The sequence below is a fragment of the Phaeoacremonium minimum genome (assembly GCF_000392275.1).
Source record: "Phaeoacremonium minimum UCRPA7 unplaced genomic scaffold PA7_03_scaffold_270, whole genome shotgun sequence".
In the NCBI taxonomy this organism is placed as follows: Eukaryota; Fungi; Ascomycota; class Sordariomycetes; order Togniniales; family Togniniaceae; genus Phaeoacremonium; species Phaeoacremonium minimum.
The window spans coordinates 161582-283477 of record NW_006921175.1 but is presented as its reverse complement, the minus strand read 5'-3'; the positions used below and the strand labels follow the sequence as shown (position 1 = coordinate 283477).

The 121896-nt window shown below is 49.2% G+C and overlaps 23 protein-coding genes across 23 annotated transcripts; 16 read left to right on the top strand and 7 right to left on the bottom strand.

The window, feature by feature from the left end:
- Window positions 1-1176: 1176 nt before the first annotated feature.
- UCRPA7_3343 (putative mmp37-like protein) lies at window positions 1177-2406 on the top strand (the record flags this gene model as incomplete). The annotated part of the gene is made up of 1 exon (XM_007915935.1): window positions 1177-2406. One exon carries the CDS (start codon window positions 1177-1179, stop codon window positions 2404-2406), a length of 1230 nt encoding a protein of 409 aa, XP_007914126.1.
- A 660-nt stretch (window positions 2407-3066) lies between these two features.
- On the bottom strand, window positions 3067-3670 carry UCRPA7_3342 (hypothetical protein; the record flags this gene model as incomplete). The annotated part of the gene is made up of 2 exons (XM_007915969.1): window positions 3067-3206; window positions 3265-3670. The coding sequence occupies 2 exons, from the start codon at window positions 3668-3670 to the stop codon at window positions 3067-3069; spliced, it is 546 nt and encodes a 181-aa protein (XP_007914160.1).
- Window positions 3671-9934: 6264 nt separating this feature from the next.
- UCRPA7_3341 (putative aquaporin protein) lies at window positions 9935-10993 on the top strand (the record flags this gene model as incomplete). Its single annotated transcript, XM_007915921.1, has 2 exons — window positions 9935-10560; window positions 10615-10993. The coding sequence occupies 2 exons, from the start codon at window positions 9935-9937 to the stop codon at window positions 10991-10993; spliced, it is 1005 nt and encodes a 334-aa protein (XP_007914112.1).
- Window positions 10994-16037: 5044 nt separating this feature from the next.
- Window positions 16038-17612, bottom strand: UCRPA7_3340 (putative purine-cytosine permease protein; the record flags this gene model as incomplete). Its single annotated transcript, XM_007915906.1, has 1 exon — window positions 16038-17612. One exon carries the CDS (start codon window positions 17610-17612, stop codon window positions 16038-16040), a length of 1575 nt encoding a protein of 524 aa, XP_007914097.1.
- Window positions 17613-29822: 12210 nt separating this feature from the next.
- Window positions 29823-30119, top strand: UCRPA7_3339 (putative 3-hydroxyacyl- protein; the record flags this gene model as incomplete). Its single annotated transcript, XM_007915863.1, has 1 exon — window positions 29823-30119. One exon carries the CDS (start codon window positions 29823-29825, stop codon window positions 30117-30119), a length of 297 nt encoding a protein of 98 aa, XP_007914054.1.
- A 2246-nt stretch (window positions 30120-32365) lies between these two features.
- On the bottom strand, window positions 32366-33348 carry UCRPA7_3338 (putative short-chain oxidoreductase protein; the record flags this gene model as incomplete). Its single annotated transcript, XM_007915931.1, has 2 exons — window positions 32366-33005; window positions 33065-33348. The coding sequence occupies 2 exons, from the start codon at window positions 33346-33348 to the stop codon at window positions 32366-32368; spliced, it is 924 nt and encodes a 307-aa protein (XP_007914122.1).
- A 1213-nt stretch (window positions 33349-34561) lies between these two features.
- UCRPA7_3337 (putative fungal specific transcription protein) lies at window positions 34562-36069 on the top strand (the record flags this gene model as incomplete). The annotated part of the gene is made up of 2 exons (XM_007915898.1): window positions 34562-34912; window positions 34966-36069. 2 exons carry the CDS (start codon window positions 34562-34564, stop codon window positions 36067-36069), a joined length of 1455 nt encoding a protein of 484 aa, XP_007914089.1.
- A 4333-nt stretch (window positions 36070-40402) lies between these two features.
- UCRPA7_3336 (putative sugar transporter protein) lies at window positions 40403-42708 on the top strand (the record flags this gene model as incomplete). Its single annotated transcript, XM_007915862.1, has 8 exons — window positions 40403-40588; window positions 40660-41036; window positions 41100-41356; window positions 41411-41791; window positions 41847-42004; window positions 42064-42352; window positions 42414-42506; window positions 42563-42708. 8 exons carry the CDS (start codon window positions 40403-40405, stop codon window positions 42706-42708), a joined length of 1887 nt encoding a protein of 628 aa, XP_007914053.1.
- A 3299-nt stretch (window positions 42709-46007) lies between these two features.
- On the top strand, window positions 46008-47129 carry UCRPA7_3335 (putative dehydrogenase protein; the record flags this gene model as incomplete). The annotated part of the gene is made up of 1 exon (XM_007915920.1): window positions 46008-47129. The coding sequence occupies one exon, from the start codon at window positions 46008-46010 to the stop codon at window positions 47127-47129; it is 1122 nt and encodes a 373-aa protein (XP_007914111.1).
- A 1747-nt stretch (window positions 47130-48876) lies between these two features.
- On the top strand, window positions 48877-50139 carry UCRPA7_3334 (hypothetical protein; the record flags this gene model as incomplete). The annotated part of the gene is made up of 1 exon (XM_007915950.1): window positions 48877-50139. The coding sequence occupies one exon, from the start codon at window positions 48877-48879 to the stop codon at window positions 50137-50139; it is 1263 nt and encodes a 420-aa protein (XP_007914141.1).
- Window positions 50140-50562: 423 nt separating this feature from the next.
- UCRPA7_3333 (putative integral membrane protein) lies at window positions 50563-51138 on the top strand (the record flags this gene model as incomplete). Its single annotated transcript, XM_007915930.1, has 3 exons — window positions 50563-50569; window positions 50622-51008; window positions 51059-51138. 3 exons carry the CDS (start codon window positions 50563-50565, stop codon window positions 51136-51138), a joined length of 474 nt encoding a protein of 157 aa, XP_007914121.1.
- A 290-nt stretch (window positions 51139-51428) lies between these two features.
- On the bottom strand, window positions 51429-52504 carry UCRPA7_3332 (hypothetical protein; the record flags this gene model as incomplete). Its single annotated transcript, XM_007915887.1, has 2 exons — window positions 51429-52179; window positions 52365-52504. The coding sequence occupies 2 exons, from the start codon at window positions 52502-52504 to the stop codon at window positions 51429-51431; spliced, it is 891 nt and encodes a 296-aa protein (XP_007914078.1).
- An 824-nt stretch (window positions 52505-53328) lies between these two features.
- UCRPA7_3331 (putative c-type cyclin protein) lies at window positions 53329-58261 on the top strand (the record flags this gene model as incomplete). The annotated part of the gene is made up of 11 exons (XM_007915881.1): window positions 53329-53555; window positions 53608-53815; window positions 53866-54604; window positions 54997-55028; window positions 55603-55648; window positions 55710-55751; window positions 55804-55886; window positions 56476-56579; window positions 56635-56764; window positions 57057-58153; window positions 58216-58261. The coding sequence occupies 11 exons, from the start codon at window positions 53329-53331 to the stop codon at window positions 58259-58261; spliced, it is 2754 nt and encodes a 917-aa protein (XP_007914072.1).
- A 4977-nt stretch (window positions 58262-63238) lies between these two features.
- UCRPA7_3330 (putative nadph-dependent 1-acyldihydroxyacetone phosphate reductase protein) lies at window positions 63239-64186 on the top strand (the record flags this gene model as incomplete). Its single annotated transcript, XM_007915913.1, has 2 exons — window positions 63239-63459; window positions 63517-64186. The coding sequence occupies 2 exons, from the start codon at window positions 63239-63241 to the stop codon at window positions 64184-64186; spliced, it is 891 nt and encodes a 296-aa protein (XP_007914104.1).
- A 2853-nt stretch (window positions 64187-67039) lies between these two features.
- Window positions 67040-68106, top strand: UCRPA7_3329 (putative palmitoyl-protein thioesterase 1 protein; the record flags this gene model as incomplete). The annotated part of the gene is made up of 2 exons (XM_007915850.1): window positions 67040-67181; window positions 67256-68106. 2 exons carry the CDS (start codon window positions 67040-67042, stop codon window positions 68104-68106), a joined length of 993 nt encoding a protein of 330 aa, XP_007914041.1.
- A 1859-nt stretch (window positions 68107-69965) lies between these two features.
- On the top strand, window positions 69966-70598 carry UCRPA7_3328 (hypothetical protein; the record flags this gene model as incomplete). Its single annotated transcript, XM_007915996.1, has 1 exon — window positions 69966-70598. The coding sequence occupies one exon, from the start codon at window positions 69966-69968 to the stop codon at window positions 70596-70598; it is 633 nt and encodes a 210-aa protein (XP_007914187.1).
- An 864-nt stretch (window positions 70599-71462) lies between these two features.
- UCRPA7_3327 (putative coq5 family methyltransferase protein) lies at window positions 71463-72371 on the top strand (the record flags this gene model as incomplete). The annotated part of the gene is made up of 2 exons (XM_007915975.1): window positions 71463-72126; window positions 72196-72371. The coding sequence occupies 2 exons, from the start codon at window positions 71463-71465 to the stop codon at window positions 72369-72371; spliced, it is 840 nt and encodes a 279-aa protein (XP_007914166.1).
- A 3320-nt stretch (window positions 72372-75691) lies between these two features.
- On the bottom strand, window positions 75692-76258 carry UCRPA7_3326 (putative thioesterase superfamily protein; the record flags this gene model as incomplete). Its single annotated transcript, XM_007915993.1, has 1 exon — window positions 75692-76258. The coding sequence occupies one exon, from the start codon at window positions 76256-76258 to the stop codon at window positions 75692-75694; it is 567 nt and encodes a 188-aa protein (XP_007914184.1).
- A 1814-nt stretch (window positions 76259-78072) lies between these two features.
- On the bottom strand, window positions 78073-78354 carry UCRPA7_3325 (putative vitamin h protein; the record flags this gene model as incomplete). Its single annotated transcript, XM_007915955.1, has 1 exon — window positions 78073-78354. One exon carries the CDS (start codon window positions 78352-78354, stop codon window positions 78073-78075), a length of 282 nt encoding a protein of 93 aa, XP_007914146.1.
- A 599-nt stretch (window positions 78355-78953) lies between these two features.
- UCRPA7_3324 (putative xenobiotic compound family protein) lies at window positions 78954-80721 on the top strand (the record flags this gene model as incomplete). Its single annotated transcript, XM_007915967.1, has 6 exons — window positions 78954-79201; window positions 79269-79335; window positions 79396-79569; window positions 79622-79692; window positions 79746-79925; window positions 79998-80721. 6 exons carry the CDS (start codon window positions 78954-78956, stop codon window positions 80719-80721), a joined length of 1464 nt encoding a protein of 487 aa, XP_007914158.1.
- A 7268-nt stretch (window positions 80722-87989) lies between these two features.
- Window positions 87990-88972, bottom strand: UCRPA7_3323 (hypothetical protein; the record flags this gene model as incomplete). The annotated part of the gene is made up of 4 exons (XM_007915877.1): window positions 87990-88133; window positions 88192-88451; window positions 88824-88851; window positions 88925-88972. 4 exons carry the CDS (start codon window positions 88970-88972, stop codon window positions 87990-87992), a joined length of 480 nt encoding a protein of 159 aa, XP_007914068.1.
- Window positions 88973-91645: 2673 nt separating this feature from the next.
- On the top strand, window positions 91646-93459 carry UCRPA7_3322 (hypothetical protein; the record flags this gene model as incomplete). Its single annotated transcript, XM_007915953.1, has 9 exons — window positions 91646-91683; window positions 91742-91797; window positions 91853-92060; window positions 92146-92265; window positions 92320-92465; window positions 92631-92677; window positions 92736-92817; window positions 93060-93266; window positions 93344-93459. The coding sequence occupies 9 exons, from the start codon at window positions 91646-91648 to the stop codon at window positions 93457-93459; spliced, it is 1020 nt and encodes a 339-aa protein (XP_007914144.1).
- Window positions 93460-108208: 14749 nt separating this feature from the next.
- UCRPA7_3321 (putative alkaline serine protease protein) lies at window positions 108209-110290 on the top strand (the record flags this gene model as incomplete). The annotated part of the gene is made up of 5 exons (XM_007915857.1): window positions 108209-108267; window positions 108334-108490; window positions 108550-108609; window positions 108946-109061; window positions 109123-110290. 5 exons carry the CDS (start codon window positions 108209-108211, stop codon window positions 110288-110290), a joined length of 1560 nt encoding a protein of 519 aa, XP_007914048.1.
- Window positions 110291-121896: the final 11606 nt, after the last annotated feature.

The following is a 121896-nucleotide window of genomic DNA, read 5'->3' as shown; positions in this document are numbered from 1 at the left end:
GCGGATACGTTGGAGACAGCTAAGGAGGAGACAATACCTAGACCCAGAGGGCACCCTATCCATATTTTGAGTACTGACACATTCGCTCGTTGATTTGACCTACAACCTTGCTTGTTTAGTGATCGCCTCTCCTTTACATAGCAGTTCACTTCGCTAAAACAGCCCCGTAGATCCAATGTCTATTAGACTTGGCGACATCTAGTATAGGCTTGAGGATACTTGTTTCATAGGACCAGGCAGATAATAATACCGCAGATCAAGTCTTACGAGGTGTTGGTGTATCTATTGACGAGGTAGAGATTCTAGTTCAAGTCTATTGGATTTTGCCGATGAAACGAAACAGATTGATTGGCGTGGAATGCTGCCACCTCCACAATAAGGCGTCACCTGGTCCGTGCTTTAGGGCAGCAGGTGTGATGGATGGGCGGCAGGGTTTAGTTAGTGCGGTAGACTAATTAGCTTCTTCTTGAGCTTCCCCGTTGTTTCTGCGCGGGACCTGCGCTCTTCAACTTGTCAACATCCTCAAAGTCTTATGGGCAAACCTCCACGGTGATATCCTGCAGCACTGGCTGCCGCCCGCCACCACCTTCCGCCTCTTTCATGCTCCCTCATTTGCATCTGCTCATCACACACTCCTTCACCCTCCTACGATGCACCCGCCAATTGCCTCGGTGCGGCTCCTGGTAAGCTTCATGTTCCCGGGGTTCCTTTCGACGTCATAGCTCCTACCGCGAATGCTGACCCGTTGTATCGTCGTTGCAGGTCGCACAGCCATTGCGCTCACAGTCTCGATTGACCTCCCGATTGCGTCTAAGGCAGGCTGGCTATCCGGCCTATCCCATTCCGGTGATCCGACGACACTTCGGCAGCTCCACCTATCTTCTCGCAGATGAAAAGAGCAAAGGGGAGAAGAACAGCCCCGGGTCCGAGTCCGAGAACGCGAAGGAAAGCGCAGCTAAGGAGCATGTGTCCGACTCAGCAACCTCCAGCGCAACGGCGGCCTCGTCCTCGTCGAGCGAAGTGACCTCCGAAGCTTCCAGCTCGCCTTCGTCGTCGCCGAAGTCTGCGTATTCACCCGCATCCAACCCCACTGACGAGGACTGGGAAGAAAACCCAAATTTCAACATCTCAACCTTCTCCGAGCTACCGCACTCCAACTTTGGTATAAACCAACACATGATAATCAATGACGAGTTCAAGGAGGCATTGCGTCAGATACTGTGGCAGTTCCGGGCGCCAATTCGCTACGCCTTTGCTTATGGTTCCGGTGTCTTCCCACAGTCCAAGGCCAGCGGTCGAACCCCAACAGACGAAGAGTTACGCAGGATACATCCAAAGGCACCGCTCGCCGTTCAACGTGCTCAGGATGGCACCCCCAAGATGATTGACTTCATCTTCGGTGTCACCTTCACTCAGCACTGGCACAGCTTGAACCTGAATCAGCATCGTGATCATTACAGCTGGCTCGGCAGCTTAGGGTCTGGCGCAGTGTCACACGTTCAGGACAGGTGGGGAGCGGGTGTCTACTTCAACCCGTATGTGATAGTCAATGGCATTCTGATCAAGTATGGCGTCGTCAACCTCGACACTCTATGCAAGGATCTCAGCGAGTGGGACACGCTGTATCTTGCTGGTCGGTTACACAAGCCCGTGAAGATCCTACGCGACGATGCGCGTGTACGTCTCGCCAATCAGATGAATCTTCTCTCTGCGCTTCGGACGGCACTCCTCCTTCTGCCACCCGAGTTCTCCGAACAAGACCTGTACGCCACCATCGCAGGGATTAGCTACCTCGGCGATCCGCGGATGAGCTTCCCCACCGAGAATCCGCGCAAGGTTGCGAACATTGTGGGCAACAACCTCCCGAACTTCCGCCGACTGTACGCGCCGCTGATCGAGACGCTCCCTAACGTTGAGTTCGATGACCCGGCCTGCAAGAGCCGCGACTGGCTATCCAACCCAGAGTCCAACCTGCATATGCGTCAGGACATGGACCCGGTCAAGCGAGGTAACATGGTGCGCCGGTTGCCCAAGGCCTTCCGCTCACGCCTATACTTCCAATATCAAAAAAAGTTCGCGATCCCGCAGATCGAGTTTGATGCTATGATGGAGGCAAGCCAGACAGAAGACTCGACAAGCTTCAAGCGTCGTCAAGGAGGTGGCTTTGAGCAGCGCATTGCGCAGGACGAGCCCGAACAGCTGCGCAGCTATGTGAGGACTGTCATCAAGCAGACCATCAATTGGCCCAGCACCACCCAGAGCCTGAAGTCTGGCCTGACGGCTGGCTTTGGGCGCACATGGCGCTACTTGGGCGAGAAGTGGCAGAAGTATCGGGAGGGCAAGAAAGAGCCCGAGACGGAGCCGGCCAAGGACGATGATGCCGACAAGAAAGAGAAGAAACCTTGAACATTTCCTGTTGCAGGAATATCTTCTCCTTGCTCGAATCGCTACCACAACCGGCTGGGCATGTACGACAATAAGATACCATCACGAGTATGAGCATGACAGGAGCATTGTTTGTCTATAATTGTATGTGTACATATCAACCCATTGTGGTTCAACTCTTTGGTCAGTTCGCTCGAACCCCATTTTCCTTTGTCTACAAACAAAATCATCAGGGGGAATACGATATTTTTGCATGGCGGGAAGGTTTAGATATGGCGGCTTTGCCAACGGAGGCAGGTCACTTTTTGGTTGTAATTAACAATGCGACATCTTCCAGAGGTGCCAATGGATAAGATAGACCGAGGAACACAAAAATCAATCAAATAACCACTAACTCACAAAAGAGTCTACTTACTTCTGCGGCTTTCTCAAGGGACACGTGCATATCGGGGCAGTTCAATTTGAGAGTTTACAGTTCGTTAACTAAGTTCAAAGGAACGGCAGTAGTCCACTCGACTCCCCTATCTTCTATCTAGACATTACAGAAAGTGTAAGGCATATAATACATGATCCCCAGAAGGTCAAAAAAGGAGTGGACACCGCTGCTCCAAACTCACAGCAGCTTCAGCTTCGGGTGAGCCTACAAGCGTGTAAGTGTGCATTATTCCAGCGACACTATGTTTACCACTTGTCCTTGGCCACTTTGGCGGCGCCGTCAATCACTTTGTCAGTGAAGCTCTCCTTCTTGTGCTCGCCGCTGCCGAAGCCGCTGTTGCCGGAGCCATACTCGTTGTTGTTGGAGGAGCCGAAGCTGTTATTCTCTGGTCTTGGGTTAGTTCGAGCTCGTGCTGTCACTTGTCACTGGTGGTAGAAGCTCACCTCGTCGAGAGCTGAAGCCCGAGTCGTTCTCGTAGCTGCCCGAGTTCTTGTTTCCGTACTCGGACGAGCGCTCCTTGCGCTCCGAGGAGCCGAAGCTGTTGCCCGTGGAGCCGCCAAAGCCCGACGAATTGTTGTCGTTGCTGCCGTAGCTGTCTCGGCCGGAGCCGCCAAAGCTGCCGCTGTCCTCATCGCGGTCGCGGCGGCCGGATCCGAAGCCGGAGTTCATGCCGGAGTTGGAGTTGGAGCCGTACTCGCTGTCGTTGCCGCCCGAGCGGCCGTAGCTCCCCTCGTTGCGGGACGAGGAGTAGTCGCTGCTGTTGTTGTTTGAGCCGTAGGAGTCTCGGCCGCTGCCCATGCCGGAGGACATGTTGTCGTTGGAGTAGGAGTTGCTTCCGTAGGAGTCCATTGTTTATGTGGTTTATTGCAGCGAGAGGCTGGGAAGTAATTAAGTATTATTATGTATTAGAAGAAGAAGAGGTGGATGTGATGATTGATGCTGTTATTGTTGGAAGCTGTTGCTGAAGAATGAAGTTTGAATAGATTAAGGAGACATCTTGGGCAGTCTTATACTTGAGCCGTCAGCACACTCTCTCTTGAGATGCTCCAGTCTGACCTCATTCTCAGACTTGCATTCTCTTCCTGCCTGACAACGGCATCATAGTTCACCCTCGGTGAAAGTCGATACGAAGACTGACCTCATCGTGCCTCGTCGCCGTAACGGCCATTCCGGGGTCCATGCCTCTATCGATGCTGTGCCGTATGACCGGTGCAGCCACGGTTCCAATGAGATGCCATGGAAACATTCTTCCAGAAAAGCCGAAGCTGCGATTCACCAGCGATCAGCACCCGGTGCCATGTTTTCGAGCAGGCTTGAGGCTCTCATTCAAGGTCAGTGTCCGGCACTGGGACTGGCCTAACCGCTCTGAGGTCAGAGCCCTGACCATCACAGCTGGAAGAGGAAAGATGTCCCATCAGGGGTTTCAAGGCTTCCCCGGAGGTGGCAAACGCCAGTCCTGTTTTGGCGGTCATGTAGCCCCCATTGTGAGGTTCGAATCATGCATCACAGGTCTCACAGGCTGGTGGTGAGGCGACAATTCAAGATCCGGGCGCGTTGAAGGAACACACCAGCATAAGCGAGCCCTGCAGGGTTGGCCCAGATCAGGGAAATGGGCTCTATTGTTTAGTGGCCCCCAGCGCGGGATGACGCAAAACCGCCCGTGCAGCTTGGCCAGGGTCCCTTGGTTGCCCCCTCTGAACCCCCACCGACACGGTTAAAATAGGTGCCGCTATCTCAAGAGACTGCCGATCGCTGATGGCTGTGCGTGTTCTGTATTTCGGCTCTGACCACATCCCGTTCGCTGGCTAGTGGAGAATGCTGGGATAGAGAAAGAGAGCAGGAGTGCTGTGCGGTTGTTCGGCCTAACGGCAGCGGTCATTCTCTCCAGAGCAATGCGGCTGTAGAGGCTGGAAAGCGCGTCATGTCTGCATCTGTCCCCGTCCGTTTCCTCACAGCCGCCCGAGTCAAGAGGCTTCACCTCCATCACATTGCAAAGGCCTTGCCAACTCAGCCGACGCTCTTCAACTCAGCAATCGACTCACCAGTGAACCATGAGCATTACGGGCAAAGAGATCCGTTCCAATTGGCGGCTGTGCTAGCCGAGAAGATCATTCTGGACCACACATATCAAGATGGCAACAAGCGGACTGCTCTGTTTGCAGCAGACATGTTCCTGAAAGAGAATGGGTATCGCTTACAGAAGAATGCCATGTTCAAGAGCAGCGAGGCTTTTGATCAGGCTCTCGCCGATGCCCACGTATCTGTGGCGACCAGGGAGTGGACGGCTGAGGATCTGGGAAAGTTCTACGAGAGCATCGCTTACCCGCTGACCTCGTCAAGTAACGGTCACACAGCAAAGCATAGATGAATCAGAATATCTGTATCTTGAGATATTGACGAGTTGAAGGGGGTATCAGATGGTAGAGTCGTGCGTTTCCACATACATCTCTACTCACTCATGTACTAGTAGATTGCCGCAACCGCTGCCAGAGATATCTTACACTAAAGGAACCAAACGCTTCTCCCCCCATAGATAATATACAGACATAGAGAGCTCCAACACCGTGACTTAGTGTCACATATCTTTGAGGAGTTCTGCTGCTCCTTTCAACCTCATATGGCTCTCTTGACACGACTCTGCAAAATGATCTGGGTCTCCCGTCAGCGCATTCCAAGTTGCAATTGGTTCAGAAAACTTACAGTCAGATGTGCCGTCCAAAGTGATAGAAAGCGTTGAGCCCCCAAGCCAGAGTGTTCCAGGACTTGCATTCCGGCCGCTCACACATGGAAGATCATTTCGAATAGCAATTCGAGGATATTCCAGACCATCCAATCTGATGTCAATTTATTGGTCCGCCAGGGTACAAAGGTATTTGCTTACTAGGTGCAAAATGCCGAGTCTTGTGATGAAAAGTCAGAGGCATCGTGTCAGTTTCCGCCGTCTTGGATAATCCAGTCTGCTGGATCACAGATGATTTGAAGGCATCCCCAACATTCTTGTCTATCATCACATATGCCTCGTGAGGATCTCCGATAAAGATGTCAATTTCCCGCGCTATGCTTGAGCCATGATCATCGAGAGTGATGAGGTTGGCCTTTGCGTTGTGAAAGGCTCGACCACATGTGGAAAGCGTGATTGTTTTCGCTAACAGAAGCTGCGTCGGGAATCGAAATGTTTGGCCAAGACGTGAGGGAATCATATGAGGCGGTATATCAATTATCAGCCGCGTAAGTGATGTTCATTGACAATCGATGAATTAGGTCGGATGTCCAAGGAATTGAAAAGGCTGCACAGCGCTAATGAACTGGACTTTCGGGTTGGAATCCGGCGCGTCCCGGGCTCCCGGATCCACTAGAGCTTCCCCCGCAGTCCTGGAAACCAAGGCCAAAATAAGCCTCATCAGAACGCCTACTGATTCTAGTCCACCGTGAGGAGATAAGGCATTCTAATGCGACTGACACAATTTTGCCTTTCCGTCTTGACTTCGATGGAGCTTCTCCCAGCTGAAACAAGAACACAATCAATTGCACAATGATCTCGCTCTATACCGGCGAACGCAGCTACATAGCGCTCAATCATGAATCCGTCCAGGAAGCGGGAGTTGAACGAGCCCGTTTCCGACAAGCCACAGAAACGTGCGGTGCTCCCGCTCAAGACTACCGATGATGGCCTCTGCGATCGTTGTAGCGGCATCAACTGGAACCAACTGGCACAAGAAGCACCACTCTCGCGCGCAGGGCATGTGATACCCTGCATAGACCCCCTAAAAGATGGCTCGCAGCATTCGAAATGCCGCGTCTGCAAGATACTAGCGCTCATTATGCCCAAAACTCGAGACCTGGAGCCCTGTCAGCTCAAGGCCTTCTCTTCGCGGATATCGTTCGCTTATCTCAAGAAGACCACGCCTAGGGGTCCGTTGCCACCAAGTGGTAATGTGCCGGAGTGCACAGTCATCTACACGAATAGTGCGCAGACATCTTTTCAGTACAGAAGAGGTTGGCACCAGACCGGGTGTCTTGTGCTTGGAAATACAGACGAAGAGATCGTCAATTGTGGAGCGCGTGAAATTCTTCCACGGAAGATAAACTATTCTCTGATCAAGCAATGGATGAGTGGCTGTAAGCATCGGCATGAGAAGACTTGTTCACGGCCAAAAGGGCCCTTCCCCCGGCATCTACGAGTCATCGATTGTCAGACGAAGACGGTCATCCTGGCACCTGCAAGGTGTAAATATGTGGCTCTGTCCTACGTTTGGGGATCTACTCCGCGGGATACAGAGCTCGAGCAGGGGTTTGCGCCTGTAGTCGAGGATAGCATATTAGTCACCTCGTCATTGGGGTTTCAATACCTATGGGTTGACAAGCATGTAGGGAGTTATGATCTTTTTTCTACGTACATGCTAACATGTCGAAAGTGCATTGATCAGGACAGCCCCGACAAGCAGGAGCAGATTGCTCGCATGGATCTGATCTACTCCCAAGCAGAGCTGACCATTGTAGCCGCCGCCGGGTCTGCCGCCAGCCACGGCCTTCCAGGAGTGGGAATGACAGCTCGAAGGAGGCATGCAACGACAGACATCGGTACGGTTAAGCTAACATATATACCTCCTCATACATCCTTCGCGTTACGTTCATCAACCTGGGCCTCACGGGGGTGGACGTACCAGGAGAGCATCCTATCAAGACGCCGCCTCATTTTCACGGATGACCAGGTAGCATGGGTTTGCAATGCCTGGCACAATTGTGAGAGTGCAGAAATGCCACCTGAATCCCTTATCGGGACGGAAGACAATCCTTTTCAGGGATTTATTCCAAAAACCGCCAATCCTATGAGAAAGAGATACATGGATCTGGGCAACTTGACGGACTACCAGGAAATCAAGACGCACATAACGGAATACAGCAACCGAAAGTTGACACACGATTCTGATGCTCTCAATGCAATTTTGAGTATTTTCGAGTCCACGCAGGCTGTTAAGAGAGAACTAGCCGGGGAGGAGGGTCGCTACAGGTTGTTTTATCATCTCCATGGCTTGCCTATCAAGGTATCTCCAAGCCCAGATAGCACACTTCTTCCGCTTGGATGGTACCATGTCAACCGCGCAGAAAGAAGACGTGACTTTCCGAGCTGGTCATGGACCGGCTGGAAGGGAACTGTCCGTATGAATGACCCGGACACTTACGTTTGCCGGGATTGCACTGTCGAGGTTCTCCTTGGGGAGGATCTGTTGTCTCTTGCTAGCTATGTGGAGCGTATCAATTCACCAGCATACGCCAAAGATATAACACCGACGATGGAGTTGCTCATCACTGGCAAAACGATACCTATCAGCCTTGGGCCCAGGGGATGGGGTGATCTGAACGACTCGTTCAGCCAGGAATGTCGGACAGATAGTGTGAGGTTCATTGATGGCCTCCACGCCAAGTTGGCAATAGGGGAGGGCGTTTGGGCATACATATATGCTTATATGGATAACGACGCACCAGTTGACGGTGAATTGCTAGGTCTCGTTCTTGGAAAGCAAACGAGTAATAAGGCGCTCGGTATTCTTCTACTCAAGCCTCATGAAGATTGCTTCGAAAGGGTCGGTCTTCTCAGATTTAGGAATGGACGCGGTACCGAGGCTGGCGGCAGCCTTGTCCCACACATTGTATACGTAGACGAGGAGGACAAGGTACTGGACGTCGTGGACAGCACAGGCACAGAATCCGAGCCGTTGTGGCTTAGAGAGGCGAAAGTCAAGATGGTCAGGCTGATTTAGAGAGTTGGACATTTGGGTACCCGAACGAAGAGTGACAAGCTGCCTCACTTTCAGTGTATCGGCTTATCAGACCACTATCTCGCGTTTGGTAAACAACAACAGCTGCGAATTCCCGCTGAGTATTCGGTATGACCTCGGCAGATGCAAGGAACGGCATTGATGGCTGTCGTGCCTGTGTGACTGCAACTTTATGACGACGTCCCTTAGCCGAAACATCGTCGAAGTTTCACTTGGGCATCAGTTGTTCCCGCCAATCTTGCTGGCGACAGACTCAAGTCCCGGAATATCACTGGGTATCTCTACGTACAGGGTATTTCTACGTACATTCGTGAGTTCGATGAGGTCATGCTATCCGCTTGTTATGGGTGAAATAACTGACCCTTCTCGACCGGTATAGCCATGACTCAACAACTATGGATGGGATTGAGATAAGCTCACTGAGTTCAGTGGCCGCCTGTCAAATTATGGCTGGAGTTGTCTAAACATGACCACAGTTGAAATAACTCAGCAAGACAGGACTCTTAGTCCCTAACAACCACCCACTTATGTGTGACCGAGGACAAACTACATGCAAGAAAAGATCTATGAACACACGCATGCTCATGGAAACACGAGAAGACCTCGGTGTTTCGACAGTACGAAAGGATAGGATTAAGAGAATTTAGATGCCAGATCCTAGACTTTGGTGAATCAACGCATTGCCATACCTTGCAATTTCAGTCGCAGGTTTTAGCACACAACTCTCCTCTTATCGCAGAGAGAGTGCGAAGAATGTTTCTCCTGATTCTGCTGCTCTTCTGGACGTGCTCTTTCTACTCGTGAGCTGTGCTGCTGTCACCGTGATGACGAGGGACACTCGCTGAGAAGCCTCCTTCTTCACATCAGCCATCTTTGGGATAGATACGTGCCTCCCGTCCACACTTGAACTGGTACATTGCAAAAAGCGGCAGTAAATGCGCTGATTTGGAAAGAACGCTCGAGGTGGTTCGATGTGATGGTGACATCCGACGCATGCACGCGTAGTCGTGACTTCCCTTCTCTAGATACACTCGGGCAGGAATTGCGCCTTCCCCTTTCCGCAGCTCTTTCCGGCTCTGCCAATGTTGACAGCCATGGCCGTGATCAGCGCCCTGTTCAAGATTTCATCTCCATTCGTTCCTCCATCCAAGTCTGCCTCAACTCCGCAACGTTTCTCTACCTACTGCCTCTCGACACCATTCCTAGACCACATCGATACCTATTAATCTAGCTCCTATTGCCTCTCGCTCTTCAAATCAAATCTTACTGCACTTCTTCCGTTTACCTACAGCTTCAACGACGTTCCTATTAGTGCACACCTAGAGCCCCCGCGATGGCCTCCTTGCCTCAGAACCCGCCGACTAACGCGAACCATGGACCAGCCCATCCAGCACGACGCAACACACTCTTAGGGTCTTCCTCAATTCACACCAAGAACCATATAGTCGCCGTGATAAGCGAGTTTGTCGGCACTTTTCTCTTCCTATTCTTCGCCTACGGCGGTACCAATGTTGTCAACTCTGCCCCAGAATCACCGCAACCGGAGGGAGCCGGTGCCACCGCCTCCAAGATGCTCTACATCTCGCTCATATTCGGATTGTCCCTCGCCGTCAATGTTTGGGCATTCTTCCGAATTGGTGGTGGTCTCTTCAACCCCGCCGTTGCTGTTGGCATGTGGTTGACCGGATCGAATACCTTGTTACGGACGGGCTTGGTCATTGTTGCTCAGGTCGTGGCTAGCATTGCAGCTGCAGCCCTCGTTTCAGCTCTACTTCCTGGCGATCTCAAGGTCGGCACAAGACTAAGCGACGGTATGTCGGTTGTCAGAGGGTTGTTCCTCGAGATGTTTCTCACTGCCGAACTGGTCTTTGTCATCTTCATGTTGGCATCCGAGAAACATCGTGCTACTTTTATTGCCCCTGTCGGCATCGGACTAGGGCTGTTCATTATTGAGATGATGTGAGCTATTACATGTACAAGAGTCTGACCACTTTGCAGCTAATAACTCTCAAGGGGTGTATATTACACTGGTGGCAGTGTCAATCCGGCTCGATCATTTGGCCCTGACGTCGTCACCGGCTTCCCTGGCTACCACTGGATATACTGGCTCGGCCCTGTTCTGGGTGCTGCGATTGCTTCCGGCTTCTATAAGTTTATCCAGGCTATAGATGGCGGGACTGTCAGCCCTGGAGTTGACGACTTCCCCAATTCCGGGCCGTCTTCGGTTGCCGCTGCCAACATAATCAACCCCACCGCAGGGCCAGGCTCAAACGAAAAATCAGCCGTTCCTCGGAGTGACAGGACGGACCAGTTCGCGGGTGAGAGGACATCGAGCACAGCTGCAAACTACAATCGCGGACCGAGCTTAGAAGCTGGTCGTGGTGTGGTTTGATGACTGTCCTGGTTCATTGAAGGAACGAGGCTGGCGGCAGTCTCCGACTATAATGAGGACAATGCTGGTACCATGACTATGGGTCTCGAGGAAAGTCATTACAGCTCTCTTCCTATGGGCTCTAATAAATTGATGCCTTTATTATTTGTAATGTTAGGTCCTGCTAGGCTGGTATTGTTTTTGCAGAATCTTTGGAGAAGTCCCGTTGTACAATAGATTTTATGGCAATAGCAGTAAGGAAATGAACGGAAGGTTGTCAATTCTGATTGAGAATATTACGCCGCTGTGAATGGCGACATACTTGGGCACCCTCAGATTTCATCAACGTCCAATCCCCATCGCTCCAGCGATCTACGAATGGAGCAAGCGCGGGACTTACACATTTTACTGCCGGAGACAGCCATGCTATCCCCTGCTCCTTTTGTTGTACTGGATTTGAACAACGTACATCCTGGTTCCAAAGACATTGGCCCACGTGTATTCTGCCGAAACTGTCTGCTTGTACACCTGGATGCTTCTCTGCCAGTGTGATGATTGAATGCCAGCCATCGTGCAATACTTGGAGACAGGTGACATCACCACAGTATCCAACTTCCCACAACTGGGATTCTCATCCCATTGTGCCATAACAAATTTCAAAGCCAAGGACAACGATGGCAGGCGAGGAGAGTCTAGGCGCACAAATATGTCTGATTTACCGCGATAGGGCTCCCTTGTGTTGAAGAATCCCTCCTCTTTCATCCAGCATTGCCGCGGGTACACCTCTCCAACAACAAATTCCAGAGGCAGGTCGCGGAGAGCAATTCCTGAATTTGGCGTCGTCGTGAATGAACTCCATGATACAACCTCTTCCAATCGGGGCACAATGTAACACTTGTCAGGCTTTGGTTGCCGCACCAGCTCTGTCCACTCCTCCACTGGTACGCTACGGAACATCCTTCGGGCGTTGCGATGCATTGTGTAAGTTGTTTGGGACGATTTATCAGCACGGTCAATGGGTATCGCTATAATGTTGAACAAATCGCTGCGCCGACGGCACTTGAGAAGAATGAAGTATATCCCGTTCTCCTTCCGACCGAAACAGATGATCTGCGACTGCATGTGCAACCCTCGACTCGTCACGGTAGGTGGATCCCAAGTGTCCCCCAGCTCGCAAGGCACAACATCGGCACTGTATTTGAACCAGTCAGGCGATGCAGCTAGGGCACCTGTCAAGTTTGCACTGGGGGCATGCCATTCGGTTGCTGTGCTAATATCCCACGCAAATATTGACTGATCTTCGTTGACACGGATAATCTCTTGTTGCAAGCGAATGAACGCATTCTCGCCTTCTCCATAAAGTAGCGGCATGTTGATGTTAAAGATTCCAAGGAGGCTATAGGCCACATCTTCAACCCGGGTCGTCTGGCGCTTTGCAGCCCAAGACATCCGTTGTGCTACACTGGCCCGACTGACATCTCGCTCTTGCATGAGGTATACCTCATCTATTCCTGTGACATCACTAATCGATCGGCTCAAGGTATATCGAGTACCAAGACTTTCCCACTTATTAGAGTAGAATCTTACGCGGGATGGCGCGAGGAGCTCTTGAAGAGTCCAACCACGAGTGAACCACCGGCTTCTTTCCAGTTCTTTAGGTTCACTAACGTCAGATAAGTATGCATAGCATACCTTTGAGTTTTTGTACCACTGATACATGGAGTTGATTGCCTCGCTCAGTTCTGCGCTGCTCGACTTGTCTATGCAGCAAGTATCAACCCAGACGTAGTTCAGATTGTCTCTCAGAGCCTGATTGCAACTCAGCTCGATTTTCTCCCAGCCCACTTTCATTCTGGCTCTTTGAATGTCTTCCATGTCCTGGTAAAGGACTTCTTCACTGGCTGGATACCAAGTATGTGATAGGATGGCATATTCCACATTGAATGAATGCGACTGGGGTTTCCCAAATGGCGATGCTGTTGTACGGTGGGAAGAGCCGAAGAACTCCAGTTCGTAAGTCCGTGCGTTGATGAGTCGCATAATACTCCCTTTTGAACTCTTCAAGATAGGTGCAATAGAATTTCGTGCGTTATATCTTATCTGTGCTGCTATCGTGGAAAACTGGACGTTAGCAGAGAATCTCTCAGCAACATGCATGTGCGTTGATTTTGGAGTGGGGTCAAATGCAGGTTGAAAAGTGCAACCCAATAGTAGAGGCTCTGGTAATGTCGTGGTCACGAGCTGATGTGGCTGAGCTGGGGGCTATTTATACACGTCCATGAAACCCTCAACAAGTGCTGGCGTGCGCGAGGCTACTGCCGAAAAATAAGCAATCAACCAAGAAGGCTCATGGAGCACGGTATTTGCGAGGTTGCGCCCTGTCAATTCTGGACTACAATATCGCCAGGTGCATCAGCACCTAATACTCCTGTTCAGCTGGTGATATCCTCATGAAGCTCTGAAATACTATCGTCAATAGATGAGCATACAAGCCGTTTTGATGGCCCCCCAGTCAAGGATGAAATCAACATATGGCTAATCTTTATTGGGGGTCTAATTCACGGTACTTTAACCTTTCGAGAAATGTCTTTAAATCATCTTAGTCTCACGACTTTACGGCGTTGAGATAATTTCCTGATATTTTAGAGGTAATAAAGTATGATAATGAAATCGATTGCATATCATAGCTACATAATGCTACTAACATAGACGAGCAGCCCGTTGATAAACTTCTTTCTCAAATGCTGTGATGATTGGCTTTACTTCGGGGTCGCAGGCAGGAAGAACCTGGGTGCCGAACACAGCGCAAACTCCACTTTCACGATCAAGAAACTTTTCAAACGTGTTAAAGATCTGCTAAATTAGGTGGGCACCTATATTTCAAGAAAACTTACCCAGAAACAACTCGGAGCACCACTCCACAAGACCGTCCCTCTACGACGGTATGGGTGGCTATCCCCCGCAATAACAAGGCCTCCAATAGACCAGTCATATTCGCCAGTAGGTGGCAGATCGCCAACAGCCCACCCAGGGCTCTGAAGATGCTTTAGTAGGCCAATACGGGGTTCAGGCCCAAGTCGCGGTTCAAAGAGCAGGCACACAGACTCTGACTTTAAAAGCACACCGTCGTCTCTCAAGAGGGACCGTAGCACCTTCATGTAATCTTTGACGCTCATCAGAAGGCCTTGGCCACCAAATGGCTCGGTGTTTCCCCTAGTATAACTGTGAGCCGTTGAATCTGGAACAGCACAATCACCGGGTCTGTTTCGAACGGCCATTGGAGGGTGCGGCAGATTCCAGAACGACGCCTTGGTAATTCCGAGCGGCTTGAAGATGCCCTCATCAAAGAGTTGCTCGAGGTCTTTGCCGGTGATACGTCTAAGAACTTGGCCCACTCGGTCCATGGAGTTTCCATATAGCCATGACATCCCAGGCTCATATGATAAAGGAAAATCGAATGCCGCGTCTACGCTGCCCTGTGGGTACTTGCCAGGTGCACTCATGTAGCCAGCTAGACGGAGATCGGAAAAAGGATATCCTGCTCCCGCTGAATGTGTCAATAGTCCTTCCAAAGTGATAGGCTGGCTCCGATCCCTTTCTATTGACCTTGCCTCGTCACAGGGATCAGGGTAGAGGACCTTCTGGCTGCTAAAGCTGGGGATAAATTCAGACACCTCTTGGTCAAGGTTGATGAGTCCTTTCTCGACTTGCTGCAAAGCAGCAATGGCAGTGAGAAGTTTGGTGAGTGATGCTATTTCAAGTATTGTATCTTCATGGTAGGAATTGAAGGATCCTGGAAAAGTGGCTGAGTAATTTAGGGTGCCTAGTTTAGAAATATCAATGGGAGTGCCTCAGCGTGGATTAACAACAGGAAAAGAAAACGTACCATCACGGTTGTCAGCAAAGACAACGAGCCCAGGTATGACACCATTCCGAGTAGCCTCGTGCGCAATCTTGTCAAATTCGCTCATGTTATTCTTTCCACATTGAAAAATCTAATTACCTTGTCGGGCTATATTGTAGGTATGACGGCTCTCGGTGAGTATGGCTGGCTTCAGATCTAGCACCGTGGCTTGTGATGAATAGATCAATCTGCGCCCTAGTGAAATGGTTGGTCTGAGTATTCTATGAACCAATTAAATTACCTTATTCGGGTTCTAGCTTTAGGCATAGTGCGACTTGTCATCGATCGCCATCGGGCGAAGTCGGCCAACCTTGGCCGTTTGCTGATTCCCCATCGCTTTACTAGTCTAAGTGACTCCAAGGTGCAAGCCCCTTTTAGCCTTGTGATCGCAGTCACAGTCCTTCTTAGTGTTTTCTTCATCTATCTGCCCTCTTGCAAGTCAAGCAATACAGAAAGAATGACGACCATCACACACATTGTCCAGTTCCAATTCAAGGCCGAGGCAAGCCCCGTCCAAATTCAGGTATATCAGGCTTCTCTCAAGCAATGAGCGTTTGTTGTGGCGTTTCAAGAGCTTTGGGTCTAACGATGCCTTGCAGGAGCTTATAGATAGGATGTATGAGCTGAAGTCTACATGCCTCCACCCTACGAGCAATAAACCATACATACGATCTTTCTCTGGGGGCCGAGATAACTCTGTGCAAGGCATTCAGGTAAGTTCATCATTGGGATTGAAAGTCCTTCCCCGAAAAGCAGCAAAGGCTATAATTGCACATGTGCTGAAAGTTTCCCGCTTTTCCCTGCAATAGAATGGGTTCACCCATGTTTTTGTGGTTGAATTCGACAGCGCTGAAGATCGAGATTACTACGCATTAGAGGATCCGGTTCATCTTGATTTTGTGAAATGGAGCGATACAGTTGCTCAGCAGGTACAGGCCATTGATTTCAGCGATGGGGTCTTCGATAATTAGCAAATAAAAGGCTAGGAAAAAGCCGTTGGAGGGAGTGAAAACCTGTCGATCCCATCCTTATGTGATTGCCATACGGGAAGTACTACCTGTGCTATGTTAGATGGACTTTCCTAGCTATTCATTTATACACTTAGCCTAAAATGTGGCCAATGCGATTTCCTTGGACGGCGAAATCTTCTGTCCATGTATGCTAGATTCCCCACTTCTTGCGTTCCAGATATCTGAGCGGAACGTAGAGCACAGTAGATGTTACTGCAGCAAGAATCCAGCTGATATCAATCCCACCGTTACTTCCTCCTACTCCTTTGGCAATTGGACCGGTCCACCATTCCTGAACCATGCATAGCAAGGCTATGACCGTACCGACGACAAATGCCGTGGTCGCAGCAAGTCCTTTTGGAAGATTGCCTCTATCATTCCACGATACCAGATCATAGGCATAACCTCGCCTCCAGATATAATGTTCGAGGAGAACGATGGTAGTTACAGGAACAATATAGTAAGCGATCATGTTGAGGAAGTTGGTCATGACCGCTTCAAAGTGGTCACGGCCTGCAATGGCACAAACCAGGAAGATGGCTCCTGCAAGAAGGGTATACACCAGTCGAGGGATTTTGAGTGCCTTTCGAGAGACAAGCTGTGCACTCAGACCGGTGGAGTACATCCCAAGGCAGATGGTTGCAGACGTGGAGAAGGATAGGACAGCTTCCACGAACTTGCCCAAGCCTCTCACGCCAGCACCACGACCAGAGAAAGACTCGCCTATGAGGCCGCCAATCCCGGCCCTGTCATAAGCCACTTGGAAGCGTTGGTCGGGACTCATGACGAGCGTGCCTAGGGCCGCTCCTAGAAGCTCGACGAAAAACTGCCCAACAAACAGGCCGCCGAAAGAAAAGCCCATGACTTGCAAGTTGCTCTTATTCGCCTCCATGTATACATTATAGTCCGCAGCAAGCATAGCCCACGCTATCTCGTAACCAATAATTGCGGTGCCAAATGACAGCACTGATGCCGCCTCTGTCGAGCCGGACCCCATCGGAACGTTGATGAAGTGCGGAGCGCCAAAGCCAGCCAGAATGGTAAAACATAACAGCATCAGAATCCACGAGTATTGCTCATAGACGTGAATGTATTTGTAACCAAAAATGGAGATTATGACGGCGACCAAGCCAATCAAGAGTACACAGACTGCTAATGGAAGTTTGCCGCCGCCAACGTCGAGTAAAATATCTGCGCCGGACAGATCATTGACGATAGACCACCCAATCTGCGTGATGATGTTGAGAACCGCTATCATCTTCGCCGGATACCATCCGAAAGAGTAGCGCGGAACTGTTAGGGTTCGAAGACCGAGGCGGTGGCCGAAAGGTGTGATCATTGCTGGGAAAATGGCACCAATCAAGTTGAAGAAGAGGATGCTGAGAAATGAATCCCACCATCCCAATCCAAACACGGTAGGGCCGAGGTATCCCAGCGCAAGAGTTGCAGTGCTGAAATTGCCGGTGAAGAAGAGAAGCGCAAGAGTCCATGGCTTCTGTTGAGTGCGTGCGTCCTCAGGTACGCGCTCAATGCCTGATTCTTCGGCGCCGACTTTACGGATCCATGCTCGACACGTTTGCAGAATTGTGGACTTCGTGTTGTAGACTTGGCCGCTCTCAGAGGCTTCGATCGGAATGTTCTGGTTACTGGCCATAAACGTCCTGAGTTCAGCCTTCTCTTTCGGCGGAGGTGGTCCAGTATGACTGGACCCCGTTTCAGACTCCATCGCAGACGTGATGATACAGAAAAGGGCACAGCAAGGCAAAAGAGAGACAAAGGAGGTGAGACACTAATATAATTCGAGTGTTTTGCATTCAACGCATGCACCCCACGAATAGTCCAGGGACGTCGAAGAAAGGCTGAAGGTGAGAAGGTGGAACCAAAACGAGGAGCAAGGCCTCAGAATAGGGTCGACATGGCTATAAACAGAAATTTGACTACGGACGCACTGTACGACGCGGACTTAGTCTTGATATTCACACTACTTGGGACTACCTTTGGAAAATACGTACCTTTTGACTATGTGCACGCGACGAGCCTGGGCAAAGGACCACATTAGATAGGCCATTGTGCGGTTTATTCCCGATGAGGCTAATTTGAATGAGTCCGGCGGACTGCGGCCTCGGGCGGGCGACGTCGGCCACGGCACAGTTTCATTAGGGCGGCGGACGCTTATCTATGTGTCAATCTGAACTGTCAAAGACTATGAGATTTGAAGTTTGACTTTAAATGTGCAAATGTGATCATTGGCATTGAGCTCGACAGAGAGAAGAACGGCGTGTGAGCAATGAATCATGACCAATGTTCATCTACTTCTTGCTATGCAAAATAGCTATGTACATACATTGCAGGGGGAAGATTGTAGACTAATAAGGGGCGATGGGCGGGCACCTTAGGTAATCTTCGGCAGACTTGATGCACAAATCGGGACGAGTGCACCTATTTTATTGGCTGATAAGGATCATTGTCAAGTTGGCCCCCCGTTACCCGTTACGGGGGGTCGTTTTGTGTCTCCATTCCCGAGCGACCGCCTCTTCGCCCGGCGGCCTTCTTTCTTGCTCTTGCAGACAAGACCATATCTGGGTTTGCAACACTGTATTCGCAGGGTAAAAAGAGCAATCACAGCCTACAGCAACAAGTAAGCCATGGCAACAGGCTTACCACCGCGAACTCGGCCGTACAGGTCCAAGCGCCATCGGCCGTGTGACGTCTGCCGACGCCGTAAGCACGGCTGCCTTATTGACGGGAGCCCTCCATGTAGGACGTGCCACGAGCTTGGTACCGAGTGCACTTTTATTGATCCTCCTACGAAGCGACGCCGGACGCGGGCCGATGTCAATCGGTTGTCTCATGAGCCGTCCATTGGCGACGGTGGTCCCGGCATCACAAACGGATGGGTTAGGTCCGAAAACCCCGTGGCCGGGGGGTCTATGCCCACCCCTATCTCTTGCTTACAGGAAAGGCAGCAGCCTAGAGCCAGCATGACACAGGTGATGCTGCCGAGATCACCGTCCAGTCCTCCCTCTCTTGATACTCCGTTAATTCATCGTACTGCAGCCGTGCCCGGCATTGGAACCGTCGAAGTCTCGCAGGGTGGCGCAGAAAGCGATACTGGCGAACAAGAGTCTAGTGACGGCAATGACACCGTCAATGACGGCGGCAATGGCCCTCCTGGATGGTCCTTGAATAATTGCATCACCTCTGCTCGCCCTGATCGCAGTGGCATCATTTTTCATCAAGGAGATACACTCAATCCTCCATTGTTCAATGTCCTTGGTGGTACGCATGCCGATCCACTTAACGATTTGGCCTTTCAGTCGTCACACAATGAACCCTGGTTTATGCCGCTGCAGGACTTTGGAAATGCATCATACCTTCTGGACAGCCAAGCGTTCTACCATGGCACAGACAATGACCAGGTAGCCGATCTTCTCGGCCAGACCACGCCCTTCCAGCCACTAGATCCTATCCTGGCAATGCGTGAGCAACGCCGCCAATATGTGACTGGAGTAGCTCGGCAGGCCACTCGACGATCGATCCAGCGACAACAGCAAGACCAACAGCGCCAACGGTCGCAGTCAGTGGAATCTTCCCGATTGACTCTTGAGAATGCGAAAGAGCAAGCCGAGTCTGGTGTAGAAGCTCATGATCGGCCTCTCGATACGTCTGATAGGCCGATATCAGCGGAGTATCAGTACCTAGGCCCATCCAGTGAAATGACTGGCGATCTCATCTGTCAGATGCTGCTTTCGCCTGAAAACACGGCTCAATTTGGCCGGTTTAACTATCGAATGGTGTCTATGAACAACAAAAGTGGTGAAAATGGCGGTATCAACAGTGCCATGAATGATGATCATTGCGGCAATAACCCTTTGGACAGAGACAGCTCGAGTATGCTCTCACACCCATTTCTCGTGACCATTCCAAGGCAGACTGTTGGTGCGCATGACAAAGCTCAAGCCGCAAGGTCCCACGGATCCAGTCAGTTGGCTCAAATAATCTCGCCTGATCTAGGAAGTCGGCTTGTTGGCTTGTAAGTATTGCCTGTTCAATGTTTTTCTTTTGAGTATCTTGCACAGCTACTAATCACAGCACTGTAGATTCCTAAGATATAACTTTCCTAGTCTTCCCGTGCTATCTCGGAGCCGGTTGAACGTGCGGATGGAAACTATGTGTCCCCCGACTAAAGCGATAAAGGCACTGCCGGCGTTTTTGCTCGCCGCGATTTACGCCTCGGTAGAGTCCTTCCGCCGCTACGATCCAGTCTGGAACGTTACACAAGGTGACGAGGAGTTTCCTGCAGTTCAGTTGTGGGAATTTGCATTCACAGGCATCATGGAGAGCATGTCATCACCTTCATTATCTCTTTTGCAAGCAATCCTGATTTACCTACAACGCCCTGTTGATGATGCGTCTGGTTCCACTTGGTCCTGTGAACGAGCTGACCAATGGTCGCTCCTGGGTTCTGCCGTCAGTATAGCTATGAGGCTTGGTTTGCATGTGGATTGTAATGATTGGGCAATTCCTTCGTGGGAAAAACGACTGAGGCGTCGAGTCTGGTGGAGCGTCTTCTCGGAAGTGACTTGGCGAAGCCTTTTACAAGGTCTTCCTACCTCGATTTCTGAGGACCAATGGGAGGTGGCTCCCTTGATTGATGATGACTTCACCATCGACCACGTCTTTTGTCCTGACGAAACAACAGCCGCACAAGATCCAGCTTTTCAGAGGCCGTGTGTATACTGTCATTCAGGCTACGACTTTCGCTTCCTCTCCCAGCTTGCTGTGCTGGCACAAGACGTACATCACTCGCTCTTTACGGTTTCTGCCGTCAAAAAATTGGCTGCAAATACTGCTCTCTGCGTACCCATCTGTCGCGACTTGTTAGATGCGATCGACGAGTGGCGATCGAGGCTTCCGCCGCGCATGTCAATGGAACATGCTCCTGACGCAGATAACCGCGATTACTTCCACCCGGGCTCGTCTTCGCATCTGAAGTTAGCCTCCTTAACACTGGAAGTGCTTGTCTATCGCGCCCTCCTGAGACCAGTATTGGAATCAGTCTCTCGTCAGAGATCTGAGCTGTCCGCGTCAATGACAGAGCAGACAATTGGTGAAAGCGATGATCACAATAGTACGCCCTCGATGGTGCCTGAATTGAACCCGCAGATGGTTCAAAGTCTCCATGGCGCAATGGCCCTCATGGGTCGAGCTATCACTTTCACTCAAAAGCTGACGCCATACGATATGAACAGTTTCTGTTATGCATGTGAGTACCCCTCAATCATGTTTCTATGCATCATGCGAGGTGTTGAAAAAGCTGACCAAAGCTTTCCTCGTCCTAGGGGCACGATCCTGCTTTGCTACTCTGTCCAATGCGTTTTTGTTGTTGCTAATCTGTGCTCCCACATTGAGCGACACCAAGCAAGTTCTTTTGACACTTTCGAGATGGACTATCATATTAAGAGAGCAGAGTGTTCTCTTTCACAACATGCGACTCGGGCTTCTACGTCTCGACAGTGTATTGAAGGCTGGCCTCGAGAAAGTCTTCTACCTGCAGCCTCATGTCGCCGCGAGCATGCACAGATCATTGCCAGGAGATGATGATCCTTTGAATCTTAGCTGACCAAGAAAGCCCTGTGTGGAAAGACTGATTCAGACCCAGTATTATCGATGTCATGTACAAGCAATTGCTCTGCCTACCCTAGATGAAGTGATCTATGACTAGCGGAAGGCATTGGACATCAAAGACTTTAATTGAAGTACGAATTCCAATACTTACAGAATTATTTGTGAAGTGTTCTAGAGCATCTAGTCTAGAAGAGCTACTAAGGGGGCACATAACACACACAAGAGTCCTAGTCTGGTTCGCCGCGATTTCGGCCATTTTCGGCCATGATCATTGTGGGTCGGTCACCTACGGCCGATAAACAACAAGCAATTATGGCATGATAGGCAGCAAGGATAGGATGTTCGCCCAAGGAGATTAGTGCTCTGATATGCCTTTATTAGCATTGAATTGAGCCATTCATCTCGTAGAATGGAGTTGCATCATTAATCTTATCATTCTTATCATCGGAATTTTCAAACATATCCGATCTTCTGCACTTTAGTCATCTTCGAGCTGGCCTTATTCAGTGTTAAACCGCCTAAATAATGAATGGCCATGTGGAGACGGACTTCAAGCCTGCAGGCTACGCTGTCGATGATGGCCGGCCCATACGTGTGTTAATCATTGGTGCAGGCTTGTCAGGCATCGCCCTTTATATACGACTTCTTCAGCATGTCCCGGCAGCGCAGATCACCATAATAGAGAAGAACCCCCAGGCCGGTGGCACCTGGTACGAGAATCGTTATCCCGGCGTAGCGTGTGACATTCCCAGCCACGTTTACCAGTACTCGTTTGAGCCTAACACGCAATGGTCCAAGCTCTTTGCCTCCGGACAAGAAATCCTGAAATACGTACAGGGTGTCGCCCACAAGTATGGCGTGGACAAGAAGATAAAATACAATACGAGAGCCACTAAAGCAGAGTGGAATGAGAACACGAATACCTGGACTGTTGACACAGAATCCACCAAGCTTGATGGGACAAATGACGTCGGCAGTGTTGAATCCGAGGTAGTTATCAGTGCTGTTGGAATTCTCAACAATTGGAAATGGCCAGACATTGAAGGCTTGCATGATTTCCAGGGCAAGTTGCTCCATTCTGCGAATTGGGACACATCGTGGTGGGTTATCATACCTCTGAGGAATATTTGGAATTATGCTTACTTTCTCATAGGGACTATGAAGGCAAGACTGTTGCACTCCTCGGCTGCGGCTCTTCTGCAATCCAAATCCTTCCCCACCTCCAGAAGAAATGCCCACGGGTCCTCAACTTCATTCGAGGTGGAACTTGGATAAGCCAGCCCTTTGGCTCTACTTTGACCGAAGGCATGATTGCACATGGCTCTGAGCCTGGGAATTACTCTTACTCTTCTGAAGAGTTAAAACGGTTTGCAAATGACAAAGAGCACTATCAGAATTTCCGCAAGGAGATGGAAAGCTTTATCAATAAAGATTTTCCATGCCTATTCCCCGGTTCAAGCGAGGAGAAAGCTGGCACGAAAAAGATCCAAGACAACATGCGACAGAAACTTGCTTCCAAGCCTGGTCTTTACGAAGCCCTTGAGCCGCGCTTCACGCCCGGATGTCGTCGTTTGACACCCGGTCCAGGCTATCTGGAGGCCCTAGTGCAAGACAATGTATCGCTCATCAAATCGGGGATCGTCAAGATCACCAAAGACGGCATAATCACCGAAGATGGCGCACACTCAAAAGTTGACGCCATTGCATGTGCTACAGGATTTGACTGCAGTCATATTCCACGATTTCCCATTCTTGGCAGAGATGGTACTAATTTGGCTACCAAATGGAAGCAAAGATCCGTAGCTTACCTATCGCATTCGGTCCCGGGGTTCCCCAATTACTTCATTGTTGGTGGTCCGAACTCAGCAACTGGGGGAGGTTCACTGCTGTTGATCCTGGAATCAGTCATGACCTACGTCGTCAAAGCAGTGGAGAAAATCAGCCGTGAGCACATAATGGCAATGGAAGCCAAACACAAAGCTCTGGATTCCTGGCAAAGCTACCTAGATGGATATTTTCCCGGGACAGTGCACGTTGACAATTGCACGAGTTGGTACAAAATTAATGGCCAGATCATTGGTCTCTGGCCGGGTAGTAGCCTTCACGCAATGAAGACATTGCAAAACCCTCGTTGGGAGGATTACAACTACACATTTAAAGATGGGGAGACGGAACTGAATTGGATTGGCAATGGTTGGACGCAAGAAGATGTGAAGCGTGGTCGTCTTGGCTATTACGTAGATTGGGCTGACATCCCCCCAGTCCCAACTGAAGAATCTCTACTCAAACAGCCTTAGAAATTAATTGTATATATAAAGAAAGATAAGGATACTCTGTATCCCTTCCAACGTGAGCATTAGAAATCTTCCTGGGGGGTGAGTGGGTCGACGTGACCTCAATGGCCGGCTAGTAGTTGGCCGTAGCGGCGCCCGTTTATTTCGGCTCTAGCGACGACAGACTTGTAGAGACAGACGATATGATAAGAAACTTTCCCCTGACTTCTCCGTCTTCTCAGGCTCACGATCTTAGGAAGAGCTCGACAGATCTGCGCAGCCGCGGGTCGATCCACGCAGGCCGAAGACATTATCGGTTACACCTTAATCATATTCAAAATGCCACCGCCTAAGGGCAGCCCCAACCCTCTTGCAGGACCCGGTGGGCGCAACATGAGTTATCTTCCATGGTTTAGGATTGCAAAGCTAATGTGAATCTCTATAGCTGACTACGAGATGACTCAAATTGTGCACAGTGATACGTATCCGGCCATTCAGAATACGAGAAATGCGCATGCTAAAAAGGCCATTTTCATCACCGGGGCGAGCAAAGGACTTGGCCAGGAAATGGCTATATCCTTTGCTAGATCAGGGGCATCTAAAATTGCCATTGGGGCCCGCTCATCTCTCGATGCCACTGCGAACAAAATCAGAGACGCGGCCATATCTATATATGGGCGACCACCTAAGATATTAAGTCTACAACTTGATGTAGCCGACGTTGACAGTGTAGCATCGGCCGAGTCGCGCATAAGAAGAGAATTTGGACAGTTAGACATCTTGATCAATAACGCAGGTATTGTTACGAGAGGTCTTATCGTCGAAACCGATCCCCGTGAGTGGCAGCAAGCGTGGCAGGTGAATCTGATTGGGCCATATCTCATGCTAAGATCGTTTATCCCACTGCTCTTGGAGCATGGTGACAAGACCATCATCAATGTGAGCAGTGTTGGGGCTCACTGCACGACGAAAACGTACAGCGCTTACGAGACGTCCAAGCTCGCTGTGCTGCGACTTACCGAGTTTGCCTGTGTCGAATATGGAGACCGTGGTCTTTTAGCATACTCTGTACACCCGGGAAACGTCCCCACTAACATCAATGGTGGTGTCGAAGGCATCGCCCCAGAGCTCAAACATGGTGAGTCTTTCATCTAATACGACTCGTGAAATGTGAAACAATGTTAACAAGAAGCTTGCAAAGTATTTGTCGATACGCCGCAGCTGAGTGCTGACTCCTTGGTCTATCTCACTAAAGAGAAGAGGCAGTGGCTGGCAGGGCGATACATCAATGTGACATGGGACTTGCCGGAGCTCATGACCAAGGAGAAAGAGATTGTGGCTAGGGATATGTTGAAAGTCAAGATGGTCATTTGATCGTAGCAGTATATGAGAGTCATGGGGTAGATACTGGCCTGGCTCCAGAAATCAGCCTCGTTCAGACATGACAGCAACTTGGGACTGGTGCTACTTGCCTCTCTCCTCTGTCTTTGCATCTCACTCCGGCATGTAAATAAACTATACCATTTTGAGTCTGGTAGTGATGACAATGATCGAACCGTGAGTCGTAGATAATGTGGTGGCCGTCGGCCATCGTCGCCCATGGACGGTCGGCGGATATTGGCGCACTTCTTCACCCACACAGGCCAGTTAGGTCGATGGCTCCCTTGCCTATGTTTAATAGCTAAGTGATTTCAGGCTTGGAACTAAGCTAGAAATTAAAAGGTGTCAATTCTGCGTTCAGTGTTTGAGACTCTGGCAGACGGATCTTCGACTTGGATTTCTGGACGTAATCAACATGCATGTGCACGCTTTCTTGACGACAATAATAGCACTTCCCAGCCAATGGTGGATAGTGGTGTTCGCAACAGCCGGTTTTCTCTATGTACTCTCTAAACTTATATACCGTTTGAGCCCTCTGCATCCCTTGTCCGGAATTCCAGGTCCGTTCGTGGGACGCATCACAGATCTCAACCTTGTCTATCACTCTTACAAGGGCGACGAGGCACAATATGTACGCAGCCTTCATCAACGGTATGGGCCAGTTATACGCATCGCCCATGACTCTGTCGATTTTACCCATGTATCAGCCCTCGAGGGCATCTATCTGAAGAAGGGCGGGTTTCTAAAACCGCGTTACTACAACAACTTCGACATCGACGGGCACGCCTCGATCTTCAGCAACACTGACCTGGTCGAACGTGCTGCACGCGCCAAGGCTATTCTCCCATTGTTCAGCATTTCAAACATAAAGGCAGGCTCGCGGCCATTTAATGAAAGTATATCTCGCTTTCTTCACAAACTCAAGGAACAAAAAGCTGCTGGGCGTGCCAATGTTTTGGACCTTGCGCGTGGCATGTCTATCGATGGAGTTACAGAATATCTATTTGGTGTTCGCTATGGCGCCTTACAGGATGATGCATATGCACAAAAGGAGCATTCGATAAAACCCAAGAGTACCGGCACACAACGAATGGCTGCGAGCACCGTTGTCGACACTTTTGTCTTGACATCCCGTTTTTGGTATCTTCCTACTTGGCTCTACGACTTGGCCGACAGAGTTGATGCATTTATTTACCCGAACCCAACGGTCGCGCCAAGTACAGATATTCTCAACGAGTATGCTGATCGTGTGATCTCTCATGCGGTGGAACTCCTCGATTCTCAACAGAAAGGGGTAGGGGAGGGCGGTGTCAACGCTACCGCCAATTATCCTGTACGGCTCCTTAGAGCTGGATTCTCCCATTCTGAGACCAGGGCACAGTGCAAAGACATCATCTTTGCGGCTACAGATACCATTGGTATGAATCTAGCTACCGTGTGCTTCATGCTGGCGAAGTATCCCGAAACATACAACAAACTCCACACAGAAGTGACAAATGCAATCATTACACACGTTGACGACATACAGAACATTCCCTATCTCATTTGTGTGGTACGCGAGGCTCTGCGTCTAAGCATGACCAATCCTTGTCGCTTGCCACGAGCAGTACCAGCTGGAGGTTGGACTTACGAAGGACGATTTTACCCTGCAGGGACTATTGTGTCATGCTCTGCATACGAAATGCATTTATCTTCAGATATTTTCCCGGAGCCACTCGAGTTTCGGCCTGAAAGATGGGACGCAGCGACTGATGCCATGAAGAAGAGCTTCATGCCCTTCGGACTTGGAGGTAGACAGTGCATAGCCAAAAGCATGTCGCTACTAGAGTTACATCAGGTGTTGTATGACATAGTCCAAGCGGATATTCTGAGGGGCGCACGACCAGTGACGAAGACAATTAGAATTTTGGAAGGTTTTACGGCCAAAGTCATAGGGGGTGATATTGGACTGGTTTGGGATGTCTCGTCCAGTGACTAGATCTTTCAACAAATTATAAAATGCTTTCCAATTTTGAGTTTGTGCGTAAGTTGATAATTTGTTATTTATTGATATTTTATGCCCCTAGGTGTCAGATTGGGGCAGACACAAGTAGGTGACAACGCAATGCATCGTTTTCCACAAGCTTAAACCTTACTTACAGGGTTATTCGGATTAGTGCTCATACGGAGGCAATGACTCTTTTTTCCATATCTTTTACAGTTCTATTAGCATCTTATGCTTAATAAGTTGGGATGCGCCACTGCGCTGCGTTGTTAAACAGGAATATTATGAGGTTTTAGTGGAGTATGCAGGCCGCCTGACTAGTGCGTTGCCCATACATTCGGCCATCGGCCGTTATCAAGCTGTCTCCCGAGACGTTGATAGCCCGATCTCGAGAAACCCACAACAAGTAAGTTGACGCCCAAGGCAATAAATAGTGTACCTCAGGTCTTCACTCACAACTATCTTCATCTACGCTTCTTTATAAGCAGCCAATAGGATGACTTCGTCATCACCATATCCAGTTGGTAAATACCTTCCCAATGGCAATGGCAACGATCCGCCTCTACCACTAGATGGACCAACAACTGGTTTTAAATTCAATCATATGATGATGAGAATCCGTGACCCAGCTACTTCGCTGAATTTCTACATCAATCTCATGGGTATGCGAACGGTGTTTGTCGTCAATGCCGGCCCCTTCACGATCTACTATCTCGGCTACCCTCAGACAGTTGAACATCGACAGGACCTAGCCAAATTCGGAAAGGAGACGATTGTGGATTTAGCACATACACTTGGACTACTTGAGTTGTATCATATCCACAATTCTGAGAATGAGCCAGCTGGATACTACAGTACTGGCAACGAACCTCCAAACCTAGGTCTGGGCCACCTGGGCTTCACTGTGCCAGATGTTCGTTCCGCATTGAACCACCTGGTCGGCAATGGGGTGAAAGTGATTAAAAACTTGGGAGTTGCCACCCGCGAGACGATACCCCTTAGTAAGTGGGAGGCAGACCGAGGCAACGGATTAGGCGAACTGCATGAGCAATATCAGAAGGTTTTCAAACAGATTGCTTTTGTGCAAGACCCGGTAAGCCATCTTCACTCAGTTCTTCCTTTGGCAATTTTTGCCCCGACTACGCATACACGCCGTCAATGGCAATTCAAATAGCAATGCTGACATAGGTTTTTATTTTCCACAAAATAGGACGGCTACACGGTCGAGCTTGTCCCCCAGAAAATGAATGCTCTTGACCCCTGAGCTTGGAACTACATCAGCAGAACCATGGCAAAAGATATCTCTAATAGTCTGTCATTATGCTAGGTTAGAGAATAGCTCACGATATGTTGGAGTACTTCCTATCTCCTTTAAAAGAAAGGTATGCAAAGGACAACAAGAAACAAAGAAATATAGTGAAATTCATTCAATGAATCTTCTGTAGGAAGCGACAATGCTGTGGTTTGACGTAATTCTACTTTGTGATCTGTTGCTATCGGCTGTGGTGATGCCATGATGCGCCTGGCTAGATTTGTAGTCTAGGGCACCGTCGGCCGATTTAGCATGCCCCACAACCTCAATTACCGTTCCGACATTAGAGGGTGTTAGAATCGACCCGATAGACGGCCGTTAATCAGATATAATATGCCCGAAATACCAGAACACCTAAGCGGCCAATTTGGTTGCACAATACAGCTCGCAGGTAAGCACTGAGCAAATCTCGGCCACCATCGGGCCACTCAAGAACAACCAAGCTAGCAGCTTGCCTTTCAATATAGGCATTTTATCGTTCACTCAATCGTAAAGTAACAGTACAAAGGGTCTAATGCCTTCACAACTCTAGGCAGAGAAGAACCACAAACAAGATATCCACTGTAGGAGAAATGCCTGCCTTTCATACGGTGCCCCAGGCCTTCCCAAATCTGGCCAATGAAGTTTTTGTTGTCACAGGTGAGTTATGTGTAATTGAAATTGGGGAAGCTACACAGAAACAGGCCCCTTGAATGTCATTTCTTGAGTCCTTCATTGCATGGCCTTTAGCCATTCAAACTTTAAGCTGACCTGGAACCTTTCATGCTAGGCGGTGCAAATGGAATAGGGCAGTGTGTAGTCCGATCGCTCTACACATTGGGCGCTTATGTTGTCTTCGGCGACATTGATGAAGTTGCTTGTCAGTCACTCGTGAACGAGCTCACCAGTGACAAATCATCGCGTGGGCGCATTGCCTTTCGCCGGACTGATGTACGACTTTACGACGACACGTTGGCTCTCTTCCAGGTGGCTTATGAAACCTTTGGGAAAGTTGATCACGCCTTTGCCATTGCTGGTGTAACCGAGATACCAAACCAGAACTGGTTTGACGAGAAATTGGATTTGAAGAGTGTCACGCAGCAGCCCTCTACGGTATTGGTTGACGTAAATCTGACTGGGGTTTTATACTTTACGCGCATCGCTTCAGTCTATCTGAGACAAGGGGATGAGAAAGGCGAGAACAAAAAGTCCATCTGCCTGATGGGCTCAGTGGCTTCTTTCAAAGAGCAGGCCGGCCTGTTCGTCTACCAGCCGACGAAACACGGTGTGCTGGGCCTCGTTCGGTCGAGCCGTAAGTATTTTCAAGAATGCTTGGGAATCAGACTGAACGTTGTCTGTCCCTCTATGACTAAGACACGAATGGCCACGCCGGTTTTAAAGCTATGGGAAGACCACGGAGTTGCGGGTAACGACCCGGAAGTGATTGCAGACTTCGTATTGACGCTGGCGAGCGTCCCCTATAGCCCCTATGTTGGTAGCCTGTCGGGCCTGGCTATCTATGTAGAGGCGAACAAGGGTTGGGAAATAGAAAAGGATCTAGACAAGAGTGATGCACTGTGGATAGGGGAGGAAATGAGCAAGAACGCTCTCAAGATTGAGCAAGCCTTGGGCAATGGAGGCTCGTGGGTAAACCCCAAAACCAATGGATTGAGCTAAGCGCAGCATGTCCTATAGTGGAATAGCAGTCAAGCATTGACTCCAGGTCGTAAATAGAGACTGATCGCCGTACTCGGCAGTGGGCAACAACAAAGCTTCCAGGCACAGGGTTGGTGCTACCAACGCCAAGAAATTCGTGTGCATCCTGTTCTCGTGAGATTTGAGGTCATCATATTGAAGACAACAGCAACCTAACCGTCAGCAATATTGCACGAACCTGATATTTACATATATTTACCTATTCCCTTGAAAGTTGTGCCTATTTACACTTGTGAGGAATCAATCGAGGTCAAAACGTGAACGAAAGTGCTCTGGTTCGCGAATATTCAGAGCTTGGACTTTTCGCTGATTCGCTAGGAGATCAAAGAGTAGCCGAAAAGGGCAGGTAATTAAGAGGATCTGCCCAACTCAATGACCGCGAAATTACCAGTCAGCAGGCGACTCTGCGCTTCTCACACCCCACCGGTTTGTTTTGCGTCACGTCGTGCCTTGCAGCTTGCATGAGGTGAAATCAAAATCACTCTCCTCCGTTAGTATCCAGTCGTCTCTAGGAACTGATATGGTGCGGCTACTTGCGCTCGTGGGAGTTGCAACTCTGAGCACTGCCGCATCTTTGAAATGGCAGCTTCTTCCCACCCACAGCGCACAACGGTTTCGCGGCCTCTCACCTGTCTCGGCTGAGACGGCCTGGGTTGCTGGCACCAACGGGACTGTGCTTCGTACGACCGACGGTGGGGAGACCTGGGAGTCGGTCGGGCCTCCGCTCTCTGTCGAAGATGTGGAGTTACAATACCGGGACGTTCAGGCATTCTCGGCCGAGGATGCAGTCATCCTATCTATCGGTGAAGCAACGGACTCGCGTATATACGTCACCTCTAATGGTGGCAAGTCATGGATCCAATCATTTACTAACGAGGACTCAGCTGCATTCTATGACTGCATTGCGTTTGATAGCCCCTCTCATGGCATGGCGATGAGCGATCCCGTCGATGGCAAGTTCCGCCTAATAGAAACGAACAATGGCGGCGTATCATGGGATATTGTCCCCTCGGACAGCATGCCTTCAGCCTTGGACGGCGAATTCGGGTTTGCTGCAAGCGGAACATGCCTCACCACCAAATCTGGGCGGTGGTATCTGGCTTCCGGAGGTGTCAACCCAGGCCGCATTTTCAGCAGCCCAAACGGGCACGACTGGGTGGTCAATCCAAGTGCAATTGCCGGCGGAGGAGCAGCCGGCGTCTTCTCTGTGCAATTTCGAAATACTAAGCAGGGCATTGCCGTAGGCGGAGATTACACGGTGCCCAATATTACAGCAAATATCTCGTCATGGTCCGAAGACGGCGGCTTGACATGGCATGCATCAGATACCTTTCCTGGCGGATACCGCTCGGGGTCATCATGGTTGCCAGGTATCTGCGATACGGCTATTACGGTGGGACCTACTGGCTCTGATATTACGTTCGATAATGGAAAAGCGTGGCAGGCGTTTGATGATGGCTCGTTTGATAGCGTTGAGTGCCTCCCTGGAAGAGTGTGTTGGGCGTCCGGCGAGGATGGGAGAGTGGCTAAACTCGTGGTGGCTTAAGACCTTCTAAATAAGAGGAAATACATGGACGACTCGAAATCAAGAAAACTTTACCCCGTCTCGGCAGCATCAGTTTATTTTATCTGAATAGAAATTTGTTATCCAGCCGCAGCGATGAACTCCTTGGTACCTTTGATGACACTGAGAATCCCTAGCTTGGTTGCGGGATACAAATTTAATGCTGATCTCACCTAGCTAAATTGCTTGCTTTGATTGCTGATTTAATTATTCCGTCCGCAACAATACCTATATAAATTGAAAGATAGCCTACCAGTGATACAATGCCAGTACAAAGGGCCGCGATAGCACCACCTGCGAAAGCGAACATGATACTATCATCCAGGACAGCTATAATCCGTTCAACTGATAGAGTCTGTTAACACGGGCATCTAGCCACACACAAGTATATCGCAAGCTTGAACTTACACTCCGTTTCGCTTCTCTAGTGTGTACTGCTCCTGCTTAGTTTGTTGCGTGTCCCGAAAGTCGCCCTCACTCGCCCGAGTCGCTCGTCCAGCCCGTCGCCGCTCTACTCAATCGCTACTCAGGCACTGCTAAGGAAAGCTCAGGGGAGCGCTCAAATTTGATCTAGACACGTAGGCAGTGCGAAGGCCGAGAAAGGGGCCGGTTTTGGGCCATCGGGTGGACAACATAATTTATGTTACTCAGCCCCTGCTATTAGAGCAAAGTGATCCAACTTATCAGAGAGCACTGCATCGTCACGATCCGTGCTGAGGGTGACGTCCTCCCACCGAACCATCACCACGGCCTCCTGTTGTCTTTTGATTTTCCACCATCGAAGAGAATCCGAACCCAGAGCAATCCGTGAAGACCAGACTCTGCCAGCCGCCATACCCTCGCCCTTGACAACATCGGCCATTGCCTTTGCGACCTTGGCCGGATCTCCCGGAGGCATTCCCCATTCAGCCATATCCTGCGAGGCAGCGGTAACCCCTGGCACGTATGCTTCGATGGGACTCTTTTCCTCCTTGCTCTGCTCCGACGCGACTTTGTCCTTCTCACGCGGCTCGAAGAGGCGCGTGGCAACGCCGCCGCACTCAAAGGCGACGCAGCGGATGCCGAGAGAGGAGACCTCTTTGTGCAGCGATTCGGCAAAGGAGCTATTTGCCCACTTGGTCATGTTGTAGCACGTCGTGTAGGGCATGTTGCCCCAGAGCTGGTTTGACGCCGTGAAAGTGACTGTTCCTGATCCCTGTTGACGGAAGAATGGGAGAATGGCCCGCGTCATGTGAAGCTGACCGAATACGTTGGTTTGGAAGATGCGTTCTGCGTCGTCATCGCTGTGCAAAGCACCAGAGTCAGCTGACGAGACCCGATCTCAAAGATGGACCTGATTTACCTGATATCCTCGAAGGGGGCGAGCAAAAATGTGCCGGCATTGTTAACAAGAACATCGATGTGTCCGAATATCTGCCAGGCCGCCTTGACTTTACTCGCAATAACCTTGGAACCAGACGTGATGTCGAGCTCAAGAAGCGACACATTCTCCGAGGCGCGATCAGCCATCTGATCGACCTGTCTGTTGGCAGCAATCACTTTGTCGCCTCGACGGACGACTTCCTTGACGAGTGCAGCTCCAATTCCCGCCGAGGCTCCTGTTACAAGCCATACAAGAGGTGCCATTGTCGAGAACTGCAGTGTCTCAACAGAAATAATAAATATAAAGGCAGAGAAATCGACTGGTGATTTTTACTAGAGATAGGCAGTGAAAGTATGAAATGCACTTTCGTAGTATTCCTGGTTAGAATACCTCGATCTGTGACGAGGAGACTTTTATATCCATACCGCTCCTATAATGAGGTCCTACCTAGGCAATCAGATCAAACAGAAAGGCTCGTCCGCGCACGAAAAAGACATTTAATAAACAAGCCAAGGGCTTTATCGACAATCCCTGGAGTCTTTCGAATCAGACATAGTCATTAGTAATTCAACACCAAAAGCCCCCCAACGGTCATTGACAAGCCTGGCGACAACATACAGCTGAAGGTGGAACACATCGGCTCGATTCGCTCGCTAGGCCCATTTCGTCCGCGGACGAATTCGCCCATCCGCGGCAACCCGCAACTCTCCCTCGGCCGGCCTCACTTCAACCGCGCACAGCACAGTGACTCGATGGGCTATCCATCCGAACGTCTCAAGCATGGTGCGTGGCTCCCCGAGGACGTCTGCGTCTGCATCCGCGACCTCGACCTCGACGCCGACACGCAAGACCATGCGGAAAGGGACGCACAGCTGCACAGAATGCGAGTACCTCCCTCCCACGCCCAACTGCTCCGGCGCGCCGGCTCATGTGTATTTGTCTAGGTCGCCGTCGAAAGATCCGTTGCGACTCGATGCCAGGAGCTTCAGTCTGTTTCAACTGCAAATCTCGTCGCACACCATGTGTAAGCCAGAGCGGTGATGGCGCGAGACTGCAGTTGCGTCGGCGCCCAGAATCCGACTCTCCGAGGAACAGCAGCAGTGAGGCCTCTGCCTGGGCGGCGACGAATCCAGGCGTCCCACAGGCTGCAGACGTTCTGGAAAACAGTGTCACAGACCAGCGAGCACCCTTCCTCGCGGTTCTGGACACGTCTGGAGTGAGTCCCCCATGTTGGCATGCACTTGTACGTTCAGCAGACTTGACGAGCCAGCACAGCTCTCCAAATCTCCCAAGACGGACGATGCCAGTGCGTCATCTCGGTCACGTCTGGCCAGGGACAGCAGCATGTCTCACTCGTCAACAGGTGACCGGAGGCCATCTCGTGTTTCCAGCAGATTGCCTGAGCCACTCCCACCCGGCCAAGGGGAAAGTACATGCGAGACACTACGTGCAGGATTACCGCCCTACGATTCTATCATGAAAGTTGCATTGGCGCACAAAGGCTGGTGGGTTCGAATACACAGAGCTGTTCGTGGCATTTATGACGACACGATTGAGTCTTTCCCAGACTTCGTCAGGCGAGCCTACACGAGCGATCGGCCTTCAGAACTGGGTAAGATGGCGATTGCGTTCGCTTTCGCTTCTGATGTTGATGGGTCCCATATCTACACCTTGGTTGACCGCCTCGTTGTCTCTGACATGGCGTATATGTCTACTGTGGAAGGCTTGGAGTGCCTGATCTTGCTGGCCATACTCTATGCGGACGAGGGCCAGCCCAGAAGATCATGGAAGATCTACCGCAGAGGAGTAATGGTCGCGCATTTGACGGTATGTCAAAATCCTGTTCCGGAGACGAGTGATGGAAGCTGATGATGTCAAAGGACCTGTACCAGGCTGGTCTCCGATCAACAGCCAAGAGACGGCTCTGGCTATCCATCTACCAAGCAGACCGCATGATGAGCATGTTCCTCGGGCTGCCGTACGGTTTTGTCGATATGCACCATCAGCAACTCCTAGAGATGAAGCCCGAAAATGACTACTTGGATTCGATCATGACCATCCGCTGTGCGATGATAGCCGGAAAGGTTATTGACCGAAACCACTCGCGTATAAAGGCGTCTATCTCTAAGACAGTGGAACTGGACGAGGAGATGAATGAGCTTGCAACGTCTTTCCCAGAATTATGGTGGGAGCTTCCTGACCGGGTCCGAGCCGATGGCCACGATTTCGACGAAATCCATGTCCGGCTGCACCAGCAACTCTTCTTCTTCCACCTGCGACTCTACATTTACCTACCGTTCCTCAGCAGTTCCGAAGAAAACTCTGTGCACGGTTCAATCGTGCGCATCGCCAGCAAGGAAGCTGCACGAGAACTGCTGAGGCGCTACCTGTGTCTGCATAGTGACGCGGAGGGGCTGAGCCCGTCTGAGTGCAAGCTCGTGGACTTTATGGCATTTACTGCCGCAATTGTCTTACTTCTAGGTTGCTCAAGCTCCTCCGGCCCAAGGATGTCAAGTGATGGGAATGACATCGAGGCTGTGCTGTCTTTGATTCGGTGCTTGCAACGCCAGGAGAATCAAGAAAACTGTCCCATCGCGTCGCAATGTCGCAAGACGCTGACGGTGCTGCTGTCGAGATCGAGCACGGACGAAGAAGTCCGCATTCCGTTCTTTGGCACAGTCGTCAGAAAAGGCGACCGAACCGTAGAGCAGACCGCTCAGGCTGATCAAAGCTTCATAACAGACTCGCATACGGGTGATAGTCATGCTTTACCTGCTGGCCAACCATCCTTGCCGACGACTGGTACCAACTCTACTCCCGCGAGTGAAGACCTGGCGCTGCCGAGTTCTGCGTATTCGGAGGCACCGTGGGATTTGGAGCACCCCGGCCACATGCCAGAACTGGGCTTCTTATCCCATCTAGAGGATGTGTCGGCAGATTTCGACACGGGCTGGGAGTTCATCATGGATCTCGACAGCTTCTGAGTCAGCTCAGAATTTGACGGTGTTCTAAAGTCTATCTCCCTGGAAGCGTCAGGGTTTTGCGCACCTGCTTGTCATACTCCTATATAGGACGAGGATGCGCAGACGATTCTGCTTCCTACTGGCAATCTCATTCTCGACCATTTGGAGCACTGGACGACTTGAAGCGCCCCTGTTATTTACGGAGGGAGGGCCTTTATCGAAGCATTCATGTGCTTTGTCGATGTCCAATAAGATGACTAAGATGCTCCTCTCGCCACGAACTTGCATCAGGCCAAGATGAGAGAAGAAGCATTGAATTAGGCCACAGTTATCTACTATCTATCTACTCTCCCAAATTTAAGTGACTAAGCTTAAGTCTCGGCGACTATCACGACTCCATACTTGGGAAGATTCTCCCGTCTCACAGGGCATAACGATAGTGACATCTGCCTATTCCATTAGCCTTGCTCTTTCTAGTTATCTCTATTTGTGAATTGTCTATTAGATATCTTTTGGCCTAATTGTAGAGTCTCTCATTATCTTATATCGTATTAAACTTGTATAATTGCCCTTCTCACGATTTAGTGCCGGAATACGAGTAGCGAAAATGATATAGCTATCGTAAGTCTTGTTTAACCATCCGTGAAAATTACAAGCCTCTTCGTAGGGTGAATATAGGGTTTCAGTAACAATTTCTGCAGTGATAGCATTGGATCTGGTACGCTAAGGGAGGATGGCTGGTATATTACGGTCAGGTACACATAGAGGCTTTGTAGCAGCGAATCGTCAGACATTCTTAGACACATACTGGTTGATCAACTCGATCCTACTTTACCAATAAGATCGAAGATCTTCGACGCCAGACAGAAAAGGATCTGGGCTCATCTGAAACAATAGAGTCGATTGCTAGCGCTTGTTGACTTTTCACCTTTTTCAACGCCGTCTCTTTCCGGGCTTAGTGAGCATCAATAGACCTCTACGTATCTCTCACTCCAGTCGCTGGAAGGATTGTCACAAGGGGGCGCCAATTTTTGCGAATGATGGAGCGCCGCCCGACAGCCGCTCGACCGGCCGTTCGGCTATGCTGAAGAGGTCTTCAAACCCCGCTCCTGAAGACCCCAATCAGACCCCAACCCTGCCCCCAATTCGCCCCAGGCCCGCATTAGACTAGTTCGACTAGGTGTTTAGCTCTTTGTCGCCATAGTTTCTGGTTGCTCGCCGCGCTCGCGCAGATTCCATACCTTGCAAAGTCGCAATCGCAAACCTGCCTGAGCCTATGTGATCGCGGGGCCTGATCCGGGGGGTCATGTCCAAGTATTGGGTCACTTGTAGAGTCGTATTGATCCCTTCAACAGGGAAACCCGGACTCGCCGGTGGCCCACCCATCCTGTTCGGTCCCGAGGTGATGGGCTCAGTCTAAAAGAGTATGAGCTTCCCAGCGCAGAGAACCCACGTATGCCAGTGTCGATGAACTGCTGCGGTATATGTTGCTCACCAGGGGCACTTTGGGGGCGCGTCCAGCACATTAGCATCTCGCGCGTCACATTCTGTGACACATCTCGAGCTTAAGCTTCGGGATTAGGAGAAATTAGTGGTGTTTTTCGATGCAACGATGCAACGAGATGCAAGGGTTCAACTCCGCATCCCCAGCAAGACAATGAGAGATTAAAGCTCAAACGGGATCAGCCGTGCGTGCGTGGTGTCAATCCCGGGGCGCTTCTCAGTCAACGTCAAGCTACTACGAGGCTGCCCAACCGCCAGCCATCTAACTATCGTGCATTGAATAGTCAAGACGAGGTTCCGCAAGATGTTCGCCGCCGTGGCGTGATGTATTTGCCGTGTAGCACAGAAACATGCAGGCCCCCTATCTCGCAGCATTCTTCTTATCGATTATAGGTCGGCCAGACTGTTGAACTAAAAAGGCGCTCACACCAAACTCGCGGTTTGTTGATTTTGAGTGTGGAATCACTATACCTATTTCACCAACACCTCAACAAGCCTATACTGCCCGATGATGCTCTCGTACTCAACGACACAGCATGCCATGGCCGAAGAAGATCATTCCAAAATTATTGACATATTTAATTCTCATTGTTGAGGTGTGCATAAGGTAACTGACAGTGCGGCTCAAGTTGTGTGGCGCCTGGCTTTATTGGCCTGGCCGGGGCTGGCCAGTGCGCTAATGATTAGCTTGCAAAGAAGCACCGGCAGTTATGCAGCCACACGAATTAGAGGCTCATAAACACAAGACAGCTAGTGAAATTGTCGACGTCAACTTTTATCATCCATTTCTGAGGCCTTCACCAGCAAGCTGAAACGCTGTGCTGAAAACAGAGGGCTTTACGGTTTGGCATGTGACTTCTCGTTTGCGGCAGAGACATTGAGAAGTGGCCACGTGACTCCACGCTGATCCATTTATCCCCCATGGGCACTTGGGCATGCCAAATGAGCCGGTTCCACTGTAATAATGGGATAGCCTACCCTCCATAGTACACCGCATCCACAGGTTGGGGAGGGCTATCCTGATTACGGGACACCATGATCGTGAAGCGCACCAATCGATTGGGGGATGGCTTAGCTAAGGGAGGGATGAAATGGGCTCATGTGATGGGATGATTTGATTAGTTAGTGAAACTAGCATTGTTAGTCGATGGAGTTTCTTCTGGGTATCGAACTTGAATTATGAGAGAGACGGACTTTGTTCTTGGAAACAGCACCCAGCAAAATGGCAGGAGCGACACTGCACAGCACTACATTAGAAGCTTGTTGTGGTTGCCCTCTGCTTTGACAGCGGCGCTGATGGTTGCAGCAAGTGCGGAGCTCCCAAGACGGCAAAAGTGACAGACAATGCAGTAGCAGGGCTCGCTAACTTCCTACGCTAGAGATAGTGGATGACAGTGGAGCAATTGCGCTGGCGGCCATTGGCAGGCGTTGATACGCGGCCCACCAAAGTGGACTGCGGTAAGAGCAGTGTGACGTCACGCCTAGAAAGCAGCCAAGGGAAGGAGTGTTCGGAATGGTAGGCCAAGGGAGGAAACAGCGAGGGGGAAGCAGGACGCAACCTCAGACAACAACCTGAGGCGGAGTGGCCGATCCAACGCTTACGGCGTAGTCATCCCCAGAGCAACGCACACAAGTGAAGGTCTCATCCAATCCACCACCAGAGGAGGAGATCCTTGGAATGTAGTGAGCGCTCCAATGGACCCAATCGAGCACTGCCAATTCTCACTCGCAAACAGCGCTGCCAACGAGGCTTAGCAAACCTTTTCTTAGGTCGGAACCGTCGGCGCGAGAGGGGAGATTTCGAATCGAGGCTTGTTACGGCGGCAAGCCTTTTGCGCGTCTTAGCACTCAGAGCTTAGCAAGCTTAAGCCGGCTTAGCATCGGCAGAGACAGCGCTGGGCAGCGCCACCTGCTCATGCCTCTTGCGCAGAAAGTAGCTAGGCATGCATGAGTTTTGCCCCGGACTCTAGGCGCATCCTGGAGGTTATGTCAGAGCCTGAGAGACCGCCCATTCGCGAACGGGGTTCGAGCCATGCACCATTTATATTGGGGTATTGAGTCGTCGAACCGGCAGTCTATCGCGGCATGCCGGGCTAACTGCAGCGCTTCCAAGATTGGGAGGTAGCAATACCCTACCAGGCCTGGGTACATGCGACGAACAGCAGGAGGAGCAGCATCAGCCAAGCCGGTGTTCTACAGAGTATCCCGACGTCGGACGGATGCAATCTGGTGGTGCAACCGGCGCGCACGCTTTCGTTTGCTCCCCTCATGCTGATCCTACCGCCGACCCTGTTCCCTACCCCACAGCGGGGGGTTGGCGAGGGTTTTGGCCTACTACACTCAGTCTAGTAAGTCTGGGGGCTTGATACTATGCCGCCTGGTCCGTCCACTTCTCTCCAAGTGCGGAGTCCCTTACTCGTGGTCATCCCGTGGGGACCTCCAAAACGGCCCGATCAGCGTCCACTTAGCAGGTACTGTACCATGTATGTACGTACGTGCGAGCATGTATGTAGTATGTACGATTTTAAGGTATGCAGTGTAGTAGGCGACTCGCTGCTGGTCATTACCTATCGCTCGGGTGTTGCACTAACATGACTGGCTCCCCAGGGGGTGGGCGGTCGATCTGAGTAGTGAGATCGACATGACTATATAAGCTACCGTAGCATCCTGTCTGTCCTACGCGACGTCCCGGTTCGCGTTTTCATTTATCTGTCTGACTGCCTTGTCTGTGACTACTTGAGCGTAAGTGAGACGTCGCAGGTACGCATCTCGCTGTCGTCGCGCTTCTCTGATTCAATTCATCAAGTGAAGCTCTCACACCACACATACACTTGCGCCAAACACCGTAAACATGGACAAGAGAACATCCTTGGACAATGGTCCAGATCCGTCCTCGGACAACACCGTCCAGGTTACTCACGATGAGCACGATGAGAAGCTCGCATCTCAGGACCTGAAGCCCGAGCTGCCTCATGAGAATGGCGCAGGCCACCATGCTCATCATCGCGCTCTCAACATCATCGAGAATCCTCTCAAGGTAGGTTTCGCAGTTCATTGCTTGCCTCTTCACATGTCAAAATGCAATGCTAATTGGCCTGTTTCCAACAGCGCAAAACGCCTGAGCAGAACGTGGCAGAGGCCCGCGAGTTTGCTGAGACACATGGCCTGCCTGAGCACGCAACTCTCTTCGGCAAAGCTGCTCTCGTCGCCCGTGACCAGGACAACTTTGACTGGATCACTGAACTCGATGAGCATGAGCGCACCGCTCTTCAGTATGAAAAGGACCACAAGTGGCACGGCCCCAAGATGCTCTGGTACTCAATCGCTCTGTGTGCCGTCGGCGCTGCTACCCAAGGTTGGGATCAAACGGGTTCCAACGGTGCCAATCTTTCATTCCCCAAGGAGTTTGGCATCGATGGCAAGGGCAAGGATGAGTGGATTGTTGGTGTTATCAATGCCATTATCTTTTTGACCGCCGGTCTTATGTGAGCACCCCAATAGCGCTGAAGCTCCATGTTTCTCAATTGGTCACTAACCTCGTAAATTAGTGGTGCTTTCATTGTTGATCCTCTCAACCACTACTTTGGTCGACGAGGAGAGATTTTCATCACTGCTTGCTGTCTCACTGCCACCCCAATTGGATCTGGTTTCGCGAAGTCATGGCAGGGCCTGTTCGCTGCTCGTTTCGTCATGGGTATCGGCATCGGTGCGAAGAACGCTACCGTCCCAATTTACTCTGCCGAGATGGCTCCTCATCGTGTTCGAGGTGCCCTAGTCATGTTCTGGCAGCTCTGGGTCGTGGCTGGTAAGACTTCAATGAAAGACCCGATATCTTGACCTTTGCTAATTTCGCTCGTAGGTATTTTCTTGGGTTTCTGCGCCAATGTCATCGTCAAGGACACTGGCAGAATTGCCTGGCGACTTCAACTCGGCTCTGCCTTCATCCCATCTTTCATCCTCGGTATCGGTATCTTCTTCTGCCCTGAGTCTCCTCGTTGGCTCATGAAGCACGGGAAGCACGCCAAGGCTTTCCGATCCATGAACCGCCTACGGGCTCACCCTATCATCGCTGCCAGGGACTTCTACTACTCGTGGATCATCTACCAGGAGGAGCTGAAGGAGGCTCGAGGTGCCGGATACTTCTCCCGTTTGTGGGACTGCTTCGCCGTGCCCCGCATCAGACGTGCCAACTATGGTGCCTCGACGGTCATGATTGCCCAACAGATGTGCGGAATCAACAGTAAGTCGACCCAGGTCTTAACCGGGCAAAAATCAGCTATACTAACATGTCACAGTCATTTCTTTCTACAGCTCTACTATCTTCGAAGATGTCGGCTACACCTCAACACAAGCCTTGTACGCTTCTCTTGGCTACGGTGCCATCCAGGTCGTCTCTACGATTCCCACGCTGTTCCTGATTGATACCAAGGGACGACGAACCCTGACCCTGATTGTAAGTTGTGCATCACCAGTGTTCTTTCTCAGCTCGATGACTGACTATCCGCTTTATAGACCTTCCCCATCATGTGTATCACCCTACTCGCCGCTGGTTTGTCCCTGTTGAACCACCATGGTAGCCAGGGCGCTCAGATTGGACCCGTCGTCTTGTTCGTCTACCTCTTCACGATTGCCTACTCGCTAGGTGAAGGACCGGTCGCCTTCCAGTATTCTGCCGAGGTTTTCCCCACAATCCAGCGTGAGCAGGGCATGGCCTGGGCGGTCTGCATCAACAACACTTTTGCTGGTATTCTCAGTCTGACCTTCCCTCGTATGCGAACCGTCATGACTCCCACTGGAGCCTGTATGTCACCCCCCATTGACTACCCATCTCATTACGCAAAACGCTAACCTGGTTGCTGCAGTCGGTTTCTATGCCGGGCTTAACCTTATCGCCTGGTTCATGATCTTCTGCTTCGTGCGTGAGACCAAGCAGCTCACTCTCGAGGAGTTGGACCGTAAGTGGCCTTTCGATCTGATTCAAAGTACACTGATACTAATCATCCATCTACAGAGGTCTTCTCAGTCCCTACGAAGAGTTTCATCGGCTACGAGCTCAAGGTGTGGCTTCCTTACTTCATCAAGCGCCACGTCCTCCGCAAGAACATCGAGAAGCCCCCACCGATCATCGAGAGGGCCGAGAAGGACGTTACTGTCTAAGTTTTGGCAGTCTCGTATGGCGGGCGGATGGATCATGGGCTTGCGAGATGATACCCCTCGTGAGATGCGTTGCGGCCTACTCTCATTTGGAAGAAAGAATCACGGATAGGCTTATGAGCCGTGTCCGCTTACATTTTGGAATACCCCGGAACATATGTTTCACTCACATGGTCTGATTCAATAATCGATCTGAATCGGAATTTACGAAAGTATTTATATACCACGTTCTCTCGACATATACAGCCTAGAATTAGGAAGATATAATTAGAGAAGAATCACAGTAGTTGCTGTCACTTGACTTACCCTTGCGGTTCATGCCTTGCGAACAAATGAGCAGTGTATTATACTAGGAAATCTTTTGTCGGCCGACAGTGATATTGTTCCTGCAGTTCAAAGATAACGACCAAGCACAAAGATATACAGAAAGGGCTTCGTACTAGTCAGTATGATCCGCTCCAGCGTCTTGTGGCCCTGACACGCATACCTGACCATCTCCCTGAATCCAATCCTCGCTAAGCACGTATACGGCGTTGGCGATACTTTCCGGCAGTAGAAGGAGGTCAAGTGCGCAAAGGCGCTGAACATGGCGATGTTGATCTGGTTGTGCCGCTCGTCGTAGCACTCGGCCGGCAGACGCGCAAACCTCGGCATGCGCGTGGGGTCGCACACATCGCGTTCGGTAATGTACGCACCCATCCAGAAGGCGGTGGCGCGGCCGAGTAGGTACTCGGTTGCGAGGTGCAAGTTGCTGAAGGGCGCGAAGAGCTCCTGGTAGACGATGTATGCCGTGAGGAGCGTTAGGAGAAGCCCTAGGCATAGGCTCTTGGTGGAGATGCGAGGTTGGATCCTCCGGCGGGACATGGCTGCTTCCATTTTGAGAGAGTTGGTTCCTGACCTGCAGGGAGTATCAAAATGTTTGGGGAGATATGGTTAGGTAATGTCGTGAACTTGGGTGTTAGAGAGGTTGCTGGCTTTTCTTTCTTTTTTAAAAGAAGGGCGCGAGCTTAGACACGATAGCAGTTGTGGGCTATTGAATTAATTCTGTAATAAGAACGAGGACGGATATCTCAGAGTACTTATAGTACTTCTGATGTTGGGGTTTCTTTGTCTCTAATATATAATATCACTATCGTTTACAACGACGGACAATGGCCTCGTCCTTTAGCGCAGCGAGGAGGTGACGGCGTCTTTGTTGGGCCAGCAGAAACTCGGTTAACCAGCACAAGCATTGAAATTGGCACAAAAGAAGATCACTACCATCACAAAGGGCAGGGTCTGCAACAGACAGATGTGTGTAGTGGCAGCCTCGCCGTCCATATATGGAAATAAGTGGGGGTGGGCAACTTCAGACGGACGAGGTCATATAAGGGTGTTTAAAGTATCCCTAAATCAACAGCGGTGAGAAGAATAGCTCAGATGGTAGCGGCAGCGTAAATATCCATTGCAAACTCTATTAACTCCCTCCCTCAGACACGACGCCTGCCGTACACGGAACCCCAAACATGGAAGTGTTCCAGGCAGGATCCACGTCGCAACACCAATACCCATATCCGAAAGGAGGGCGCGCAGTAGATCAGGACGCTGTAAGATCCTGAGCTGGGCGTGAAGGAACGGTCGAGTATCGCACGGCCTTCCGTTCCTTTTTGATCTTTGGCTGCGTCGTGTGCGAGCTCCTCCAGATAGCTCTGCACCTCGAGCCTTGAGGCCAACTGGAAAGTCGCGTGTTCGAAACTGGCCAAGGACTTCTTTTTATTCTAAGATAATTTTAGACAACCTTACAAAACTATAACCGATATATCATAGCATTCAATAAGGTTGAACTGACCCAAAACATTATCACTCCGGCCTATTCCTTAGCCTCAACCGTCACTACCACCTCTCACTTTCGCCTCTGTCTTAACTACTCCTCCCGCTTCTATTTGTCTTAACCTCTTCCGGTTTTGCCAATGCAAACTCTACCGTCTCCAGGCCAACACTGATTCTCACCTGTGGTTCCCGCAGCCCGTACGACGCGTGATATTCCTCCTCCTCCGGCTCGCGGCCATATGTAATCGCGTTATATGGCAGAACCAGACTCAGATGAGCACCAAGGTGTGGGCCCTGGTGGACTTCTAGGTTGTCATAGAACGCTATTGTGCTGTCCAGATCCTCGAATTCGATGGACAGGAGACAACCGTGGCCTGGAGTGAAGTCGGCAGTTGGCTGCCTCATAAAGGCCGAGTAGTTTCCAGCAGTATCGCTCAGTGGAGGGTAGAATACTTTGACTACAGGCGACGCCGGGTTACTGACGTCTTTTTGTAGGCGTTCAGCAACTGCCAGCGCCATAGCATAGGGAGCGACTAATCCGTTTTCAATCCCTAAAGGCACTGACGGAGTCAGATGCCAGTTTACATCACATATTAGCGAATCCTGCCGTAGATCCGCAAATGCTTGGTCAAGTATCTTCTGCTATATTCGCCGCCGCAACTAGGCCTAAACTAACATAGCGAGTTGTAAGAATCTATAGACTCGGTCAAATCAAATTACTTAATAAGCACATATTATTTAGCTGCATTCAATGCTAGTTTATTTTCATTCAATCCTTGCCCTTTTAATCAGTTTTGCTTAGTCTATGTTAATCCTTGTCCATTCGATTTTGATAATCAGTCGCCTTCAACTCCAACGATATAGCACCGTAGTATATCATTATAATGATCGCAACTCTGAGACACATTTCGGGCTTGAGCCTGAAATTCCCGTGTCGATGTCGAGTATGCTGATTTCTGATTCCTCCATTCCGCCCCACGTGATCCGCCATCTCTCCCTCAGAGAACTTCCTCCTGGACCCAACTTTGTCACTCAACACCAGAGCTTCAAGTATCAGTTGCTTGATCTTGACGTCAACTCTTCTCGATAATTACTTTATGCGGCCCAGTTCTTTGATCCTCTTTCCCCTCTTCTCCCTTTCCTTTCATTGCCTTTCGGTTCATTTTTGAGAGTGGGTCAATGCACCCAACTTGCACGTACCGGTACAAGGTGGACAGGGATGAGAAACCCGTGTAAGATATAACGGAGGGCCACCTCCCACCGCCAAGTCAACTGAATGCAAGCAACATATAATCTTAAAATTAGCATATATCAAGTCATTAAAGGCCGGTAATAGCCTGAAATTGGGCAAGAGGTTGCTCGAGTCCTCCCGTTTCTTATATATCTTCATGCCTCGGGGGAACAGACAGCTTAAGAGTTTCTGTACGATGTGAGGTACTCAACCCTCGATCGTCTAGGAGCACAATACACTGAGAAGCAAAGGCGCCACGAAAATGATGCATCTCGGGCTTTCTATCACCTACACTCTGGCGTTGGTGACCAGTGCTCTGGCCGTCCCATCGCAACAGCTAGACACTCGCCAGCAGCAGTTCAAGTCGACAGCCATCACCGACCATGCCGAGCCATGGGCGATCGCCTTCCTGCCCGACAACCGCATCCTCGTCACCGAAAGACGAGGCAACCTGCGTCTCGTCGACCCGGCCACCAAGTCCAAGGGCACCATCACCGGTGTGCCCACCGTCGCCTACGGCGGTCAGGGTGGCCTCCACGACGTCGCCTTGCACCCCAAATACGCCGAGAACAGTATTGTGTATATCAGCTACGCCGAGAGCGGCACTGGCGGGGCGGGCGGCGCAGTCGCACGAGCCAAGCTGACGCTGAATGCCGACGGCGGCGGTGCGCTGTCCGGCCTCGAGGTCATCTGGCGCCACTCGCAGAAGGCCTCGGGCGGACTCCAGTTCGCCTGTCGCCTGCTTTTCGGCCCCGACGGTGCGCTGTGGATCTCGTCCGGCGAGATCAACCAGATGACCCCGGCCCAATCCATGACCGGCAACCTCGGCAAGATGATCAAGCTGTACGACAACGGCACCGCCTTCGCGGGCAACCCGTTCGCCAGCCAAGGCGCCGTCCAGGCGCAGATCTGGTCGCTGGGCCACCGCAACCCGCTAGGCATCGACTGGGACGCCCAGGGGCGTCTCTGGGAGGTCGAGATGGGGCCGATGGGCGGCGACGAGCTCAACCTGATCGAGCGGGGCGCCAACTACGGCTGGCCGCTCGTGTCCGAGGGCCGCCATTACGACGGCCGGACGATCCCCGCGCACAGCACGCGCCCCGAATTCGCCCCGCCCAAGGCCTTCTGGGTCCCCGTCATCTCCCCGGCCGGCTTGATCATCTACAAGGGCGACCTGTTTTCAAGCTGGAAGGGCAATGCCATCATCACCAGTCTCAGCTCACAATCAATTGTGCGCGTGACCATCACTGGTGACACGGCGAAGGAGGCTCAGCGCATCTCAATGGGTAAGCGCATGCGTGGTATCCGAGAGGACAAGGATGGCGCCATCTGGGTGATCGAGGATGGTGCTAGCGGCCGGCTCTTGAAGCTTACCCCGAACTAAACTTGTGTTAGCAAGAGACTTGGGAGGTCTGGGACCGCATGTACATGAGGGAGAGTTGAGATAGCAGTTGCCTCCGAACTTTGGCGGAGAGCTGGGATATTCAGTGAGGAGAGTTGGATCTGTCGAAAGCTTCTATCTCATACCGGTACTCGCTTCATATATTATGATCCGAAAATAGTGGGTCAAGGCTGCCATTTTTAGAAGGCCAAACATCGACACATGAACTTTATGTGAAATTGTAACCGTTCAATTCTACCCTATAAGTAAAGACAGAGTCTTTCGTAAATGTTTAGATATAGTGTTTGACCTTCAGCTGCGGTTCTTTGCAGTTCTCCAGGACTTCAATTATGTAGGTAGTAGGTGAGGCGTCCGAGTAGCGCGAATCCCGCACTGGCTCCAGCACCTTAGCATAGACACAAGAAGCAAATCCATAAAATAACTTTTCAACCTTTTTTCGTGGTCGTGGTGGTATAAACTTGGTGAACTAGTTGATGTATGTTAGAGATGGACAATCTTTAACCACAGTCGCTCAACAGGGTCGATACTACTACTATACCCTGGCTCCCAAATTGCTCCCGGATACCCTACTGTTGGGTATGCGGGTGATGGGCTTAACCAGACCCATATTCAGGATCGAATCACGAAGACAGGAGTCAACTATAAGAATATGACAACATCGTTGGATCAAAACTCTCTTTCCATCAGGAGCCAGTACATTTCAGCAACGCAGCCACCGAGAGCAACCAGTTGCATCAATCTGGTGGCTGTGCCCACGGAGGACGTCGAGCAAACAATTTTGGATACCGCCAGGAAACTCGAGGATCTGCGTGCACCGCCAAACCAGTTAGGAATACAATTTTTGCAGATTGGGCAAAACGAACAAGCAGCAAAGTGGCTGAAGATGTTGAATGACAAGCTCTACGAGATATACAAGGTCAAAGATGTAAGTTTTGCTCTTAAAAGTGGGCACTGCAGTTGCTGATGCATGGGCTTCTTAGATCGTCGATACTAGGCCGTTCAACAGCCCGAATAGGATTGACATATCGTTTCAGAAAAGGCTGGAGCAGATCCTGCTTGGTGCTATCTCGCGAGATATGGACGAGACAGAGACTGAGGAACTTAGCCAACGGCCTGGGTTGGATGGTGGCGCATGAACTAGAAACGTCAAGGAATACAAGATCATCGAAGAAGTTATGACATTTATATAGTGCATATGAAAATGCTGTTTTTTTTTTTTTTTTTTGAAGTTGTATCACATTAAAAGCTGTTAGCAGCGAGGGTATGAGCTTTGAACTGGGAAAAGGACTGCTAAACAGTCACTCCTAGGTGATATTTAGAGGGACAGGTGTCATAGCTTGGAAGGGCGAGATGATGTAGCACGCTCAGATTACTATGATCACAATAATAGGGCAGTACTCACATATAAGTAGACACTTGATGATGAATGAGAGATAATGTGTTTAAAAATAATTATAGAGTATGGATGATCCAAGCCTCGGAACTACTAGGGTTTCATCCGATCGATCTGGGCGACTTTGTCACCGTGTATGACTCCCACTTCTTGAATTCATCTAGCCTTTACGCTTCTAGGCGCGCTTTGAGAAAACAAGCTATCCGCTGCTGGGTATTCTGATCCAATACACCTCTCTCTCTCTCCAGCGTATCCGCGCTTCCTGCCAAATCTTCTCCTTTCAACTTCATTCTCATGAACCACATACCACGCGCTCTTTGAAGGAGATACCACGAGATGGTACTGATAACTCTTAGAGGAAAGGGTGAGGCGGGCTACGTCGACGAGGACCCGGTCACCTCTTCGGCTGAGCTCTTCCAAGACCTCGCTGCAGATTGGAAGGGACACGGACTGAAGACGACAGAACAGCTCGATGACGACCTTGAGATCTTAAGCAATGGTCGCGATCACCAATATGTCTGGATGACATCCTATGAAGACATAGACAGCACTGCTGCCAGTGCAGCTCGTCCCAAGATTATCGCCAACACCCAAGGCTTTGCCGGCGCCATGATCTACGCGTACCAGAATGACCTGAGCATTGTCATTCGCCCCGACGATGTCTGGCTTGCCATTCTCATCCAGTTCAGCTTCTACGTAAACAAGCACGCAGATGAGCTCCGCCCCAAGATTGCCGGCTATGACGGAAAGAAGCCATTGGAGATCGACCTGCGCCACGACCTCAACGACAAGAGCCTGCGCGGGCTCGCTCAGAAGATCATCAACACCCTAAGCAAGGACGTGATCACTACGAAATTTGCGTCAAGCTTGCTGCCTTCATTCAACACCACGAATGAGACAGACAGGTGGGTCGCGACTATCGCGATCCTCGGATCGCTGAAGCACTACCTGGAGGACGTACCAACTGGCAATTGCGGCCTTGTGAGCGTCAGACTCGACGGAAGAAAGCCAGATTGGAAATCGATCTGCGACCGCGTGAAAGCGCTTGGCGAGGGCAACTACGGCGAGGAAGTAAAGGAGTGGGCGAGCTATCTCTCAATCGTGTGCGAATACTTCCTGGCATCAGTGGAGAAGCGAGGTACGGAGGAGATCAAGTCCTTCTGGAACCTGATTTGCCATGTTGGCGGGAGACAAGAGGAAAACTCAACTCCGACACTTGGCGGTTGGATCACGGCGTTTTGTTTCTGGGACCCGGATAGAAACCGGATCAGAAACTACTCGCCCGAAGAGATCAAGGGGATGTGCGCACGGGATGGGGAGGCACGTCAGGATGTGATGCTGAACGGCGTCCGCTTCCCGGTCATCTCGACTGAGAAGTCCATCCCGGCGGGCGTGACGGAGTTTAAGATGGTTGTGGCTCAGGAGCATGAGGGTGTTCAGTACGAGGTGTCAGTCATCGCTGGCTTGATGGCGCTGAAGTGCATGAAGCACGCGACGGGCCGTACAGGCTTGGACACCATCCAGCTGGTGCCGGGATACTGGATGGTCGAGGACGACTGCAAGCCGCTGTGGACACCGCAGAAGGCTTTGTATGATTAATTGGAGATTCACGAACGACAAGGGAGCTTACAAGCGTATGGTGAAGCTTGCGTATGGAGGCAAGCAGGAACAGAATAGAAAGATCGGGTTCCTGATTGATACTAATAAGTTTGCTTACCTACAAAGGCCGACGGATTTGGCTCGTTTATATGCGAGCTAAAGCAAGGTACTTATTAGCGTGTTTACCAAGAAAATCCCCTGCAGCTGACAGAGCTCAGCTGGTGCCCAAAACTTCGAGAGTGCGGCGCTCGCGCACTTGCGTTTCTTTTCTTCCTATCGTATTATAGGCAGAGCATCAAAGTCTTGGTTGTGGACAATCATATCGTTTGTATTTCTGTTGAGAACATGGCTGCAGGTGGTGCATCGCCAAAAATCTGGCGCGATTATGTTTGGCTTGGTTTCTTTGTGATATGTGCCGCCGGCATGATCCGTAAGGCTGTCCGCGTATCTCTTTCGAACTCGAAGACTGACCAGTATTTCAGTTGTTGACGGCGTGGCTCATTATCCCAAATGGCTGTACGAACCAAAGGACGCGCCACTGCACTTCCTCCAGATCCTTCGGGATTGGTACTTGGGGATGTTCAATGATCCTTTTGTCCAAGAGGACAAGGCTCCCAACTGGCTTAAACCATTCGTTTTTCTGGAGTTTACCTTCTTGTTCCCAACGGCCGTCTACGCTACATACCGCCTCAGCCAAAAGAAGGGTACTACTGGCCAGCTTGAGCTGCTGTTGCTCATCTACGGCTTCGAGATGGCTATCAGCACCTATCTCTGCATCAATGATATGGCTCTCTGGGACCCTGTGGCATACCCTACCGCTGTGAAAAATGCATTCATCTACCAGATCTACGGGCCATATGTTATACTCCGTAAGTGACGCCTGACTCCCATACCCCTGTCTGACCTAACATTTTGGAAGCCGGGTTGCTGTTCGTTGATATGTACTCGAGATTGCTAGCTCGCTTTAACAGTACAGACGTTGCAAAAAAGACACAGTAAATGCACCGTCATCATGCAGAAGAGAGAGAAAAAAAGGGGCAGGCGGTTGGTGGAAGGAAACTGGTTAGTATTATCACGATTTAACATTGTATTATAATGATTTGACATTCGACGGGTATTCGTTCTGCAAAGCGTGTTCGGCGCTAGCTTCGTACAAACTCCTAATAACACATCCATGGCGTTGAAAATGGCCGCCAAATCGTCCCATACTTTTACCCCTAATATGTACAGATAGAAGCGTTGGTCTACCGTCATGATACAGGCATCCCGGATCGACTCGCGTGAGACTTCTAATCGACGTTCCTCTTTGCCATGCCCCATCCGTTGCCAACCCCATTGACCCCATAACCCAGCGGTGTTGCTCCGCCAAGGCTCCGTCCCTTGAGTCTCTTGGGCAATACCATGCCAAAGAAGTATACACCAGCGATGCACGCGCCTGCCAGGAAGGACACCAAGCTGTAGAAGACTGTGCTGGCATATATGTGCCCCCCCATGCCTTGCCATTCTACATGGCCTTCCGTCTTGGGCAGCGCGGGAGTCGGGAACCATCTGACGCTGAAGGTCAAGGGCAATGGGTCACCGATGACCAGGCGTTTCGTCTGGCTTCCCTCCATATGGCTCAGGGGACTCGTGCTATATGCCGCTCCACTGTCCAGAACTCCACTATCATGAGGGTGGATATGATGTTTCGGTGTGCTGTGTAGTAGGACGTTTAGATGTGTGCTAATATGTAGATGGCTCAGCTGCAGAGTGCCCGCTAGGGCAAAGACCAACGGGATGTATTCTCTCTCGGCGGGTTTCTCTCCAACGGTCTCGATGTGCGGCGGCGGACGACTTGGCAGACGGCAGGATAGCGGCGCGTCGGAGTGGATATAGAACTCGAGCAAGTGGAAAAAGGGGTCGGAGACCATGGGGATCGTGCAGTTGACCTCATCTTCGATGCCGTAGTGGAACTCGAGCGACTTGCCGGTCTCGTTGCAAGCCGGGAAAGGAATCCATTGGATTTCGTGATTCTTAAGCTCGATATGCTCGCCGGTTTCTCTATAATTGAGGATGCAAGTCAGCGACCATTCGAGAGCGGAAGTGTAGCGACTGCAAGGGGCCAAAGAATGCGACGCTAACGCTAGAGTTTCCTGAGCTGCTACGACGTGAGACAAGCAGTATGAGGCTCAAGCTACGACATCGTGACCCTTTGAAGCACAAGCAGATCACTGCTGATAACTTACGAGCTCCGGTTCATGCACTCGACGCCAATGGGGGCGCCATAGTGATACGAGGGTAGCGCGAGCTGGTTAGCGGCGACGAGGTTGCTGAATGACACCAGGAGGAAGACCAAGCCGAGGAGATGCTGCGGCGCAAAATCCATTTTGACCTCTTTCGCTCTCCCTCGCGCTGCGATTCCAAACAGCGATTGACTATGACATTGACCTGGACATTGCGATGTCGTGTGAAGAGAAGAGAGAAAGCCAAGGCAAGCTAAGAAGCCAGTGGACAAAGGCTACGAAACTCTGGCGCGATAAACGTGGCATTGAAGATTAGTGTGGCTGGAGTGACCTTATCAGATAACGCTCGGCGCGCCGAACATCTGGGCAGATCAAGCGAAACCTTGACTGAAAAGAATCACGTTAGCCACAGGATTCCTCATATCACGAGGCAGATATACTGAATGCGAACCATCTAGTACAAGGGGAGAAACGAGATCTTCTGCCTATTCACTCAAGCAGCTAGAGTTCACAGGTTAAGGAAATCCACGTCCCTACAAGTACTTGTCCCCGCGATAAGCCACAACCTTATTACTGTACCGCACCGCCACATTTGGGCGTCGGAAACTGGACGAGGTCATTTTCTCGAATCCACGACTTCACTCGAAACTTGTCCCAAAGGCAACGAATCTACCTAACGACAACTTGCGCACAATACCGGAACGTACTCGTCGTTTCTGACAGCATTTCTCTCGATCTTTAGCGAATCTTTGGGACGGAGGGAATACGTACAGCCTCTGGGGCTGATATTGCTCTCCGGCAGGACTCATATTCTGGCAATCCTGCCTGCGTACCTAGGGTACCAGATCAACAAGCACCTCGGTAGACACAATAAAGACGCATGAACCATCGCGAGTCTACGATACAGTAGGTTGAGGTTGGAGACGATCGTGCGTGGAGCATGGCACCGCACGCCCCTAGATCCCAGATGGCCCAGCAGCTTCCTACACCAGCTACGCCTGCGCCGCCGGTGACCGACGAGCACCCGCCCGTGAAGGGGCCTAACCCAGGCTTCATCTCTATTGCGAATCAGTACACCTTCGAGCAGAAGATCCGACGTATGCAGAAGGAGAATGGTTGCGATCCAGCTAGGGAGGATAGCTACCGGCTGCAGGGCGTCCAGCTGATCGAGTCTGTTCGCGAGGCATTACAGCTGTAAGATCTGACCATATGCCGCATCTGATACTCAAGCTGACAAGAAATTCAGTCCGGTCAAGACGTTCGATACTGCCTGCACATACTATCACAAGTTCCGTCTCTGCTTCCGCGATGCCGAATACAACTATCAGGATGCATCTCTCGCGTCTCTATTCGTGGCCTGCAAAGTGGAAGATACGATCAAGAAGTCTAGGGAGATTCTGTGTGCGGCGTATAACCTCAAGAATCCTTCTCAATCTACCACTCAAGACGACAAGGTAAGACCATTGATTGGGATTGAGTTGGGCATATACTGACTAAACACAAGATGTTCGAGCAACCCTCGAAGATTATCATTGGTCTTGAGCGCCTCATTCTCGAGACAATTGGGTTCGATTTCAGAGTCAGGTACCCACAGAAGACGTTGATCAAAGTGATACGGCAGCTATTCACTCCTGACGAAGCACGGGAACTCATCCCCTTGGCATATCAAATGTCGCTTGATCTATACAAAACATTCGCGCCTGTCAAAGAGTCGACGTTCACCATGGCTTTGGCTATGGCTGAGCTAACAACGCTCATAACAGACCGCCATGTTGAGAAGATGAGATCTGTGGACCTGACCAAGTATCATACAAATAGGGGCAGTGTGGTGGAGACAATGCTCGATCTTCTAGATCTTTACACACAATTCACGAAGTCAACAAAGGTCGGCAACAAGGTCGATCTCTCCAAATTTATCGACATCAAGATCAAGCTCAACCAAGAAGTGGAGGCGACAACAGGACTTTCCCGGTTCCAAGATCTGTGTGAGAGGTGTGAGGTTGATGACGAAAGAAAGTACCCGATAACACCTGGTTCAGCAACGTCACCAGCCACAACAGGCTCGTGGCCAGCGAGCAGCTCACTCAAGCGGGGAAAGCAAGGTGGAGAACAGGGAACCATGAGGTTTGTGTTTGACGCAGAGGAGGCGCGAAAGGAGCAAGACACCGTTGCCGAGTACTTCAAGGAGGAGTATGAGGAATATCAAATTGAGGTCGAAGAGCCTATTCCCGAGTCCGAAAACCGTGGCCACCACGGCAGAGATAGAGGGAATCACCATCACAACAATCATCGGCATCATCACGACTCGGGCTGGGCACCCTATCATCGAAATCGACAGCACCATGACAACAGGCATAAGGGAAGGAAAGGGGGATACTATTAGCACTAGATTTTGCGACAGTGCGGTTTGTGCATTATTTTGGCGGATTGATCCGGCGTTATCGGTCTGAAGATACCCAGTGGAATAAAATCAACAAGTTCATTCATTCATATACCTCACGATTTGCCGTATATGGATGATGCCCGACACGTTCACGGCGAATTTCTCGGGTGCCAAGCCGCACCGATTAGCTCTCCGGGACTAGCGGCTGCTCGCGATGAGGAGGTCATGTTGTAGTCACCACACAAACGGCAGCATTCTATTCGTGTGGTTTCTCCGCAGTCATTGTACGTCCAGATTCTGGGGAACATCGGCTGTCCCGTCTTGGGCCGTTTCCCCACACCTCGTCTGCCGAGTGGTTTTGCGGGGTGCGTGATCCAACATCGGAACAGGCTTCTCGGTCTACACTTGCCCGCATTGTTGAGTTCTACTGACACTGACAAATGGCGAGATGAACATGAAGTGACCCTTGCCCCTCCCTCCATGCCCATCTCATTAGTTTTGCCGTTGTTTACCCTTTAGACGCTTCTTTGCGACCACAATTCCGCTCTAAATCCTCAACCGGCCCCGCCTTCTCCAACTCTCCTGACGTGTTTCCCGCTGTCTGTTCCCGTCATCAAGCATCTTAGGCTCATCAAGATGCAGTGCCACCCCGCAATTAGTTCATGGATACAATGGTCATGTTTGCTAGCCGTTGTGCAGAAGGGCCGATTGCGATGAACTTCCCCTCAGCATTCTCATGGAATTTACGAACTCAGGGAAGGATTTAAGTAGACTATCCTTGTAGAATGGACATAAGTTACCAGTTCATTCGCACGCCGATTCAAATTATAGCGGGCAGAAGTCTATTGACCTTGGTAGGTGATCTGGTGTAATGTTAATGTATTCTCAACTGAGAGCTGGCCTTGTGGGCCTTGCGGCTCTGGGCCTTTATGCTCGCCAAGCTGCGGCTCAGTCGCCGATAACAGACGACACTTATTTCTACGGGCAGTCTCCTGAAGTCCCCGCCCGTAAGCAGGCTCCGTTTAGCTCGGGCAGTCTCTAATCTAACATTGAATCTAGCCATCGCCAACGGCTCGGGGAATTGGGCCGATGCATATTCCAAGGCAAAGGCGTTTGTAGACCAGCTGAGCCTAGAGGAAAAGGTCAGTTCAGGATTATTTCATGGGCATCAAGACAGCTAATAGATTATTAGGTAAACTTAACTGGAGGTGTCACGTCAAATTCGGCATGCTCGGGTATTATACCTGCTATACCTCGCCTTAACTTCCCAGGCTTGTGTCTGAGTGATGCTGGCAATGGCCTTCGTTCAACCGATTTCGTGAGCAGTTGGGCCTCGGGCCTGTCTGTGGGCGCTAGGTCTGTGCAGCTTCTTCTTCCCTTTTGTGACGAATTGTATTAATTATAACGTAGTTGGAATCGCGACCTCGCACATGAGAGGGCTGTTGGCATGGCTCAAGAGTTCCGCAAGAAAGGGGTAAATATCGCACTTGGTCCTGTTGTAGGGCCCTTAGGGCGTATTGCATCCAGTGGCAGAAATTGGGAAGGTAAAATCGTCAAAGAGGTCCAAAAGGCCGACGTTGACACCGTATAGGCTTTTCGAACGATCCTTACCTTTGCGGCGCGTTGGCATATGAAACCGTCGACGGCATTCAATCCACTGGAGTTGTCACTAGCACGAAGGTGGTGCCAATTGTTCATTTCAAAGGCTACTGATATACTGACGAATTGTAGCACTTTATTGCCAATGAGCAAGAAACAAACCGCAACCCGAGTGGAAATGTCTCTGCGGTTTCCGCGAACATCGATGATAAGACTATACACGAGTTGTATCTCTGGTGTGCTACATAGCTCTCCTTCTCCAGGCGAGAGCTGGCTAATCTTTGGTCACAGGCCTTTTCAGGATGCAGTCAAGGCTGGAACGGGTAACATCATGTGCTCGTACAACCGTATTAACAACTCCTACGGTTGCTCCAACAGCAAGACTCAGAATGGGCTTCTAAAGACCGAACTTGGCTTCCAAGTAAGTTTCTATGATTTGGTATCAGAGTATCTCTAACATTATAGGGATTTATCGTGTCTGACTGGGGAGCGCAACATGCCGGTGTGGCAACGGCGCTGTCAGGTTTAGACATGGTCATGCCTCGTGCCTCTCCTTTCTGGGGAGCAAATTTGACTGCTGCCGTCAATAACGGCTCGGTTCCCGAATCGAGGATCGATGATATGGCTACTAGGTAAAAATTCTTTGTTGGTGGGAATATCTACTAAAGCTGATACTTTGTAGAATTATTGCAACTTGGTATCAATTTGGACAGGACAAGATTTTCCCGAACCCAGGCTTTGGAATGGCTAAAGACTTGACCTTGCCTCATGAGACCGTCATCGCCACTGACTCCGCGTATAAGGATACGCTCTACAATGGAGCTTTGGAGGGGCATGTCCTGCTGAAGAACGAGAATAACGCGTTGCCACTGAAGTCACCGAAGCTGATATCGCTATTCGGGTACTCCGCAAAAGCACCAGACCAGGATAACCCCAGCTCTGCAGGATGGAATGGCGGAAGCCAGTCTTTAGGCCCACTAGATTCAATCACTAACAATGGCACAACTGTTCATTCTCAGATTGCATCAAACGGCACGCTGGTCTCGGGAGGTGGCTCGGGGGCAAATGAGCCAGCTTACATCAGCTCTCCCTTCGAGGCCCTTAGCATCCGAGCTCAGCAAGATGGGACACATCTGTGGTGGGACTTCCAAAGCTTCAACCCACGCGTCGACCAATCATCTGACGCCTGCATTGTTGCTGTCAACGCGTTCGCTTCCGAAGGCTGGGACCGGCCTGGTCTGCATGACGACTTCACTGATGGCCTCATCGAAAATGTTGCGGCTAATTGCAGCAACACAATCGTTGTCTTCCACAATGCTGGTGTGCGTCTCGTTGACCAGTTCATCGACCATCCAAACGTGACGGCTCTGATATTCGCCCATGTACCAGGGCAGGACTCAGGCAAGGCTCTGGTTTCGCTGTTGTACGGGGATGAGAACTTCTCTGGCAAGCTACCCTACTCCGTCCCGAAGAACGAAACGGATTTTGGTCCACTGGCAAATGCAACGGAACCTGACGGTATCTACACTCTCTTCCCGCAGTCCGACTTCAGTGAGGGGGTGTACATTGACTACCGTGCCTTTGATGCCAAGGACATCACACCACGATATGAGTTTGGGTTCGGCTTGAGTTACACCACCTTCTCGTATGCTAATATCAAGGCCTCATGGGCATGCTCAAAGAAGAGCGATCCGTATCCGACAGGCGAGATCATCCCTGGCGGACACAAGGATCTGTGGGATGTTCTTGCTAAGGTCACGGTCGACATCACCAACACTGGCAAGGTTGCTGGGGCGGAGGTGGCTCAGCTGTATGTTGGAATTCCGGATGGCCCGGTGCGGCAGTTGCGTGGCTTTGACAAGCCGACGATAGAGCCTGGAAAGACAATCACGGTGACGTTCAAGTTGACAAGACGTGATCTGAGTACATGGGACGTTAGCGCGCAAAATTGGTTGTTGCAGAAAGGTGACTATACTTTCTACGCTGGTTCTAGTAGTCGCGACTTGCCGGTGAAGTCGAGTCTGAGTATCTAGAATCACTAGTACGTGATTGAACAACCCAATGATATCGCTGCCCGTCTTTCGCCGGGTTGCAATTCTTATAACAGCTATTCTGGCGTCTTTGACTCACGTAATCCTATTACATCGTACCGGTTTTGCTTTGCAACTCTGAGTTGTCGATATCAAACCTCGTCAAGTCTTTCTGTCTAACTACTGAAATTGCCTTGGTCACACACTGTTTTACCTCAATAATGAAACAGGGCAGCAGTGCCTACTGCTGACCAACACCCACTCAAGATATCACATAGCATACACACAAAAAGAAGCCTCCAGGGCAAAAAGAACGTATTGAGAATGAAGGGGTAGCCATTCTTGTTGAAGCGAGTAAAAATGAAGTAAGTAACAGCAAATGAGTCACCTGATTGCTGGCAGGGGTAAGACCATGCTCCCCTAACTCAATAGTCTTATCTTAGAAGCCTGGAATATTTGATTTGCTCGCTACTTCAACCTATGAAAATCATTTATTTCTGTTACACGGATCTAAAGAGAGAGGTTTGATAAACCCTCATAGCCTTGTCTGTGACTTCCCGTTTTCACCATTTATAATTCATTGATAGGAAATACTTTGAAGCCTCAGCCTAGTCATCGATGACATCTGGAGTCCATCAGTTTCTTCTAGACTGAAACATCATCTACTCCTCAATTGACAAGCAGCCATGGAAGCGCTGGCGGCCATCGGCCTCGCGTCTTCCATCATCACGTTCATCGATGCAGGTGCCAAAGTCATATCGATGGCCCAACAGATTCAGTCTTCGTACTTCGGCGTTACCGAGGAGAATGCAGAGTTGACATTATGTACGCAAAGAATCAAGGAGCAAGCAGGGGTCCTTTTGAAAAGTCCCATTGCTCCTGATCCTTTTGAGGCTGGGTTGATAGAAAGAGCGAACGAATGTGTTGCACTCTCCGATGATTTACAACATCTGCTCGAAAAGCTCAAATCGGCCAAGCCGGGATCCAAAACCGCGACTTTGAAGGCTCTTGGCCAAAATCTTGTCAAGAAGGACAAGAAAATAGCACTGAAACGCCGTTTGGATGATTGTCGTCACCAGTTGGAGCACCAACTAATCATTGTAGACGGGTGAGACAGCCGACCTTACACTGAGCATCAGTCTGACATGAAATTAAGCTCTAGAACTATGCGATGTTTGAACGAACTTATTGCGTCTGGAGCCTCGAGAGATCAAGACCTTCACCTCCTCACTCAGAGCATGGAGACATTGAGCGTGAGTATGAAGAAGATAGACCTGAGTTCTGAAGCAATGAAGCAACTTCAAAGTCTCCTTGAGCGCTCTGATCAGGCCGTAAATACTACACTGCAGCATAAAGTTCTCAAATACCTAGAAACCGATAAATTGACAGATAGGTTCGACGAAGTTGACGATGCCCACTCGAAAACGTACTCGTGGCTATTCACGAACGAGGACGAGGAAACGCCCCGGAATGAACATCTATCTTTCACACCTTATGGTGAATACGAAGCGAGAGCTTCTAGTTTCAAGCGACGTGAAGCAAAGAAAATATTGACAACCTGGCTACTCGAAGGGCATGGAATATTCCATATCTCTGGAAAACCAGGTGCTGGAAAGTCTACACTCATGAAGCTGCTGTGTGACCACCCGAGGACAGAGGAATATCTGAAGAACTGGGCTGCCGGAAGTAAGTTCATTATTGCAAAGTTCTTCTTCTGGAAGCTTGGAACGAAGATCCAGAAGTCAATCAAAGGTCTAGAGAGAGGATTATTGCACTCTGTTCTTTCTCAGAACTCTGAGCTTCTCAGAGTCCTCTTTCCCCAGCAATGTGTGGCAATTCGGCAGCATAACAGTGTCCATATCAGTAATGAGGACGTTGAAAAAGCCTTCAATACTCTGGTCACTACGGGATCAGCAACAGGATCCTATAAGTTCATGTTTTTCATCGATGGGCTAGATGAGTTGGAAGGAGATCATGCGATTCTGATACGTCAACTTTTCAAATGGACGTCTTTACATGCAGACAACTTGAAAATATGTGTGTCAAGCCGGGAATGGCTCGTCTTTCAAGAGCGACTCTCGGGTTGTCCACGAGTACGACTTCATGAGATTACTTATAAAGATATAAGCAGTTTCATCGAAGATGAATTAGAGAAACATGAAGATTTCATCTTATCAACTTGTCAAGGGGAAATCCGAACCCTGGCCTACAGCATCGTTCACAAAGCTGAAGGAGTTTTTCTGTGGGCTAAAATAGCACTTCAAAATCTTCAACAAGGATTGTTTGTTGAGGATCGAATCGAAGACCTTAGAAAGCGAGTTGACGAGTTACCTTGTGAACTGGAAGATCTCTATCAATCTATCTTTGAGTCCATTTTGAAGAAGAGCTCCCGATCAGACCGACTCAAGGGCATGAAGACCTTACATTTGCTCAAACAATGGGAGTCTCATTACTCTGCTATAGACCTACCTCAATGCTCACTCTTTGTTTACTCATTTCTTGACGAATACGACAACGATCCGGACTGGGCTATGAAGTTTCCATTACAGAAACTAGGAGAGGAGCAGTTATCTGGAAGACTGCGTCGGGCTAGAAAGCAAATTAGCTCACGGTGTCTTGGACTTGTAGAGAATCACTGCGAATTTCAAACCGGGGCTGCGAAATATCCCAATTATAAGGGTGAGGTGATCAGATTCGTTCACAGCTCCATCTACGAATACCTTGACCGAGATCATACACCTTCCGTCCTTGAGTCGGCGACATGCGAATTTGACTGGACAGACTTTTGGTTCCAAGGCTCAATCGCAGCGGCTATGTCGTTTAGTCCCGATGATGAGGATTGTGAACTTGAAATGAGCATCGAATCTATGGTTCAGGTTGCGATGCGGAGCCCATTATCAGGTATTAGCAGGGCAACTCAGTCTTTACATGCCTTTGCCAACATCATATATCAACACGGTCTCTTCCCTGTGACGTGTTCATACAACCTTTGCATGTCCACTGGAGGACGATGCAGGGAAAAAAAGGTTTACAGCCCAGCAGAAGCAGTCAGCTTTGTGGCAGCTTGGGAAGCATGGTACCCGTTCTTCTTGAGAGATGATAATCCTTTTTTGTACGAGAACACTGCTATGCTTCATCCATTGCTTTTAGAGGCACTTCTCGGAGCTCTCCTCTGGGGGGGACCTTCTTCGTGGTATTTTTACTGTTCTACGTCAATGGAAGAGAAACTGAAAGCCCTAGTGGTACTAGAAGATTGCTTAGAACACCATGTGGCACCTGATGTCCGCATGGCTTGCTGCGGACGCGCGCCTCTGTGGCAAGCATTCATTTTGAGAGCTGTTGACACTTACTCTGATTTAGCTCTGGTGGAACCGTCAATCAGATTATTTCTTCTATACGGTGCAGATTCTTCATTACAATTTAGATTGCAGAACTTCCGTCCTGCCTGGAATGAGAACGGCTATCGATTGACAGTGAGATCCTTAGCGAACGATAGCGAAATCCAAGCGGATGGTTTGTTTTCATTCGGGCCACTGGTCGAATTATGTCAGAAACATGATGGGGTAGTGGATTTGAGGCAGCTCGTTGAACTTTGGTTCCCTGGACGGCGTTCAAGAATCCTGCAGATGCTGATTGATCGAAACCTGGAAAGGGGAGGGCCACCACCATCAACAGAAGTGAATGAGCTGAAGGCTGATCGAAGTCTAGATCTCAATGTCCGGGAAGGCTTGATCTTTGAAAACTATGAAGCATTATTACGTCGTTGAGAGATAATTAGCTATGGGAGCCACATACTATTAAATAGCAGAACTCTCTATCCGAGATGAAAGATTTAATACGCATGAGAAAGTCGATGCCTTGAATATCTGAGGTCTATCAAGATATCGAGCCCATTAGGTCGCCTATTGGAAAGGTATGATACTTTCATAGTCCCATGATCGATACTTCTGTTACCCTGCATATTACAATGTGGTACATGTAATTCTACGATGCTTGAATTCAGGATCAAGAACTTGTGAGATTAGGCGGGAATTTTGGTCGACCGAATAATTGTAGTTTGGACGGCCTACACTATGAATAATACACCCAGTTCTCTTATAATTAGCTGGGGTATGCCTCCGGAAAGCAAGCTCGAGATTGCCAACAGTGGTAGAACAGACGGGGCGAAGTTGTCAACGCTGTCATCTTATCTGACTTTGTAGCACTCTTTGGCATTGAAGCTCGCCGTTCTGTCAGAATCATTTGACCGACTTGTGGTGGGCTGCTTGGTTGCCGAAGGAGTGGGTACCTACCAGGCATGCTACTAGCAGGCTCATAGAATCTTACAAGAACATGTAAGTAAGCGCAACAAACTGCCTAGTTGGGTACGCCAACTGAGATGCTTATGGCTGAAGAGTTCTCACAAATTTATACGCATGCACGAGCGTGTTAAATTCCGCACGGGATTGGGGGATCGCACGGCAAGGGCAGTGAGTGATCTTGCCTCGGTCGGAATTGACGCTATCAGTCATTACGCGAGGGCGTGTGCGCGCGTGGCTTTCTCCAGTTCGGCGGCCGCGACGAAACGTGATAGTTCACTAATTGAAGTGTCCACGGCGGCCGACACTCATATGTCGGAAGTCCCGCAAGCATTTGTTTTCAGTTGTTCCCATCCCCGTGTTTCGTCTCCTTCGAGGTCACCTTTATTCAAGGTCATGCTTGGCTCTCGATCGAAATGTCGATTCAACCGGGACAGAAGACGGTGCTGATCACGGGGTGAAGTGTCAAGGTGCCTCCTCAGCCCAGCGTGTTCTGACTGACTATCGTCCAGATGCACGCCTGGTGGTATCGGGTATGAAATGTGCCTTGCTTTCAAGGCAAAAGGTATGTTGTCCATCAAGAAGATGATCTCTCCCAGCTCGACTGAGGCGGTCAAAGGATTCCATGTCATTGCGACGGCCCGCAACCCCGCCGTGATGCAGACACTCGCTGGCGAGGGCATGAGCTGTCTACCGCTCGACGTCACCGATGAAGATAGCGTCGTGACCTGCCAGAAAGCAGTCACCAAACTGACAGGCGGCACGCTCGACATCTTGGTCAACAATGCGTAAGTATCGTCTGCCCTAAAACCCATTGTAAGAGGCTTGAAGCCAACCCACCGCAGCGGCCGCACGCACACCGTCCCCGCCACAGACCTCTCCATCCCCGACGTCCGCCAGACGTTTGAGGTCAACGTCTTCGGCGTGATGCGCATGGTGTCGGCCTTCGTGCCGCTACTCATCCCCGCCAAGGGCCTCATCATCAACATCTCGTCGACGTCCTCGCTGATACCCTACGTCTTCGGCTCCGCGTACACGGCCACCAAGGGTGCCGTCAACAGCTACAGCCGCACGCTGCGCCAGGAGCTGCGGCCGTTCGGCGTCCGCGTCATGGTCGCCCTGCCCGGCACCGTCAAGACCAACATCACGCAGCTGCCGCGCAGCCTGCCCGAGGGCAGCCTGTACAAGATCATTGAGGACATCTATCAGTGGCGGCTGACGTTCTCCAAGAAGACGGCGAGCATGCCGCCGAGTGAGTACGCGCGCAAGCTTGTTGAGGATGCGCTCAAGCCTGAGTGGCCTGTCTTGTTCAGGAGCTGGCTTGGACGGCCGGACTGGCACTATTATGGTGGCATGGCAGGGCTAGTGTGGGCGGCCAGTGTCGTGGGCGAGTGGACGACGGACATGGTCTTGTATCGCATGATGAAGATGCCGGTGTTGGAGAATCTGTTGAAGCAGGAGGAGAAAGGAATTAGGGTCGCGCCAGTGTCAACGGACAAGATGAAGGTCAAGTAGAGGGATTACTGCCAAGAGATTGATGCTGTAAGACGCTTGATGAATGCGAGCCTACGCCGCAAGGCGCCTTTGTAAGCTCGTGATTGGCGCGTGGCTCGACTGCATAGGCTATTGCCCTGCTGATGGCCGTTTCGATCTTCATGATTGCAGTGGTGAGTCTGTGACACCCGTGGCTTTTCTATATTTACTTAGAGTACATTTTCTACAAAGGAGAAAGGCAGAGGCCATTCCATGATCCCAACGGCAGCATAAGGCCTCACGAACCACCAGCCACTGAAAACGAACCAGGTGATGACCCACGCATAACCAAGCATTCGGTGAGAAAGGCAGGGTTGCAAGGTTGCTGTGTCTTGTACACCATTTTTTGCAGATGTACTGCTCTGTGACTGCCCGCTAGACGTTGCTCGAGGGTACGTATCCATCACCAATTTCTCAGCAATGGCAGCAATTGGCTGTGCCGTAAAGAATATCCCCATATCCGCGACGAGATTCTCAATAGCCAGGTAGCCCGGGCAGACGACTGAGATGCTTACGATGTGGAAGAAAGCGCTGATGAGGAAGGCGGTGGCTAGATGGATCAAGTATGCAGAAGTCGATCGACGAGGGAGCTTGAGCAGTGCAACTATGCCATGACTGAACCCAAGAACGGGCTGGACCGAGGTCAATCAATGAGAACGATCGATTAATTGTGTGTGAGCCTACCTGACGGATGTAGTCGTGCCAGAACTTGCCCCAGACGTTGGCGACAGTGTAGCAATTGAGGATATTGCCAAAGAGCGGCGGCCAGTCCTGATTGATCTTAGATATCTTGTATATAGTCCGGATAGAAACAGAGCACGTACCTCCGGTTGGTTCTGTAATAGACCAACACCGATGGCAGCAGAGACATCGAATTGCATCGACATTATCGCGTAGGTCGATGCCCCCATGAGCAGCTCTAGGAACGCTATCCTGCCTATTGTTAGGACATTCCAGGCCCACTGCTCGGGAATGACTGCTCTTTTCGCCGCGAAAAGACAAATATCGAGTGCTAGATATGCGACCAACGCCCGGAACACTTTTCGAGCGACGAACAAGACCCTTGTGAGGCCCTGGCTCCTCACAGCTTCCCTCTTCGCTTTGATCTGTCTGCTCGCAAAGTTCCAACCAACACCCCGAGGCGTAGCGACCAGTGCAGCTGCCCACCGCAGCTTCTCCCAGCTGAGGTCTCGTGGACCTGCTCCGCTTGGCCCCTTAGGGTCGTCTTCCCGCCAGAACTCACGCTCGGGAATGTGCAATAGAAGCTTCTCGACTACCGGCAGGATGAAGAACCAGGGGCCTGTCAAGCCGTATTTCATGGAACGGCTGCTGCTGCCCACATTCGACGGCCATGGCGACGAGAGGCATGCATAGTCAAGGAGGACGATGAGTGCAACGAAGAGGGTGGCACGACCCCGAAACGGTGGGCTGAAGAGCGAGAGTACGAGGGTGGGAGGGAAAGCAAAGTGCGGGAGGATGTCGAGGAATTGTAGTTGGTAGCTGGCCCCGACTTGACCAGTCTTCAAAAAGAGAGGCATGAAGCCGGTAATATTGGGTAACTTTTGATTATGCTTGGACTGTTTAGGAAATTCATCCTTCTGGTTTGGTCGTCCGCCGAATCCCCAGATATTAATCAACCTCTACGATGAGCACGGCTTCACATGCGTAGCAGTCAGCAGACAAAAACACATCACATCATGCCCAGCCATTAGGTCAATTGAGGTTTGTATTCATACTACCTAGGTATGTGGGAAGTTTTGTAACTCTGCTAGCCGAGAGATGAATTGGGTTTGGTGAGAGGTCAGGCGCTTGCTTGACAGCACGATGGTGGGGTGACAGGGCGTATTTTGGGCGACCAAGACACTGAGGCTGAGACTAGACCAGCACCACCAAGCCTTGGCAGAACGCCAGCACAATGCCCAAAGCTGTGTATCGTCTACCGAAGCCTGGGGATCAAGCAACACATACTTCTTGTGGTGTGCAATTTGGTGCAGGACCATTGAAGCGCACGTGATAGTTAAAGTGAGGAGCCTTGAACTTCCAAGGACCAACGCGCAAATGGCAGATGCTGCAATGTGTTCTAGATGCCTTCACCAGCCGGCTCATTGGCTCGTCATGCTGAAAGTCACCATGCAGCCACTTCTGCAAGGGAGACTTGCGCTTGCCCTGTGCCTCGATTAGCATGTTGCGTAAGACGAGAGTCTGATGAGGCTTAGGTTGCTCAGGGGGCGTGATGGAGGAGTCAGACAAATGCAAGCGGTTTCACAGGTTTCCCTCAATCCCGTCTTGAAACATATTTGGATTGGATTGCAATCATCATAGTGCACGCTGGTGGAGTGTACTGGGAGAGATGGTTTCCACATACCTAAGAACCGGAAGATTCAGCCGGAGTCTGCTCAAGAGCCGCTCGCGACGCCCGTGTGATGGGGGTTTGCGTGGCTCCACGTATAGTACGCTCTCATCTGTAGAATATCGAGTAGGGTCACCAGCCCCTATTCATGACGCAGCTCGCACGCACTCACGCACAAGAAGTGTAGCATCATCGTGAGAGTTAGGAGAAAACAGATGTAAGGGAAAAAGACATCGCGAAAATTCAGGTGGGCAATAAATCTCGAAATTATGTAAGCATCCTGCCTGGCCAAAGCTCCCACAGCTTCCGTTGCGCTGGGACGGCACAAGCCAATGGGGAGCCCGGACTGGTTGCTCAGCCCACCTGAACCGCCGTGATGACGACCAGAGCTTCCAGGCGGCCGCCGACTCGAAGCTTCCTTTTCCTCTCACAGGATTCTTTATCCTCGTGAAACAACTCGAATAAGTTCGTCTACAACTCGCGATATGATGGCGCTGGCACGGCATCTGAAGTTTCTGCTAACCTTCGGGTCTCTCGTCTCCGCGTTCGCATTGCCTTCGCTGCAGAAGACGCTGGATGACGACGAGGACAATGACGATACGCCTCTACCCTTGGTCATCTGGCATGGTATGTTGCGCTTCACTTTCCTCATCTTTTCAGCTACGCAACTGTGTCCTCGAAGCTAACGGTATATTACAAAGGTCTTGGCGATAACTACGCTGCTGCAGGCCTTCGAGAGGTTGGCGAGCTGGCCGAGGCCATCAACCCCGGAACACTCGTCTACTACATCCGCATGGACGAGAATGCATCGCGCGACCGCTCCGCCACCTTCCTCGGAAACGTGACCCAGCAGATCGAGAAGGTTTGCAGCGACCTCGCAGCTCACCCCATCCTCTCGACCGCTCCTGCTATCGATGCCCTCGGCTTCAGTCAGGGCGGCCAGTTCCTCCGCGGATACGTCCAGAGATGCAACAACCCGCCGATCCGCAGCCTAGTCACGTTCGGCTCTCAGCACAACGGCATCAGTTCATTCAGGGACTGCCCGTTCAATGACTGGGTCTGCAAGGGAGCTATGGCTCTGTTGAAGTACAACACCTGGTCCGGCTTTGTACAGAACCGACTGGTCCCAGCCCAGTACTACCGAGACCCACTGGAATATGACCAATACTTGGAGAACTCCAACTTTCTTGCCGACATCAACAACGAGCGTGTCTTGAAGAATGTGACCTACAAGGAGAACTTGGCGAAGCTCGTCAACTTGGTTCTGTACATGTTCGAGGAGGACACAACGGTCATCCCCAAGGAGACCGCATGGTTTGAGGAGGTCAATGGAACGGAGATCACCCCACTGCGCGCAAGAAAGCTGTACTCCGAGGACTGGCTTGGTCTACGGGAGCTGGATCGCAAAGGCGGGCTCAAATTCAGAACCACTCCTGGTGATCACATGCAGTTGTCGGAGAAGACCCTGAATGATACTTTCAAGGAATTCTTCGGGCCACTGAAGAAGACTTTCTCACCGGAGCCAACCCAGCTGGGGCCGGAAGAGCTGTAAGTGCGTGTAAAACACTTGGGGATTGGGTGGGGTGGGATTCGGCGTTCTACTAGCTTATGTTATCACTATGAATGCAAGCGTTTCTCGTGTTGTTACTTTGATATTGGTGCCAACTTTGTCATGGCGTTTGTTGTAGCAATCGGCAGGCGATTCAGTTGTGTTGTTGATCTAAGTCTCGAGCGACCATCATCCTGAGCCGCTCTCCGAACACTGCGGCCGCGGGGAAGACGAGTTGCGATAAACTTACTGGCTTCCACGCAAATAGACTGTGGCTTGCTTAGCACCATCCTTGTCTTTCAATAGCTGCGATTTTATTTCATGTTATCGACTCAAATCGGCATCGCCTGGAAAAGCTCTACTAGGGTACCCAGCACCCCATGGGCGCCACCACAAGCTCATTGGCGAGGCGGCTCAGAAGAGCCAAGCTGAATGGCTAGGCCCATCTGTCAGAATCAATAACTGCCACCATGTTTCTCTAGTCAGGTCTTGACAGACGAGGCTGGACCTCAATTTCGCGGAGTTAAGAAGCGACCCGTGCTATGCGGCTGAGATTCGATGTGTTCTAGGTGCGATTTATCAGGTCTCTTGATGGGCTGACTCTGATGGGTTGTGTTGCGCCTGGTGTGCGCCATTTTGCGCCGTCGGGAGGATACGATGCCATGGCGCTCCCCCATATAACACCTAGAGGCTCACCCTCGGCGCGTCTTTTGAGAGCTTCTGTTGCTCTGTCTGGCACTTGCAAGAGCTTTCTCGATCAGTTATTTTCAAGATGCGCATCATGTTAGCGCTTGCGCTGGGCGGTCTTGCTTTATCTCAGCAACGCCAAGTTGTTCGTGCAACTCCATTATCTACGGGAGAAGAGCACAATTCAATAGCCGGACCGGGAACTCGCAATCGCTCTGATCCAGAAGAGTCATCACAGAATCCTACACACTACGTACTCAATGATCTCAGACGGTCGAGTTTAGAGGATAGAACCAATTGTCCCGGAGAGCTTGATTGCACTGACATTGCTGTCTGCTGTCCTCTTGGAACAACTTGCTGTTCTATATATTGTTGCAATCCAGGCTATGCCTGCTATTCCGATGGACTATGTTATGCAGACAATGTGTAAGTGCTTCTAATGGCAGGTCATTGGGAGTTGGCATTAGGCCGAATGCTAAACAGTTCTTAGTTTGACGGTGTATTTCACCTCCACAACCTATCACTATTCCACATATTTCACAACCGACTACGAGACGATAACGTCGACTTACTGGAGTACAACAACGGACTACACAACTGTGACTCAGCACAGTAAGAATGGTGTTGCGACTGAAACAGAATGGGTAACCGTTACGCAAGCTGTCAAGCGCGGAGGGCCTGCTGTCCCGACGGAAACAAGAGCCACTCCGGCGATCCCTGTTCCGCCTTCGTCAGAACCCACGAGCCCACCTAGAGTTGAAATGGGGCTGAGGGCGCGTGATGTGGGGATAAGGCACATTCTCGAGGATATTGGTTTTCTAGAAAAGCGTGCGTCGACGGCTTACATCACTGTGTGGACAACTTCCACTGTCTATGATTATGAACCTGGATACACCTCCTATGATTATGATTATATTACGAGCTACAAAGGTTCTATGGTCACGCGGACCTCAGTTATATTTGATGGCGCCAGCACGACTGTCACTGTCACCTCAACAGACACAGTCCAATCTCACAAAGATGACCCTACTCCAACCGATCCGGGGCCGCAAAACACAACTCCCCATCAAACCACACCAGACCCGACACCAGATCCGACGCCGAATACACCAACAGAGCCTATTTCAGTGACGATAACTTTGACGCCCACTGGAACTAGCAGCATATCAGGAAGCATGGTCCTCACGACGTCATACTCCAGTGGCGCCGCTATCATCTATCCGGTGGCTGAGCCTACTATCACAAGCTCCAATTCGGCTTCTCCCACTGGGGCCAGTCATGGACACGGTGGCCTATCAACTAGTGCAAAGATTGGAATCGGTGTCGGCGCCGCAGTCGGCGGTGTCCTACTCCTCGTCCTCATTGCACTAGCTGTCTGGCGCATGCGGAAGAGCCGCGCCGACCACGTCGACACCTCCCAGAACACGGGAGACTGGGACATGGTCGATGCAAACAGACTGCCACCGCCTCCGCCAGTGCCGACAGTGCCCGTGGTGTATACTGCGTACCACGAGAAGGAGCCTACGAGTCCCGGGCCCTCCATCGCCACAACGGCCGTGGCGTCTTCGACTCCGCAATATCCCTCACAGGCGGAGCTTCATGGACAGTCGCACGTGCGGAGCTTTGGTAGTGCGCAGGAGCTGGATAGCTATACGCAGAGCTATAGGACGGTGTCACCGATGCAGGAGCTGTATGGCTCACCGACTTCGCCGTCAGAGCTGAGCCATGATCCCCTGACGCAGCCAACGCAGGTATATTACCCACCTGTGCCGTATCGTGCTGGTGCGCAAAGTCCTGGATGGCATTAATAGCAATTTTTGGTTGTGGTATTTGGCGTTATGAGACGGAGATCAAGTGGCATCCTAATAAGCTTGGTAGCTAGCTCTTACTCAGTCAGCTTGATCTTTCCCTCACGAATCAAAGGATCCCTGGACTAGGAATGGTACAGGTCGTTAAATAGATATTATTCCCACGATTTGTCAATTGAAAAGGCTGTTCCATACATCATCGTGAAACATGTGTACACGCGGGAATTTGTCAATTGGCACAACGAGACAGATTTTCGAGACCCGTTCGGTTTTGGAGATAGTTAGCTCGCAATATGAAAGTTGATGGACTTATTTCTCGAGGGAGCCCGGAGCCAACGTTGCGCGTGAAAGTGCGTACAATAATAGGAGTGAGCTGCCGAGTTTCATTGAGTTGTCCCTCGAGCTCACCCCGTGATTTTCTGCTTGAGTTGTCTCCAAATTATGCGTGCATGATGCTGGACGAAAGTGTATGCTGGGTGGTATCTTGCTCGAGCTTCTGTGAAGGATTTAGACATTTGGCTTGGACGCGTCCCTGCAGCCGGTCATTTCATGCCTGAGATTGACAGTTCCTGCAGCCACTCATGTTGGGGTTTGAACTTGGGGAAATAGGTGCGAGCCAGCCGTTGTCGAACCGCCGAATCGCCTCTTCAAATTCGCTGTGTGCACGCAAATGGCCATTATAGTGAGCGGCGCAGCGTCAGCGACTGGTACGAGACACCTAACCTGAAGAGCCTTGATAGCTAATTAGTCACCTGACGAGTGACGAGGGAACGCTCGGTAAATCCCAACTTGAGCCTGCAACTTCAAAGTCATTGAAAGTCGCCTCAGTCGACATAGATTTCCATTCTTTCCTTTCGAATAGCAATGGAGCAAGAGCGACCTACCAGCGAGAAGCCGGGGCATCCGCCCGCTCAAGCGAGCCTACACGAGGTGCGGACTGCCGAGAACAGCGCTGCCTTTTTGCTGCCCAAGTTACAGTCTATGAAAGAATCCAACCCCCATCTGAAGCTCTTAGACGTCGGCGCTGGCTCAGGCACCATCTCCGTGAGTTTCTCCAAGCTCATTCCCGATGGCCACGTTATCGGTGTCGACGTCAACGCCAACATCTTGCCTCGGGCACAAGCTGTCGCTGAAGAGGCCGGCGTCCAAAATATCGAGTTTCAGCAGGGCAGTATCTACAGTCTTCCATTTCCTGATGAGACATTCGACCTCACATTTTGTCATCAGGTGCTGATTCACATCGGCAATCCTTGGGACGCGCTGCGTGAAATGCTCCGAGTGACAAAGCGAGGCGGCATTGTTGCAGCCCGTGAGGGAGACTACGAAACGGAGTGCGTCTGGCCGGAATCTTCTGAGCTGTTAAAGTTCCATAAACTCATGGCAGGCCTTATGAGTGCCGGCGGCGGCACTCCAACTGCAGGTCGACAGCTCGTTTCCTGGGCACTCAAGGCTGGTGTCGAGCGAAGCCAGGTTACTCTCAGCTTTAGTACGACATCCTACCAAACGCCAAGCGAAAGGACAACGTTGTGTAAGTTTCAGTCTTCCGGTCTACATCTCATAATCGCGGGTATAGTTCTAATGGCTGTGCCTTCTCTAGCCGAGGGCTTGTGCGATCAGCTCAGAGGAGGTGCTCGGCTACGTGAGAAAGCTGTCAAATTCGGTCTAGGTACCGAGATTGATTTTGAGGAAATGATTCAGGCCTGGAAGGAGTGGGCAAAGAGTGATGATGCAAGTTTGGCAATGCTGCATGGAGAAATCCTTGTCCAAAAGTAACCTTAGATGTCAAATGACCTTGCTGCCGGCCCATGTATACTGAGAATGTAACGAAGACGCATGATAGCTCAACGCGAGCTCAAAAATGGAGGAAGGCGTGCTTTGCTCTCCACGGTAGAGGGTACGTAAAATTAGTCGGTGAAAGTCCGTGTTTCAGCATACAAAGAGCAGTGGTCTACTTAAAGAGTATCGCTATGGGATGTGGACCCAACTACCACGAACATGTTCCGAATGCTTGTTCCCAGTGGAGTCAAGAGGTTGGGAGCAGCTACTGTTGGGCCTCATGACAAAACACACACCGCGCTCAAGCATTAGACCAGTCTTCAAGCCACGCTTCTATGCCTGTTAATATATAGGAGACTTGTCTTTATCCATTGAGAAACACTCCGTATAAGATGTGGAGGGACTGCCTTATGGAGAGTACAACGAATATTGGACATTCTAAAATCTCCGAGTGCTTATTATGGGTGCGATATGATGTATTCCGAATGACAAGTCTGTTTAAGTACACAGATTACTACGTCTTGAACACGGATGCCTGCAATACGCATCTAAACTGGCATACGGCATTTTCGCTATTAGTGGGAGTAGAGACGGTCAAATTGAAGATAAACGAGAGTAAAAAGCAAAAAGCCGAAGTGTTGGGGCAAATAGCTTCTATTCAGGGGGTGGACTCTCAGGTCAAGCCAAGTGTTGCCTGATGCTTTTGGACCAAGTAACATAGTGGCTTCTGAAACGTCTGATTGGGCGATGTGGCGGCTTATGTGAGGGGACGGCTGAATTTCAGCTGAACGAGGATGATGCAAAGCCACCACTCGCACCTCATTTCTGAACCACTCTCGACATGCGTTTATAACAAGCCAGTCCTCACTTCTTTTGAGACCGGACTGCGCGCCCCATGGTCTGCGAATTCCTGCTATGGGCGCGACATTGTCAAGATTGTGGAATAGACTGTTTGGCCGTCGACTTCACCCCGCAACATTTGCGTATCTGACACCACTTCGCCCTTTCTCAATTCGACTGCTGACCCTCGTGCGGCCGAAGTGGTATACTCTTAACTTGGTGACGCCAAAACTCCTTATTAAAACATATTCCTTGGATGATCTGCCCAACTATGTGGCATTATCGTACACTTGGGGTCCCTCCCACGACACAGTCCCCGGCCGTGGATACGACGAGGGCGATAAAATTTCAATTCTCCTTAATGGGAAGCCATTTCCTATTTTCCCGAATTTAATGGACGCATTGTACGCGTTGCAAAGAAAGTGGGACTTTGATGACGATGTCCAGCACTTGTGGATAGACGCTATCTGCATTAACCAGCAAGATCTAACTGAGAGAGCAGCTCAAGTTGAAATTATGAACCAAATATACAAAAGTGCTTCTTCTACCGCTGTATGGCTGGGGAAAGGAGACTCTCAAACAAGAGCAGCGTTGCGGCTATATGAGTCCATCTTGAGGATTCCCCCAGAGGACTTCGCGCCTTACTATCAACAGTACCCGAATATAACTCCCCCACCAGATGCGTTCTGGCATATGCGAGGTTTGCCCAGCCCGCATAATGAAGGGTTATGGGCACCGTTGGTTCGGCTTTTTGAGAACCGGTGGTTCAGCAGAACTTGGGTCATCCAGGAAGTCACGCTTTCAAAGAAGATCATCATGCTTTGGGGACGCAGTGGCATGACGTGGGATAGCCTTGGACATGTGGCATTGGCGGGCCGGGCAGCAAGGGTCGGTCAAACCCGAGGGCTACCAAACTTGACCCAATATCTCTCTGGCAATACTGAACACCCGAAAAGCGAGGATTGGGTTGTGCATGATCCACTGGCGAACATATTCCAGCTTTGGGGCAACAGACACAGATATCTTCAACGAAGCCAAAACCAATTGGATGAGACTTTACTTAACGAAATGCGGTCTCTTTGTGGTTGTTCTGATCCAACGGAATCATCATGGCTGATGTACTTCTCTTTGATCAATCGGTGGGCGGGAGCAACAGACCCTCGGGATAAGGTATTTGGCCACCTGGGTATACTAAGAGATATCACCGGATGCACCAGCAAGTCGGCAACAATTCACGCTTCATATTCGGCTACGACAACGAATTTAGAGATCTATAAGAAGATGATGCAAAAACTTATACACGATACGGACAGCTTGACTGTACTCATGGCTGTCAATGATTCGCCTCTATCAAGAGACGAGGCGTTACCTTCTTGGGTACCAGATCTCTCTAAACAGCAAGGCCTTGACCTCATGTGGTCTATCAGGCCGCAGTTCGGTGCTAATGGTAGCCGAAATCAGATGGCTAATCTCTCCGGGACACGAAAAGTGACAGTTCATGGACAACGCCTTCGCGTGAACGGTACGGTCATTGGAACAATATCGCTGCTCAGCTGTTCCTTGATCGACTTAACGGGCCCGAACTGGCATAAATGGACTGGCCATATACTAAAAACAGATCAGTTATACGGGTTGACAGGAGAGCCGCGTGTGGAAGCCTTCTGGAGAACAATGCTGATGAATTCGGTTGCGAGGAGGTCGCCTGCCAAGTCAGCAACTGGCGAGCTCTTTCGAGCGTTTATTCTACAATGTTTAGCAAGATACTTTCCCGGACCTGAACCCAGCGGCAGCAGTAAAGCTGACGAAGAGTACCGGAATGCAATTGACAACATCAACAATTTGTCAAGGTCCGACTTTTCTTCACATATGCCGTCTTTTCTGGGATTAACCAACCTTATCGCACAAATTGCTGGACTTGCTGAAGAAGAAGTCCAATTTTTATCAAATGATAGGATTATTGAAGCTCTTACAAGCTGTGTAGAGAAAATGTCGACATTTGTAAGTGGACTAGATAGCAGCATGATAAATCGGAGGTTCGTGCTGTCGGATCTGGGCCACTATATCAACGCACCGATGTGGACTAAAGTCGGTGATATAATCATCGTCCTGAACTCCTGTCCATGCCCTCTCGTGCTCAGGAGAAATCATTCGGACCCGTCTTGCTATACAATTGTTGGATCAGCGTATGTTCATGGGATTATGTACGGAGAAGCAATAAGCGACGAGACGCAGTGGGAGGAAGTATGTATTAGCTGAGAGCTGAGATAGCATTCTTGAAGCTAGTATCTCGCATCTAAATAACTAATTTCTCAGTCAATTTGCGCTGAGAAGTTAACAGAATGTCTATGGGCGACAATTTGTGAGTACGTTAGATATATATCCCGACTCCATGAATAGAGCTCTTCATGACGCAACATTCATCCTATAAATGGAGAGTTTTTCATGCAAACATGATCCGAATCGACTCCCCCAGCTGCTTACAACTTCTCCTTCAAATCAATGAACAGGCCCTCAGCGGACGCGCGAACAACCCCACGTTCGTCCTCAATGCGCCCTTCGATGAGATGTTTGCGGCCCTCCGCCTTCTGATAACGAGCTGTTACCAGTATTGTCGAAGGAGTCTTTACATGTTTGATAAACTTGGTATTGAACCAAGCGGTGACCTGAGGAGGACCGTGATACACACCACGCATCATGTTGACAAGCGGTAACAGCCCCATCACCTCGTCTAGGATGGCCATTACCACGCCGCCATGGCATACTTCGGGAAAAGTGTTGACAAGCGAGCCCAGAGTAATAAAGGAAGCGAGCTCAGTAATGGGGTTGTCACTATTTTCAGGCTCGGTGTAGAATGTGATGAAATTTGAGATGGTGTCTTTTGTATTGAGAGTTTGCCCGAAGTACACGTTCGAGTTCACTGAAGGCGGAAGGCGACAAAACGTCTCGGCGACGGCGACGCCCGGCTGATTCAGATGCGCTGCGCACCAGGGAATAGATTTGAAGTGCTCAACTTCGGGGCTGACCTCATCATCGGATGAAGACATACTTGCAGACCGTGAAAGATGGAGTCTCGTTTGTCTCGAATGAGCTCCGATTAGAATGGATGATTGAAAGGTTCTGTGAAATGGGCGATGATTCGACGCAGCGAATGGTTCATTTACATGGTTACATAATCATGTTAGGATCATTAGGGTGCTGACAGAATTGCGGCGCGCACGCCGCTTAACCCTGCCAACCTACTGTGATTCTACTGTCTCGACTGTGTTCCTATACTGAGTAACTGGAGCTTAGATCCCCTGTCTTTTGCCGTCTCAAGCCCCGATAAAATTTCCGCTCTTGGAACACATTGATATCGTCTTCGAACAATGTCCGGCCCTCCTTTCGTGCCTTGAGGACCAGTCTCCGCACTCTCTTTACGTCATACTCGGTGTTCCGCGTAAGATACCATGTCCAGATATTAGCAACCCATGCAGCGATGATGCATGCAGCCGCAATGGCGAAACTATTCTTGTACCCATTGTGTGCCCATTTCGACTGGAAGAGTTGCGGGCCTACCACGCCGCCTAGTTGAGCAATGCCAGATTGCACGCCATATGTTAGCGCCGTACCGGTTGTGCCGACCAGCGTCGCGGACCGCCACGCCCAAAAGGGGATGAAGTAGGACTGATAGAAAAGCTGGCCGAGAATGCAACTGATGTAGATCCCTACATGATTGTGAATGGTGAAGAAAAGGACAAAACAGACGACCATTCCCGACATTATAATCCTGAAAGTCAATTGATGTTAGTGAAAGTTTGAACCTTTGGCAAAAGAATTACTGACATGATATAAGCTGGGCGAACAATAAAAGCCCGAGAAATAAACCACGCTGAGAAGATGAGTCCCAGTATAGCTGCAACTGCAGGCGGGATGTTCAGAAGCTGGTTCTTGGGCAGCCCAACGAAGCCCAGATTCGTCACAATAGTCGGGAGGTACCACGTCAGTGCATAACCACCCAGATTGACGAGTGTCTGAGAGAGCGTAAAAGACCAAATTAATGGCGACTTCAGCGTGACCACGATCTCCTTCTTAGAGAAGGCCGGGTCACTTGTTAAAGGGGCATTTTCGGGCAGCCTCGCCTCAATAAATTCTTGTTCGCGTTCTGTGAGCCAGCTTTTACTGCGTGGCGATTTTGGATAGTCAGGAAGAAACCAATAGACTGCCACGGAGAACACAATTGTTACGAGGCCTTCGATAAGATATACCCAGCGCCAGGCACTTAGGCCCCGAATACCGTTCATGTAACTGATTCCGTAGCACAAAAGCGAGCCAACAATGCCAGAAAGGCAAGAGATGCCGAAGAACCAGGTGACTGGTCTTCCTACCTCGTCTGTCCGATACCAGCTTGACAATTGCGCCATAACACCTGGAAACATGCCTGCTTCGAACATGCTATTGACTAACGTATCAGTACCAATTCTCCATGAGTGATGGACTCACTTATCGGATTGCGGAATGGTTCTTACCCGAGCAAAAAGCGTACAGCAAATAACTGATGGTGGTTTTGCACAGCAGCATGGCAGGCAGTGATGATCCCCCAGGTGAAGAATATGCGAGACTGCCAGACGTGGGGAGTCATGCGCTTGAGTAGAAGGTTACTGGGTGCTTCGAAGATGATATATGCGATCTGCAGTGATTTTAATAACGTCGCAGTAGCTTAGGCATCGTATTGCCCGATATCATACATACGCCATATATTGACCCAACCCAATTATAGAGATCGGCAGTCATTCCCAGTTCCGTGATGATGTTGCGTGGTTCCCCCACTTGAAGCACTTTGACGTTTGCCGCATTATTGGTATCGATCTAATTGATAATGTTAATTATCGTGGCTGTTCTTCGCAAATGGGAATTGATTCTGACGAACCTGCTTGATCATGTACATCAGACCAATGAGCACCGAAAAGCGCAACTCGACCTTGCGCATGATGGACTTTTCCTCTTCCGCGGTAAATGTAGATAGGAAGGCAGCTCTTGCTTCGGGATCATCTCGGAGGAGGACCGTTGCGGCGCGTGAGACCTTGACTTCGGCTTGCTTCCGCGTGGCCTCTGCCGCCTCGGGGTCTACAACGACCGCGCGTGGTTCTATTGGCTCGGCCATGATTTGCTTTTTGAGTTTCAAAATGGTTGCAACCAAGTGTGGGCTCTCGTACAATAAATGTGACAGACACATTGTTGAAAATACGCACTGCTACTTTTATATGATACTAAAAAATTGGCGAATTGCGACGATACAGTATGATGTGCTACCGCCGAGGGATGGCGACCACAGTTGACCCTGGCTCGGCGCCCACCTCTCCCCATAATAAAGTGAGCGACTTCCGGTAATTGAACAAGATAGGGCATTTTCTCATTCAATAAGCGCGATATCCCACAATTTCGGGCGTGGGGGGATGACGAAATACTAGATCAAGTTTCCGTTATTGAAATCTCGTCGCCAGCATAGTTATACAATACCCCATTGCAAAATATCATTCCTCGATGCCGCCATTGGTCTCCGCTTTGCCGGCTCCGGCCCGGAGCGAGGAACTATCTTCAAACTTCATGTCAATTCCGATAGTTGTTCAGGCGAACATAAGATACGATAACGTAGTAACTATTATTTTGCGAAGAACAGTTCGACCCTCAGAGACCAGGGTCTAGGAATTTGCGTGAGCGTCACACAAATAGAAAATTCGTCTCAACTGTTCATTAGTCAAGATGTCACATGTAGACGCAACAAAGAATGCAGGTAGCACGGATGGCGATAAGCCAAAGAAGAAGATCTTGCTGAACGGTTTTGATATGTTCACTGTCGGACACCTTTCCTTTGGCCAATGGCGTAATCCAAAGGATCGAGCGAAGGACAAGCGACGCGATCTCTCGTACTGGACTGACTTGGCGAAATTACTTGATAAGGGTGGCTTTACGTCTTTGTTTTTGGCCGACACATTCGGTCCATATGACGTGTGAGTTTGTTGTCTTGAATATGACCGTTTCCAGTGTCGAGTTGGTGTGACCTAACGCAAGCACCAGATATAAGGGCAGTGCAGAACCATCAATTCGGACTGGCAGTCAGTGGCCGATGGCGGATCCCGTTATAGTGAGTCTTTTGTGATGTCATCATATTCACGTTATTTTGTTGACAAGCTCAACTCTGTAGCCTGTCTCTGCTATGGCCGCAGTGACTAAGAATCTCGGCTTCGCGATTACTACTTCGACTTCATATGAGCAACCATATGTTGTCGCCAAACGATTTGCGACTCTGGATCATCTAACTAATGGCCGATTCGGGTGGAACATCGTCACTAGCTGGAAGGAGTCCGCCTCGAAAGCGGTGAGTGTCAACCATAATATTCTTTGTGATATAAGTCTGATTTCCTCATAAGGTTGGCCTTCCATTAGTGGAACATGACAAACGGTACGAGAATGCCGATGAGTATTTGCAAGTGTTATACAAGTGAGCCCTCTCGGAATGCCACTAGCCGGATTACTACTAACTGATTTCTCCAGGTTATGGGAGGGATCATGGTCAGATTTGGCCTTAAAGGAAGACCGAGAGAATGGAGTCTATGCAGACTTTGACCAGATTCGTACTATCCATCATCATGGCAAATTCAACGTGGACGCACGCTTTATTGTCGATCCGTCACCACAAAGAACGCCAGTATTGTTTCAAGCGGGCACATCACCGTGAGTACTGAACTCTCAATATTATCACGTCTGTTGAATCTGGCGTGGGAGCTGATAAAATCATGTGGATAGTGCTGGTATCAAGTTTGGCGCAACTCACGCTGAAGGCATCTTCGTTTCCGGTCTCTCACCGCATGTAGTCGCTCCTCGGGTCAGGGCAATTCGTGAGGCCGCTGCAGCAGCAGGTCGTGACCCAGCCTCGGTTAAGATCTTTGCGATGATTACACCAATCATTGGCAAGGACGAAGAAGATGCCAAGCGCAAGTACGAGGAGGCTCTGAAATATGTCCTGATTGAAGGCGGACTGGCGCAATTCTCAGCTGGCTCTGGCATTGACGTCTCCAAATTCGACCTGGATCACGAGTTGACTGAGAAAGACATTTCGCAGCTTCAGCGAGTGCAGTCATCAATATACAATCTCCAATATCGTGGCGAAGATGTTCCAAAGCTGACACCGCGGAATTTAGGTACAGTGGCTGCCATCGGAGGAACAGGAGCAATGCCCGTTGGTACAGCTAGTCAGGTAGCCGATGCGTTTGAGCAGTGGATCGACATCGCGGACGTTGATGGATTCAATCTAGGCTATGTGATTACACCCGGGAGCTTTGAGGATGCTGTAGAGTTGCTGGTGCCCGAGCTAAGACGTAGGGGGTTGCTGGCAGAGGCAATTCCAGAAGATGCACCTCAACAGACATTACGCGAGCAGATCTATGGAGTTGGACAAAAGGGATTGCGGAAGGACCATCCCGGTTATAAGTTCAAGTATGGGACGTATGAAGCCAATCAGGCCGACTAGGGGACAAAAACGGAACATTTAGGCTGCCTATAACTTCCACAAACGGCTGATTGTGGCGAAACTCAAGTTGACGAGTAGTCTTTTGCGCATATATACTGATGATGCATTAATCTACGCTCTGCTCTGGCCATGTTGGTAGAATTTATTGCGACTTGACTTATCTACTGATCAAACGCCGGCCAGTGCCGTAGACGTATGTATCTGGCGTGATCGTTGATCAACTTAATGTGGCCGATTAATGTGCCATCCCTTTAGCAATGTTGTCTTCAACCAAAGCCCAGTATGCGGATTGACTTCTTTTTCGAAGCTTTTTACCGTATAAAATCGCAAAGATGAATACTGCACTAGCAGCCATTCCGATAAAAGAGGCGGAAATGAAACAGTTCTGTAGTCCGAGGTCGTCGAGCCACGGTGTAATCCCATAACCTTAGCATAAGTGTTAGACGAATGAGGCACAGATGCTAGGACGAGGGAATGTAATGTGGCATACCTATAGCAAAACTCATAGTGTTTCTGATGATGATGACAGTTGTCATACCATCCGCACTCATCTCTTTGTAGCTATCAATGAGATAGTTAACACTGAGGGTGATTCCACAAGTATTCGCGAATGACAGCATCCCCATCGCCCAGACAAGGCCGAACCAATGAACTCCCTGGGACGCGCCGACACCCCAAATGATCAGGGAGACTGGAATGATTACTGTAGTGACGGCGAATGGCCAAAGACGTTGTTCTGGCTCCATTATTCCGTTGTTGCGTCGAGCTAAGCGGATCGTAAGCCAGTCGCTGAAGCGGCCAGTAAATGCTGCACTGTGATGCAGAAACAAGGGTCAGTGACAAGTACTTTTGAATAGATGAATTAAGATTTGGCAACTCACCCAAGCACTGTTCCTATCAGTGGTGACACGTAACTAAGTCCAACCATGGCCGCACTGAAATTGTATGGTGCGCCACCGAGAATCACTGAAGCGGTAGCATTCAGAACAGTGAACCAAATTAGGTAGGATCCATATGAGAATCTAGTAATCGGTCAGATATGATCTATCCGATTTGTGTCAGCTTTGATTTCAAACATACCCTGCATAAAACACGACTGGCCAGGCGAGGAACGCCAACTGTTGTTTCATTCTGTGAAAGAACCTATTTGGTCGGGGAGAGTCACGAAGTGACAACTTTTGCAGGAATGTCTTCTGTGAGTAGGTCGATCCTGTTGCAAAATCTGTGGTGTTGGCTGGCGGCTGTACTGTTCCCGCGGTCTTCTCGTCATCAACAAGCTTGGCTTCTTGTGTTCCTGTGGGAGCCGCATTTTCAACTACACCGACAGTAGTACGGTCGTAGTTTGTCTCTTCCATGAAAAAGAATAAGAAAAAGAAAGCGATGGCGAGAAAAATGGAGAACCAATAGAATACCCATTTATAGCCCTGCCCATCGTTGATGAATCCGCACATTATAGGGGCGAGATAACTGCTGCTTCCTAAGCATAGAGCATACAGTCCCATATATGTGCCTCTCTGATGAGTGAAGTACTACGGTACGCGCAACATGTAAGCTTGTGTCTTCGCAACAGGCAATTTATATTTGGAGTACGCACCACATCCGTCACCGATATTTCCGGTAGTGCTTCGATTGGTGCCGTGAAGAACCCTCCGAGAATATTCTTCGCAATCCACTGGCCATTGGTGGAAGCGTAAGGACTCCACATAATTAGAGCCTGATGGGTCAGTCAAAACTGCCAATTAAAGCTCTGTGTAGAGTTCTTACTATATTGCCCAGAACGGAGATCAGGTATGTCAACCGTTTTCCGTATTGTAGTGCGAACGGTTGCCAAAAGAGTAAACCCCATCCACAAAGGAGAAAAAAGTATCCGGTTCCAGCATTCAGGTCGCTCACTAGTCACAGTTAGATTACTGTATGCTCCAAGCTTCGAATAGCTCTTACCGCTCAAGTTCGTAGCTTCTGATATGGGTACAAGCACAGAATACACGACAGAGTTGATCATTCCCACGAAAAGAACATATCTGCGGCAGCTGTTAGCAAGATTTCGATTCAATGGGGTAAATGGGAATTCCAACACTGCCAAACACACTGTGGAAAGGGCCTTCCGCCGAGGAGCCCAGTTCAACGGATCATCAGGGTCATTGGAAGGGGTTGGAATCAAAACAATATCTTCCTGTCCTCGTGCATGCTTGGCCGCTATGTTATGGTTGAGGTCAACTAAATGAACAGTCCCGGGAATGGCGCTCTTGTCAATCATCCTGTTGGTAACACGCGATGCGATTGCCTTCATGAATATGAACCGAATTACCAACATGTTGTAGCAAGAGGTAGGTATGTAACTTTATACATAAGTGCCATGAGTCTGGTCAGAGCCCTGTTTGGTTCATCTCAGCCAATGGGCAATCATTGCGATCTGAGGTATCTGGAGAAGTGCGCAAAATGTGTCCATTGGTCAGATTATATGTGCCGCAATTCTCCAGGCTATTTTAGCGTGCAGGATCTCAACAGACGATCTAGTTCGGGTCTATCACTATGATAACGGAAATTACGTTACTATTCCCGACCATCTCATTTTTTGGCAGGTTAGTGATATTAGTTCTATCTAGCAGTTGATCAAGCCTAGAATGCTGCCTCGACCGAGAAGTAAGTCCAGTCCATCTTCTTGGAAATTCCACAAATCCAAATTTGTAATACTCCGAGCGGTCTCAGATCCGGGTAGAGTACTTGCCCAGATAGTCTCCAAGACCCTTGTAGTCTTCAAGAACGTTCCAGAATTCGTAGTTTTAGAGATATCTATCAAGGTGTGCCGGATGATCTCGGCTTGATCAAGGTGTAGCACGGCACTTCCAACAATAAGTAGAGGCCAAAAATGGAATCGCTCAAGTACATGAGGCTGAATTAGGCGAATGGCTTCAATGACATAGCTTTGGATAGTGTGGCTTGATGCACTTGTCTCGGGATGAAGGAACTTGAAGAGCAGAATCTTCAAGGCGATGATAAAGAGATTTGTGCGTTGGTTATAACGGAGAGTGTGTAATGATGTCTCGGTGCCGGTTTCGTTCGCTTTATTCAATGAATCTTCAGATTCCCAGATGCCAATTTCCTTCGTCAAAGTAACCGCGGTGTCGTAGTCAGACGAATTCAGAGGTAATTGGTGACTCAGTTGGGTCAAATCTGACAGAAATCGATAGAGCTGCCATGGCACACCGAGGACTGGGGTATTTTCGGATTCGGATGCTTTCGGAAACGGCCGGATGGCAAAATAGGGCTCGAGAAACCCCCATAGCTCGTCGGTGGGCATGGATATTGGGTTGCCATTAAATATGGACCAGCTGACCGTATGATACACGAATGCCTCAGCAGCAATTCGAGCAAAAACTTTGTCGCTCGTGGATCGAGTGGCCGCGTTCGAGTCCCGCCAAGTCGATCCTCTCAACTTCAATATCTGAGCAGCGCCTTCAATGTGAAGAAGAACTGGATTCGAGCTTGTAACATCCCATGTCTACGGAGATATCAAGTTAGTTGTGTAGAGGTGACGGCGGAAGGGTGAAAACATTCGGCATGTGCATCGATGCTAAGTTCACTGACCTCAAACAGATTCAAATGCAGGATGTTCAAGAGTAACCAGTCCTCAGTACCTTGAACATTGCCTTGTGCAATCTTCTCACGCACGGCTGTTACTGCTTGGGAGTAATACTTCATAGCTAGGCCTCGATATGTGGGTAAGCGCTTTGATAAGTCTAGCGAAGCACATGCTAGGAGAGGATCCACCATCAGCTGTAGCCGAGGAAGAATTGAAGACATAAGAAAATATCTCTGAAAGTCTGGATGTGCATTATTGCGTAATAGTATAGAGCAGAGTTTTGATGCATAGTGGTTCAAGAGCTCTTGATCAAGTCCTGGAGAGACAGGAGGGAGCTGTGAAGAACGGAGAAGAGCGAGAGTTGGTGAGAGAGGATCGACCGCATCTTGCCGGGTTAAATGGATGGTGATAGAGGCAGGTCGATGAACTGCATTTGCAACGGATCGAGTAGTCACATCAGTGTGTGAAGTTTTTCGATGTCCAGCTTCAGTGTTGCTACAGGGCCAAGAGCACTTGAGCCTCCTCTTGGCGCATGCGGCACATCTCGGATGACGCTCATCACACTTCTTCCGGCGAGATCGACCTAGTCGATGACTCATCAATGGATGCTTCGCTAATTGGGCTGTGCGAGAATGAGAGAACTCACAATTAATGCAGCCTGTCTTAGTCCTCAGAGTCGGAGGTGGACGGCGTTCCTTACGACGCGGCTCCATATTGCCGGTTTGTGACATGAAGTCAAAAGCGGAGTTCAATTCTAGGGGGTCCGAACCTGCACGTCCCCAAAAGCCGCACTAGCTCTACCGAGAGACGAGCGAAATGGGAAGGCAATAGGCCAGACTTGGCATGGCGTGTGCGTCGATTCGCGGCATGCAACTGGGCAGGCCGTGAGGTATTTTGGACGTAGGAAGCGCGCCCACATATCAATGAAATCGTCGGGGGAGCTTGAGTCTTGCCACAGCCAATCAACACACTTTCCGCCGCCCAGCAGACTGCGGGGTGGATAAGATAGCCGTTCACGACCAAACCGCCTAGCCTTATCTTGCTCCTAAATGTCATATTAATCGTGTTATCAGAGGACGAGGCGGGTCTCGCTCCCCCTGTTGCTCAAGCTCGTATCCACACTCTTGATTCTCTAGCACAGCGCTAGGCTTCTTTCTCCGGTGGAAGTCGACTTGACGTATAAAAGGCAGTCTGCTCAGAGAAACATGTGTTTCATAGGATGTAGATCTTTGAAACAGGTCTATCATTCTTTCGTAACTCTCTGAGGAAAAGTCTCTCTCCTTCTCGACTACGTAATCTGCAATCACACTTTAGAGGGAACGCTCACGATGGCTAAAGACTGGAAGAGTATTGGCCGGGCAAAACGCGACTCTTGTTTTGAGAAGATCCCCAAAGATTGGCGCCTCTCAGCCTCTATCGTTTCTGGCCTTGATGAAAATTCGACTCAGAATGTCACATCGTTACCTCGTGAATGCGGCATTCTGTCAGCTGAGGAAATAGAGATCACCGAGAGCTACGATGCCACCGCTTTGCTGGAAAAGCTCTCCACCTCCCAACTTTCTTCACTTGCAGTTGCTACAGCGTTCTGCAAGAGAGCCGCAATTGCACAACAATTGGTACGCTAACACATGTCCAAATAAAATTGCATTGGTTAACAATCCTGTTAGACACACTGTTTGACGGAGATCTTCTTTGACGAGGCACTAGCGCGTGCTAAGTTTTTAGATGATCATCTTGCCACGCACAAGACACCTGTTGGACCTTTGCATGGCCTCCCCATCAGTGTCAAGGTATGACAGTGGAGTCGTAGTTCTCGGTAGTGAACTGACGTGTTAGGACTCTTTCCACTATATCGGTCAACAAACAACTCTTGGATATGTTTCATTTGTTGATCTGCCCGTGGCAACTACGAACAGCCCGTTAATCAAGCTTCTCCTGGATCTTGGTGCTATCCTTTATGTAAAAACCAATATTCCACAAACTCTCATGGTAATATCTTGTCCGTCATCTAAAAGCTGCGCTTTTTGTTCACAATGATATTAGACAGCAGATTCCGAGAATCATGTTTTTGGCAGAACATTAAACCCTTACAAGCTATCTCTAACTGCTGGTGGCTCCAGTGGTGGTGAGGGAGCACTTGTGGGCATGCGTGGTGCCCTTATTGGTGTCGGAACAGACATCGGTGGCTCTATCCGGGTTCCAGCTCTTTGTTGCGGTACATTTGGTCTCAGGCCGTCAGCGAACCGAATTCCATATGGTGGCCAGTCTATTCCTGGGCGAGTCGGTTCTCCTGGTGTTCTTGCCTCTGCTGGACCTCTGACCACCTCGTTCAGAGACATGCAGCTCTTCATGCAGACCATTATTTCAAACTCACCCTGGAATTATGACCACAGTGCCTCACACATCCCATGGAAGAGAGTACCGGAGAAGAAGGTCTTGACAATTGGCATTCTGCCTGCCGACCCGTCGTTCCCTCTGCATCCTCCAGTCACGAGAGCCGTAAACTCGGCAATAGAGAAGCTGAAACAGGCTGGACATGATCTAATAGACATTGGAACAGTGCCTAGCATCGCGACCGCTAATGCTCAAATCGTCGAGTTGTATTCTCTGGACCCTGCCATGACACCGTTCAAGAATATCGAGGCAAGTGGAGAGCCCAAGATAAGGTCTGTCGCAGAATCTCCATTTGTATCGAAACGCAATGGTCAATTGACGATGAGCGACCTATACGATCTCAATGCAACAAAGACACAGTGTCTAAGGGAATGGCACAAAATATGGATAGATAACAAGATCGATGTTATCATTGGTCCAGTTTCGGAAACGACTGCCATGCCCCATGACACGTTTGGGAATACGCCCTACACTACGCTTTGGAACTACCTTGACGTAATTGAGCACCCTTTCAATATCTCGCCACGGTTGACTAACCTAGCATAGTACCCTGCGGTTGTGATTCCGTACCTCAGAGCAGATAAGTCTATTGATATCGGCGCCGGATTTAGCTCATATAAGCCTTGTAAGCCTCCTTTTGCATCGGATTTGGTAGCGTGTGTCTAAACCTCTGATGCAGATAATGCCGAGGCAACAGATGGTGCTCCAATTGCTGTCCAGGTTGCTGCGCGTACCCTGTTTGATGAAGAGCTTCTGGAAGCTGCTGGTATCATTTCCAAGGTCTTGTCTGAGTAGCGAATGTAGAAGTCAGCCAAAGAGATTCAAGCCACCCCTGAGAATCTTGGCAAACTTTGGATACTAGGAGGTTGAAGTACCTCTATTGTTAACACATTTCAATGGAAGCATAGAAAGTCCATAGTCTTGCTGCGAGAGGCTTCGATTTCACAATCTATGTGAAGAGCGTATAATTGCTACGGAAGCTTATAGGTGCGCTATAGGACAGAGAGCTACCGGGCAGTTCAATGGCTTCAACAACCACGGGGATTGCGGTCAGTTTGTCTGAACCATTTCGGCTCATTGCAATGTGATCCTGCTCGATAATCATAAACATTCATATTTCGGCAAATACTTTAGACTCGAACTTTTCATCTCCTAAATCCAGCCCACAATGCAGCACGCAGGTAGACTTGTTGCCTTAAATTCCACCTCATTCTTTGCGGCCCCAAACACACTTGATCCGGAAATAGGGGTGGTGCTTACCGCTGTTGAACTCACTTTGCAGTTGAGCAACTTACACTTGGCTTTCCTCCGCAGACCAACCGAGCACATTGGCCATGAACAGAACGACTCCCTCAGTATCTGACATCACAGTCAAGTGACCAAAAGTGCCGATCTCTTTGAGCTTCTTATCTTTTGGCCAACGGCCCAGAGGAACCTAGAAGAATAAGGGTCAGTACGAGTCCTCCGATAGTCAAAGAAAAAAAACTCTTGACCTTGAAGTCCCGCTCTTGAATGTCCACGAATCCTGCCTCCTCCATCGCCTTTCTCTGGGTACCGTCCTCGAGGACCGTAAAGCTACGGCCAATCTTTTTGCCACCCTCGACGAAGAACGTGCCCCACTTCGCCATGTTCTCGCCCAATGTGTCATCGTCTGTCTCAAGTACTGGTGTTCCGTCATAGCTCTCGAGCCAGGCGCCAGGCTTGAGGACATTGTGAGCCTGCTTAAAAAGCGCAGGCCAGTCCTCGATACTGCCTACGAGATAGCGAATATGTACATAGTCAAAGGAATTAGAAGGGAAGTCTAATCCTGAGTGCAGTCTTCAATCTCGCTGTATTGGAAAGATCAAACAATATCAGCAAACCCCTTAAGGCTCTGGCGAACAAAGAGTAGTATCCTACAATTTGAGATTTGGTGGTGCCCAGCTAGGCTGATTGGAGAGATGTCGGTCCCAATCACTTCACAATCTGGATACTCTTCGGCGAAGTCGCTGTTCCGGCCATCTTTGTAAGAATATAGCTATACCAATCGAAATGCTAAAGCTACTTACATGGCACAGAGACCTATTAATATTTCAGAACGATAATACCGAAGTCATTGGAACGCCATTTTTTGGTTCTTCCTTACCAGTGCCAGTGCCAATATCCAAAACTTTCTAAGGTGCGAACAAGGTCAGTTTGTATTCTCAATTCTGAGAAAGTTCTTGCTGAACAGTTTTGAGAACGAACTTGAAGTTTGTCAGCTTTCAAAGGTGCCTGAGTCTCCCATATCACCATCTCAACGATGTGATAAGGGCCTTACTACGGCTACGGTAGTAGTGTAGTAGTTGCCTGGGTTTTATGCATTTGAGGCTAGATCTACCTCACAATCCTGTAAAATCGTAGTAAGTATATCTTGTACAAAACGGTTTCGGAGGGCACTCTGTAAAGAGAATGATGCTTTCACGCCCGTTTCATAGCGTAAAACTAACAGAGCAAAGTTAGTCTTTCGACTTCAACTCACTAGCGCGCTTTCATGATGACGAATACATAGAAAACACACGCAAGTGGCTTTTGACATATTTAGGATAGTAAGTTCATAGTGTTTTTCGTCTTAGTTTTTTTGTTATTCGAATCTCCGCGTTTTTCCCCAGGGAAGGTTGGCATTGAGAAGATTGGCACCTTAGGTCAGTGTATGGCCACTGAAGCTGAGGTACTTAAACCGAGGTGGGATTCAACGTAGCGGTTTCACTGAGTTGGTCAAAATTCCCGCCCATGCGTTTCCCTGAGTAAGATTACTGCATCGTAGGCGCTAAGTGAGGGTCATCACCAATAATCAGAACCCCCAGTTTGTTAGAATCTGGACATGGTTGATACGCGGGATGATTCCGTGCCGCCGCTCGATCCGGGATAGGCTTGGCTAGCCAATGAAAGTCGTCCATTGGCAAGTGAACTGCAAGCTTCAGTAGGCCGAAGCAGATCTAGCATCACATAAGTGGCCGCTTCAGGGAGCCCGAAGGTGGGGCAACCCCTGCAAAGCAACATTGTTGGTCTCCTACCTTGAAACACTTCACCAAACCTGGAACCAACAGCCACACATCCTGCCTGGAAGAGTTAGTGCAGTGTAGCATCTTTGACCAAGACCCTGGCGTGATGAGATACTTAATTGCCCGATGGGCCGTGCCGTTTACCTGAAGTCGAGGCTACTTGCAAGCAATATCATTCGACTTATAAGCCTAACTCGAATCCGAATTGTCCGCATTTAGTAGCATCAGGGAACTGTAGAAGCTGGCTTACTTGCAACTCTCTGAGCTTAAATCATGTCGACTCCAACTCGCAATATCTTTTCAACCAACGACTCACACAAGTCGTCAGAAATCAAACACGAATTTTCTCTACCACTCCGAACCAATGAATTAGCTTTCGGCGTGGGCAAGGCCACCCCTGACTCGTCTCCAAGGACAAAGGACACCCATCGACAGACCCCTGTCCTAGCTGGCTCTGATTCTCGTGATGCCTTTCAATTTGGAGCATCACAGGGCGGCTCAGAACACACCCCCGACCCTTCACCGTCGCGAGGCCGTGGCTTAGACCGCTCTCCCATGAGCTTTAGTTTTAACGCTAATGAATTCGGAAACAATGCAACAAGTGGAAGTACTACGTCTATTGTGCTCAATAAGCCGTTGACCAGTAAAGAAAGCACAGTTGATATCCACGGTGCCGATGCATCTAGATCAACAACAGTCTTCAATCCCTGGGCTCTCTCCTCGTCGTATGTCTTTGGCTCGGAAGAGAAAGCAGGCCCACGCTTCACCTTCAAGAATCTACATAATGTCACCCCTCTTCCCTCTCGAGAGCCATCTCCTGGTCCTTCATCTCCCAATAGTGGAGGAACAACGATTTTCTCACTACCGTTACTCACACCAAGCAACTCACCGAGCTCTGTAGTGGGGGATAGAAAATCCCCCCAAATGTCAAACATGCTACGCGGACCTCAATTACCTGCAGCTCCATCTACTCTATCGGACACCACTCTCCTAGGGCCTACCTTGTCTATTGACAATCTTGCTCACCGTGCCCGGTCCGCGTCTGGGGTTTCTACCAGCAGCGATGTGCTACCTGACACTGCTCCACCTTACGATCTTCGTAATGAGGAGACCCCTCAGCATCGTTTCTTCTCAGCTGAGTTTCAATCCGCTTTACAGAAAGGCCTTAAGATTGCAAGAGACACAGCAAGGGTTGTTGAAAAGTTAGAAGCCGTTGTGACTGACAATGCCCTGACTAAATTTCACGAAACCGCTAATCGTCTTCGTGTTTTTCATGGGTCTGACACCAGAACCATTGCTGTCTTGGGAGACTCAGGAGAAGGTAAGCGCAACGAACACATTGAACATGAGCCGGCCACTAAACCAACACTTGTTAGGGAAGAGCAGTCTCATTAATTCCTTGCTGCATTTTCCGGGTGTGGCCAAAACTGTAAGTGCCCTGTCGTAAAGGACAATAGATTGTGAAACTGAGTACATCTTTTCGCTGTAGGGAGATATTGGGTCTGCCTGCACTTCCGTAGTGACCGAATACCGGCAGAAAACAAGCGAGCATACGGCTCCCATTACAATTGAGGTCGAGTATCTTTCGATCACAGAAATTGAAACAGTTCTGAAAGAGCTACTGTGGAGCTATCGACAACTCTATCTTCCAGGAGTGGAGTCTGACGAGATATCAGCACAGGACTATGCTCGTTATCAGCGAGAATCTGCACAAGCCTGGTCGGCATTAGAGGCTGCCTTCCAGCACAAAAGGGATTTCAGACCAGAGCGTCTTCAAGATATGACTGAAGGAGCTCTAGAAAGGATTACCTCCCAGCTAGTTCAATGGTCGCAAGAAATCGAATGGCCTTCAGGCGGCGCTGACGGTATTTGGAAATCAACGGCCAACACAGCGGACGAGTGCTCCGAAAAAACAGAACTATTTATGGCGGATAGATATTGGCCATTCACCAAGATTATACGGTAGGATCTTTGCCATCCTGATCCATCCATAAGCTAATTCATGAACGAAACTCCTTAGAATCTATCTAAACGCTCAGGTTCTCAAAACAGGAGTCGTGCTCGCCGACTTACCAGGTAGATTCCTGTTGGATGCATTGCATGAGCTAAATGCGGCTAACTTTAGTCACAGGGCTTCAAGATACAAACTTGGCGAGGGTGCGAGCAACGCAGGACTATCTCATGAAATGCAACAACATTTTCATTGTGGCAAAAATCTCTCGCGCCATCACAGACCAGTCTTTGAAGACGTCGTTGTTTACGGTTCTATCCCGACATGTCCCTTTGGAGTGGGAGGAGTCAGCAGCTAAAAGCTTGAATGTCGCCGTCGTGTGCACGAAGTCAGAGGTAAATCGAACTCGAGTAATTAGTGACAAGTCTAAAGCTTATAGCATCATTTTAGGACATTGATATCGATACATCTAGACGCGAGTTCTGTGGAACCGGGAAAAGCATTTCGCCAATGACAGTCAAAGAGCTAGACAAGAAGATCGACGATGCGAAGATGGCAGGCGATTCACAGCTAAAGAAAAGACTGAAATTAAGGTATTTAGGCGGTCGTAGCTTTGTGGTGACACTGGGCTGACGCTGCGCTATTAGTCGAGAGCTAATGTTCATCAATGCTCGGAATGAACACGTCACGAAGGGGCTGCAGAACGCGTATGCATCTAAAGTTCCTGACAAGAAATTGGAAGTTTTCTGTGTATCCAACAAGATGTACGGGAAGTATACTCGCAAAGGGAACAGTGAGATAGTGAATTGCAGCGGGATCCCCTCGCTTCGCAAGTTCTGTCACAGCATCACGGCAGAAGCGCAGCTTAGAGAAGCTAAGCATTTTCTTCAGTCTTCACTGTTTAGCCTTCTGAACTCGCTCCACATCTGGGCCTGTAGCTCTGTGATGAATATCGAAGACGAGTCATTCGAGTCAAGAGAGGTCTATGCACAACTCGAAGATGTGGTAAGTAACTGCGTTTATTTCCAAAACCCATCTACTTTAATTGACCTACTCAAATCAGAAAACATTGTGGACTCAGTCGATTCGCGATCTCAGCAGCGAATTCAAGTCGTGTTTCGAAGAGCAAGTTCTCAAGATGCAAGGTACGACAACCAAAGGCGGCTAGCGAATCATGATTGACGCAGGAGAGCAGAGCACAGACATAGCGATTGGGAGAAAGCAGCAGCCTCGCAAGGACGGGAGTGGTTTGAAGTGAGTCATCCTAGCTGCAAAGGCTATACGGGTAGTTTTTATGAGTTGCTGAATAATTACTAGTGGCATTGGAGTTGGTCCTCCACGCATTGTAATAGAATCACGAATGCTGAACTAACCGAATCGTTTATAGGTCAGTATAACTCGTGGTGTCTTAACAATGGGAATCATGCGACTCCCAAGCGTGAGCATGTGGATTGGAATGCCAAGGTCATCTGGAAGATGCGGACAGAGCTCGAATTTCAATGGGACCTTGTTGAGGAAGAGATCTCGACTCTGTTTAGCAATCACTTCGACAAGATCAAGGGCCTATTAGAAAAGATGCAATTGGTAATAGAGGGTGAGCGCTCTGCTTTCAACTTCAGTTGGGCTTCCCATTTCATTGGGATATTTAAGCTTTGCTAACACCAAACTTAGAATTTGGCCCCGCCGAATTCGCCGCCTCGCTGATTGAAGGCATTGAGTCCCGCATCAAGCACTGCGAATACACAATCGGCTTATATGAACAGCGCTTCACTCGCGATTTCAAGTAATGCCAACCCCAGAAAACCGCAACCTTGTCACTTGTTACTTCACAGTCATCTTCAGATAATCAAATTGTGGTTGCTAACCAATAGTGTAGGTTAACGCGCCGATACGCGTCAGAATCGAATGACAATTCGTTCATTTTACAGCAAATGCTTCCCGCCTATCGGGAGGCGAGCAATCAGTTTGGTATGTTCCTCTTCAACGGTGACTCTTAACCTTCGCTCCAATGTGACTAATGAAGCCCCCGCATTTGGAACCTACAGGTGCTGGAAAAGCTGGCCGCCAGAGACGAATAGTGCAAGGGCGCATCACAGACGAATCCTTGTTTGCTAATATACACATAGCTATCTCAGAACGGATCAATAGCGCTATCAATAGCGTTAAGAAAGAGTTAAAGGAATTACAACGACAAACGCTAGAAGGGCTCGAGGAAGACATTGATAACGCAATTTCGTACGTTTCCGATGGGAGCATGGCTGCGGAAGACCAGAAAAAAGTTGAAGAACTCATCGAGGTAGTCAATGGTCTGAAAGATGAGGCAGAGGCCGTGGGGAGAATAGCAGCGCAGTGAGGTATCTGAAGCCTGCCATTAGTATGTTGAAATCAAAGAAGCTGACTTGCTCTTGTGGCCTCTATGCCGACCTCGGTCTTTCTGTTGATATAATAGTCTGCTAAATTGACTTGATTCGCGAATGTTTGTGCTACAATCTTAAGTCCGTGTCCCCATGATGACGATTTCTTCATTCTTAATGCACGTTTTAAGATTTAGATATAGTCTAATGGGCGTCTAGGGTTTTTTTCTTGATTTCGTCTAAAGAGAGGAATGTTGGGCATGGAAAGCATCTTTGAAAATCTAATTGTCTCGGTGCAGCGCCTAATGAGACATGCCTAAAGCCATCCCCTCAGCGACATATCGCCAATAGCGCTGCTTAGTATTCTCTCTGAATAGCTTTCCCCATTTAATCATGATCAAAAATACTGAGGATGTTGCCATTGCAATGAATCCAGCACTAATATAAGTGTTCTGCACACCGAGTTTGTAAATCCATGGAGTCGCTCTATGAAAACACGTTAGCGAGACGGTAAAATTAGCTGATTACAAATAACTTACGCATATCCTGTAATTGCCCAGCCCATAGTGTTTCTTATCACGATCACGGTAATCATTGCCTCACCACTCAGTTCTGGATATGTATCAATACAATAAGTGATACAGATAGTTATGGTTGCCGCACTGGCAGCCGCTTGCACAAATGCGCCAAACGCAAGTCCGAACCCTAAAATTGTATTAAAACAAGTCATGAGTTCAAAGAATCGATCGCTTCCTGATCAATTGCAGATTCGACCTACAGTGAATGTGATGCGCTGCGCCGACGCCCCATAATATGAAGCCGGAAGGGTACGCGATGACAGGGAACATGTAGAGCCACAGGCGGCTCTCAGTTTCAGAGATGCCACCATTTCGGCGAGCAAACCTTAGTGCAAGCCAGTCTCCAACGTACCCGCTAATCAGAGAACTGCGGTATGATGGTATGGTTAGCTGCTGTACTCATTGTAAATGAAGTCGGCCTTACCCGATGACACAGCCCATCAAGCTTGCCAAAGAGAATAATCCCACGATGGAGGACTTGAAGTAATAAGGAGCAGAAGATAGAACCAGAGATGCTGTGGCACTATTCAGAAGTGCCCATACAACTGTACATCCATACGCGAAACCCGAGTAGACGATCACAGGTAACGAGACAAATGTAAATGGCCTCCACATCAGTTTTAGCAGACTGATCGGCTGCGGCTTCCCGAAGAGACTCAGCTTTTCCCAGAGCGATTTCTTCTTATAAGCCACTCCAGTATCTGCATTAATTGTCGATGCCTGCGAAGGGCTCGCATTTGTTTCAGGATTGGTGGACTTTTCGATGTCGTTGGTGGAGTTACCAGCAGAGCCCGCCGATGATATAATCGACTCGACAACCCCGATTGTACCGCGGTTATAATTGGTTTCTTCCATCAAGAAAAACAATATGAGAAAGCCAAAGCCGCATCCAATCGCCGGCCAGTATAGAACCCACCTCCAACCCATACCGTCATAAATAAAACCGGAGAAAATCTATTGATATGAGTAAGTCAATATACAGCATAAAATCTGTAACATACTGGCGCTACGGTATTGCTGCCTAACAAAAAGAGGGAATATAATCCCATATATTTGCCTCGTTGATGCGTGAAGTACTGATCAAGGTGGCTGATTAGCTAGTCGACAGCAACGCGGAGGGCAACTAACCAGATCCGCCACCGAGATCTCACAGAGGGACTCAATTGGAGAGCCAAAGAACCCTTGAAGGATCTTATTCGCATACCATTCGCCGCTCGACTTGCAGTATGGGGACCACGTTTGAATTGCCTAAGCGCTCATCTTAGCCCATCTAAGATCTTTTGGCCTGGTAGATAAAACTGTGATGCCAGAAACGGAGTCTTACCAGAGTTGCGAGCATGGAGAACAAATACACTGGTCTTTTCCCATACTTTAGTGCCAAAGGCTGCCATATAACGCAACCCCAGCCAAAAAATAAGAACATGTACCCGGTACCTGAATGTAACGATGACATTAGAGTCTGTTTAATGATAAAGTATGCGTATACGTACCAGAGTTAAGATTACTATAACTAAGCCCTGTGTCCGCTGCCATGGGAACTAACACAGAATATAGGGCAGCCGATGCAATACCAACAAAGAGACAGTAACTACAAGTATGTGATCTTAGCTCGTGTTTGTGCGTTGGAGTCCACTCGTTGGAACGCACATGAAGATGCAGAACATGTGTAAAGTCTTCCGCCTATGCGACCAGTTCAACGGATCTTCTGGATCAGCAGATGGAGTCGGAATCAGCACAACATCTTTCAGGCGGGCATCGTGGTTTGTATGCACATTCCCATCAAGATCTACCAAGTGATTGGTACCCGGCACAGCTGATAAGTCGAGTTCTTGTCGAGTATGCGCCATTTCGACGAAGTTGCCACTGCGAAGCTATTAAGATACGTGATGGCAGTTTGAGACAGTAAAAAGGTTTCAAAATGAGGTCCGGACGGCAACTCTAGTACTCATATTATATGCTGGGAGATGCGAGTGTAGCTAGCATGCGCTTTTTAAGCCTTCGACTGACCAATCACGTATATTACCGCCTGTTGACAGGGAGTGCAACTACTCTGCGTGGTTCTTAAATTCATGAAATAGTCTTATCTGGAGGTGTTCTTATCTCAATCTGAAGAGACAAACGTCCAGCCGAAATGGACGCCACACACTAGGACTGATAAGACCTATTCTCGCGGCCTGGGAATAGACTGAAGCTTCCAAGTTTTGACTGATTAAGCGAATAATACCTTGTCTCTTGCGTTTTACAGAGGTTGAAATGTCCTCATTCATAACGCCGTCGTCTTATCAAGTGGATATATTTTGAAACCATGGTAGTGCTTAGCCCGATATAGTACTAGATCGGGCGGGTCAGAGGCCTCTTATCATCTCGTGCTCAGGCTAGACTTCCGGCGGAAATATGGTTGATTGGTCAACGATTTGTGGCTTTCAGAGAAAGCATTCGGATTCAAGCGTTGCGTTCGGAGCCTCATCAAAAGCGTTCAGCTCTGCTTCCTCAATCTCATGGCGTGAATTAATACAATAGAATTGATCGAAGCTGGCCATATATTCCTGTCTCAATCTCTAATGGTTCAAAGTTCGACACCAGCACAAAAAGCACAATAATCCGTGCATCACAGGAAATACCAATCACGTTCCACAAAGTGGTATTTATCACATCAAACAGAATAATGGGAAATATTGTTACGAGTCCGAAGGCTTGGGAAGCTGAGGCTGAGACTATTAGAAAGCTTCGTCAAGATTCTATCCAGAACCAATGGCTGCTTCCACAAGACAAAATCCCATCCCCGGATCAAGCTAATGTTCTGGACGTTCCCCGAGAAAGTGGACTACTTTCTATGATGGAATTGGAAATTACCGAGAGTGACGCCAGCAAGCTTGTACAGAAAATGGGTACAGGTGAATGGTCTGCCGAGGAAGTGACTATCGCATTCCTTAAACGAGCTACAATCGGGCACCAACTCGTAAGATCGAGACTTCTTAATAAATCGACAGCCTGTAGCTGACTTCTAATGAATTTAAACAGTTGAATAATGCGACGGAATTCATGGCTGAAGATGCCATTTCTCAGGCCAGAGAACTCGATGCTTACTTTGCAAAGCATAAAACGCTCCGAGGTCCGTTACATGGCGTCCCAATTTCGACAAAGGAGCATATCTGGCACAAGGGGCGGGTTGCATGTGGTGCCTATGTCGCACAAGCCAATAAAGTGGCAACCGAAGACTCGCATCTCGTGCGATTAGCGAAGCACGCGGGTGCGGTGTTTCATTTGCGTACAAATGAGCCGCTGACTCTAATGGTAAGCAAAAGAGCGACCCTTTCATCGCAGTTCGTCCATGGTCTTTGAGACTGACTACAGTATAGACAGGAGATTGCCATAATAATATCTGGGGTCGGACACTGAATGGGTATCATCGACAGCTCAGCTGCGGTGGCTCCTCAGGTGGTGAAGGTTCAACTGTTGGTTTCAGATCTTCGGCCATCGGACTAGGCACAGATATCGGAGGTTCTATCAGAATACCAGCCGCCTTCAATGGCGTATATGGATTCCGTCCGTCCGCTTCCAGGATGCCTTATGACGGTATTGAGCTCCCAGGAGCTGGCCAGGAATCTATCAAGTGTGTTATTGGACCGTTAGCTCACAGCATTGATGACATCAATCTTCTCATGAAGTCTATTATTGATCAAGACCCCTGGGATACTGAGGTTAGCCTGGTTCCATTATCCTGGAGAGCGATGTCATCCTCCACGAACATCACGGTCGGCATCATGTGGAGCGACGGGTAGAAATTTCTTGCATTGCCCTTCTATATGAACCCATACTTGGAGTATCGTATCTGATTTGTCTCGATAGTATTGTCCGTCCACATCCACCGATGATTCGTGCACTGAGGAACGCCAAGGGAGCTTTACAAGGGGCCGGGATCAAAGTCGCGGATTGGGAACCTTACAAGAGCATGGAAATGTTGGATATCATTGTCAGTCATCAACTGTGACGCAAAAAACCAGATAGTCTGACAAAAATATGTGTTTACGGAGACTAGGCCACCCTATTCTTTCCAGACGGCGCGAAAACAATCAAAGACCTTGTCGCTGCGTCCGGAGAGCCCATGAACAAGGAAGCGATTTCCGTTCTTCGCTTAGCGAAAGAGCTCACTGTTGCACAGAATTGGGAATACAACGCACGAAGAGACCAACTAAGGGCTGAATTCCATGCTCTAATGAAAGAAAGAGGAGTGGATGTAATCTTATGCCCACCCTATGTTGGATGTGCTCCGCTGCTTGGCGAGACAGACTACGGATCTTACACAATGTTATGGAATATGCTCGACCAGCCGGCACTGGTATTTCCTTCGGGAGTCGTTGTGAACCCAGAGCTTGACCCTGTCGACGTGGAGTACACGCCTCTAAATGAGTTCGATCAGAAGCAATACACTAAATGTAAGTGCAATGGGCAGATCGTGAAGCCATGATGAACTGACTCAGCTCCACAGACGATCCGCATTTATTCGCTGGAGCGCCTATTGGACTGCAGCTTGTTGGAAAGCATCTTTGTGACGAGGAAACAATAGCCGCAGCTAAGCTTGTCGAAAGCATTATCCGTCAGTAAGTAAACCGGAGACATACTCTTACTACATGTCACAAAAACAGATATTCTCTACGTGTTATATTACGGGATTGCATGTTAGACTTGAGTCAAGAATAAATTGAGTCAACGCTATGATAAACAAAAGTCTCTATCTGACAAATCAGTCTAATGTCAAAACTATTCGATGGTCGTGATTCCTATAGTTATATGTACTCCGCTTGTGGTCACCCCAAAGGCTTTGCATTCTCTTTAAATACCTCTTGACGTCTCCGCATGAAGAATGGAGCCAGATTCTGTCAAGTGAATCTTGTATTAAGCACATTTCCGATGTGTCATCTGCGATGTAGCCTAGAACCAAAAGAGGCCATCGCATCAAGAAATTCCAAAGCTCCCCATGTGTATCTTCCATGTCTCGAAGTATGGTCATTGCTCTTGCCTTGTGGCTTCGAATTTGAAGGTTCACGAATACCGCTTCTTCACCATGATCGCCTGGTTCAAGGCCGAGTAGGAGGATCCGTGTACAGATGATGTACAGTTTTCGGACACTAGCATATGGATCCTCCTGCCTAGAAAGCTCCACAGCTTTGGGCAACTTGTCTTCTTTTTGCTCCCATCTCGTCAGCTCATCCCCTATCCTCTCCTTTTCTAGTATGTCTTGTGCTCTCAGCGGTGTCCTAGTGCTGAGCCTTGAGACTTCGAAGACTAGCTTATTCAACTTCCAAGGAGTACCTAGGACTGGATGATTACCCAGGGACGGCATATTATCATATAGTGGCAATTGAAGCACAGACTCCATCCACATCCACAGTTCATCATCTATCTCAACCGCAGCACCAAGTGGGCTGGATGATTTCATTGTTGATGCGTGAAAGAGTATTGATTCCGCCATGAGGATATCAAGATGATGGCGGGATTTCGTCGCTGCTAGCTTTGTGCAGCGTAGCTTAAGTAGCTGGATTGCCCCAATTAGGTGTTGGAATCGACCAGGTGCAGAGTCCTCCGTATCACATCGCCAAGTCTTTGCCATTTCTAAAGTCAGAGCCCAGACAAGTCACAGAAGACCTTGAAAATCGCTTACCTCAAAACAGTGTAGCAAGATAGTAACGATACTCATCCAATCTTCCAGCCCAGTCACCTCGCCGGCATCTAATCGCTTTCGAACCCCTGAAATAGCGCGTGTGTAGTAATTGAGGGCCTCGACTGGAGATGTCTTGTCCTTATTGGCGAGGTGTATAGAGGTGCATGCCAATATGCTGTCAAGGAGCTCTGGGATGTCCCAAATATCAAGACAAATCAACGAAAAATTGGCGTGTGCTCCCGGAAGAATATTAGCTGGAAGAAACGACTCGAGATAATACTTTAACAAGGTACACTCGCGGTTGGTACGAAGGAATATGTCTGCCAATACAAGATTCCCGTGATAAGAGGCAGGAAGGGTGATAGGGGCTGCAAGAGTAATGTCCTCTGGCAGCTCACTGTCGATAGCTCTAGGTGCACGGAATTCCACAGCGGTAGGAGGCATCTTTTCCGATAGCCTACGACTAGAGATCAATGAATTGGAAGTAGAAGACCACCGTGAATTCGGCCCCCCTCGCACGCGACGATCCTCCAGCGAAGACAAGACAGGCCAGTCACATTTGAATCCAAGCCTCTCGCATGCGGCACACGTTGGCTTGCGCTCATCACATTTCTTTCGACGACCCCGGCCTTCTTTTCCGTCAGTACCATGGCCATGTAGAAGTGGCACCAGTCTATAAAGATGATATCGGGGCACGCACAGCTCACGCAGCCCTTCTTTGTTCTCAGTTTGGTCACACACGGCGGGGAAAGTGACATGATTGACGCGGCGGATTTTCAATCTGTATGCCACTCGATGTGTTGATGCGCTTCACACCGCTTATCGTGCCCTGGTTAAGATTAACGGACTGAGAGATGACACTTAGTGTACCTTGAAATCGAAGATATGATGGTTGTTACAAGAAAGAGGCATTGGCACCCAAAGATAAGGGATACCTAGGTATTTAGTCGAGAGAGGGAGATAACTAAGTGGGGCGCCTAGGTTCCGAGATAGTTTTCTTTGGATGTTTCCTAGCCGAGAGCCAGGCGTAGCTAATTCTAGGCGGTAGCTCTACGATTCTAGTGAAGGCTGGTCTTAGATGACCTAGCATAGTTACTTGACGTGTTACTACCACGTATACCATGTGCCACTTGCCCTCTACCCCTTCGTGTACGTGACCATTGGTCTTTCAATAAAGCAGTAAGTAATTTACAATAGTATCAAATACTAACAAACGCTAGTTGCATGGTAATGGAAGACAAAAGATTTATAGACCAATTCACTCATACTGTACTCCTTGTTCATCTCAATGGAGTACTTCACGAAGATGATCTGGAATTCGGACTTTCAGAGTGTCAGCGATACCAGAAACATAGGTCAAACGGCCGCTAGTTCTTCATACCTAGTTGTTAAAGCTTTACCATCTCCTGAAGCAGGGGTGCTAATGCTCGTCCAGTGTACCTACCATTGAAAACGTGTTGCAACAAACCATAGAGCACAGGTCATCTACCGGGTCATCTTTGGGCATTGTCATAAATGTTGTGGCAGTTTGCCTGTACTTTGCCAGAATTGTTTCGCCCTTGCGAGGAGGAGATCGAGCCGTACATGGTCAAGTCACCTTTGCCATCAAAATCCGTGAATAAAAAGACATGCTCTGCCTAAGGCGCGCTCTGGCCACCGCTTGCGTCCGGTATTGGTTGCACGACCAATGCTGTCCTTGATGTATTTCCTAGTTTTCGGATCAGTTTGAGGAGTTACGTTAGTGAAAAGGCGGAGCATTGTCTGGAGCTGAGCTCTCGACTATTAAAATAATTACATGGCTCCGATGCTTAAGCGTCAGGTTGAAATTTTCCACCAGAGCCTCACCCTTGTCCCGACACAAGATATCGTCGATTTCGGCCACTACTCCCTGTATATCGAAAACTATTCCACTACATGATGACCACGCTGCAGGGATCAATAAGGTTTTTGCAGGCCGAAGATTAGTAATCTCGTAACGCTGTAGTAGTAGGTAGGCCATGGAAGTCCACTGCACCGTAACATAAATAGTCCACCTATGGCCGTCCTAGGCCTTAGAAACATAGGTGAGAGACCAGCTACTTGTAATGACGTTTAGAACCATTTTGAGGTAAATGAATGCCTAGTTCTGAACAGCGAGGCTTGCAAAATATTCTTCGTTGGGTACAGGATACTTATCCGTCTCTCCGCTGATTATTCGGCGATAGCGCATTTAGATTCATGGAAGGCATATGATTCCCATGGCCCTAGAAATTTTTCGATTATTGAGCTGGCAGAGATGGAGAGGGAATGAGTCTATCTAGAGTGAGTGACGGTGCAGATCCTTGCATCCGCTCGACAGTTTTAAACAAAACGAAACCCATAGAGTTCGGCTTCATGGCGTAGGTTTACTCATGGCAGGGCAAACCTTACTAACGAGCCTAAACAATTCGCGCTGTCTTAACTGTCGAGGGGAAATTATATAAAAGGGAATAGGGGGAGGACGTCAAGTAGGTCATCATGCTTATACGTAAGGCATCCCACAATTAAATGCAGGGAACAGACTTTGCTTGGCAGCACTCGAGCATGGGAAGGGGAGCCTTTATCTAGTGATGCTTCAGTCTCCTTTGTCAATCTACCCCGTGCACAACGAAGCTAGTAAAGTGCCCTACGAAATACAGTCTAGTGACACAGCAGGAATAGCACTTCTTTTTCGTACATTCAAAATCTGGCTCCTAAAACTTGATCATTGATTCTCTCTTGTATTCAACATGTGACATCTTCTTATCTCTACGACGTCCTTCGCCAAGATGATCTGTCATCCACACTTTCAGAGAGCCCCGATGTTCGGCCCAGCCATAGGGAACGCTTTTGGGTTTTCGAAGATATCAGGCTTTTGCGACTTTTTCTTCAAGACAAAAGGATGAGCATTCGTCTGGCTTCCTTCAGCATTCGTAAGGAGACTACTAACATCTGACTGCTTTCCTTTGTCCTTGCCACTGGACTTTCCACCAGTCTTGTCCTTTTTCGACTTTTCTTGAGTGGTTTTGCCGACAAGAAGGGGGACGCCAGAGGCAATAGAAGAAACCTCAGCTTTGTCATCGTTGTTGGAAGGCATGATGAAATCGTCAGTCCGTAATTGGACTCGTGCGGACTTCGACTTGGATGATTGTAGTGGTAAGAAGGAGAACGAACTGTGCAAGATAGTACGTGGGAAGAGAAGTCTGATTTTATCTGAGAGCAGACGCTTGACAAACCCGTTCTTTAATAACCGTCAAGCTCCTTATCTTCAAAAGTGACACCTAAGGCATTACGACGCTTTGTTTGTTGTGCCGGGTTCCTTAGGCAGCAGTGCAATGCTGACTCAAAGCACAAGGCAGCAACCGCACCGTTTCAGGCTATACGCCCGAGACTCGAATACCTCCTGAATTATTCAGGACATAACTTTGCATTTTTGAGCGCAAGCTCTGGAGCTCGCTTGAAACTCCAAAAGGTGTATTTGAGACTCTGACGAGCCCCTATCTGGCAAGCTACAATTGTGTGAGCTTGGCATGAACACCCAATTGTCTCACGAGCCAATGAAAGAATTTTGCGGCAGACGTCATTGAGTGTGACGTCAATTAGATTCTTTACAGAGATATAGAGATGGAACACATAAGAATTACTCAGTCTCAAGACAAGTAGTGCAAGCCACCATTACAGCAGCAGCGACTGTGCCACTCTAGGTTCCACAATCATCCTTTGTCGACTAGTTTGGTTCTAGCCAGTAGGGTTGTTCACCTAGAGAGCGCCTATAACTTGTGCCCTGAGTCAAAGGTCCCATCGGTATGCTGTTAAACTACTTGAAAGCCGTATTTTCTCGACTTCCCTTAATCAATGCTATACCAGATATCTAACAGTAAGTCAAGTCTTAGCTAGCTAGGTCATTCTAATGTGAATGATTGAAAACAACGATTATGTGCAGGCTGCAAGTTTCTCGTCGTCCACTCCGATTTTCATCCGCATGATTATGTTAGTAGGGGCAGGCTCCATTGTATATATCATCCTTGGGTGGAAGGTTTAACCAACCGACCGACCAACGTCTCCTATTCTGAAAAGGGAAAGAAAACAAAACATTGTTTGAAAGTACAGAGAGGGAGCCTCAAAAATATTGGAGATCAGAACATGGCCTCTTAAGCTGCAGAAGCAGATGCGGGCGGCATGCCGTTTGGTCCCACTAAACTATACCCTGAACACCAAATTCCTCGACAATGGGGCCAAAAACCATATCGAGAAGTTACGAGAAGTCAGGCAAGACTTCGAGTTCCTTCAAAACACCCGGGATAATCCGTACGCGTCTCATGTCTGGGGGTTTCGAATCCATCGCGCAGTGTACAGCCCTGGATTGGACGAGCGATTCGCCACCGATCTCGTCCGCTTGGAGACTTGGGTGCGCTAGCAGGTGCGCCAGTCTCGGTACGACGGCGATCGCACCTTGAGGTCGCAGGCTGCGGACTGTACGCTGGCGGTGGGCGAATGGGATCCGACCAACGAGATGGCGGCGCGCTTCTAGAACAGGGTGGTGGAATATTCCGACACGGATGGCGTACAATCACTGACCCCGGAATCGGCGGCTAGGCCAGAGCATTTCCAGTGCATTGGCCGCGCTTTCATCGACTGGGTCAAATCCACGGGCGTTTATCTGGCAAGTTCCGTCGTGCGCTACAATCACTGCTTGGACATTGAAGGGGTAGCACTTCGAACCCTCGAGGAACTTCCCGCGAACGTTCCCGAGTTCAAGCCGCGTGGTAGATATCTACAGGCTGCGGTTGAATGGCAAAGTGTCGCCAAATAGGTACAATTGGCCTGAACATGAATTCTCGACCGCGATGCCATGCAGAAGCACCTCGAGGGAGGCGCCACGCCAAGAATGGTCTCATTCTCCATAGTCGAGTACGAGATGGTGGCACCTGTTCCACCATGGCTTCGCATGGAAATCTACTGCATTCACCCGCTCTGGTTTCGCCGCGCACGAGCCATGATGACGCTCGACTAGGATAGTAAGTGTCAATGAGACGAGGAGGATCCTGATATAAAACCATGGTGAAGCCTGAATGCTTATTTATCCAAACAGACCAACTACGCGAAAGGTGTGCGCCAAAAGGAAGGACTTTGAGGTGCAGCTCCTTGTAACAATTCTCGTTGGAGCGTATAAAGGCGGGAAGTTTCAAAAGGACCCCAATCTCACATTCGAAATGAAGGCGGGTGATCTACGCTGTAAAGACGCTTCTATATAAGCTACACAAAGCGCACATGTGTCTGCGAATATGATTGCGCCCTCTCCCCGTCGGGACTTGTTCCATCTAAGATGGCTTCTCAGACTGGCCGGAAGCAACCAGTCGTGTCAATCTAGACAGTGTTTGCAATGTTCATCATCTGTGTACTGAGTTGGGGGAGCATGGTCTTACCCCTGCCAGCAGTCAGGTGACTTATTTACTATTACTTACTTCATTTTACTCGCTTCACTTAGCTATCATTACGGAATACAAGAATTGCTACCCCTTTCATTCTCAACACGTTCTTTTTGCCCTGGATGCTTCTTTTTGTGTGTGTGCTATGTGATATCTTGAGTGGGTGTTGGTCAGCAGTAGGCACTGCTGCCCTGTTTCAGTACTAGTAGGATCCATATAATCGCCGTATTTAATAGATCATCCTCCCAGATCTCTGGCATGTCGGAAAGCGAGCTAATAGCCCTTCTTTCAAGCCTTGCTTCGATCCGTGTGAAACGGCTTGTTCACTTATCAAAGTTTCCCACGGCCCTGACCATCGCCCCTTGGTGAAATTGCGCGCATAATCGCCTACAAACTGAAGATCTCTGTAAAATTCTATTAAGAATTGAGTTAGATAGTAGGACTATTTAAGTGGCTTCTTGTAGTATGCCTCCGTATTGCCATGTTCTCTTGTAGCTTTCTCCTTTCCGATTATCGAAGGACGCCACCTCCATTGATTGGTTTCTCGATGTACGGGCTACATATCTAAGACGCAGAAATTGTCGCTCCCTCGTCAAGTTAGCCGACCGGCAGAGACAACATAGGCCTCGCGAAGGTCTGGGGTAGCTACTGTGTTCCCGAACATTGTGATAGTAGCTGTCGTCTGAAAAGCTCACAAAGACTAGCATCAAAGCATTTCGAAGATGAATTCTGGCGTTTATGGGTTGAATAGTTGTGTAAACTGACTCTTTGACTGAAAGAAATATGTTAAGTTTGGATTCGTGAGCTGATGTTGCTGTGCAAAGGCATCTATCTATAAAAGAATACAGTCAATTTACAGTGAGTACTAGAAATATCGACCAGTATAGCAACCTGAATGAGACAACTCAAGCATATCATCCAGCCATGCTGGGGATTGATGATTGGTGACTTGATTACAATAACAATACTAATGACTAGTTGCTGTGTCGACGCTACTTGTGGAGTAATGGACATCCACTTCTTAGACTTCTACTGATCTGAAGCGGGACTGATATCTCATGTTCAAGGTTCGGCAAGCAGCCATGTACCCCTTTAAGCCATAGAACGTATTCCGCAGCTTCATTATCTGTCACTTATTTCCTCAATTAGTGTTGATGCTCTCGCAGCCTGGATGGTGAAAAGTGAGAGCTTTACAACCTGGTGAATGCAAATACATTTGTATTTCAGCGAATTCTAGCGTGAAGGCTTCATGTGTAGGCGTAACACCCTTGATGGGACTGACAAGAGAAAGATAAGCTTTCCAAGCAATGTGGCGGAATGCTTGAATTTACTAATCTCGATACAGGAGGTCATGGTTGTGGGGTATTGCCATGTGTGATTCCATTGCCAACTTGGGACTAGTATTATCAAGGAAGGTCGCACGCACCCTCCCGCTCTACCGGGGTCGGATTGGACAAGAGATCGCTGATAACATTGACTTGTGCACTAACTATTGATTTGGGCGCTACTCTGGGGGATTCTATTCTCTCAGATAGTCAGGTGTTCCCTTGATGATTTGTAGCTACGTAATTCTTATAGCACCTCATCAGTGAACACGCTGACGAGCTTAAGTGACGGGAGGAAGGAGTCAGTTGACTGTTACGCTATGATTTAGGTGTACACATTCGCCTTGCAATGCTAAATTTTCAACAACCTTCTTTGATTTTTGGTAGGACTAGTGACAGTTTCAGTACACAATCAATAAATTTCAACTCAAATTCACCAGAAATTTACTCGAAAGTTCCAAATCTTTGTTCTGATATTCTAACACCCTAGTCAAATCACAAAAGATGAGTGACGTCTATTTTCGATTCATCAGAAGTGAAATGAAAGAAGCTACAACACATCCTCCTCTTCATCATGCCTCATGCCAATGCATTTCCCAGGTTAGCATGCCAATGCAGGTTACGAAGCTTTCTGATCCCACCCTGACCCATGTCGATACCATGTGCTGCAACACAATATTTGGCAACACACTTGCCAATCCCAATATGGCATGTCAATTATACCCTGCACAAGGTCCGAGCTATCTATCGCTAAGGTACTGGCCACAGCCTAGATTCGGTTGAGAAGCAGCTGTGAAGATAGACACAGCTCCGAGGTTGGATAGCTTGCCTGTTATTGCTAAGATAACTGTGATCTCATGCCTGCAACTGATAAGATACCTGCTAATTTCACCACCTACACGCCTATATCTTCGTGTCTTTCCCGTCATGACAGGGTGAAGAGGTTACCCTCTCCTTGCTTGTTCGTCATTGTGCCCTCTGCAGTCAACAAAGGCCAGAATGCTCCTACGCTGTGTGCTCGTCGCAATCACAAGCGGACTTGCGCTTGAGGCAGTTGCTAGTCCTCTCTCTCGCGATGCTGTAAAAGAGAGGAGAGTGCCCAGTACCCACATCCTCCATGAGCGCCATGTACCGAGATTGGTCCGTCATTGGACAAAGCGGGATATGGTTCCACGCTCTGCGGTGTTGCCAATGCGCATTGGCCTTAAACAGATGAATGTGGATGCTGGCCATGAGCGACTGATGGACATGTGAGTACTATTCCTGTATGGCCATTGCTTTGTTTAATCATCCCCGCTAACAATTGACAAAAACAGCTCTGACATGGCTTCTCCAAATTATGGGAAGCACATGACTGCTGAGGAGGTCATTGACTTTTTTGCTCCTCACGAGTCAACTGTCACGACCGTCATAGACTGGATAGTAGGGAGTGGCATCGCAAGAGAGCGCGTTAGCCAGTCGGTTAACAAGCAAGTAAGTCACTTCTCGAAAGAATGCTCTCGCATATGTAGCTTACCCCCGTACTTTAATAGTGGATCCAATTCGATGCCACCGCCGAGGAGGCTGGGGACCTACTTATCACGGACTTTTACGTATGGGAACATGTTGATGGAAGCACTGACGTATCTGCCGAAGAATATCATGTTCCCGCCCACGTTCGGGATCATATCGACTATATCACTCCTGGGACTAGGCTTCGGTCGCGAGCTAAAGAAAGAAGAATGGCTCCTACAGCAGTGGCCGAGAAGCGAGACATCACTGGGCATGCTAAAGCCACCGTCAAAGAGCCGAATGCTGGATCTTTGACACCCCCGGTAATAAACTCCACAAGCTGTGACTATTATATCACTGCGGAGTGTATCAGAAGTAAGTTATAATCAATGCATCTCACGATTCCTATTGGTCGCAGCTGACTAGGAAAAGAACAGTACAATATGCCTAATGGCACGACCGCCGCGGCCGGCAATGAGCTCGGAATCTTCGAGCATCTTGACCAGCATTACAGCCGTGTTGACTTGGATCATTTCTTTGCGACTCTCTATCCGTAAGTCATTGCTCCATGTTGTACAGCCTGTCAGCAATGCAATCGCTTACCCGAGACACAGATACATTCCCTCCGGATGGTACCCCATCGAGGACTTGATTGATGGAGCCGTAGGAGCAGTCGAGGACCCTTCTGAAATTCCGGCATCCTATGGTCTGGAGGCATCCTTGGATTTCGATGCTGCTATGCCACTTATCTATCCTCAGACTGCCGTCCTGTTCCAGGAAGATGACGAGTACTACGAGTCAACTGGTGATTTTGTCGGCTTCTGGAATACGTTCCTCGATGCGATTGACGGCAGTTATTGCACATACAGCGCTTATGGCGAGACAGGGGACTGTGTTGATCCCGCATGTGCTGACCCTGTCTATCCTGACCTACATCCCGGCGGTTATAAGGGTGCTCTGCAATGTGGCGTCTACAAGCCAACCAACGTAATTTCCATCTCGTATGGCGCTTGGGACTACCCGGACAACTACATGAAGCGTCAATGCGACGAGTGGATGAAGTTAGGTTTGCAGGGCGTTACTATTGTTGTTTCGAGTGGTGACGACGGTGTTGGCGCCGATGAGTACTGCTATCCTGGGCCTGATGGCCTCATTTTTGAGCCCACAGAAGCTAGCGAGTGCCCATATGTTCTCTCAGTCGGCTCCACTCAATTTGACCGGTACAATACCTCTGCGCCGCCGACGCCGTGGGAGAAGTTGAACGAGATTGCCACCACTCGCTTTGCTTCTGGTAGTGGTTTCTCCAACGTCTTTGGCGTTCCCAGCTGGCAGAAGTCCGCGATCAATGGTTACTTTGCCCAGGTCGACCTCCCGTTTTCCGCCTATCACCACTACGTTATTGACAATGATTTCACCTCTGTCAAAGGCGGGGTCTTCCACCACGGTGGCCGTGCTTATCCTGACATCGCCGCCATCGGCGATCGCCAGGTCGTTCTGCAGGAGGGCGTATGGTATCGCGTCGGTGGCACGTCGCTCTCGGCCCCTGTGGTTGGCTCCATTCTAACACTGGTGAATGAACGCCGCATTGCAGCGGGCAAGAAGTCCGTCGGTTATCTTAACCCTACCTTGTATGCACACCCTGAGGTCTTTAACGATATCACGGTTGGAAGCAGCCCTGGCTGCAATTCGACGGGATTTGTCTGTGCTTCTGGTTGGGATCCCGTGTCAGGCCTCGGATCGATCAATTACCCGGAGTTTGAGGCGCTTCTTTTGAGCCTTTAATGAGTTACACTAGTCAGAATGGTAGTATCTCAACAGATTTATGTAAGAGGACACTTCACAGAATTTGCCTTGTATAAAACACTTTTGTGATAACTCAAAGGCTTGTTTGAGATGAGATAATCGCCCCCCATGTACAACGGATGACCTAGTATCGTTTCAAAAGGTTGCTTCCAAGTCACTAGACTGCATCCTGAAAGCACATCCTGGAGGCTGGATTTGACGAAGTACTATTTCCCCCTCGAAGAATTGAGCATCGACCAGGGATGACTCCTGTTTACTTGCTAAGCGTTCAACTGAATCTAGGCAGTCCAAAAGTGTTGGCTGCAGCAAAAATAGAGATCGACAAGCTTTCTAGAAGTGTGCTATATACAAAGACCATCATGAAATCCAACTCAACGTATGCCATGATATTGGCAGGTGCCCCAATATTGCAACTACTTTTTAACGTAATCTAGTGCCAGCGAACCATGAAGTTCTTGGCTCGCAAGTCCTTCAGCACAAGCTGGCGCTTAGTATGCAAGATAAGGACTAAACCTACTACCTTGATCTGGACCAAGATCGAGGCAAGGAACGTATGCATGAATTGGCGCATCTGACAAAACATTGTTAGCTCCCTGGAATTTGAAGAGTTTCCAGGTACTCACCATGCAAGTCGATCAAGCTGCCATGGAAGATTCCCCATAACAGACTTTGATCTTGTCATCGTAGAATGCTATTGTGTCTCTGCTTTGCGCAAAGTCGCTGTCGTCAGTCTCTGCACTAGGGTTCTGTTTCCATGGCTGTACTAGCTTCTCTCCCTCCATCGCGGCATGTACCCACGCGGGCAAACTAGGTGTCGGCGACTTATTCTTCGATTTCAGCGACGACCCGGATATTAGTCCGGAAGCGGAAGACGATGGTGACGACGATGTCCCCATAGTTGCTGGGATAAACGCAATGTTTAGTCCAAGCCAGCGTGAGAAAATGTGCACTGGATTTTTGACTGGAGGCCGATTCGACGACAGCTTTGACGTCGAGCAGTCTCTAATGTCCCAAACAAATTGGCCCAAGGCGGCTGTCTATTATACACCAGCCAGTGAGCGCAAGATAAGCACAAATCATTGACCCGGAACAGTCAGGTACTTTAAGGTACCTCCAAGAGACAGCATTCGGCTAGCATTCGGCACCACGCAGTCTGGTGGGGTCCGAGGTGATCCGCGCGCCAAAATTACTTATACTGATGCTACCAGGAGCTCCCCCTTGTTATGACAAGGAAAGCTGGGCGATTCAGGTGGATTGTCAGAGTCAGCTCAGTCGCCAATCTTTGCACTTGAAATTGATATCGGTGCTCTCGTTCCTCTTGCTACTGAAATTCGGATAGAACACAGCCATGGCGTGCGGAACTGTCAACAGCCAGGTCAATTATCTTAAGAAGCTCCCGCTGTATCAGAACGAAAAGCCGTTCCAACTTTTTATCCCTGTAGATGCAGACGCACCAGACCAGCGGACAACCAATCTTGAGTTCGAGTCGAAGGAGTGTACCTTTTCAGACATCAGGGACAGTGTACACTCATATTCTCTAGATACCGACGGATTTCAAGTTCTACAGTTTCCAACTCAGGTCGATCCCCCTTCATTCCAGGACCGGTCTATTGTGGAGTCCCGGTATTTCTCGGAGGTAAAAGATATACTGAGGAATATCGAAGGAGGTTACGATAGGGTCTTCATCTTCGATTGGAGGGTAGACCATCCCCTCTAAGGCATGGCGCTTTTAACTCGTCACTAACATGGCGGTGTAGCTGCGGGATTCCGCAACGCCCCGGTATGGCAATGAGTTCGATATGAATGATCTTACAACGTGGCTCCGGCCCTCACCAACTGCTCATGTGGGTAGGTGCTGAATCGTCTTCGCGTCTTCTTTCGGTTTGCAGCATAGTCTTTCTCAACCATTTTGCGTCAATATTGTTGGCACATATCTAATATTATTACACCCCAAGATCAAAGTGATCGTGCAGTGCTGCATCGAATCCAGCTACATCTTCCAGATGATGCGCTCTTCTTGCTACAGGGAAGAGTCAGGATAATCAAGTAAACTCCCTACTTAAGGATTACTCTGTCCATTCACACTAAACCACGAGACAGTGTCTGGCGTCCATTGGAGCATATCGTTCAGGATAGCCCTCTTGCATTTTGTGACCCAGCATCGGTTTCGGACGAAGACTTGGTCGAATGCGATCACATTCGGAGAAAATTTAAAGGCGCCAACCTTTATTCATATTTCAACAACGCTCACGACTGGCGATATCTCGGTCAACAGCGACCGGAAGAGGTTTTATTGCTGAAGATGTTTGACTCAGACACCTCGGTTGCAGCTAGAAGTAAGTGAACGCCGTCACTAACTGCACAGAATAACAAGATTGATATAATTAGAACTCCTTCATGCGTCATTCCGCCATCCTTTTGCCTCTGCAAAGTCACAGCCCCGGCGAAGCATTGAGGTTCGCGCTTTAGTCTTCAACTATCCCACTTTATAGCAAGCCTGTAGATGTTCAAGAGGCGATATTGCTGAATCTTTCAAATATTGGGGCAGTTGATAAAACATCATAGCTTCACAGACAGTTTCTCATGATCCGGTCACCGACCGACACCCTGCGGGTCGTTCGATCTCACGCTCCTGCGTTTTCTCTTTTTATTCCTCCGAATTGTGCAACATAGCTCGCTTACGTGCGAGTGTAGTGTAAGAGACTTGGCAGATTCACATGGAAGCTGATTCGCCATGCTTTCGGTGACCGTCGGAACAGCTTGTAGATACTCGTCCAGTGCAGGGGGGTTGATCGATATATCATCATCTCTCATGGCAAGATTTGGAGCTGTAAGTTGCATTTTAGCGACAGCTAACTTGATGATGAAAAAAAACAAGGCTTGTCATAGAATTTCGTCCTTCGACTGTGCTAAGTGATTTGATCAAGATTGATTTGATCACGGATGATTGCGGAACTCGTAGATTTCATGACGGGAAGAGCTTCTTACCGCTTTACATGGCTAGACCCTAAGCCGATCTCACCCTCGAACTATATAGACATGGCTGTCTCGACTTTCCTGACTGGAACTATTTCGACTGAGGTGGGAGATCAATAATTGCACATCTTTCCATGCTTGCTGAGAGCCAGTCAACTCAACTCAACAGCTGTCTAGAACCCTGCCGTCTCACCTAGGTGAGAAGTTGCTTTGCAGCATGTGTGCAAGTCATGAATTTCAACATAACCACAATTGTGTCCATCCATTCCGTTTCTTGACCAGTTTAGGCGCGGTGTTACTTAGTTTCCTCTCACTCGATTACTTAGGTCGGGCGGGCTTAATGGGATATCGGATGTCTGGGCTGCATTGACGAAAGTACGAAAGAGGGCAAATGGATGTGAGTGGGTTGTATTCTAGATTAGGGTATCTCCTTGTACCTCCGAGTAGGATGACTCTAATAAGAATTTTGACCATACACCTAGTTGACATGGACTGCCTCTCGGAGTCTAGCTTACAAATAAACGTGGGTACTTCTTTGGGGGAAAGGGGTTCAATTAAATAAGGATTATATCATTGTTCACAGCTTCTTGTGCTTTGATAGGAGACGTACATATAGAAGCTTGGGCTGCTTAAGGTACAGTTATCGGACATAAAAGCGCCCGTAACAGAAAGCCTTGCGGTGGAATGATTTATCTTCTTAAGGATTTAGATCTCAATATTACAATCATTGTATGCTGCTAGATAGCGTGTTTGTTGGAAACCAGCCAAACAAGCACACTCTCTCACATAACCTTGCTCATATCAATGTTTAGATGTAAAGCAGCCAGAAAGTTCTGAAATAAATGATTCTCCTCTGCAGAGGAAGCCTCTTTGTTATCTGATTGTGGTTGGATCCTCGGGAACAACCGCATACTTTATTTTCATGTTGTGTCGTGGCTCATGCTTGGAGCACCCCCGCCGTCACCCTACCGAAGTTTCAGGCGGTGGTCTGCCGTAAAGGTCTCCTGCGCCTATACTTCGACACGACCGTGGGGTCCTGAAGACCACAATTGTGGTCGTGCTCAAGCACAATGTGTTCATGCCACACAGTCGCTTTCTATTGGCCAGGAGGTGCTTGTACATTCAAGTATCATTTTGGCGAGAAAGACCGGCATGTATGGCTTGGTAACATGTGTCGCATTAGGGCAATTTATGCTAACAGGTGCATTAGACTGTTCTGGATGATTCGTCTCGGCTAATTGTAGACTCCAACACGCTCCTTGATAGTCAGTCTGACATTTGTTTTCGGTTCACCAGGGTTTGATGAGGGCAAAGGAAAGGAAATTGTACGGTGCCAGGTATCCTCGTCAAAAGGCATATTTCATGACCTCCATTTGCATAAAGAACTCCGTGGTCTATTAGATTCTGTGCTATCAGTACATTGCATGTTTCTATCTTTGCAAGGACGTTCGCCTCTCGCGCGTCAATATAGAAGTGGAAACCATCCCGAAGCCATTATTATTAATATTCTGTATGAGGATGTTGTAAGCTAGCCCCTTCAAAAACCATTCTTTGAAGATCTTCCGCGGTTATTGGAAGATCCCAGCCATCTGTTATGTTGAGGTTGGCCAACAACTCGCCTTCTCTTTGAAAAGATTCAGAACTGGAAACGAAGGACGATGGCGCTGTAAAGTCTGATGACATAGTTGCTGAATATTGGTCCCCAGCGTCGTAACCGATGTTTCCCTGTGGCGCTGGGGTCATCTGGTGATTTCTTCTGCTTAAGCTCCGCGTAGAAGAATCTAACGTGTTCGATTCTGAGCTTGCGAGACCACCCAAACTAGTCCACTCATCAAAGATTGCCTGAATGGCATCTCCTAGCACATGACGTTGAAAAGCTTGCACATCGGCTTCGTCATTCGGTGGATGCCAGGTTACAGCTTGATTAGCATTCAAAACGTCGCTGATGATTCGAGGCCCGCGAGTCTTTGAGAATGATTGAAACTCAATTACGTTAGACAGAAGGCCACTCTCTATGTAAGGTGATTGTGGTCTTGGCGTATGTCCTGGAAATAGTAAGTCAAAAATGCCGTACCACTGGTCCTCCAATGATTGGCTTGCTGGAGCCTTCTTTGCCAACTGTCTCCTCTGAAATTGCGTAATCCCTTCTGGCATGGCGAGAGGGGCTCTCTCACAAACGATATCCCGAACGTGCGCATCCCGCTCATCCTCACTGTTGAAAGTCCGAATACAACGAGGGCAATAAATGGGCATGTTATGACATCGGGCTAAATGCTGCTTCACGTCCCTGATTCTTGTCAAGATGTATTGGCAGCAACGACCATAATTCGACGAGTCTTTCTTGAAGAATGGACATGAAAAAGTGCGAGCGTCGTCTTTCACGCGTCTTTTCTTATTCGAGAATCCTAGATTTCCTTGAGAGGATCCCCCTGCACCTTCCTCATCTTCGACTTCATCATTCTGACTATTCTCAGGCTCCATTCTTGTTCGCTTTTTTGAGGCTTCTGTTTGGTTAACGGGAAGGGAAGTCCCATTACCCCCATTGCCTCGCTCTCGCCACGCACGGAAAGCTATCAACAGAATGCGAAGCGCGATTCCTTTGAAAGACAGAAGGGGGTGGTTTTCTGGAATGTCAGGGAGCTCATCGGTATGATCTGAGAGCCATGGAAATGCTGAGTCTGTAGTCCCAGCGATTGTTTCGTATGAACAAACGGTTGCGGCATCAATATCTTGCTGTTGAGGATACATCATTCGGTTGGGCTCCTCTTGGTGGAATTGGTTTCTGTTTAGGGTATTTGCATGACTTGAGGATATGTCTCCAGGCCCAGGAGTTGATTTGGTCGCAGAAGCTTCTCTTTGATTTATTCCTTCTTTTTCCTTTGATTCGTTGTCCGATTCTATAGCGAAGCTCTCCGAAGTCGATATATGCTGTCTATCAATTGATTCATCATATGACTGATGTGCACCTCTAAAATTGTTGACAGAATTGACCGGAACCTCCTTTTGGCTACGAAGCGCGGGACTATTTGAGCTAATGCCATCGCTCGCATAGTCTCGGGGAGGCTGCGACAAGGGATATTGATCTCGCAGAGGATCAGACATGTGGAAAGCTTCTATGTTTGCCATAGGCTCAGGAACTCGAAAGCTCTTGGGAGTCGGTTGCACCGGGGCAGGCGCCAGAGGGATCTTATGACTTTTCTGGCTCTCGTTGTGAGCGAATTGTGCAGTTTCATTCTCGATAACTTCCGGTTTAGCTGAAGTGGTACCAGATACATTACAAGTACAGCTAGATATAGGTACAAAACATTAACATCGCTTCTCTTGTTGTATCGCATTTTAGAGGGAATCACGTACCCAGAATATTTGTGAGCTTCTTGATAGAGTGGTAACAGTATCGCAACAGCAGCGCGTTCTAAAAAAGATTCATTTTGAATATCGAGCTCGGTGATGGCAGCACCTTTTCTTTCGCGGTATTGTTGGGTCAGACAAATGTTGACCACATCCTCAAAATGTGGCCCGAATTCTTCCCCAATCCTGTGCAAGGTGAGTAGCCGCTTCACGATCATCAGATCTGAAAGACTTTGATTATCATTGTCATCATCATCGCCGCCATCATCTCCGCTTTCTTTACGCAGTATATCAGCGTTCTCTTCTCTAATCTCAGCAAGGGTGCGACCAAAGGCAAGCTCCGTTAAGCGCAGTCCAAGAAAAGTAAGAACAGATTCTTGGCTGATATTTCTTATCCCAGTCTTGTACGGTTTCTCCTCGTTGAGTGGAACTTTGCTGAAATGAGATAATGGGGACAGATACAGACTACATAGGTTGCTTCCTTGATGTGGATCAAACGACACCATCCAGTCTTTCCATCTGAAAGAGCTGGGTATCGACACGGAGGTCCATACAAGAAGAATAGCCGAGCTGAGTTGAAAAGCTAACTCCATACGCCTTCTTTGATCAAACTTGAAGGTATTGTGCAATATCATGTCTTCAAAGCTCGTGGCGGTTTGGGGAAGGTTGGCGGCTGTGACAACAAGTCGAAATGCATTATGGTCTTCATCTTGCTGAAGGAGGTCTGGGTGATAAAACCTGTCATCTCGCCCCTCGAGTGTCGTGTTGGCATTTAGGATCCGCACGGCACCCTCCCCATTATACTCGTGGCACTGAATAGTTATGTGTCTATATCTGTGATGGAGAGAAATCACAGCTTCTTTCCAGTCTTGATAATTGTGCTGTGTGGTGCCTTTGGAAAGGACTGGTTGACATGCACAGGCAAAGTTTTCGCTTGCAATGTGAAAAGCGCTAGGTGGCCCATCTTTCTGCTGGGGTAGCCATAGCATGAAGTCAAGTTTTGTTTCAAAGTCTCTCACGAGGGCAAGAGGGACTTGGCCATGCAGCAAATATGCTGCTAGGCGTTTGTTCACCCTCGATAGATCATCTAGTCGCTTTTGTAAGGGGTTTCTCGGGGCTATCGCACGAGACAGATTCCTCGTCCGCCTGAATTTTGCAAGCACTTCCTGTGATGGATGTGTTAGATCATGAACATGGAAGGTATAGAATAGACGCCGCTCATACTGTGCCCCGACTGGTGTTGGCAAGGTCGGATTTTAGGGCCCGTAAAAACTCTTCCATCTGATGCAAATCGTTCTTCAGGTTATTCGCGGTCGCGATGCCGAACCTGCTCTCGACATTGCGGAGGAGCACATCTCCGCTTTTCGTCGACACTGGGGATGGCAAAAGCGAAAGCTTACGAATAAACTGATCATACAACGCCTCTTCATTTGCGAGACGCCTCGCCAAGTTTCTGACATCTCTATCGTCCTTTGTCTGCCGATACTGCTCGACTGCGGCGGTAACGTCTGGAAAAAGTCCACGAACGCTGCGCACGATGTCCATTATGGCGGTTATGGATGAGCGAGACACTATATGCACCGCAGTGGGTGTTAGTGTTACCAATCTGGCGGGGTTAGGAGCTATCTGGTATTTGAGGAGAGCGGGCTGCTTCTAAGATGGCCTCCTAGAATAGATTCAAACCAAGTCGGTTCCGGCGTCAATCATGGCCCTCGAGTTGGGCCGAGTAAAAAGGTGCAGAGGCCTCAGTCATACCCCGCTTTCGATCACCTTCTGGGATATGTGAAGAACAGGGCGGGCACAATATGACTTGGCGGGCTGTGATTGACTGTGTCTTTCGGCGACGGACTGAATGCATTGACCGTACTGCCTATCTTCAAAAGTGCACTTTTTGAATGGACCATGCTTTATCATTCACACCTGATGGTCTTTGGACGCCCACGCCTTCCGATGAGGACTCTTTCTGTTCATTGGTTGAATGCGCTAGGATGCGAGACATATGTGGTTGTACAACGTCAATATTAGACCTTGATTCGTCCCGTTGAACCTATGAGAGCAATGTCAGCGGCCTGATAACCTTGCAGCGCAACACCCAATCAAGGTAGTCACTGGCGCCTAGGTTGTGTCATGAAATGGGGGGCAAGTTGTTTCCGCGCAAGTTAAGCATCCTTCTTTCCATGATTCGGATAATTGCACCAAACCCTCAAATTCTGTTTTGCACACTGCGGGCTAGGAATGTGTCCAACTCGTTGAGATTAGCAATTGAAGACAATTCTCTCGTTTGCCATGACTGTGTCAAGGGACAAGAGAGTGCAGCAGAGGCACAAAGAGAGCCGAATTTTAAGAGCGAAAGCGCCGGTTGCGGCTCAATTTGAGGACTGTTTCCAAGCATTTCAGCAACTTTCCGACTCGCTCCTGGTCAATGAGTCAAATGCAGAACTTCACAGAATCTCTAAGGAACACGGGCTTCGGTTCAAGATCTGGGGTGACGATAGCGGTGCGTCGTCGAGAGCCCTCGACTATGCATTGAGAAATTCCAAAGTGTTAAAACGACAAACGCTCCGCCTTCTAGAAGAACTTCACTCAACTCTAGAGCAAGGTGAGTTGAATGCTTGATATGGTAAGATACAGGTATTGATCAGATGTAGCGATTACCGAGGCTCGGCTCCAGGACCCTGGTGATCCTGATGCTGACGACGGAATGGAGGCTGGGACATCGACAAAGCTACCCAATCCTATCAGTATCGATGACGATACAGTGCCAGATGATCCCGTGGCAGAATCCAATCCGGAGCTCTTTTTAGAAGAAATTAGCGATATTCTTGGGTACCTGATTCAACTCCTCCCAGCTCTTCGAGATCCCCTTGAAGAAGACAGTGACATGACTACCACGCTCGACAATGACAGCTATTCAGAAGAAGCATACCAACAGCTCGCAACTATGATATTCCCAACAGCACCGAGAAGCATCACGCGACGGCTAGGCTATGGAAATTGGCGAAGGCGCCAGAATATCTGGCGTTCATCAAATGGGATCATTACCGGTGAACACCGACCAGCTCTTAGGCGGCCGATCCAAGGCGGTCTCACACCTTGGGATGCACAGATTCGGCGGTCTAAACATCTTTACAAAAGCTACTCGGTACAACACCAATCAAACCTAGCGGAGTCTGAGACAAAAAGTTCGACTATCGTCTCTGGGGTAGAGTCTGTTCTGACTAAAATTCCACTTGTTGATCAGGACTCGACCACCTCGATTACTGACACATCACAAGCTTCTGTCCTCCAATTTCTCAACTTACCGCAGCCTCCCGTTGATCTTGCTGAAACACAACAGTTTGATTGCCCTTACTGCCACTTCGAGTTGCCTTTGGCTTTTTCTTCTGAGGGCTTGGGAGAGAAAGAGTGGACTGCGCATGTGTACCATGATCTAAAGCCATACATGTGCACGTTCGAGAATTGTGTCTATGAAGGACGTTTATATGGCGATAAGGAAGAGTGGTTTCAGCACGAACTCAATTTTCATCGCTTTCAACCGATTTGGTCATGCAGCATGTGTTGGACTGATTTTGACACCGCAGGTCATCTAGAAGCTCATTTCCAAGGTACACATGGTCGGCTTCCATCGCATCAACTTGGCCTTCTTCAAGAAAGTTGTAGGCGTTATTCGCAAGAATCCATGTCACCACAGCTCTGCAATCTCTGCAGTGGAGTCTTCGAAAATGTCGATCAATTGCAGTATCACCTTGCGAACCATTTGGAGACGTTCGCTTTGGCCACTTTGCTAAATGACGACCTGCTAGAGGCGGAAGAATTAGAAGGTTACGAGCTGGTAGCTGATTACATTGCTGGGCTACCGGAGCTTCAAGACCCAGAAGAGGAAACCATTCAAGCTGATAACGAGACGCATCCCGACACTTTAACCAAACCCGATAAGGTTGAAACAGATACTAGTGAATTGTTGGACCCCAGCAATCCATCTGGCTTCGAAAACCCAGAAAATGGTGTTGTGAGGACGAAGGATGGCCACTGGACTGAGAGAGTCAGAACTTACCTTGACAAACAATCGATACAGGAGACCCTTCAAGCAGTACGGTTCAATGTTCATTCACGGTATGACAATTTTGTCGGTAGAGATGCAGATCTTCAAAGCATACACAAGTATCTGTCCACTCCAGGCCGAGTTTGCACGGTAAGTGGCCGCCCTGGCATCGGCAAGACAGCTATTGCTGTTGAGTACCTCTACAAGTATGATTCTGAGTACTCGTACGTCTTTTGGGTGGAGGCAGGAGCTCCTGGGCTCTGTGCCGAGAAATACGGTTTGATCGCGAACAGCCTCGATTTACTTGAGAAGCCATTTGCGGATGAAGACGCGCGCACATATCTTGTGAGGGAAACCTTGGCAAAGTCGGAAAGGAGATGGCTGCTCATCTTCGATAACGTTGCATCGTGGCCGGATGTATCTCGGTATATTCCGCGAAACCTATCACGTACGAAGGGTTCAGTTCTCATCACTACTCGGGCGGGTCCTCTGTTGTCAATTTCTTCTCGAAACCCCGTGCATCACCACCAACGTGCTGTCAAGCTAGATGTCTGGCCTTTAGAACATGGCCGGGAATTTCTTCTAACGTCCATCCAGCCCAAATTGAGAAAAGATGACTTGGAAGCGCATGACGAATACGCCCTCGCGGAGCAGGTGGTCGACTTAGTTGGACGCCTGCCTTTGGCTGTCAGTATGATTGTTGGATACGTCAAAGGATCTCGATGTACTTTATCTGATTTCCTTGAAATGTGGGAGGAGAGAGAGTCAGGCAATAACGGAAAGAGAACCATCAATGTTGATGGCACTGATATTGACGCAGCTATTGATTCGCTGTGGGCAATTGGAATCAGAGAAGTTCGAATGAATTCTCGACGTCTACTCGATATCTTGTCATTCCTTGATCCGGACACTATACAAAAGAGTCTACTGGTGGGAGACCACACCGAAAAGTATCTTGAGTTTCTCAATTCTTCCGAAACCCTGAGGTATGACGACCAAAATGAATGACATCAGGTCATTTACTTACACGTTATCTTAGCTATAAACGAATGATCAACGAACTTAGCGGTAGACGACTTCTTTCGATCAAAGATACTAGTAATGGCGAACAGGCCTACACTATCCATCGACTGCTCCAACAGAAGATTCTGCTCGATATGGAAGATTTTGCGTTCGCAGACGCTTTCCGTAAGGCGTTTCGCCTGATACGAAAACGCTT